We start from the raw sequence: 144,179 nt of genomic DNA, 5'->3' as shown, positions 1-144,179 counted from the left end.
ATGCACCCACAAACTAGGAGACCTTCCTGCAAAGTTTGGCTTTGTTCTCCTGTTTTAGAATCTGATGGTTTGATTCTTCACCACCTGGCAAATGAATTTTTTTTTCTTATATTGCTGGTGCCTGTAGAAAGACGGAATAACTCTATTGTATATATTTACTGGGAAAGCTTTAGTAGTGGATGTTTCCGAAATACTTATTAAAACTGCTACCTGGGACACTATGATTTCTATCAGCTTAGCTTAACCTTGTGTTGTTGGGTTTTATTAAAGTCATATTTTGTTCATTTTCAGGAAAAAACTGTGAAACACAGAGCCAAACACCCTCCCTCCCCCCAAACTTAAAAGTTTAAGACATTCTTCCTAAAATCAATATATAACTGGCTTAAAGTCTTTCAACAGGAACATTCAGTACTGTAGATTTCTTAAATGACCTGCCCTAGGTCATAAAATCCCTGCAATGCACTGAATAACAAATAATCTTAAAGACAGAGGAGTTTAAAAAAAAAAAAAAATCCTTACAGAAGTTAGTTAATACAGATTCTGAGAGCCCCAATTTACTGCTGTTTGCAAAAGTTCAAAATGAATATATTTTTCCTGAAAAATAACCAAGATAGGGACAAAAAAAAAGAAATCAGGAAAGAAAGAACACTCATTTGTTCTCCTACAATAAAATTTATGGCAGAGAAACAGCTGCCAGAAAGCAAAATGCCAAAGAAAGGAAAAAGTATGTGCTGAGAAGGTATTGTGTGAAAATTTCTCAAGGACTGAAAAACTCTGGAGACTAGCAGCCCTGTTGAATCTGCAAGAACCACTAAACTCGGACCACAAGATTCTGCTGAACCTATATGAGGCCAATAACATACACTAGCATCAACAACGGGTTGTGCAACTCAGCCCATCCAGCAGACGAAGCTACAGGAATATTTATGCACCTGTCGTAACAAAAGACTCTCCAAGCACCTTCCTAGAAGGCAGGGGTGCATAAACACAGCCCTCTGTTTCTGAAGATTCAGCTGGGGCTGGCCTACCAGTTATTGCTCCAACAAGGAAACTGTGAGCGAACATGTGAGTGAACTATATTAAACAAATAAATGAATGTTTTCTGTGAACAGTTAACTGCTATCAATAACAACAGCCTAATGAATACAGGTGTTCTAAATAATGCTAGTGATGTTTCTTCCCCCTATGCAATTGATGAGGGAAAAGGTAACCTACAATCCATAGGGTAATAAAATGCTGACATCATCTACCTACAACACTCTAAGAAGAAAATTTGATCAGATATTTGCCACTGATGCTTTTATGAACATATTTATATGCATATTTAACCCAGAGACCTTTATGTCAATGTAGCACATATATTTAGTCTCCAGAAATGTTTTCTTAAGCAATGGTTTTTAGAATGATAATTGCCAATATGCTGCATCCTTCAACCTCACTGCATTCAAGTAACTCAGCATTCTCTACTTCTTAAGCACACAGTAATAGCTTGTGAGATTTCCTTTTTTCCCTTTAAGGTAGCAATAATTTTATGCTTTCTTCCACCTCATTATAGTACCAATAAAAAAAAAAAATTGAACCAAGTTCAATTCCAGGGAACTCCATTAGAAAACACCCCCATAACTGAATGCTTCCACATTTACAGTTACTTTGGTATCAACTAACCTCATTCTAATTTGTTTCATATCCACTGGCTGCATGTAGTTTGCTTTAAGGAACTTCACATTGCCTCTAAGTGCAGTGTCATAAGTAAATCTAAGAGAAAACTGTCATTTAAAACTTTCAGTCTAATTCAAAAGAAAATACTACAGGCAACCTGCTTTCTGTAGCAGCATGCTGACTGGCATTTGCTTTGCTAACATTACGGTCTGATTGCATTCCATAGCAGTCTCAAACATCTTGCCTGGTGTCAGTGTCAAGGCAACCAGCCCAGTTACCTTGGTTATTTTGTCTATTCTGTTTAACTACTGAAGAGACCTTTGCTTTTCTTCCTATTTTCTGGAACTTCCTCAGACTTGCATGATTTTTTTTTAAAAAGAAAATCAAAACCAATATTAATTTTTGCAACAATTTTTAGTAAAAGTTTTCCATCTGTGAACATTTAGAAGACCTGAATAGCAATGGTTGAAAAGCTTCCAGAGCTCTATAAATTTCAGTTTTATATACATTAACATGTATTAACTCTTTCTACTGAATAGTGAAAATATGAATATTTACAGATACAAGAAGCTGGTAAACTCAGTTATTGTGTTACTATTCACAGCTGTTCATCCCACACTTCCCTCCTAGCAGTTACTGTCCTCATAGCAGGAGTGAAAAAACAGAATAGGCTTTCAGGCCTCAGCCATCCCAGTTTACCACATATTACATTAGCCAAAGACCCATAGTGAACATAATTTTACACTGAAGTGGAACAGCTGAATCACAAGTACACATTCCCTCTTGTTTCACTGGGGAGGCTACAAGTGCTACGTAGCCAAGGTACATAGCTGAAGGAACTGACTGAGGAACTACTATAGCTGTTTACTTTAGATGTGTAAGAGCCCTTAGGAGTGAAATGATGCTTTGAAACTACTAGCTGCTAAATACTGTCAGATGCTTTTCTCCCCTCTGTTGGTTCCTGGTTCTACAGATCAAAATTGTTGAACAGCCTCTACAGTACTGCGAGTTGGAAGACTTGCACATTTTCTCCTTTTAGGTTCGTTTTACAAGACATGTTTTACAGGACATGCTTCTGCTGGCCCTGACAAAATGCTATCAGTGAAAAATTTGGTTATATTATAAAACTTAAAGGCCATGCTTTGATGTTAATGAAAGATATAGTTTGGACTATTACAAAAAAATACAGTATTTCTATTTTTTGTCCTGTACTGGCCTAAGGAATTAACAGGAGCAAGTCCAAATGTAGAACTCTGTCTTATAAGAAGCTAAATAATTTCATGATACTTTACAAATCATTTGCACAGATCTAAGTTGGCACAGAGAAGAGTATAAAAAGAGTTCGGTATATCTGCCTCTCTGTTAAAAAAGCAAGCACAGTCAAAAGTGCTTCCATTTTATTTACAAAAACGTTCTTTACAAGGGACTTTTCAAGATGCCAAAGCCTATAATATGAAAAAAAAATTACTGGCAGCACACTAAAGCAAACAAGGAAGGCAACTGGATTTTTTCAACACATTACATAAAGGCCTAGGGCTAATATGCTCAAAGAGAAGAGATACTTGGAAGGACAGCAGTTTTATTTCCTACTCAAAACATTTAGTACAAGATTATGTAGTTCTACAGGACATTCATTTTGCACAAACAACTCCACATTCAACGTTGCCCTACACAGGTGAACATGATTCTACTGTATACAGGCATACCTCATTTTATTGCGCTTTGCTTTACTGCACTTTGCAGATATTGCCTTTTTTTTTAATACAAATTGAAGGTTTGTGGCAACCCTGCATCAAGCAAGTCTATCTGTGCCATTTTTTCAACAGCATGTGCTCACTTCGTGTCTGTGTCACATTTTGTACATTGTTGGTTTTTTTGACATAATGCTATTGCACACTTAATAGACTACAGTATAGTGTAAACATAACTTTTATATGCACTGAGAAACCAAAAAATTCGTGTGACTCGCTTTATTGTGATATTCACTTTATGGCAGTGGTCTGGAACTGAACCCGCAATATCTCCGAGGTATGCCTGTATTAAAAACCAAATTAATGTCATTCTTCTGACTCAGATGACTGCCACTAAGCAAATGTTACTGCTTTAGTACAAAGTTTTGTTTCAACTGTATTTTTGTACATAAAAGCCACCCCAAACTTGTTACAGGCTGCTGAAAGTCCTGACAAAGATTTTTTTTCTGCTTGTAAGTCATTTTTCAGTGACAGATAATACTACATGAAAGAAAGGAGAAAGGGAAAATGAATGTAAACCAAAGATAGACCATCACAGAATCACAGTCTCACTCTCACATTTTGTGTTTTCTAGCAGCTATGTTCTCTTGGATGAGCAGTACAATGTGGAAACTCAAGGTACCTACTGTTTTCCTGGAGCCTGCTGAGAAGACCCCAAGATTCACCAAAACACTTCTGCTATGACATACCTACTGCCTCCCATCCTTGCAACACACCCACAATCCATGAAGAGAATTCTGGTACCAGTTCACAGCAGTGACAAGAAAGCATGGCCACCACTTGCTTCCTTCAGTTTGCATTGCAAGCTCTTCAAGGAAGCTCCCTCTTCCATTTAGCTCTCTTTAAAACTCCTAGAGCACTTTGAGGGCCATATAAACAAACAATACTTTCAGAGCAGAAGGTCTTTCTAATGCTCATTTAAAGCATTTAAAGTAGTCTTGAGAAATCTTTGCAAATGTCTAAGGCAAAGCAGAGACCGGAAGAAACATGAAATATTCAAAATAATTACTCTTCAATCTCATTGACATTCCCACATTGCAGCAAATTATGTTTTCCCTCCTTCTCTCCTCTCCCCAAGAAGACCAACTGAAACTCAGGTTTGGGCTAACATATCTTAGATTTTAGGTAGCGAGTTATAATGATAATTTAATGGTTTAAGTTTGATCTAAGTGATTTCTGCTGCCGATATCCACATTTCATCATTCTACTGATTTTTGAACTTGTCAGTGGAGCCAAGCTAGAATTAATCATTTTTTCTTATTTTCCTCAATGGTAGTAGATTATAGGATGGTAGTTATTCTTGTCTTTCCTAGCAGCTTGAACATACAAAAATTGATTTGTCATTTATACCAGATTAATTCGTTCTTTTACTGCACCAATCTTTAGATGAAAAGAGGACAATGGAGAAGAGGATTAATTTCAGTGCCTCAAAGTATAATTGTATGATTATCTTGAAAACACCACACAGAGTTGCTAATTTTTCTTTAACATATGCCATTATCAGATGAGCAACATGATGCAGTATAGAACAGGGAAGTTTCTCAGTATTTTTCAGCAGCATTTTAATTCCTGTTGTAACAGTACTGTTAAAATTGCCAGGACCCTTTCTACCTTTGAAATTTTAGGCAGATTTTCTCTCCTGAATATGAATGTAAAAGACATTGACATTTATTTTTAGGGCAATTTCAGTACTTACCTTGTTAGTAATTCTTTCTGCAATAAAAGATGGCTTAGCAACTTGGTCTTCGAGCTGTAATCCAGAACCCAAAATGAACTCCCTGGTTTATCACCCACTGCTTCATGTGACCTTACACAAGTCATTGGGAGAACAAGTGTCTAGGAAGATTTATAAAAGAGATAGCAGCACCTTTGACTCCAGGCTATGATACAAGGATAAATGACTCAAGAAATGTCACAGAATCACAGAATCACAGAATCACTGAGGTTGGAAGGGACCTCTGGAGATCATCTAGTCCAACCCCCCTGCTCAAGCAGGGTCACCTAGAGCACATTGCACAGGATTGCATCCAGGCGGCTTTTGAATATCTCCAGAGAAGGAGACTCCACCACCTCTCGTGGCAACCTGTTCCAGTGCTCTGTCACCCTCACAGTGAAAAAGTTTTTCCTCATGTTAAGATGGAAGTGTCTGTGTTTCAGTTTGTGCCCATTGCCTCGCGTCCTGTCGCTCGGCACCACTGAAAAGAGTCTGGCCCCATCCTCTCGACACCCTCCCTTCAGATACTTGTACACATTGATAAGATCTCCTCTCAGCCTTCTCTTCTCCAGGCTAAACAGGCCCAGCTCTCTCAGCCTTTCCTCATAAGAGAGATGCTCCAGTCCCCTAATCATCTTTGTGGCCCTTCGCTGGACTTGCTCCAGTAGTGCCACATCCCTCTTGTACTGGGGAGCCCAGAACTGGACGCAGTACTCCAGATGTGGCCTCACCAGGGCTGAGTAGAGGGGGAGAATCACCTCCCTCGACCTGCTGGCAACACTCTTTCTGATGCACCCCAGGATACCATTGGCCTTCTTGGCCACAAAGGCACATTGCTGCCTCATGCTTAACTTGGTGTCCACCAGCACTCCCAGGTCCTTCTCGGCAGAGCTGCTTTCCAGCAGGTCAACCCCCAGCCTGTACTGGTGCATGGGGTTATTCCTCCCCAGGTGCAGGACCCTGCACTTCCCTTTGTTGAATTTCATGAGGTTCCTCTCTGCCCACCTCTCCAGCCTGTCCAAGTCTCTTTGAATGGCAGCACAGCCCTCTGGCGTATCGGCCACTCCTCCCAGTTTTGTATCATCAGCAAACTTGCTGAGTGTGCACTCTGTGCCTTCATCCAGGTCATTGATGAAGAAGTTGAACAAGACTGGACCCAGTACTGACCCCTGGGGGACACCGCTAGCTACAGGCCTCCAACTAGACTCTGTGCCACTGATCACAACTCTCTGAGCTCTGCCATTCAGCCAGGTCTCAATCCACCTCACTGTCCACTCATCTAACCCACACTTCCTGAGCTTCTCTATGAGGATGCTATGGGAGACAGTGTCAAAAGCCTTGCTGAAGTCTAGGTAGACAACATCCACTGCTCTCCCCTCATCTACCCAGCCAGTCATTCCATCATAGAAGGCTATCAGATTGGTTAGGCATGATTTCCCCTTGGTGAAGCCATGCTGACTACTCCTGATCACCTTCTTTTCCTCCACATGCGTGGAGATGGCTTCCAGGATGAGCTGCTCCATCACCTTTCCAGGGATGGAGGTGAGGCTGACTGGCCTGTAGTTCCCTGGGTCCTCCTTCTTGCCCTTTTTGAAGACTGGGGTGACATTGGCTTTCTTCCAGTCCTCGGGCACCTCTCCTGTTCTCCATGACCTTTCAAAGATGATGGAGAGTGGCTTAGCAATAACATCCGCCAGCTCCCTCAGCACTCGTGGGTGCATCCCATCAGGGCCCATGGATTTGTGGGTGTCAAGTTTGCTTAAATGATCTCTAACCCACTCCTCCTCCACCAAGGGAAAGTCTTCCTCTCTCCAGACTTTCTCAGACAGACATTCAGTTACTGTTTTAAATGATGGCCACTGAAATATCCAAGACACATTAATAGCATGAAGAAAAGCACACCTCACAACCCTGTTTAAGCAGTGCACTAGTACAGAAATCAACAACACCGCTTTTTATTTGTACATCCCCCTCCATTTTGGAGAAGCAATGCCTTTTGCTAGCTTTGTGTTTAGTAAACTTCAGTTAGTTTTATCAGAGCTAATTTGTAAGAGACAAAAATGCACAAAAATGCTAGAAAAAGAATGAAGTGGTCAACATTCTCCAATGTCATTCATGAAGGAAATGTTTTTAAAAACTTAAGGATAGGCCACTAGGTGTTGAATATGGGCACGAAGATATAGTGCAGAAGCGCGAGAGTCATTGTGCATGACTAGAGTGTGTAGAACCTGTAGAGAGGATACAGGGATTATTCCTTCAGGGACAAGGTGCAGCAGCCCTGACCTTACAGCAGATTTCATTGCTGCACAAAGCAATGATTCTTGGCTGCCTATCTTTCCTGTGCACTTATGTGCAAAGAAAAGGGAATAAGCCATCTCATCCTATTCTCTTCTGTCTCATGGGACACAAAGAGCTGTCAAATCACAAGCTTTATCACAGCACTGTGACATCATTTTTTCTCTGAAGCATCAAATAAGAACTAACAACAACCAAAAACCAAGAAGAGAATTCACCAAAACAAAATGAAAAGTAAGAAGGGATTTCTAATCCTTTTCTTCTGAGTGAAACTCAACAATCTGAATACAAAATATATATTGTCACAATTACTGCTGTTTATAAAACCTCCTATAGGAAGAGGTACAACACTTAAAACTGAGTGTTTGGGAACTGGTTTTGTTCTAATTTTTTTTCTTCTGGTGCAAAAGAACAAAAAAAAATATTTTTTAGAGTCTTCTTATATATAGAAGCCAATAGTAATACTACACCATCCTCTAGATCAAAAGAGGGAAAAATAGCCAGGACATGCAGATTTCACACCTAAGGTAGTTAGTGACATTAGCCAGAACATTTAACCTTGGTAAGACACATCTGGTGTTATGAGGACAAAATTCAAATAATTAGAGAACACTCCAGTTGAATTTCTGCATCAACAGACTGCTCAGCAATCACCTTTTATTCATTTATTTACTGTTTCCTCACCATTACTAGCTTAAAAAAAAAGAAAAAAGAAAAAAAAACAAGCACCTTCTGTTCTACATACATTTATTCATAACAGGCTGACTGTTTTCCTGATTTGAATGATGTCAACCATTTATAAAAAGACAGCGTGGCCATTCAGTTCAAGAATCATAGTCCATTTTCTTAAGCTGAAAGACCTGTACTCAAATCCTCCTAAACATATGGGGTCCAGACACTAATCCCAGAGGCACTAAATAATGAATTGTCACGCAACCTTCACCTCTAAGGATCACTGGAAATCAGAAACAATCATTGTTTTGTACAGCTGAGTTCTATATCCAGGATACCACTGAAAACAGCAATATTGTCTGACTTTACACCAACCAAGCCACAATCAGCATTTATACCATGCTTTTCACAGTTTTGTTGGAGATGAGATCAGGGCTAATATTTAAATCTAGCTAAAACAACTTTCTTAAATCAATTGGCTTAACCTAGTTTACAGCTTGTTTATAACCAGCAACACTCTAAGCAAAATGAAATTCTTGACTTGGACAGCACTGAAGTGCAGAGTATTTGCACCCAGCAATTATCACATATCTAAGATACATATATCACTACCTGTATTTCTTTTTCATCTTAGAATGGACAGGGCCAGAAGTGTTACACATGGTATTAGGCTCTATCTTCTACCAAGCTATTCAAGTCTTTACTAGAGAGGAAATTTGGTGGAGGAGGATGTTGAAGTTATACCACAGTACCTGTTCTGCATTTCATTGACAAATTTATCCTACTGCCTAATAAGAGTACCACATAGAAAGTTAGCTTGTTCCACTTTCAGACAGGGAACTGCCATCTTTTGGGTACACATATTAGCAATATCTACATCAGGAATTAAAGCAAAATCTTAGCATACTGCAAATTCCCATTATCTTACTGTGCTATAACCTCTCTCAATAAGCAAATCCAAAGGATAATGCAGTAATTCTGTTTTAGATAAAGAAGGTCCATCTCTGCATGATCCTGAACATCATACAGTAATTCACATCTGTGAAAATATAAAGCAGATAGAAAATCCTGCCAAATACGGATGGTAGTATGTTGTACAGCATAGCCATTGCTGGAGTGAGGTAACAGAGAGTCAGTCACACTGAGACAAGAGCTTCAGAAACATTGATGATACACAAACAAAGCTTCTGAGAGGAACAACAAACAAATACATTTTGAGAAAGTCTGTTTTGATGAGTTTTAGGGAAGCTTCATTTTTCAGGGAACCTTCTTGGGTCCCAGTGAGAAGGGAGAAACAAAGAAATACACATGCTCTATCCTTATGTTTCAGGCCCTTGATTCATATGTATATCCCAGGTTCAAAGGCTCTGATTTGCCCAATTTGAAAAATGTGGCAGTGTTTTAAAAACTTCAACAATTATAACTAGAAATTAGGAAAAATAGCTCTAGCCTACATCTATATAATAGATTCTGGTCACATTTTCAAGTGTTTCTTTGAAGCCATGAGGAACAGAAAAGCTTTTTTTTTTTTTCTCCTTTAATTAGAAAAATGTCAGAAATAACTTTTTCAGTTAACTCTAGGACTGTGGCTTGAACAAAAGCAAACAAACCACATACATACCACAAGAACCAACAAGACTGAAAATATCATTACATACCTCTTTTTATTCCATCTTAATGTGAATTTATTGCAGTATTAGCCCATACCCCACCACAAAATGGAAAAATCAGCAGACCAAGGGAAAGCAGAAACCTAATTCTGCTATGGCATATAGATTAAGGGTACTCTGCTCTTCACCCTTTCCCTACAGAAATAGAATGCCCGGACAGTTTAGCAACAACACCTGAATAAGATCTCAAAATTACACAGTAGAGAAACAATATAGGAGAGATGAGAGAAAAAGAAAAGCTTTTTTCTTTTATTCCTCTTCCCTTCTGAGTGTTATTTTCAATTAATGCAAACAGCTGTGACTCTTCCCCAGGTGAAAGACACGTTTCCTTTTCTGTCAAAGGGCAGGCTATTCAAACTCTGACACAGCTTTCTAGTGCAATCAAGGGATATGTACCCCCCAGAAAGAACAATAGAGATTGGAGGGAAATACACAGCTCAAAAGAAAGAGAGCAAGACTGGTCTGAAACAATGTTAGTATGTAATCAGGCTGGTTCCTTTACAAAAAGACTAGATTTTTTTTGAGGTGACATAAACGACTGCAAAGATATGCAAAATAAACAGTTCTAGTTTCCTCTTGGAATTCTCACCTAGCAAAGCTGGCTCAACACTGCCCATTCTTAGTTTCCCTAGACAGGTATGAGAGAGAAAGATACAGCTAAAATATGTTGGGCTCCTTTGACTGTTAGCTATCGTAATTAATGTAACGTAATTTGTGCGTGAAAGGGAGAACTCCCACTTGCAGCATTTCCACTCCTATATCAATGCTTTCCTTCTCTCCCATTTTAGTAATACATTTCATATATAACAATCTCTCACACTATTTCACTACATGGTCACAAGTAGTATATTAACACAATTTTCACTAAGAAAACACTGTTTTAACGGCGGGGGGAAATTACCATTCTACCAAATTGTCCCTTGAGTCTAGACAAATTTTTCTGAGAATGTTATGCATTTATGAATGAAAAATGTTTAATTTGACACCATATAAAACAAAATATCAGAGTTTTGTTACACAAGATTATTATGAAAATTACTCATTTTTCTATCTTAAGCAAGACTTTTTTCTAAATTTCCTATATTTATGAAGTTTGAGTAACTACAGTTTTTTGACTTAGTTATTGAATACGCCAGTATATTTGAACTACTAAAAATTTTCCATCTTTTTAAAGGGGTTTCTTCCCCTTCTTGGATGTAAATTATCCTCTTATATATGGACCAATAAATGAGTTTTTGTTAAGGCTTAAAACCGCAGTGAAGAGTATGGTAAATGAAGCTTTGTTTTTCTTTTAGAATGACAAAGATATTTAGCAATAACATCTAATTTTGTTAATGAATGCATACAAAGTGTACTTCCAGAGAACATATTTCCTGACTTTTTCATCTTACCTATCAATTTAGTGAATGAGAAAGTAATTAAAATGCAAAAACATGCTGCATTTGAATTAAAACATGTAGCTCTGAAGAACAGTGGAAGTAAATGAAGAAGAGTATAGTAAAAATTGAGGTGGCTAGACACAGCATTAAGTATTGCAGCTAGCCTGTAAATTTAGGTAACTTTCTTTAGCTATGGATTTCTAAAACAATATTAGGAAAAGTTGATTTGAGAGCTACAAATAGAGAAATCACATTGCAGTTACATGTGAAACAAAATGGATATTAAAGAAACTGAAATAGAAATAGCTTCCTATGTTTGTTTCAGGAACAGCAGTTGCACCTGTGGATTGATACTAATCTTAGTCCATTGCCTCTGCTGATGCTGCTTTGCTGTCTTTGGGTAGTTAAAATCTAAAGGAAATGCCACGCTGAGATCTCAACAGTACATGTTGCTTAAAAACATTTTAATGGAGATGAAACAAACAAAAAAATAGAGGAGCTTTTATTGGGTTTCTCAGATTTCTTTCTTTTTTTTCCCCCTTTGGGTAAATTAACAACAAATCACTTTGAAAAATAATCATTTACTCCCTCTTCTTGGGACACAGACACAAATGTCTGGCTTATTCATTTTTCACTGCCTGTCAGATCACGAGCAAAATATATGTTAAAGTATCAGACAATGGAGATAAACTACATTAACTACATTCTTTACGAAGAAGGATTAACCAAGGCATCACACTTCACATAGTTTAACCACCCCCAAAACAGAGAAGCACTGGTCACTCTAGCAGTCACTACAAAAACATAAGCTCAGTTACTTCATTATTTTGGTATCTAACTTAGGTACCCAAATCCAACACATTTTACCCAGCTTCATCATTGTATGCAGTCCAAAAGCCACAGTAGGTAGGGAAAAACACTGGATTCAGTGTCATCTGTGGTTAAGTTCCACCTGACTCATGTAATTACACATATATTTAAAATCATACTGTCTCAGGTTTCAGTTCAATGTCAGTTGCACTACTTATACAAATACTTATTTCAATCTATACATAGAGTCTGTTTCTCCTTGCATTAGTTATCCACTTTTGTATCTTTGCAGCATTTTTTCTGATTTATACCTATATAAGTGATATTAGAGTTTTGGAAATCAGTGCCCACTGGCAGAACTGTCACAGCCCATAGAATCAATTGCTATAAATTATCCTTACTATGCTGGCAGAGCTAGATTCGGAATTATCAGAGTCAGGAGATCTGGGCAATGAAAGAATCATTTCTCCATCATCCTACTTCGATTTCAAAGGCTGAAGTTGCTGGAAGCAGCAAGTATCAGAAATAACGATAACACATACCAAAGTGTTTAAATCTTCTTTATCAACCTTTGCATACATACACACACACATGTGCGCACGCGCACACACACTGTCCCAGGCAGCAAGGAGAAAATGCTGTGGAATCATGGAAATTTCAAGATCAGTGCACTACTGTTATTATAACTTAAACCTCTTATTTGTCTTCATTTTATCATATGCAACATCACCCTATTTTGTTCCTTTTTCTCATGCTAGCATACACCAGTAGTAACATCAACTCTGGCACTGATATAATTATTTCTAAGTTTCATCCTGAACAAAAGGACATAAACATATTTTTACGAATTTTCAAAGTGTCTTGCTTCCATAAATACGCTGCACTTTAAAAGCTGCCTAAGGCATACGATGCCAGAATCTGGCAAACTCTTCAGGTTCTAATTTAACTTTACTTTTCCAAGTTTAATAGTAATCATACAGGTAGATAGCATTCAAGAGCTGGAAAACACTGCTTCTTCCACAAGTGGTTGGCAGCATCTCTGGCTCCTATTTTCCCCTGAATTTGGACATTTCTGGTCATTGAGAGCTAGGATTTGCTGCCCCATGTAGCTTATTAGCTGACTGGTGATCTCTTAGCACTTTTGCAGTAGGCTTTTTTGCTCACACCAGTTTGGGGATTTAACTGCAGCTGAAAGCCACAACAGGAAACATCTGTGAGAGGGAGCAGCTTTTAGCTCTGACCAGCCTTACTGCATGCCATTTGAAATTTACCTGTACTCATAGTTCTTGATCCTTTCGCTATCTGCATTTTTATGTTAAAACAGAGTAGCTCAGATCCCAACCTTTTTCACCACTGCCTTTATCACTTGACTTCCACCCCTATCTATACCTATCCACAGAAAGGTTCAGTTCCTTCTTCAAGTGTCTTGCAGCCATACGTGAAGCACAAGCAGGGTCAGATGCACCCAAGGAGTGGAGGTCTATTTTTTAAGTACTTCAAATATCTTTCAAATTGTTCGCTGCTGAAAAGCAACGTGTGTATTTTAAGGAAGGATCTGAATATATAGAAGGAATTTATTTGGTACATAGTAAGATAGTTTTGTATCTCAAGAGTACAACGGGAAAAGGCAGAAAAGTGGGAGTGGGAGCAGTCACAGTGTTAGACAAAAGGCTAATACAAGTAGACGGAGGAGTAAAGGGAAGTAGAGATCAGAGAGGGGTAGAAAGAGCAAAATACCAGACCGGGGTAGCTTCATTGACAATAAAGAATGATACACTTAAACCTCATGGAAGAGATCAAAGGTTTTAGAGATAGTCACGAAACAAAATAATGGGACGTTGTTCAGTGCACAACCATTGTAAAACAATTCTATTGGCATCATTTTAAATGAAATAAAGAGCAGGGAGATGATATGAAGATAAAGAAGGCAATGTTAAAGTAGCTGAGACAAGGGAACGGAGATTTTAGAATACTTTCATAGGACAATTAAAAACGAATCTGATGCAAGACAGACTCACCAGAAGAAGGAGAAAAATCTTAAGTAGGACAGTAAGATTGCGGTTCCAGGAGAGAAAGGAAAGCAAAGCTAAGAGAGAAGTTTGAGAGGGAAGACATGGACTGAGAAGCCTTCATCATGATGTAGTAGTAGGAACTTCAGGATAGATATCAGAAATGAGAGTTTTCAGAAAAAGAGAGGAACTAAGAAGTTCAGAGTAAGACAATTACTTTGGAGTTACAAGATTACAGTCAGAGAGGTGAAAGCCTTGGCAGTGAATCAACTCAAGACAATAAGTTTGTGAAAGAAATTATTTTGCTAATTCCAGTAAAGTCACTTTCATTTAACCTAATTAGTTATACTAATTTCAGAGCATCTGAAATAATTTTAGACTACCACAATAAAACAGTAGTTAGGTGAACACCCTTTAATTAAGTAATTTCATTTTCACATAGAAGCCTCCTCATTGAACACATGTACAGAATGTGGTTCAAGTGATTTGTACAACGATCCGACCATGAAAAATTCATCCACTTGTCCAATGTGCAGTGCCAATTTGTCAGCAACTTCTGTGTTATTACCATCATTTTCTGCAGCAGTGCCAGCTGCAAGAGCTCTTACTACTATACAGACTTCATTCCAAGGGTGGCATTGTTTTGCTGTTGGATAGCACCAGAGAGAATATGCTTTTGCAAGCAAAGCTTGATTCCCACTCAAACCTAAGGGCAGATCAAAGCCAAGTCAAAATACTCTTGTAGTTGCTTTTCATCCAAAATTTTAAAAATTGCACCAGCCTTCAAGAAAATGCTGTTAAGAAAAAAATCAAAACATTCCTGATGGCAACATTAGGACTAGGATTTTATTTTCCCCTATACTCATCATAATTTAACGGTCAAATGGAGAATTGAGATGTTGGTTCAATTTCTTTGTCATTAGACAACAGTGTCATAAACAATTTTGGACTTGCTTCCTACTCATTCCTACTCAGAGAAGTTATTTTCAGGAACCCAGCACCAAAGTTAAGAGTATGAATCTCTGGAATCTCGTAAAGTAATGTAAAGGCCTACATTGCTTGAAATGTCTCTTTCCTTTGAGTGCCTAGATTTCTGGTTACTCTGAGGAACTTTAAAGGCCCTAACTTTCAGAAAATGCTGATAGCCTATCTTTGAAATATTGGACTTTTTAAAGGTGGTTCAAGTGGGCCAACAAAAAAATGAAAGTAAGTTAAGCCTCCAGTATTTCACTTAAAACAAACAAACCAACCAACCACCACTGACACAGTCTTTTGAACACAGGAGTTTTTCCATACTTTACTTAATTCCCTCATTTCTATGACTTCCCAGGAAAATGTGTCTTTTGGCTTAGAGTCTAGGTTTTTATTTGAAAGGAAGTTTGTCAGATGATTTGAGAAAAGACGAAAATTACAAAACTGACTGCTTTTGTTAAATACAGGAAAAATTTCATTGATTTTCAGCTCAATTTGTTTTACTTTCATTTTTATTTCTACCGAGAAAGAATCATGAGGTTTTAATATAGCAGAAACTCTCAAGAACTGGAAATGTAACATTTTGCTGATCTGCATCAGTTCCTGGGGGTAGATGATTGTGAGGCTGTTATTGAGTGAACTGAATATATTCTACTGTGAAGTAAGGTTTAGCATTGAGAAAACATGAGAAATAAAGAGACAAGACATTACCAGAATGTGTTCAAGCAACAGAGTAACTCATTAATTACTGAAAATCCAGTTACTGAAAATCCTGTATTAAAGCATTACACAGATGAATGCTTAATTCAAAACATGTTTATTACCACAGGTACAGGTAGCAAAATATGATGAGCCATTAAAAAGTATTTTTTCCAGTTTTTTAAAACAAAGTTATTTTACATTCTGGCTCCTTCAAAACCAAACAAAAAGAAAAAGAAAATACCTTTCACCTTTTGATTGATGAAAACCTGTATATTAACCCCCAGGATACAAGAATTTCTCTAATACTTGCACTCACTGACAAATCTTTTCCTGTAATTGTTAGGTTATTGCAACACTACTATAGAACTTAGCCTATGGCTTTTGGAGGCCCTTTAAGGTTTCTCGGGGGGGGGGGGGGTTGTTTGTTTGTTTGTTTTCCCATTTTAATTGCCATACTAACTCTTCACCATGACTAATATATAGTCAAATCACAAACTCACCTTTAAAGGGATATGAAGTTATTATATATGTTTCCATTATTGTTTGCATCAATGTTAAAATACAGTGTTTCCTGAAGATGTCCAAGCTACAAATTAAGGTTACTGCAGATACTAACTTGCTAACTCTCACAGACAAAAATACTCCCAGGTTCATCTGCATAGCACATGTGGAAGCATTTCCAGGTTCAGGGTTTAATAGTTGCTGAACTTGACTGAAAATCTGTGACCTGCTTAAAATTGAATGGTAAAATCTCACTGTGACTCAAGCCAAACAAATACTACAAAAAGCATGCTCAAGGCTGATGTATAGCAGGTGAAAAAGTATATTTGTGAACACATTACAATACTCTAAAATTACTGAATTTTATTCCTCTCAGAGAACAAGGTTATATGGATCAGACTGAACTCACAATATTAAACAGCCCAGAATTGCTTTCCCCCCTTGAAATTCAACACAGGGAAAGAGTCATCATTTACTCTATTATTCAATAGAAATGAAATATGTATATATCACCTGACATTTTTCACTTTGGAAAATGCAGTGCAAGCAATCTTATCCCTCAGTTAACAGCTACTGTTTCAGTTTTGAAGTCTTTCTGTGTTGGATGTTATTGCTGTGCACATACCATCAAATGCAGTTCTACAGCCTAGGAGATATATTTCTTTCCTATTGTGGAAATACTAGAATGCCCCCTACCGATGAAATAATCACTCTTTTTATCCAACACTTCTACTTTTGCTAAATTCATAAAGGACATTAACTACGAAGGGACCATTTAACAGAAAAATACTACTTTTTTTTTCAGCCAAAACCATATTCAGTCAAAAAACCTGCAGCCGTGGATAATTAGAGGTGGAATTTAAATTTTTAAATTTTATTTCAGACACAAGCACTTCTTCACACTGACTTTCCAGTCTTTTTACTGCCACCTAGTAAAACAGTTAAATAATACTAAATCATATTATAAATATTTTTAATAATCATTAAGAGCAAATATTGAGCTAATATTTTGCAAGCTACAAAGCAGGGCTAAGGCAAAAAAAAGTAGTAAATCAAATTCACAAGTAAACTAATTTTGAGGAAAACCATACTTTTTCACAGAATAATTTACTTTGTGCATGCAAGGAAGGCACAAATGATGGCTAGGAACAAGAAGAGGCAAATTAAGCACTAAGGATTCATCCCATCAAGCTTATATGCTTAACTGATGTACCAAAGTGGTTCCAAACTTTCCCTTAGTCTTTGAAAAGTGGGAGAGAGGTTTGAAAAACTGAACTGCCTCAGAAGTGCACATCTTTCTTCTGTTTAAAATAACAGGAGTCTTAGGCAAGCCAGTGCTTCAAAAAGTTCTCTAAAGTTAAGTGACAGGAATAGAGCTTTTGTGCTTAATATCACAAACTATCCTATTTCATAAATATTTCTCAATCAACACGTTCAGAGTTAAAATGAAATATATTCTTGAATGCAGGATGGAAAATTGTTGGAGGTTTCACAATTTCAGAATAATATTTACCTATTTGTAATCCTGGAATTAAGGATGTGAACAATATCTAGAAATCCAAACAAATGGGATGCTTGTCAGAAATGCTAGGAGCTGTTGCAACTCTCACTTATGCCAGGAAAATAGAGCTGAAGCAATACAATGTATCCTCCTACTTGTATGAACCACTACAAAATAGTTAAGAAAACTGCATTTTCCACAACACCCTACCAGCAGTCATCCAACAAAGTGATAATTATGCATATCTCTACAATTTCCACTGAAATTAAAGGGAATAATAAAATGCCATATTTCTATTGCATAGCTAACAGCTTAAGGAAGAACAGTGATTTATAAGTATATTTCTATAGCCACTCAAGATAAAGAATCAGCAGAATAAATCCTTCTAGGTCATAATGAGAGTGATATTTAAGAAGCACTCCTGGTCTTGACAATATTGCTTCAATCCAAGAGAAAGGGTTAAAAAGATATAAAGAGAAAAGCCATCATTTTACTACCTTTTATGTGCCTTTCTTTAACTAATCACCAGTACGGAAAAGTCTTGTATGATTTAATATTGGAAAAAAGAAAAGCACATTCTGTGGAAATTTTGCTATTCCCTACTTTTCTTGCTCCTCCCCTCTCTTCTTCCACCTTTCTCCACAAAATAGGAATTTGCCTAACAAGGGAATGTTTTCTCCCATGCCTCTCAGGACAGCAAAATAGTGTCTGGATGTCTTATGTGCCCTATGTGATAGAAATGAACACTTTCCATTTTAAAAAGGGCTATGAAGCAATTCAGGATTTGCTTTTCAGCCTAAAAGCTGCTAGATAACTGAAGTTATTTAACTGTTAAAATTATTTCATTATTATATATGCATGAACTCATTCATAACTTCATGCATAAACTCTGATATTTATTTTCTGCTTCACTACAGGCATTTATAATTGGGCTCACAGTCTTAGAGAAACTTAACTAGGCATGAAACAAATATTATATATGTCATAACTATCCTTTGTAAAAGTCTTTCCATAAAAGGTATTGCATGTTCCACAAGTTGAGGAGTAAGGCTATTGTACTGGCTCACTGCTGTCATCCAAAGAGAACAGTTTCACTGGGTTTCAATGTGAGATATATATCCTCTCTCACAAATCATCTTTCAATATTAAAGAATGACTACTACTCTATAAACAGGTACAATAAGTGTTCTCGCACATATTCTTTGCTGTATTTTAAAGAAGGGTCAGCGTTCTTTGAGACATTTACTCTTAGAGAATCACAGCTTACTTCCTTGTAGGCTCTTTGACAGAAATTATTGGAGACGACTGAAAAGATTCCCTTCAAAATTTTGTTGTTGTCAAGAAGAAAAACAAAATTAAAAAAAATAATTTTGATGCATGTTTTCCTTCTCTTGGAAAAGGAACACAATATTTCTTTTCATAAGTTACTCATTTTTAATTTGATTTCCATTTCCCCATTCTCCTCTGTTTTTCTTCAGCAAAGTAAAGAAAAATAGGAGTGTTTTTCCCTTTTTTTTTTTTTGCACTGAAGGAGGGAAAAATCTACAGAAAATGTATAATCACATACAAAACATTAGCTTCTTTTCCTTTCATTTGAAACAGACTCCCTCCCTCCCCAATTTCAGTAACTGATTTACCTAAGGGAGAATCTGACATTACATTTGACATCTTTCAAGCCCTTGGGTGCAGAGCTCTTAAAGTATATATAACGCTCTTTTCAAGACAGTGGGCTGGTTGCCCAATTCTCCAATGAAGGAGCAGTAGAACAGGAAACAATTGTCACTTACATGAGCCTTGCCTAGTTTTATGAACAAATGTTTGTCTGCTGTAGTTTGAGTATTTTTTAGTACTTTTTGTTCTCAAATAATAAGACCAATGATCAGGGCACTGAGGCATTGTTAGCACATATCTGACCACCTGCAAACACTATTACAATGTGTGTTCCTACTCTCCTCAATATTAACCCGAAGTAAGTTATCTGAAATGGAAAAGCTGATAAGCACAATAAATGGTGGGAAATGGCATGAAGCGAAAATGAATCAGTAAAGAAGCACTAGTATTTTCTGTGACAACATGTTTAGGCTACTGCTATTGTGTCCAGCAATGAAAGAGCTTTCAAGAAACACTAACTATGCGGGAAATATTTGCCAGATATCTGAGCTTTCAGTGCTCATCTTCCCCTTCTGTTAATGGTATTAGGTTGCATGTCAAAGCAACTTTAGAGCTGAACTGTGTAGAATCTTGACTCATTAGGTATTGATGATGGTTTAACTACGGTCATCTGGTTTACTTGCACCTGTGTGACTAATGTCAGAAGAGAACACCAGGTCTGTGACAGATCATTATAGACCTGCATGCATGTTGGAGGTAGTCACCTACCATCTTCAGGACAGCTTCACAGCTACAAATGAATATAAAACTTGTCCTAAACAACGGCAAGATGAGTCTTATTTTCCCTGTCTGTAGAACAGGACAAAAGCACACTTAAAAAAAAAAACAAAAAAAAAAACTAGTCATCATATCACTATTATAACTTTAATTTAAATTCAGAACATATGAGGTGATGAATCACTAGTTTGTTTTTTTTCTGAGAGAATTATTATCCTGCTTCTCATTCTTAAGATGTTGCAAGTAAGGACTGCCAAAGAGACTTCTTCAAGAGATCAAAAGCCTGCTATTCATTCACATTTGGCTGTCAGTGGTACAACACTTTAAGTTAATCATTCCACAAATGCTGTGTTTTGTTACCCATATAAATCCGCTGAAATAAGAAAAGCAGTAAGTACTTAGAAAACATTGTTCTACACTCCCACTGTCATTCAACAACAAAAGGAACTTCACAGATACCATCAGCTTTGGCTCTCGATCAAGAGGCCTGGCATTTAAAAAAAGCTAACAGACTGAACAGAGGTGAATCTGATCTTTAGTTTCACAGGATTAGCACAAGTTTGTGCATTAATCTAGGCCTACTTTGAGATGTAAGAAGTAGCAAGATCCTGTGCTGAATTTACATACAGCAAAAATTATATCCCAATATAATAAACATCTCTAGCAGTTTAACAATTTACCTCACTGTATGTACCATAGCTGGATTGAACCAGCATATGTATTAAAGCAAAAACAGTTTGATATTAGGATTCATCCAACACCCCTAATGCTTCTTATGAAAGACAACAGACTGTTTTTCAGAACCGTACAGAACATCCTTGCAACTTGCCCTTGCCTCCACGCTCAAAACGTAGGAACACTCACTCCTAAAACTAAGAATTATTAGGGTAAATAAACTGACAACAAAGCAAAAAGCTCCAGTCTGCCACTTGTAAATACCTGGTTACTATACCTCAGAATATACTGTAGAATCAGAAAAGGTTCAGATAAAAGCAACATGCAGAATGAAAGATTTGGATTGATTTCCATATAAGAAATGGCTAAGCAAGCCAGGACCCCTCAGGCTTGAAAACAGACAACTAAGAGGGATGTGACAAAAGTCTATAAAAAAAAAAATTCAAGAGTATCACAGAATGCCTGAGAATGACTGAATTGTTCATTGCTTGCTTCTTTCAAAACAAGAACTATCTGGCATGTTATTAAGCCATCAGAAGGTAGGTTCAAAACAAGCAAAGGACCTAGTTTTTTATGCAATGTGTTGCAAAGCTGTGAAACTCCTTGCCAAAAGGTGTTGCAGATGCTAAAGGATCACATATTTTCAAGGGCAGACTGGACAAGTTCACAGAAACCTGTTGAAGATTTTTAAATACAAAAAAACTATATCCTTCTCAGAGAGGTCCTGGGAGTTCAAGTGGTTGGCGCACAGGGAGATTACTAAGAAAAAGTATCGGAATGTTTGCTGTGATCTGCTACTTCATCCTAATCATCTGTTTTTGACAAGTGCCAGATGGTACACTGGGCAAGATGGACCTTTGGGCTGCACAGTACAGTTACTCTTTACATCATGCTCATTAGCGAAAAAATAGCTCTAAGTTTTGTTATACATTCAGCCTTGTTGCTCACTAGGCAAAAACATTTTAGTAAAGTATTACTATGAGGTTGCACATGTCTCCTTTTACAATCTGTTGAAGGCTGCTGGCAAAACCAAATCACTCAAAGGTTAATTGGTATCATTTGAAAACCCTTCCACTCTCATTTCAGTCCTTTGTTCTATCTCAGATCCAATCAGATGCAAAACACCCAACATTGTCTATAATCTGCAGAAAATTTCAAGGCTTATAGAAAAGCTATTTCTAGAAGTGAGTGCCCTTCAGCAACTCCGATGGCCTGGTTTTGACTCTGACTGTGTGGTGAAATCTTACCTAGTAAGTAGCACAAGCCCACATTTATTTTAAGACACAGAATGTGCAATCCCTGTTATTAGAGGAAGAAATACATAATTTGTAAAAGACACACAAAATCTCTCAGTGATACTCATGCCCTCCTCTTTTTTCAGATCAGGTCTCATTTTTGCCACCTTCATTTACATCTAGGCACTGAAACGAGAAGTGAGAATTTACCACCTAATCTCCTAGAATATAATTTTAGCACACAATTGCATATACTTTCAGCCTGAGGAGTACATCTTTTCCATGCTTATGACAGGCTATTTGGAAGTTGCAGGAATGTGGACTCAGGATTTACTGAACTCAGGATCTGATATTCTCCATATACTCCAGTCTGCTCAGACAGGCCATACATTTGGCAAAAATCAACAACTTCAGCAAACAGAAACATAGTGAAGACTCTATTTTAACTACCTTTCCACTTGCAAATTAATCCTGATCAAAGCAGCCAAAATCCTTCCTACAGGTTTGCATAAGCTATGTTGGCATTTTCAAAATTAATATAGTTTCAAAGAGTAATAAAAATATATAGATCCCACCTCAAGTAATCAACCATGCTGTATTTAAGTTGTTCTTTGGCATGCCTAAACTCATACCCATCTGTTAGAAAAGCATTCTGGCCATTCAACAAGGTGATACCTAGGTAGGCAGGTGGTACCCAATGACAGACTGTCAAATGTAAATAACCACTTTCCAACAAATACCTCCTAATGGCAAACACCAACTAATTAGCCATTGGAACAACTAATAAGCCATTCCAAAAACATCCTACCTATTCATATCTGTTGGCAAGACAAAGGCTTAAATCATATTTCTGGATACCGTACCTGAACAACTCATTTTCTGTTTAGACATCCACTTAAAGTGTATTTCTCATCATAAAGGGTCATTAGCCTTTTATTTAGAACTCAAATAGTCATTTATAGTTGTTTAAAAAAACAACAACAACAAAAAACAGCCATTCACTACTGAGAACAAGAATCAGGGCTAGGAAATTCACTTGAGCCACGTAAACCACTGAAAACTTGCAATTCTCAGTAATTTTAACTTACCGGGGAAAAAAACTTTTATCTTTTTAAGACATAATGATGTTATGTAGTAATAATATCAAGGCAAGTTTTACACTTATTTATATTACATACATTTCTATAGAACATATTGGGCTGGATCTTCCCATCAGATATGTCTAAAACGTGTCATTGCACAGAGGAATTTTTCCATTAGAGAACTATAAAAAAATCAGATACAACAGCTGCTTTACACAGCACAAGTCACTGCCAAATCAGCCACATCATCTGTAAGCTTATCTATGCTAATATTCACATTCTAGATATTAAGAGCCAGAGGTATAAAATTAATAATAACAGATAATTTTGCAATTGAGGTTTCTTGTTTTCTTCAGCAGTTTGAGGTGTTTTTCTTTCTTTTTTTTTTATTAACAGATAAATATTTTCAAGAATTGAAAGTCAGAATCCCTGGCATGGCTTTTCTGGCAAGAAAATGATGGCCTCAACCTCTGTAGAAAAGAAAACATTCCACCTCTGTCACTGGAAACCAACACATCTGCTCTAGAACTTAACAGGAGTTCAATTAACTTGACAGAACCAAATTAAAAGCACCTAAGTTATTAAATATGCTTTTCTTTGAAATAATCTCAGTAGTGAAACAAATCAAATGAGTGGAGAGATAGCAAGAACGCACGAACATCTGAGTGTGCTGTATCTTAACAGCCAGTATTCACTTATAAGAAAGTTCTGTGAGAAAAATATGGCTTTTGTATCCCCATGGAATTATGTCAGGGATGAACTTGGCCCAACAGATTCAGCACTCACTGTTTTTTCACCAAAATATTTATCTTTTTCAGGATTTGGTATTTAGTAGTTTTGCCTATGAAGTACAAGTCTACCTATTTATAATCTGTATGATTTTGTAACGTAACTGTTAACAGCGTAAATCCACTCAATACATGAATTTGTTTATAGAACATATGACATCTGAGTCACAGTGGAGGTTGTTTTGCTAACCTTTTCTGGAAAACTTTGTCTTAGATATGACACGCAGGCTAGTGAAAGGTAACATGCTGTGCTGGTTGAATCAATTCTATACTTAGATAAAAGACAATCACGCTGCAATACAAAGGAAAGGAAACTTTTTTAATTTCCTATCAGTTGGGAATATATTAAGAGAGTCACAAAAATCATAGAACACAACTTCCAGCTCTAAACCCTATAAATATATCATTGAATGCATGCATGCTGGGAAATCAAACAAAAATGAAATATAAAAATTGACACAAGGACTCTCCGTGCCTAAGGCCATTAACAAAAGGAAACAAACAAACAAAAAAAGAATTGGGAAACTCCACAGAATTCATTGGCTGTGTGTCACAGTGATTAGATCTTTTAGGGGCCTCATAAGTATATTATGATGCAAAACAAGCACCAACAGGTAGAATTTACAAGTCTGTTCAGTGCTTAACCTCTTAAAGCTTCAGGAGACATGACAAGGTTAGGTGAACAGCACTTCCAGTTCATTTCAAACCTAACTTCAAAAAAAAAAAAAAAAAAAAAAAAAGCTTTAGTTTGTGGTTAGAAACATATTGGCAAAAAATAAAAAATAAAAAATAAATAAGGATTTATCATTCTTTTTTATTCCAGACTTATTTAGCAGACTGCCAAAGAAGAATGTTAATTCCATTTCGCTGATAAAAGAAAAGGCTCTACTGGAAGCAAAGGAATGGAAGTGGGCATCTCTACTGTAGAATGAAAAATAGAGTACACAGAATTTTCAGCTGCTGCACAAACACAAGTATCTTTATGAATACACACATCTGATTTTTTTTTCCATTTTGCCCTGCATTAAGAATTGAAGTGAGCTTAAGTCTTTCATATAAAAATTTCTACTGAATGAAAAAAATAATATTTCTTATAAGACTAAATCTGTCTGACACTTTTGGAAGTGACCAAGAATGAAGGTAAAGGATTCTTCCCTCCCACCTTACATGAGCAGAATAAGAGCTTTAGAGTATTTCACTGAGGTAGTGAAATCCTGACATACAAAACTCAATTGAAATTAATAGTACATTCATCATTCTGTCATGATTTCACTTGGGATGGTCACAGTCTGCTTCCTGCATGCTTCTCAGTGAATGCACAGAGTTCCAAAGGATGCAAGACAACCGTGCAGAACAATTTTCATTCACAGAAGGAAACAAGTTGCCTTCAAAAAGCAACATTTACAACACTGGCTCCTAGCAGATAACTGGAAAGTAAATTCTTTCTACTTGATGTACTCAGCTACTATTAATGCTACACTAATAATAAAGATGAGTCACTGAATCCTTTGTTCCCAAACTTTCAGAATTCCCTGCCTCAGCACTTAATGCTGTACAAAAGAGTCCAGCTTGTGGATCTCGCATAACAAGCCAGTAAACTCCAAGCTCCTAGAAAATCAGCAGAACAAAAGAGGAATCTTAAAAATCACGAGTGCCAAGTGAGAAAAGCATTACAATAAAATTTTAAACCATCATTACAAATGCCTTCCTAATATTGAAAATATATACCATCTTTGCTTACACTGTAGAACTCAGTAAAATTTTTGGCTGCAGACATTGTCTAATCCTTTAAATCTTACTAAGGTATTGGAAGCATCAGTGGGTGAGGAAGTGATATCCTTCCTGCAATTCTGTAAGTTAAAATTATATTGGGCAAGGATTTTTCTTTCAAATTCATTTGAAAAATCTAAAAGTAATCATTCTCACTGCCCATACCAGTTTCCATTTCTTTTATGCCAAGAAGTGAAGAATGAACATACTAATTCATAGCTTTATATTTTAGCACTATTTGCTTTCCAATATTTATTATTATTTTACTTCATCTGTGCATTGAGATTTCCATAACAATGTTCAAATCTTCTTTGTCTATGAATATCATTCCTCCAAAAAATTGTATTGGTCACTGGTGAACAGTCAGCTCTCTGAAAGCCCTCCAAAACTTTTCTGACTTTATCTAGCCTATGATTTTATCAAATGTGACACGTGCCTCTAAATATTCATTCTTTTTTCTCTCAATTGTGAATGTTGAGTAACACTACCTAATAGCCATAAGGTGCCATACAGCATTTGAACCCTCTGCCATAAAACTGGGCATTTATTTTTGCACTTTTTAATGGATTGATTCTTATAGAGTCTATTTCACAACACCACTTTAGATCCCACACCCATGACTACATAGTTTCCCTAGTATCTTATTGTAAAGCACCTTGTTACAGACCTTTAAAAATTCAAATAACTTATCATAACCAGATCTCCATTAGCTACCATTTGTTGGTGAGGAATTCGGGAACATTAAGAACAAAGCTAGGCACCACTCTATAATAATAATAATAATAATCTTTAAGACATCTTGCATAACCAACATTTATTTTAAGTACTTTCAGAAACGTCCTCCTGGTTATAAGAGAAAAAATTAAATTCCAAAATGTAAAAAGTGTCCATGTTTGAAATATAATGATTTAGACTTAGAAATACTGTAAAACAATAAATAATATGAAAATAAATAGTTTAATTCCATTTACTAACATACTGTATCCTCTTTTATTCCTACGGGCATCAGTTCCTACTAACTTCAGTGATGGTAGAAACAGATTCATATATATTTGTAGTCAACCCACTACTGAGAAAGACAATAAACAGTGAATTCCAATTTTGTAAATACATCTTATTTAAAATATTTATTGCATTCAGCATCAGAATTATAACTGATGTTAGTGTAAAGAAGTGCAATGCCCCAAGACTACCATTAGCTACTGTTTTTTGTGTGTGATGCATGTATCTCATCCAATACATTCCTGATGCTTTCTACACAAACCTCTCCTCTCTGATGTTTCTTACAGGCTTGCTTCCATATTTCTTCAAAGCTTTCATCCGAAATGTTCACACCAATGTTGCGGAGAATTTGCTCAATCTACAAGATAATACAACACAAACAATTCTGATGTTTTCTTTAAACTTTTTCAGAGTCTGGCTTTTATGTGTATTAGAAATCTCTATTTGCTAAAGAATATTTTTCACTTTTAAATATAAACTCTAGACCAAATCATGACATCCTTAACCACAGAAGTTCCCTTTGAAGTACATCTGAATCTTGTCTGAATGCCAGTTGTGATGACAAAACTGTTGTTACTTAATAAAGCAATGTTGAAGCAACTTTAACATTGAAAAATCAAACATGGAAAATTCAGAAAAAAGTAAACATTTTTGAAAAGCTCTAAGCCAAGTCCTGTTTATCCATTATATTTTTATTGTTTGCAGTTATCAATATAAATCAGAAAATATCATTGTATTTCACAGTGAAAATATTATAGAGTAGATTCTCAATTGGTATACACAAATGTGTGAAGTGACTAAAATGAGACAGTTTACACTAACTTTGGGTCTTGCTAGACAGTAAGAAAGTTTTACACCAATGTAATGAAGCAGAATCCCCCCCCGCTATATTTTCTTGTATGAATGATTCCCACTGCATTCTTGGTTCCACTGAGTTGTTGACTTGTTAGAAGGTTTTAGAAGAATATTGACATTTGACATTTGCTATTTGTGCACTTGTTAGTATTAGCAAATGTTTGGCTTTTTCAGTTCTATCTTTTGTTTGCATGTGTGTTATTTCTATGCTCTGAAGATTTTTTTTTGCATGCTTTTTCATGCTTTGGCAAAGTAACATCTTTACCACAATTAAATCAACCTTGTTTCATCCTCCTATAAACTTGTCTTGTGTATGAATAAAGGCCTGATCCTCAGCATAGCAAATTTGCAGCTTTATAAATGACAGTTTATGCCAGCTATTTCTCAGTTAAATGACTTCTATTCTCTTCAATGGACTGGGATGAATTCCAGTGAACAGAGACACTAAAACAACCTTGCAGCTTCAGTTCAGGATGCACTGGAGTACATGCTTAAATCCCACTAGGTTCAGTAACACTTAAGTATATACCATTTCCTCTGGGAAGTTGCCTTCTTGAATTGGAAGCTCAGTGAGAACAATTTCAGCAGTGCTATAACTCATAGTCTTATTATGAGTGGTAATACTTTGAACTATTTTGTTCTTTTGTAACATGGAGCACCACATCATGAAACTGAATTTTAGCCAGACTTCTCATTCATTTCTACAGACCTATTCGAAAACTGACAATATGATATGACTCTAGGTTTTCAAATAATAATTTAGTTAGTTATTACCTGTTTGAAAATATTAATGCTCCATATCAAAATAAATCAAAGACCACTGCTAAAACACTGAAACAATGTATTGCATGAGTATAGGGTGATTTAACGCACTCTGAGGTGGTTCTGTACAGAACTCTAAATACCCTGTAGAGTTTAAAATGGAGTATGACATTTCAGGCCATGTTATAACTTTAGAGAAGAGTTCTATCTAACACTTGACAGGTATAACGGCCTTCTCAACAAAGCATGAATTCTATTTACTGTTAGCTACATTTTGCATGCATGGATTTCCTGCTTCAGAGCTAGGTTATAAAATGGTAAATGCTCATGTACATGATATTCTGAGACATTCTGACAAGCTATGTTTCATGGATATGTATAGAACAAGAAACCACCTCTTTTAACATGCCCAGACACTAATTAGCAACATTTCTTTTTGTGAAATATATGCTCAAGTTAAAGGCCCACCTTTAAATGTGACTGAATATTTAATATAATGAAATGACTAGTACAGAAAGAGAGGCAGTTCAGGCTTTTTTTTTCATTTTAGATTGAGATTTCATGTTTTGTTAGTTTTGTCTCATAAATCACATTTCAGGTAATAAAATGATTTCTTGATTTTATATTGCTTCATTAGAAAATGCATACAAATAAAGCAGCAAACCAGGAAAAGATAGTGAAGAAAGAACAGAAGTTGTTTAACCATTTATGTGGGAGGCACTCTGGTCTGTGAAATAACAGTGTAGGAGTGACCCCCAGAGATATCAGATGGAAGGTTAGAGTCACCAAGTAAGCCTCTGCAGTCTTATGTCATATCTTTTTCTTCAGAAATACAACCAGGTCTACTTGGAAGGGGGCACAGCATTGGTTTGTGACTCCATATATCCTCTACTATATTCCAAGTCCTCTGAGGATCTAAGCCTATGGCCCCAATTCAGCATTTCAAAAGGAGTAGTTAAGCAGTTCGCTGAATTGAGACCTACACTTGTAGACTTTATTGTAAATAACCTTCCATTTGTACATGTATGTTCTGTCAAGTAACCTCTACTCTTTTCATGTAGTGCTGTATTGCCATTAGCAAAGCCTGGGAGTTTTGTTAAATCAGATCTCAAAGAAGTGAGTAACTGTCATCTTTATGAATAATTTGGAACGTGAAGAGTGTATATTTTTGAGATGGCTGAATGGATGTAAAGATAGATGGCAATGTTTCAAGAATGAATTTTACAACCTGTTTATTTGACAACATGACCTTCCAATCCCATATGGCTATAGGGATTACCTTGGAAGAATATTCTGAAGAAATGCACTATAGAAATGTACTATACCTCTGCCTTTGGTCTTGTTCTGAAAAAGTCTCTTTCATACACTCCTTTTTGACTGAAGACAGAAGGACACAATAATGCATAAGCATTGCCTTCATCACCATAATTAGCTCTGTCACTAATGTGGCAAATTCGAGGACCAGGAATATCTGAACGAATGGTTGGAACACCACACACTGGATAATCTGTGGAGATCAGTCAACAGAAAACATAGAGAAAGCCTTTATATAAAGACACTGCTACAGAAACAGGAGCAGTATGACTGTATGACTCCCAGCCAGAGAGTGTAAAACATGTTTATTTAATAAGAGCTAACTTGATATTTTACCTCAAATACATCCAATATGAATTTCTATCATTTTCTTCCTCCTTTCTTTTTTCGTATTTTTAGATTTCCTAGCTTCAGCTACACCATGAAGCATGAAAACAGTAAACCTTGCAGTAATGTTGCAGTACTCATCCAGTACTTCCAGCTAAAAATATTTCTGGATGATTCCAAAGAGATCTTATTCTCCTAAAATGACTACCTTAATTTCTCAAAGACATCTAGGTTAACTTTCAAATTCTGAATGATTAACCATGCTGAACTTCCAAGCTATGCCAACTTCCAAGGCACAATCCTAAACAAGTTTAGATTATTAGATAAATTTAATAAACTTACTATTGTGTTGTACTATTTTAGTACCTGTATTAATATTTTTCAAACTTGTTTCTGATTTTGTCTTAAATAATGCTCAGAAGTGAGAAGTATAGCCCATTGTACTTACAGGTTGTTGGTAGACCACCTGCTACCGCATTATACTGAGAGGAAGTTGTCTGATAATCTGAAAACACATGATCTGTTGGTCTTGTAAGTGGTTTTGGTGTCTTTTCTAAGCTTCCTGGTTCTTTTAACACAAGATCTTCCTGCTTCAACAGTGGTTCATCATTTGTCTTTTTGTCTTCGCATAGAGCAGGTGCAGAAGTATCTGGTTTTATCCCTATGAGATGTGAAAGTTATCAAACAGCCATGATTTATTATCAGCACACTACAAACAAAGAGGTAAAAAATGTTTGCTTAAATGCTTGCAAAACTATAAAATGGGTAACATAATTAATCTGCATATTTTATAACGAGTCTAGGAGATTTTTACTTTCTTCTGATTTATGTGACACTCTCAAAATGCAGCACAGAATGCACAGACAGGGGTCTGAAATATGTTTGTATCTAATAGGGTCTACTATATCCTAGTGTACTGTTGGCATGCAAGGATTAAATGTACTCTCTAAACCTTATTCTTCTAAAGGAGCACCTAGTCTGCTCAGCAGGGTCCTTTCAGTAGCCACGGTAGGAACAAGATCATCTCCACAATTTCCCAGTACTCAATCACCTACCTTTTGTAATTATTTTTTCTTCAAACTCTTTAACAGCCATTTTGTCTTTCCAGTTCAGGAAGTTTGCAAATTCCAAATAGTTAATCAGACCATCTTTATCCAAATCACAACAGTCAAATAAGGCATCCAGGAGCTCATCATCTATATTCAGATTAAGCTGAAAACAGGACTTCTGTAGGTCATCTTTGTCTATCATCCCATCACCATTCTATTACAAATAAAATAGTTGGTAAAACAACCACTGTAAAAATATAGAAGCGCTCAGTGAAAAGGAAACACAGACACACATTTTATATATACATACAAACACATGTACAAGTCAGCCACACCATTTCAGAAAAGTAGCACTGCTGAGTACAGAGAAAACCTTGAGTAATTTAGATATTCAAAATCTGAGTACTAAAGTATCAATGAATAATTTTCATCTTAAATAATACAGCAACTTGAGATTCAAAGAAAGTTGGTGTGACAGTGTATTGTGACAAGATAACAACCTAATCATAAACGTTGAGGCGAAGCCAAGATTTCTTTTGGAAGTAAGGTGTCAGTCATTCTATATACTTTATAATTAAGGTTATATATGAAATGTCAATTATAATTCCTTTTTTCCCCCTCTCTGAAAAAAAAAATCTAAAATTTTTGAGGCTTGACTCCTCAGTCAAGAAGTACAGTTTAGAAGAAAATACGAACATAATCTCTTCAACCATTTTTCTATTAAGAAAAAAATAACAATAAATTTTGAGAGGCAAAAAACACTAAGATTATCCTGCTCACTCATGACTCTTGCTTGCCATTATCTTGGAAATTGATAGAAGAGTCTGAAATCTGCATCATGCTAGGGTTTTTTTTGGTTTTTTGTTTTTTTTTTTTTTAGGAAGACCAATCTCCTAGCCAGTTTTGAAACTAAATATTTAAAAAACAAACAGGATTTGTAAATTACTTGTAATCATCTTCCACAGTTAACTACTGTGATTTTTCTGTAGTTTTTAACAAAAATCTTGCCTTATGGTATTCTTACAAATTTGTATTGGCCCAGAAAGGAAACAGTTTTCTACTGTATAGATAATTGCAGTTCTTCTGCATCCTAATATACTCAGTAAAATACACATCATACTTTCTTTCAAAGTACTACCTTAACATCAGGGTGCAAAGAAAATCACAGATTTGTAAAATACCTTTGACCCTATAATGTTTGTGTCACTCTACAAATGCTACTCAGTTCTACAAGTTTAGTCTTTCTGTCTGCACAAAGAGGGACTAAGTCACCCATCTCTCCAAATACTACTGTGAAAGGCTGTTGCAGTAGCTAACCATTTTGTTAAGTAGCAATTTGAGAAACTGGTTTTTAGAAGGCTGGTAGCCTTAAAAGGACCAAGTTATCACTGTAGCAAATGATCTGGCCTGTGCAGTAGTTCTGCTAGACACTAAGGTATGTGCCTGTAGTTTTGTGTCAAGTATATAATCTGTGCAGCAGTCATAACTGGTTCTAAAAAGTTTTTGGTTGGTTTTTAGATATTTTTGTGCGGAAGTAGGGGTGACACCTTTGCTTGGGAGTTTGACAGAGAGCAGAAGTGTAGTTGATGATAATAAGCATTTTCTGCCAGCTCCTCTACTCTAAAATTTTCATATTCTCAGAGGTATATGAAAAAATCAGAAGACATAAAAGCAAAAATATTCAGAAAGAACACTTACATAAAAAGAAAAAATGAAGTGCAAGGTCAATCTCTATGTTATAGCACAGCTTTAACACAGCTTTACATTAACATTGTGACCAACCAGAATACATGACTGTATACTAATCTCATAGTATAACTATGAAATTGCCATATATTTTCCATGTATATTTACCTCATTATGATTGTGTTTCTTCATGCCCCTATCTGCGTAGCAGAAGAAGGCAAATGTCACACATTCCTTTACATCTATATTCTTTCAAAGCATTAACCTTATCAAAGCACTAACCTTATTATAATGCCTGAATGCTTCTAGTAACGTGTCAAAATTGTGGTAGTTAGCTTTCTTCAAATTTTGCCGAACTGCAGTAAGGACAGCTCTCTCTCTGTCTTTACCACGGAGGAATTCACTAGGAACCCTACAGTGAAGAAGATCACCAACTCCTATAAAAATAAAATAAACACTTCTTCAATTACTTTCACATATATAGAAAATGCACATTTTCAAAAACGGCTTCCAGTCTTGAGGGGAAGGAGAACCTCAGCTTAGAGACACTGATTTTCAGCACTGCTGAACATGTGATAGGGCCATCTGATTGAAAGAGCAAATGGTCCACATGATGATTTTTCTATTCACATGCAGGTCATACTAAAAATTTGGAAACATCTTAATATAGCTTCACAAATCCATCCACTACTTTCAAAAACTGAGAGCAGTCAGAATTACTTGATGTCCAGATAACTGAGAACAAAAGAACCTATATTATTGATCTACCACTTCTAGCCTGCCATGTTTCAGAATACTTTTAAGAACCAATTGAAAAGTCAATAAAATATTTCAGAAAAGCCTCATCCAGAGCAAGGCCCTAACTCTCTTCAATTCTGTGAAGGCTGAAAGAGGTGAGGAAGCTGCAAAAGAAAAGTTGGAAGCTAGCTAAGATACTTCATGAAGGTGGCTACACCAAACAACAGATTTTCAATGCAGACGAAACAGCCTTCTATTGGAAGAAGATGCCACCTAGGACTTTCATAGCCAGAGAGGAGAAGTCAATGCCTGGCTTCAAAGCTTCGAAGGACAGGCTGACTCTCTTGTTAGGGGCTAATGCAGCTGGTGACTTGAAGCTGAAGCCAAGGCTCATTTACCACTCTGAAAATCCTAGGGCCCTTAAGAATTATGCTCAGTCTACTCTCCCTGTGCTCTATAAATGGAACAACAAAGCCTGGATGACAGCACATCCGTTTACAACATGGTTTACTGAATATTTTCAGCCCACTGTTGAGACCTACTGCTCAGAAAAAAGGATTCCTTTCAAAATATTACTGCTCATTGACAATGCACCTGGTCACCCAAGAGCTCTGATGGAGATGTACAATGAGATTAATATTGTTTTCATGCCTGCTAACACAACATCTATTCTGCCGCCCATGGATCAAGGAGTCATTTTGGCTTTCAAGTCTTATTCTTTAACAAATACATTTCATAAGGCTACAGTGATTCCTCTGATGGATCTGGGCAAAGTAAATTGAAAACCTTGTGGAAAGGATTCACCATTCTAGATGCCATTTGTGATTCATGGGAGGAGGTCAAAGTATCAACATTAGCAGGAGTTTGGAAGAAGTTGATTCCAGCCCTCATGGACGACTTGGAGGGCTTCAAGACTTCAGTGGAGGAAGTAACTGCAGATGTGGTGGAAATAGCAAGAGAACTAGAATTAGAAGTGGTGCCTGAAGATGTGACTGAATTGCTGCAATCTCATGATCAAACTTTGACAGGTGAGGAGCTGCTTCTTATGGATGAGCAAAGAAAGTGGTTTCTTGAGATGGAATCTACTCCCAGTGAAAATGCTGTGAACATTGTTGAAATGACAACAAAGGATTTAGAATATTACATAAAGCAGCAGCAGGGTTCGAGAGGATTTACTCCAGTTTTGAAAGAAGTTCTGTTGTGGGTAAAATGCTATCAAACAGCATCACATGCTACAGAGAAATCCTTTGTGAAAGGAAGAGTCAGTCGATGCGGCAAACTTCATTGCTGTCTTATTTTAAGAAATTGCCACAGCCACCCCAGCCTTCAGCAACCATCACCCTGATCAGCAGCCATCAGCATCGAGGCAAGAGCCTCCATCAGCAAAAAGATTACGACTTGCTGAAGGCTCAGATGATGGCTAGCATTCTTTTAGCAATGAAGTATTTTTTAATTAAGGTATGTACATTGTTTTTCTAGACATAATGCTATTGCGCACTTAATAGACTACAGTATAGTGTAAACATAACTTTTATATGCACCGGGAAACCAAAAAATTCGTGTGACTCACTTTATTGCGTTGGTCTGGAACCAAACCCGCAATATCTCCAAGGTATGCCTGTATATTCCTTTTAGAAACTACCAGAGAGCTGTTGAAAATCAAAGTACATTTTTCAACTTGTTTTCCTATATTTTAACCAGTTATAACATTTGCCTCTCCACAATTTTACAATATAATAATTTTTTACTAGAACTATGTAATTACCTTCCTTATTTTTTTCTGAATGTTTGGTTACCTGTTGCTTGGACCTTGTGACAGACTGCTTCTGCATTTAAAAATGTCAGCTATCCCATCTTCTCTTTACTTTTGACTACTTATTATCTTAGCTTTATTAACAAAAAAGAACCAGTTCAGAGAAAAACTGGACACAAACACACAGAAATCCGTTATATTCACAGAAATGCCCGTAAGTTTCTTTCTTAATCATGCCATACTCATCCAAAGGACTCTTCAGATTCTCTAGACTTGAGTTTTTCATATTCAAAAAAATTTTTCATATTTGCTTTCAAATTGTTAGCAGTTTCCTTTTGCAAGAACTTCTTAATTTTCTTACATATTGCTTGTTATCATTTATACTCTTTTTACTGAAGCACAAGAAAAATCAATGTGTGAAAAACATAACTGATTTAAATAGCCACTTTAATATTGTCATTTAGATGTCAATATGAGTTTCCTGCCTTCTTCTCCGTTTCCCATTTTGTTTATATTCAGACATGGAGGCCTTAAAAAAAAAAAAAGTTCTGAATATCCAAAAACTGAAGTTTCTTTATTTTCACATTCAGTTTTTTTCATTAGCAACTTCCTTACTTCTGGAATTACACCTCCAAAACTGTAATGTTATTCCACTAAATTTGTGTACCTTGCCTCTTTGAAGGTAAGCATGTAAGAAAAATATATATTCTGTACTACTGATCCTAATTACTTCAGAATAGTTTCATCAACAAGATAAGGTTTTATCCTGCCACTACAAGACTTACCATATTCATCTGGACGAAGTAACATTCCAAATGTATGGCCTGGGGGAACATTCATGTTTCTGCTATACTGTCAAGGAACAGATTTTTTTGTTAAATACTTTATTAGTAGACAAAATAAACATTATCCTATTATTTTAAAAATACATATGATCTTCTACTGTACCATTAGGAAAGATACAGACAGGAGTTCATCTGAATGCACGGATTTCATCTGGAATTGGTTCATCAGTTGTTTGCTTCAATCAAAGGTGCCCTTATAGAAAAACACCCTTTTATGAACCTATTTAAAAGATTTGCTGTTAATAATATAATACAGCTAAATGTAAACATAGCTTTTTGAACATTTAGAGTTATTGAAAGGAAAAATGCTACTGCTTAAATAAATTGTTTTTCTATGAAAAACAACAGAAATGAGCGAGAGAAGTCCTTATAACATACTTGTGAAACAGCAGAATGTCTAGGTCAAATCAGATCTCCAACCGAAATGTCTTAAAATAACCTACTTTTGGCTAAAATGGAAAATGTAATCAAATTTCTTCTTTTTCACATGCAATACTGTGCCTATTAAAACAGCAACCAAGACAATACCAATCTGCAAAACTTTGCCTTGTTTATTAACCAGAAAATTAAAATGCTAATGGTGACATTAAGAACTGTTTCTTTAGGACTTTTTAGATAAATAATTTCTTCATTTATGTCTTAATTCGAAAAAGATGCAATATAAAGATGCAATATTTGTTTTAACTGCCTCTTTAAAACTTTGCTATGTGAATCAGAAACCTCCATCAAAATTAAGAGCATCAGTACTTGTTCTTCCAAAAGAAGATAAAACCAAGGAGATGAGAACACAGTAACCTAAAGACTACCATGTGTATTCTCCCCTTATGATCATTTTCATATTACAGGTGGAATGTGGATAGTGTAAAATTCACAAAATAAAATGAAATTACCTTGTATCTATACTGTAATAATAGTGCTAGGTTTGAGTTTGCAACCCAGATTCCCTGACTGATCACACTGCCTCATGCTGCTCACACTGTAACTCTAGTTCAAAATAAGCTAGCCCATAGGCAAGAGAGGGGAGAAGATGGCTCACATCTGAGTTCTCTCCCTACAGGTACTATGAGCATAATTCTCCAGAGTCACTTAAGCGTGTGATCTTGAGGTTAAACTTAAACTTTGCTACCAAAGGCAATAATGTTGTTTATGAGTCTCTGGACACAACTTTGCAGAAATCTCATGCATCTGCATAGGCTAGACAGTCTTTGTATACATTCAGGAAGCTCAGCTTCGTAGCACAGCTGGATCCTGACCACACAGTACTTTAGGACTGCTGTAGCTCTTCATAAGCACTGTTTTGCAACCTTAAAAAGCTGTTCTTGACCACCTGAGGGTGAAGTATTGTCATGATGAATCAAGAATCAGCAGTTGATAATTGATATTAATGCATGCTGCTAGATAATAACACAATTTTCATTATATGTCCTTTTCCATGGAACTATTCAAGTGAGAATATAGGCAATGTAAGAAAAGATCACCGAAATTAGTGTCAGAGTAGGTAAAATGGTCAAGTCACTAAATCAATAGCCTAAACATTTCAGTTATTTCAAACCTTCCTAACTGCAAAAGACAGAAACAAACCTAAAAAAAAAAAAAAAAGCACTACAGAGTTTTCTGCAATAATTCCTCTCTAAGCTATATAACTAGTACTTTGTTTAGCAAAGCACATAATCATGTGTTTAGGTTATGCACTTTACATGGCTTACTGAATTGAGGCTTCAGTTTCTAAGATTTCTTAAAAATGGCAGTGATTTACTAAAGGACATCATCCAAATCTTTTCAAAATGAAAGATTTAAGTCTTCTTACTTTGTAAACGTTCTATAAAATGATTATTTTCAATAATTTATGCTGTGATAAAGAATTCATCTTTCTCTCCTATCTTCTGCCTGTACAAGCACCACTTAATCTGGAAAACTGTAGAATTAAGAGGAAGATTGTAATCTTTCTCCTCCCATAGATTTTGATTTCCCCAGTACGTAGATTGTGAATCCATGATGCAGACCTTCACTGTCCATGATTTCAGCTGCATTAGGTTTGCTTACATTGGTGCAAATCTGATCAGTGCAAATCTGACCTTTTCAACAGCAAGACAGCTTCACAACATAGCCACAATACAGACCTCATTGGTAACTTCCATACAAACTGACTCAGTGCAAGCAGAAAGTCCCTTTCTGTTAAGCAGTGCTGCAAAGTGGAAGCTTTGAGCACTCAGTTATATTGTTTACCCCAGACAGAACAGGGTATTTGAGGCTTGACAAATGGCCTGAGTGAATTTGTTCTTGGAAGGTATCTTTGCTTACTTACAGATCAAGGACTTTTCCAAGCTGAGGTTGAAACTTTTCCTTGAAATCATCACTTCGTTTGGATACGATTTTTGCTGCCTTCTTTCTACAAAGTTGGTAAATAACTCTCAGACATAATCGTTCAACAATATTATTGTACGTTAGAAGAAAGCAGCAACTTCTTTGCAAGACAAACAAAAATTCAGTAATCAAAAAATCTTACCACTTCGAAATCAAAGATGTCTTGAAGCAATGCTAAAGTAATGCTAAGTATTGTGCTACCATACTATGGTAGAACTGATTTGGATAAATTATTTTGAAAATTACTACTTGTATTTTCAATTCAATTCAATATAGCTAACAAATTAAAGACAGGATTACAAGATGTAGAATTATGGTTAAATATGAAGCCCCTTCTTGAAAACTCACACCACTAATTAACAAGTTATTATTGTAACTTATGACTTTAGATCTAAGAGCCAATTTAAGGATCTGGATACATTTCGTCCATCTTCAAAGCGAGGGGTTTCTTTTCCAAAAACACAAGACCTATCGAAATTTGGTGAGTCATGTTTTCTATTTATTGCTTCCCCTGTGGAAAAATAAGTATTTCAGCCTATGTAAAAAACCTCAACAAGAAAAATATACTAAAATAAGTTATCTTCATTCTTAAGAAGAAATAATGAAGAAATAAAAGCAAATCAATAATTAACAACACTTTTCAATTAAATAAGATATCTAATTGTGTATTCCGTGCTTATCAAGTTAAAATTAATGTCCTTGTCAAAAGTGAAGGCAAAAACTGCTTGAGGTGTAAAGTTGTCCCCTGTGCCTTCTTTTATGTCTGAGTAAAAGCTAAAAACAAGCCCAATGGAATTAATGCAAAAAATATCAGGTAGTCTAAGTGAGGGTCATGCAAACAAATCACTTTATTATGTCTGTATTCTAGCAAAAACATATACATTCAATGTATTGCTTGTTAAAAATAGATATTAAAAAGAAAAAAAAATTTTTGACATGCTGCATTTTCAGATATAATCTTGCCATGATGGATGCAATGGAAATTTTGTCAGTGACTTCACTGTAAACAAGATACTGCCCTACTTGTTTATGAATCTGTTAATCCCGTCTCACCTGTAAAATGAAGTTTCACGTGCAAGGGCATCACCTAAGTACTCTATGCAAGTGAGCTGCAAGCATATGTTTTTTGTCAACAAGAAAAAACATTATTCTGTTTTTTTGCTGCTCTTTCAATCTGCTTTTGAGAAGAAGAGCAATTAGAACTTTCAAGAAAACATTACTCACTGCTTTCTAACAAAGGCTTCCTCTGGCTGCACATAGAACTTTTATATTATTATTCAAAACTGGGGCATACAGTTGACAATTTATTTTTTAAAACACTGTTTGTGTTCTCACTGCTCAGCTTATCTGTTTTTGTTTTTGGCCTCTCCACGATCTTGTGGACAGGAATTGTGAAGGAGACAGAAATAGAGTGTGAACAATTTCACTAAAATGCCTCCTGTGTTAAATGGGGGGACAAATTAAATTATAAGCTTGCACAATTTTTATCAATACTGAGACATTCTGCTCTTGCAGAATTTGGCACAGAGAGAACATGGTACTATGGTTTCACTTCTCCATAACTGCAACCATATGAAACTTACATTATTCGACTGAAAAACATGTATGGCAGTTTCTCTACACGTTTGTCCAACACCTTCAAAATTGTTGGTATTACTACAATGGGCAATTTTATTATTATTATACTGATTTTATAGACTAGTAATTTAAGTCTCACAGTGTAAGTAAAAGCAACGGAACTGGGGAAAAACAGAACTGGTTGTAACAGTAACGTGTGCTGCATTTCAGGGTACTATTTGTCACTTTGTTCCTGTCTACACCTATGAGATAAAGAGTAACTAGCCCTGAGCAGACTACACATGTAAGTACAGCCCAGAGAGTCTGAAGAAGTGGAGGTAAAACGCTTGGGCTGGAAGTGGAGAGACCATAAGAGTGGGACAAGCAGGATTCTGAGTTCCAGAGAGCCAGCTAGCAGCCTGAAATTCCTTGTTGTAACCAGGCCTTGATGATGAGCTCCCCATCAGAAAGTCTAGATGCCCTGAAATTTTGTTTGGATCCTGATAAGGAGAAACCAGAGGTAAAAGTACTGGAACTGGGAGAGGGGAACTAACGGTTTGTGGTTCTAAGTTTGCAACTGTTCTCAGTGAGACAGACAACAATGTCAAACTCACTAAACAACCAGACGATCAAGGACTTTCTAGTTCTCTGGAAATACTCTGCTTTTCAACCAGCATCCAACAGAAATCAGCCTCCCAACAACCTTCATTAAGCTCTTGTAGTGCCTAATATGCCCACTATGAAATGACCTACAGTTCTAGAAACAGGTCGTGTTCCCTCAGTTGCACATAAGAATTTTTTTCCACATCAACCATTGATTCTGTGATTCTGTGATGAAGTTGGAAGGAACCTTGAGAGATCATCTCATCCAACCCCCCTGCTCAAGCAGGGTCACCCAGAGTACAGTGCCCAGGACCCTATCCAGGTGGCTTTTGAATATAACTTTTAAATTATTTTTTGAGATACAAATTATTACTTTTTATTACTGTATTAATAGAACTTACTTTACAATACGTTTTGAAGACACAAAGAAATACAATTACCTTTATTCATATTAGGTCTTTTATGTGGCTGTTTATCAGCTCTTGAACTTACCCACATAATAATCATTGTGTGACATGATGTACAGATCATGTCCTTCTCTGGCTTCTCTATCCACTTCCTCAAAAGTTTTTGGTGGATTTATAAGTTCTCCACCTGACACATCTGAAAAGTAAAGAACAAATATATGGTAATTTTTTTTCAAAACAGTATTTTATTAGAGAAGATGCTAATACTGTGGAAGTATATTTATTACCAAATTTCTAGTCAAGCAGAAGGAATCTTACAGCACAGTGACATGTGACTAAGGCAAGAATCATATAAACTGAGACAAACATAACCGTCACAGGGAGCTAAATGGTTAACATGTGATTTGCACTAATCTGTAAAGGAAAGGTTCACTGGTCAAGGTAGTATCTTTTACTAGACCTACTGGAATAGTCAGGAAAAGGAAGGTAAGATGTCAGCTACCTAAACAGTTCTTCAGGTAAATCTATGAAGACAGATCCAGAGTGCAGCAAAAAGCTGTACTGGTGACAAAATGCTCTCAGTTGCCTGTTTATTCATCATACTGAAAACATTAGTGCATTTTTATTACCAATTCATGCTGTCAGTAACTGCTAGAAGAAGAATAAATTTCTATTAAATTGGAATTGTTGGAAGCATAGAGTATACACTAAGCATTAAACCACAGATTATCTTATATTTAGGAGCAATGTGTTTTAATACTAAATTTTCCTACCTTGGATGACTGTTCTTCCAAATGTGGTATTAGTTATATCAAAGCCTGTGGGTAACATAGGAGTTTGATCATGTGATCTGCCCAAGGCTGCCTGACGATTACTGAAGTAGATTGCTTCTTTTTTGTCATGTATTCTTTGTTGAAAATTAGTTTTAGGAAGCGGATTTATCAGCAAGGCTGTCTAAAGATGTCACAAACAACACCAGAGGCAGAAAACACTGCAAATTTTATTCATTTACACATCAGTATGGATACTCCCTCACACATGCACACAAGAACAAAGGTGAGACAGTAAGTGTTCTAATGAGATCTTAGATGATTAGACTGACATAATGTTATTCATCAAGTTGCAAAACAAAACTGTATTGTGAGATAATGCCACTAATAATCAATGGTATGATAAGTCTCCAGCTAAATTAAATACATATTGCGAGACAGAACCTTTCAATATGTGTTTTTTTCCACTCATTAATTTATAAAATTTGAGACAGTAGTCCTTCTGTTCTTAGTGTGTATTAGAAACTATAGTCAAATTATAATATAATCAAAACTAAAGTGTGAACATGACTATAGTTATAATGTCTTTGGAATGAAGTCTCCTGGTCTTTATTATTAAAAACATCTGCTGTCCAGTGGTTAGACAATATATTTTTTAACATTATGTCCAATTACACTAATGCAGAATTTAAGATAATATTTTAAGACATACACTAGTATTGCATCCTAAAAAGACATACCAAGAGAAAGGACTCTTGCAGGAGTGCTCAAAATTTAGAACTAGGTTGGGACAAAATGTTTTCTTGGTGTATTCACTGGGCTTGGGTTAATAGAAATTATTTGTAAAGTTAGATCAACTTCGGGGTAAAAAAAAAAAAGACCTCAAAAAATAAAACAAGAAGTTTCAAAAATGTTAAAACAGGTTATTTTGATCTTCCAAAATCATGCTTTTTCAGGCTACCCATCAAAGTAATAGGAACCCTAGGGAGGATTTATTATTAGTCTCCTGTTGAATGTTATATAAAGAAACATTGAAAAAAAGTTGTAGCAAATACAATCGCTCTATAATCTGTGCTTAGGGAACTCACATTCCAATTCTTCCTCCAATTAATATTTAGTTAATAATACAAAGTAAAACAGTCCTCAACAGATAGTACAGGTTAAATGAATCAAACCATTCAGCACAAAACTTCTGAGGAGGTACAAAGAACCCGTGGGGTTTTTTTGTTTGTTTGTTTGTTTTTAACATTTTGGATAGGCCTAATAAATGTCCTACTCAACATCCTCAAATATCAGGTCTTACGTGTTTCAAACTGAAGACCAAACCTGTAAAGTCTGGAGTCCTGAACACCTCTTGGTCTCAATTTTTTCATTTGTAAAATTGCAAATTACTTATTTACAAGCCCAGCTAATGAAATGCATCATATATTTTACTCACATCATTTATTTTTTTAATCACAATTATTATTCAAATCGCTAAATCACACTAATGAGCTCTTCAGCTACTTGATTACATCTCACAAAAAACATTTTTGAAGTAAAGAATACATACAAAGTAGTCTGACATGTTCAAAATATCACTATTTCACTAATAAAATCATTTTCAACCCAAAAGCAAGAAAGAAACATAATAATGCTACTGCATTACAATCATGTTCTTAGATGATCGCTCTCTTGCTAGGTTGCTAAATAGGTTTTATCTCTGTATTCAGTTAAGGAGGAAGCAGCAAAAGTTGTGTGGGTAGAAGAGAGTTCATTGGCCTAAATATCAAATGAAATGAATAATTCGGTCAGCATTGCAAAAGTTATTTGATAAAAGTCACTGAACTTCAAGTGTTTTCCTATTTCAATCATGCTAATTAAATCCCACGAACTGGCCCCAGAATTCAGATAAGCCACAATAGCAGTGAAATGTTGCAGCAAAAGTCACTCAGTTATGTACCTTTATTCCTGACCATGAAGAAATCAGTTGCATTTATTAAGAACATTCTTAAGTGGTCCATTATTAAACAAAAGTAAGAGATTCGCATTCTTACAGCGAGCGAAGAACGTGAACCAAAGCCATGTGTCAAGTGGGCTGCAATATCAGGATCATCTGCTCTGCCATAGAATACCCTTTCAACACCAGGAGCTGGATTTATTGTATTTCGAAATTTTCTCACAATAATTGGAGTAATCAGCTATAAGGCAAAGAAAAATAAATTTACTTCACGTGTTCACAAAGTATTAATGAAAATAAAACATACTTCAGCTATTTCAGTGTGATTTCATAGACATATGAATAAAACAGATGTTTTAGGGCAGCAACAGGTGCCTAAGTTACTGCAGATCCTGATGTTTTGAACACACAAAACTAAATTTTATCAAACCAGCAACAGAAGTGGTGAGAGAGTTGCTAAGTTTCAGCTTTCTAGTCCCATCTTTAAGACGGATAACAGTTTCTTCATATAAAGTAGTCTTCATGAAAAGTAGACATTACATTTACCCTTAAAACACTTAACCTAATTCACAGCAATTCCACTATCAGTTTTATAATTTCATAAGTTATTTTAACCAAGGTATTTTTTTTTTCCTGTAATTATCCAATTAAAGGCAGAGCTGCTATTTAAGTGATGTTTGTGTGCTCACTACCCTCTGACTCTGCAGGGACCTTGGGGCCAGTGGGAGGCGCAGTTCTGACAGGGCATCCTTGATGAAGAATGCCCTCCATCAGAAGGAAAAATAATTCCTAATAACAATCCCAGAAGGAGAGAAAACAATTATCTTTAGTCCTATCCAAGCAGGCATGGTAAATTTTGTAATACAGGCAGAGTGAAAAAGAACCACAGAAATGTTTTACAACCATACCAGCTATTTTATTTGATCCCATGTGACAAAAACTATTAACATTTAAAAAAAGTAACATTAGTAATTTGTAAAGTGAAGGATTGGGAAAAAAATGACTTAAATTTCACTTTTTTTATATAATGATAGTGCAACCTAAGAGAAGTAACGGTCAGATTATTCTCAAGTAGGGCCTGCCTAAAAGTAAAAACACTATTGCAAAAAACTTCAAACGAGCACCTGAAAAACAAACTCACCCTGGGTAAAACTTCAGTGAGGCAACCTGCAGCTGTATCGCCAGTCGGAATCAGCTTTCCAGCCTAAACAACACAATCAAAAAACGAGGCACAGCCCAACCCGTCACCAGTAGCAGAACTTGCCACATGGGGTTCTGACACCTGCAGGAAACGCTGCCCAGTTGTCCCCACTTCGATAAAAAGGGGCAATCCTCTTAATTTGGGGAAAGGGGCAGGACTGTATTGAGCAGAGCCGGCCTGCCCCATAAATTGCCCCCTCCTCCAGCCTCCTCCCTAAACCCACGGCGAGGCCGCGGCCCCAGAAGGGCGCAGGCGGGCGCGGACACGCAGGGCCGTCCCAGTGCGAGCACTCACAGCCGAGAGCTGGGGAAAGCTGTCGGTGAACTTCCCCTCGTAGACGGGCCGCCGTTGCCCCGCCATGGCGGCGCGGCGCGGGGCCCCAGCGAGCCGTTTGCCTCGGTCGCTTGGTAACGGGCGCGGGCGGCGGCGCCGCGCCCCCTGGCGGCAGCGGCGGGAGAGCTCCGCGCGGCGGCGCGTGCTCCCCGCCGCCCCCACCATTTCCCGCGCCGCGCCGCGCCGCGCCGCGCCGCGCCGCGCCGCGCCCCCGTCCTGCCCCGCCGCCTCCCTCCCACCTCACCTCCGTGCCCTCGGCAGTCTCTATAACAGTCCAAGGAGCCTCCTGGGCTCTCCTTCAACTGCCCAGTGGATTTTCCATCTTTCCCCCCACTAGAACATCTGTTCTGACTGTCCTGATGAAGTTTTACATGGTTTGAGACACCCACAGGCACCTCCAATAAAACCGTAAGTTCATTAATAGGAAATATCTCAGCTGGCACTTCTACCGCAGCACCTTACCCTCAATGCCCCGCTCAGCTTCTCCAAATCACCCTTTGTGCCCTTACCCCACCGACACTCCACAGCATCCTAAACCCACTGGCCCTTTTGCAGGAGCAGCCTAGTCCCATTTTCAGTAGCATCTCCCAGTCCTGAAGCCTTGAGAAAAAGGTTAATACAAATATTAAATATGTTCATCTTGGACAAAACAAGAAAATGCATATATATAGGCTATCTTGTAACCATGATGATCTAAAGACATGTCCATATGCAGAAATAGTATCTTTCTTAGGCTGGTTATTATAAGTCTGAGAAAATACACAAGCTTTCAGACATCATAGGTTGAGTCTTCTTTAGACTGGAAGAGGGCCTCATATGGTCAAAAGTTTGACCAAATTTTAAGCCTTTATTAATTGGTGTAATAAAAAATGTTCACAAATTTTGTCTCATGTATAAATATACAGATATAAAGCAAACTGTTATACTTAGAATGTTTCTCTAGAGAAAAGCGTGACTCTCATCTGTACAACTGCAAAAAGGTTAGAGAAGCCTGTAAGCACCATTTACATTAGGACATGTGAGCACTTTTACTATTTACTATTATTCTTCCTATTATTATTTACTACTACTCTTAAATGAGCTAACACATCATATATCTAAACTGTATTTACCCCCAGTTGTTAAAGCCTTGCAGAAACAAATATGTAAAATTATTTCAGGAAGCAGCTTAGGTAAGACAGAACTAGTTTCATTGCTATTTAAAAATCTTCTGCTTTTGGAAAGACTGTATTACTTTCAGTTCTGACATTTAGTAAACTCTCCCCTTCTTCCAAACAAAATATCTAAATTTAATCACATCCTGTTCCATCTTCTATAGTCCTGTGATGGCAGAGCCAATTGTAGGTAAGCATACAGACCTTACTGATAATTATTAACAAACATTACCAGCTGTTGCCATTTTACTCTCAGCTCTAGCATTTGTTTGATAAGGATTTAAAATGAAGGAAGCTAAATTAAAATTGAATTCTCAGGAACCTTTCTGTCAAATGGAAGATTAGAGGCTGGGCAGTGATTGCTCTCTGATGACCGGACCACAGGCCATTTAAGGATGCCTATCTGTGGAAGACATTAACCACACATGCTAGTTTTAGGATAAGCTAGCTTCTAGCATGCGTGAAACGCAGTTTAATACTCTCCACAGTAGCACATATGTTACCTTCAGCTCTTATTTAGCTATAGGCATTGCCGGTGTCCTTTTTCAAAAATATTTTCTGTTATAGACATGAATAATGTAGAACATACATGGCCACTAGGAAACCACAGAAGCCTTTGTAAATTGATGTTTTAAGTTTAGAGTGCTCCTGCCAAATAAAGCAATAATTGTTGGTAATTCATTAAAGAAAATGACTTGTAATGTCTTGGCTTGTGATCTGTTCTTCTGTCAAATACAATTTCTATCTAATAAAGACTCAGTTGTGGTTTGAACAAAACTGCAGGTGTTAGAAATCATGGAAGAATTTGATCTGATTGAAAGAACTACCTGCGTAAGGATGAAGCTGTCAGAAAAATAGAGAACTATTTATACAGAGGAAGAGCAAAGTGTAATGTCATAAATATGGCATGGTGACAGTGTAGCATACAATAAAGTCGAAAACAGGACTTGAACTTTTATTCTTGTTTGTTGTATTTCTAGCTAACTACGTGCTTAAGGTACTACCATTTTGTACATTAAGTTCTAATACTTTATTTCTGAATTATTTTATTTTTACAGTGTTTTTCTTTTTCACCAGTAGATGGCCACACTTGCTAGTTGAAAGACTCCACTCAGCCTCGATGTTAGAGTGGGATGCGATTAAGACAGAAAAAACAGAACTTGGTAATGTAAAAGAATACTTATTACAGAAGCAAGGAGAGCAGAAGTCCTCAACCTCTTCTGACTTGTCCCTCTGCATTGTTCAGTGGAGATGAGGATCCCTATATATGATATTGAAGCCTACTGACAATATATGTGCTTCTATTAGTTACCTTTCACTCATATCTCAGAAGCGGGTCCTTAATGCCCTAAGACTGAAAACCTGCTTTAAAAAAAGCTCTCATTTGCTAGCCTCTTTGTGGAAAAGGGAGATATCTCCCTGGCTGCTTTCCATAAGATACACATCCAGGTGCTAGAGAAAGCAGGAAAACATTATTTGCAGGCACTGTTTCTCTTATAAAATTACTGCACCAGGGTGGGTACTGTAGAAAACTGGCACAACTGCTAGTAAAAAGGTAGAGAATATATCTCTTTCATTGCCTATATAAAAAAACCTTTATATTAAGCTGAAATAACTTCATCCATATTTTCACTCTCCATGAATCTCGAAGTAATGTAAATGAAACTGAAATAGTAATGGATAAATCTGCAGAGACCTTGCCTTCATATAAACTGCATTAAGGGCAGGTAAGATTCATGAGAGGGAATCAGGCTAAGTGCATTTTCATCATATTGTGTGCAGATACACAATATGAGAAAGAGTTGTAAAAGCTTCAGTTTCTTCCCCTTTTTTTCCTAGGTATTTTCTTAAATCCACCATGCAGATACAAAATCTGAACTCAAAGTTTCATGCAGATGAATGGAAAAGCTGCCTCTTCTCCCTGTAATTTTGCTTATTTCAGGAATCAGTGTTGTATTAGTTCTTTAATAGATGAAAAGTTAGTTGGGGTGTAGGAAGAATACCTGTAGGGTATGAAGGATCTGTAAATTTTAAAGAAAGGATTATCAAGTTTTATATTCACCAGTCTTTGATATCAGACCATAAGTTATAGGTGAGTGATGCTATTTTGTGGTCATCAATGCAGATGCACTAAGAGATGAGGATTTATGCAGTAATTAAACCAAACAGTTACTGAATGCACTACAGAAGGACTTAAATAAGAACTACCAGACATTTAACTAAAGGAAGAACATTGTTAATAGAATTCCTGGATGTATTTATTTTTAACTCTTGGCTTTTGCTTCATCCAGGCAAGGAAAAAAAAATAGGTTTTTTAATAATTCTATAAATTAGTGGCTATTGTCACATGATTGTAAGATACAAAACTAAATAAAATAAAATCTAGTTTATTTTGATCCTCAATAATGCTTTATTTCTCCAATATATAAAGATCAGAAAAATTACTCAAAACAGTTTTATTTAGATAAGCTAATAAAATAACAAAACTTAAACTCCATTTTAGAACAAAGATCAAGCCCTTCTGGAATCAAATTGACTTCAGTACACATTTGTCATTTCCTATGTTAAAAAAATGGAACTCCAGAGAACTGCTTTGTGAAAAGGTAAACAAAAAAAAAAAAAACTTTTTACAGCAGTACCTTTTAGCTAAATAGTATTTGTCATGTGAAGGTTACCACTATCTGCTGCAGCCCCATTCCCATAGTATAGTGCCTTTTTCTGTTTTTCACAGGCAAAAACTGAGGAATGGAAACTGCCTAAAATCTTGCATTTCACTTTCTTTATGAAGCACAAAAATTCCGTGTTCTGCAACACAGTTCTCATTCTGACTGTTATGATGGTTGTAGACAGCAGCCAAAACACGCAGTGAGTTTGTAAATTCCTTAAGGTCTCTGAAGGCCAGAGAATTTGACATAAAATGCCGCAAGTGTTGTGAAACTCTTGAAAGACATTAGGCCTGCTGATACACTTTGCTGTTGTCATTGCTTGGTTACTTTCATTTTTTTTATTCAACTTACTTATTTTCAAAAGAAAATTGTTGTTTTCTATGTGCTACACACATTTTATATAATAAAACCAAAGGATATGCAAAGAAAACATACATAAATAGAGATAGTAGAAAGACAGAAAGGATGAATTTAGAACAGATGGACATATGAAAGAAATTGGGGAGGTGAAACCAAACAGGATAAAGAGATTCTGCACATCCTCTAAAGTCAACTTCCATTTATTACAATACATCTGGGGTTAGACTTTAACACAGAAAGATTGAACAGAACATACTATTAAACTCTTGGGAGAAATGCTGAAATAGATGAAATCCATTTGGTGAAATTATGACCTAGTAACATGAACATTTTTTTGTTAATGTCATCCAAAGCAAAATTTCACTCCTGATATTTTAACAATGACATGTGACCCAAGATTATATAACATATGAAAATATGATCACTGGAATGGCTATCCTGGTGATTTCAGACCTTTTTTTAAATGGTTATTTGTCCAGGCTAAAACAGAAGAAACTCATCTTCACCACTAGCATTCATGGACCTGTCAATTCCAAAATACTGTAAATGAAACTCACTCATTTGATTACTGCCTCATGCTCTCCTGCCTGTATCTCAGTTTTTTACAGTGAGCCTTCTTTTATGTTTGATGACCCCATATGTCAGCTTCAACCAGCTGAGAATGATTTGGGGTTTCACAGAGAAGGAAAGAGACTGTGGCTCTGCATTGCAGTCAGGGAATTAGTTACCCAGCAGGAACCTTATGCTTGTTATATATACACACTTTCTAGCAGCACACTTGTATCCTACCTCTACAGAGTCTGATGTCTCAGGGTGCATCCACCACATAATCCAATGCATGGAGTGTCTACATAGTTACAGACAAAAAGAATGTGAGAGTTGCATTCAGGCTAGCAGTTTCAGCAAAAAGGCCTACTGCAACTTATCTCAAATCCACTCAAAGAGTGGGCTTGAAGAGAAAAATTCTCCAACCTCTCACCATGGAAAAGTAATACATTCGTTATCCCTTTCTCCTCTCTTTTTGTCCATTAGTGTAATTATATCACATGAATATAATTCCCACATCAAAAAATCCATTCAGCCTTAAACTTCAGATACATTTACTAAATGGAAAGATTATTCTGAATTTAGAAGCATTTATATTAAAAGAATAGAATATCTGATCCCTTCACATGCTGCATTGTGGTTCTTCTCTGAACATTGCTGCATTTTGTTTTATGCTTTCTTCCATTCCTCTTCTTTCTTTTACTTCCTCCTTTCCAAGGAGTGTAAACCGAGGGGGTGGTTTCAGACACTAGACCCTAATGAAATGTTGATAGGTTACTGCCAAATAGATGGTCCTTAGCTCTTTTTCTTCTCTGAACTCATATTCCTTTACTCTCATCTGCATCAGATCTAGCCAGCCTGCAGTCACAGATGAGTCGGCTCAGCCAACTGATACAGGAGAAAATTATTTCTTTTGGTGAATTATTTTTCCATGAAATCAGTGGTTGATCCAACTTACTCTGCAGTCACAGGCTCCCATGAGGTACAAGCTTACAGCTGGGAATGGAAAAGAACTAGGACCATAGTTTCCATGAGTAGCTCTTCATTTGATTAAGTGAAATGTGAAACACCACATAAGCATTTGATCTCTAAATTGAATTTAAGTTCAAACTATTCTAAAGAGTAATAGTCACATTTTTTCCGTCCAAAACTGTTCACGTAAATGGTGAAAAACGTCTCTGTTTATCAGGGTTCTGATGTTTTGATCGGCAACTCCTGCAGTCCAACTGAATGTACTGAAAACAGTCAGAGGGTTAGTGTGAAAACAGAGCATTAAATCAGGATTAATTGCACCATTTAAACAGCACCTGCTATAGAGATTCTAAAGGCAGTCCTTATTGCAAACGTCAAGCTTAGAATTTGCATGCTTTCATGCTTTCAAACACACTCCCCTAGAGGAAATTCTTTGTAATAAAAGTGGGGGTCTTGCATCTTTTATCACTGGTGGACTCAAAATCTCTCTTTTTTTTTTGTTATATACTGGCCTTATAAAAAGCTTAGGTTTTTCTTAAGACAGTGAAGGAACGTGATAAAAGTCTTACTCTCAGGATGCAACCGCTCAACTAACAATAGAAAAGCACATGGAAAAGAAGAATGGAAGAAGATGAAAAGGAGTGCATTGTTGCATTCCAGTAACTTCAAAAATATTGATATGCCCGTATCAGGGAAGGGAGAGCAGGAGGCAAGGCATTCCCTGCAAATTAAGACCCAACTGCCCCCCCAGCTGGCACAGTCCTTTTTGTTCAGCCACTAGTAACTCTGTCGTGCCTTGCCCGACCACTAAACACAAACCTATTTACTGGGGAAAAACGACGCCTTATTCGAGTACGGCAACGCGAGCACGGGCCGGGCTGCCGCGGGGGGCGATCGCCTCCCTGGGCTCCGCCTCAGGGAGGACGAGGACGACACGGCGCCAGGGTGTCGCTGCTCGCGGCGGCTGTCACGGCCCCACGGGCGCAGAGGACGCGAGCCCCGCTCATAGAGGCGCCGGGGCCGCCCCTCACCGCGCTGCCGAGGCACCGGCCGTTGGCGGGACGAGGTCCCCGCGCGGGGCGGTAGGCGGCGGCCGTTGCGGGGGGGTCGCAGCCCTTCGGCGTTGCCGCGGTAACGGCCCAGGCGCGGGGGGAGGACGGGTCAGAAAGCGAAAGGGGCAGCGGAAAGGAAACGAAAAGAAGTGAAGGGCGGGGGCGGCCACGTGACGCGCGGGCGAACCGGAAGCGCATGCCGCGTGCAGGCCGTGACGTGGCGGCGGCGGCGGAAGTGCGTGTGTGTTTTGGTCCGGGCCGAGGAGGCGGCGGAAGCTGGCGGCGGCGCGGGCGAGGCACGGCAGCGCCCCCGCCCCGAGCCCCTCCTGCGCCCCGCGGGGAGCCACCTCCCCTCCCCGGCCCTGGATCGCCCTCCGGCCCTGCCGCAGAGACAGAGAGAGACGCCGCCGCGCCGCCCGGCTCCCCTCCCGCCCCCGCGCGCGGCCGTCGCGGCCCGACCAGGTGAGGAAGAGGAGGCGGCGGCGGCGGGGCTCGCGGGGCGGGGGGCCGCTCGCGGGGCGGCGGGGCCCGCGCGGCCCTCGGGGGACGGGCCGTTGTTCGCAGCTCTCTTCTCCCGCCGCCGCAGCCCCTGGCGGCCGCCTGGGTGCGCGCCGCCGCCGGGCGGTGCGGGAGCGTTGGGCCGCGGTGCGGGCTGCCGCGGTGGGCAGCCCGGCGGGCGGAGGGGAGAGTCCGGTCTGGCTTTTCCCGTCTCAAAATGGCGCCCCCGATTCTCCCACTTCCCCTTATTTCTCTGCCTGTGGCTGGAAGGGAGCCGTGGGGGAGGGAAAGCGGTGGCGGGGGTTGGAGGAGCTGGGCCCAGGATCGCGGCGAGAAGAGGGGGAGTGAGGATTCTCCTTTCCTGTGGACTCCCCTACGGTGGGTTGCCAGTGCCTAGTCCACCTGCAAGGGAAGGGGTCTACTTTTCGCGTTGCCTGTGTGATAGGGAAGGCGAGGATGGATGATGGATCTCTTTCTTTTGCCTGCGACCTGGAGAGGGACGATGAATAAGGTGGGAAGGAAAATATCCTGACCACATATCGCCATCTAGGGAATCCTGAATCAGGCACGGCAGCCCCCTGTCTCCTTACCCCCCCATTATAGGCTTAGTGTATATTTATTTGTACGTAAGACTTGTTTGGAGCTAGGGATAAAACTATAGTATGGTGGAGCGACAAACCTATGCCTTTGTATCTTTTAGAGGAGAGTGGGATAGCTAAAAACTATCAAAATGCTGTTCAAAACAATAGGGCCGTGAAAGACAAAACTAGTCCCTCAGCATTTTCCTTTTTTTTTTTTTTAAAAAAAGCCTTTTGCCTTTGTACATTTTTTTAACTTCATCTTCTCTCAGCATGGGAATGGAAAAGAGAGATTGAACAGTTAAGTTGAAATTAATCAGCTCTGTCCAAGTAACACTCATAGAAAGTAAAAAACATGGTATCCTTGTTTTTTCCAATTTGGTAATGACTTCTTAGAGTTGAGGGAAGGATGATTTGCTTGTGCGTATTTTTACCTTATTAGAAATGTTAAGAGAACATGAATGTTAACTGACATGAGGTGGTTAGAGACAATGATAATACGGTTGTCATTGCTTGCCTTTCCGGTGTGTTAAACTAGTTTATCTCAAAGCAATTCATAATATACATCATTCATATGAACTTATGAGATGCCTATTATCTTTAATTGGAAGGTCATGAATTTCTTCTACTGTTGATTCACTTGTTTAACCTACTATTTCATTATGTTTCAATATAAATTGGCTTACATATGACAAATGTTTTGATAGTTGTACCTGTCACTATCCTGAATGCTACAATACAATGCCACACTAATTTTGTCAACCTGGGAAGGGAATAATAAAAAATTGGCTAGTAGGAGTGCCTACCACATAAGTTTATTTAGATACTGCTGTTTAAAACATTCAAGATAGTTCAGTATAAACAAATTTGAAGTAGGTAATGGCTATAACCTTAATGTTATGTGACTATTTTAGACGCTGTCAACACTGAATTTCAAATATGGTTAGCAGTCATTTATCAGTTCTGATTTGTCAATAACCTGAAACTTGAAAGCATATTTATATCTAAAATACTTCATCCCTGAATTGAGAAGTTGTTTAGAGTCTGTTTTTTATTGATCTGCAGTTTATATTTCTGTCTCTAGTCACAAAGTATGACAAAGTTTATTACAAATTATTACAATTTTAAAGTATGTTCATGGTAAAAAAAAAAAGTTGTCATTGGCTATGAAATATCAAAATATTTTAAGTGGTGGTGTGTTCCAGTTTTAAATTTATTATCATGAATTTCTTTTGCGGTCTTTGTATTTGATAATACACAATTCATTCATTGTAGGAACACAGTTAGCTGACTTAATCCCATTGGTAGGCTGGCTTTTGTCGCTAATGATATTTTGATTCTTGTGTATTAGCTTTCTTGTAGTTTAAAATAGGCACTGATTAAAACACTTACATGACTGGATAGACTCAATTTGTGAATTATCCTGTTGAATTGTGAGATTGTAGGTATTGGTGAGGATTGATGAATTTTTTTTTCAGCCTCAAACATGAGAAAATTCACGTGATGTTCTATTAAAATAGTTATGAAAACACTTTCTTCTCTTGTAAATAAAACTCAACAAATGCTCCATAGCACCATAGAAGTTTCTTTTCTGGAGGGATGATGAGAAGAGAATCAACCCAGCATCTGCTAAATTACTTGATAGGATTAATAGGAGTATTTCCCTAATAATACGCCCCAAACTTTGTTCTTCTGGCATTTGGATATGAAGCTGCTATCATGCTGGGGGATGCTCAAGAGTGAATGTTCCTACTTAGCAGAAAAACCCTTCATGTTATTGTTGCAGTGCCCAAGAATGCAAAATGGTCTTGCCTGCTAGTATATGATAGTTCTCACATAATACTCTGTAAAAGAAAGAAAATCTCTGACATTTCTATACATATGAAGCCATCCATCTATGAAACTATGCATGATATATTGAAAACCTTCAGAAATGGCAGTATTTTCCTCAGCAGATGCTTATATAAGTCATTTCCTTACATTACTTCCTTACATATAAGTTTAAAAACTTGATTCAGGCCAAACTGTTGTATACTTGCTTTTGTGTAAATGAATGAAAATGTCTTGCTAAGGTTTTCTTTCTTCAGGTATTCCAAAAATATCAATAAATTACAAAGATTATTCAGCATACAAAACTTGAGGGGGTACTAGATCTTTTCCTGGAGATTTTCATCAAAGCTCAGTGTAAGAAATAGGTACAGCTGCTAAGCTGTTAAAGTAAGTATTCAGAATTGTTTGGAAGGCCGTTTGCCAAAAAAAGACTTGAATTTACAGTTTGTGTTTAGGGTACTGAAAGTGGTTTCCCTCTCTTCTGCCTGGTGCTTTTTTTATGGTTCCCAAGGCTAGTATTTTACAGATGACCTAAGGAAATGGAGAACAAATGTGGCCGGAGGCTAGGAGGTTGTATGGGGTCTGTAACATCGAAGGCTACTTTTAAATCCTTGTGAGGTGTTGTGTTCAGCACACAAATCTTAAAAAAAAACAAGCCAACAGTGTTTTGTAATGGCTGCATGTCAAACTATAGTGCTGCTTTTCCTCAGATTAAGAAAATTGGTTTTTTTGTCTTTTTTTATACTTGGATGCTGCCATGTTCCACACTTATGGAACAGTTTCAGTATGATCTGAAACTCAAAATATGATGATTTCCACTTAGGTTTGTTGAAGGTGATGGTGAATTTTCTATACATCAAAATCAGCTGGGTATGCTTTACTGGGTTTTCAGATGTTCATTTTTTATCCCAACCTGTTAAAAAGTGGGTGATATGATTGTAGTAATTTTTAAACATTAAGTTATTAGATATATTGATGTAACTATTAAATGAAGGATATTTGCAGTATGCTTCCAGGACTCGATGGTTTTGCAGGGAGCATGATTGCTATTGACTTAACAACTGATTAATTTCGTATGTGATATCTGAGTGTTTAGGGTGATTGATGAAGGGTGAGGGGTGTTATAAAGCTGTCAACTTAAAAGTTCTTCAGATAAACCTCTAACTTCTATAGATTGGACAGTTTACAAAAACTGAGTTAGATATTTGTCTTGACAACCTGTTTCAACTCTTTTTAAGTGATATATAATCTGAATTGCTAAAGGCTGTAAATGGCCAACTGAAATGTGTAGATGCTATGTGAATGAAATCAGTCTTAGCTGTTTTTCTAATATGCCTGCTTTTGTTTGTAGTAGTTTGTACAGTAGACAGAAAGCAAGCAAAAAAGTAGCCACAGAGTAACCACTGTGGTGGGTAGATTTCCTCACTGCACAACCTCTAGAAGTCACTTGCTCACAAAGAGTGCTAATCCACTTGGTCATTGGATTTAGCCCTTATATGTCCTCATGAATGCTGCAGAGTCTAGAAAGAGATGAATTAAGAGGATGGATTAAGATGAAAGTTTTTAAATTATTTCATGATTGTCCAACCACACTAGAATGCCACAGTGCAAGCAGAATTTTATTTTAGAACAGAAATAACTTGAATGATTGTCCTCCTTTCTTTTCCAAAGTCTAGAGAGAAACAAATGGCTAACAGTACTGTGAACTGCCTCTATTTTGGCTATGCCTTGCTGTTTTCTTTCTTGTAATGTAATTAGGGAGAGATTAACTGTTGTCATTCATCCATTTTTACCCACATTGCTTCACAACTTCTCAATAGCACATGGGAAAAAAAAATCTTGCCTGAGAACCAACACACCAGCTGTGCACCAGTTTTCTTTATGCCATAAGGATAAGAGGTCTGGTATTGTTTTTAGAATAACTAGATCCATTCTTGTAGTGTAAATTAATTTTTGTTTAAAATTTTTAGATTAATGGGAAAATTCAAATGTGTAATTATCATAGTAGTTGATAATAGTGGTAGATTTTCAGGGGCTTTTTTGCCTCAAAGAAAACTTCATTCGCTGTGCTGTGCTTTCTCTTCCTTCTGTTTGTGAGAACATATATCTAAAATTAGATATTTTGATTATGTTGCAATACTGAAATAAAGAATTCTATTGATTTAATGATATCATAATTGTCAAACAGGACAGAAACTCAGGACAGACAGGGATGAATACAAGATTGGAATATTCTACCTGGAAGATGCTAAATTATTTTGAGGTATGGGAAAAGGAGCAACATAAGAGAATAAAAATATCTTTAAGATACCAGAAAATATTTTCTAAGACCTGTATTCAGATTCTTTTTACAGTGAGAAAGAAAGTACCAGTTTAACTCTTTTGTTGGTAAAGAAATAAATCTGTGATTTCTTTCTGACTTAATGTGTGGAAATCAGGAGTTAAGGGAGTATTTTACCAGAGAACAGGTTTCTGCTAGCCGAGAAGCAGTCCACAGAACAGGAGATTCTTCTATTAATTTTGCAGGACTTGTGTTGAATTTACAAAAGGTTAGTAAGTTTTTTTACAAAAAGTTAGTAAGATAAGTGGAGGATTAGTGTGTGAGCTAGGTGTCATGTAGGTAAGTAGTAAACTGGAATCCTCAAGTGCCTGATAGCTGTGCTTAAATGGTTTGAAACAGGAAGATGGCTAATGAAACTATTGCTTCATTCAAAATGTAAGGAAGAAAGAGCAAGAAGCTGTTTGACAGTATATTTGCTTACATTTTTGCAACATTAAAGCTATATTCTACACTAGGAAGATGTGCTCTAAACTTGCTTGTGTCCTAGATACTAGACAAGCTATATCCTCAACACCTGCACTTAATTCAAGTAGTTAGCCCGCTAGAGTAGGACAAAGTTTTAGGTTGTTTTTTAACAACTTAATCTTAAATACAGAAATATCTCTTTTTGACACAGGGTTGAGTGACTGTCATTTAGGTTTATTTCCTATAGAATCTCTTGGAATTTTATTTTGGGAAGTGAGAGGAGAGGGAGTACAGAAAAGCTAGACAGGCAGTATTATGCCAGTGTTTCATACAGCAGTGTCTACTTACGAAAAGATTTCATCTGTACTGTTAAGTGTGTAAAAACATAAATCTTAAGCTCAGAAGTGAGGCTAGCAGAGCCTGTAGGCTTCCCTGTGCATATGAACACATCTTCTGAATGTTTTTGAAGGAGCTTGCAAGTTGAGGAGATAGGCCGAGGAATATGCTGTTAGCATATGTTATTAGCAAAGATCTTAGAATACTGATCTGCTAGGACACGTATTAGTATTAGAAATAACTATCAAATGGTGATAAATTGATTTCTGAGGGCCTACACAAAGTGGTCTGGGTTTCCTGCTGCTCTGAAGGCAGGTCAGTTTTCTACATATGAAAGGCTTTGTATTTTTGCTTCTCAGAATATGTTTGTTAGCTAGAAAAGGTATTAATGATTTGTACATTAACATCTTTATACTTTTTTTATTTAAGGAAAATGCATTTTGATATACATGATAGAAGTGAATTGATAAAGCATACTCGTAAAGAACTTGATATGGTGACTCAGTTTCCCAATTTGCCCAGAGATTTTTTTGTTCTTTACTGGTGCTAACTTCTGAGTAATCAAGTATTGCTTAATTAGCAAAATTCTGAAAAAATAATTTTTTTTTGTCATTTGAGATTTTAACAATAACATGCAGGCCTGAATCTGTTGTGCTGTTATACTTTAATTTTGGTATGTTGTGAAATGAGAGACTGAAGTCTTGCAAGAAGAAACAATGATTGGATTTTAATGTCCCAATTAAAAGCTTTAATAGGAAGACTGGGTATGCGAGAAGATCACTAATTCTTCACAGTGACAGTAGCTGTGTTCTGGGCCTTTGACTTTGGTAAATGTTAGGACTAGTTATATGTAATCCATGTTGCATTGGTGAATTAAATTTTTCTTATTTGGTTTCTAAATCTAATACCACCCACTATCTTTTCATAAACAGGTTATTACTAGCAGAAGCACCACTGAGTTTTCCATCCTGGAATTTGTTTTCAAGAACTTGAAACAAAGGACTTCTTTCTAATTCAGGCATGGCTAACCGAGGAGCAACAAGACCCAATGGGCCAAATGCTGGAAATAAAATTTGCCAGTTCAAACTAGTGCTTCTAGGAGAATCTGCAGTTGGCAAATCAAGTTTGGTGCTCCGTTTTGTAAAGGGACAGTTTCATGAGTTTCAAGAAAGTACTATTGGAGGTGAGAAAATTATACTGTTAATTTGTTTCACGTCAACTTCGTATTGTCCTTGCCATTGTCAACCTTGAATGTAATGTCACTTCCAGGATGGGTCATTGACAACAAGGATTAAATCTGAGACCTGTCTCTCTGTTTGAGAGCTGTAACTATCTAAGCTAAAGATTGTAGTTGGCATGCAGCTGTAGCAAACATCCATGTCACATGGAGAAAGTAAATGTGTGTTTGAATTGGATAGTTTTGAAAACTGGGATTGATTGATGTTAAATTTTAGGGATGAATGTGTAGCTATTTTAATGGTGCTGTTACTTCATGAATTAAATAACTGCTTAATAAGAACTATTTTTTTATGAAAACAAAGTATTTCATCTTCCAAAAAGGTTGTATTGTCATTTATATAGCTTGGTTTTGCTTTTGAATTGAGAGAACCTGATATATTTCTAGATGCACTTTTCTTTATTAGTAACCACAGGATTAAATGTGCTGTCTTTACATTTTATAACTGCAAACAAAACACATGCTGACTATTAGAAGGCAAAAAAAAAAGGTTCCCATTTAACAGTGAACAGACTTTTTTTGTTTTATTGTAATTATTTTTTTCATTGGAAGTTTCCTTCTGTTATCTTGTGTGTTGAAATTATTTGTGCTTTCTGATCTGTATTCCTCCTTGGTTACATTTGAACTTCCCCTGAAACCACCTATTGGTATACAGACTTAAACAAGATACAAATTTTATAGATTGGTTAATGTTCTCTAGTAGTCCCTGTTACTGCTTGCATGAATGAGTCTGTGTTCCATTGTAATATTTATGTGAAGCCCTTTCGGTCATCTGTATGTGTCTTTACGCATGAACAGTTGTTGAAATGTAAAAATCTACAAAGCTTACAAAAATAAAAAGGACAAGCTGAACTTCATTGCAACTGTTTCTAGCTGTTACTTGGATGCATTTATCTTGTTTATCTTGGCATAAATGGGAGAACCACTTTTCTCCTTTAGCGGTCTCTTATTAGAGCTCATTTTTGGCTAAGCGCCTCTTATAGTGGCTTTAGGATAGGTGTTGGTGTGAAAGGCTTCTGTATATTATCTCATACTGCAGTGTGGTAATGTGGAAAGCTTTCCCAAAGATCTATAGAAAGTAAACCTTCCTATTTTGGCACCTTTTTTTTTAATTAGAAAAAAAGAATGTTAAAGTTCATTGAAATCCTTTGTAAAATTTCAGTAATCTCTGATTCATTTAACTTCCTTTTTGTTTTTTGTTTGTTTATTTGTTTTGGTATCTGGATAGAATAAGGTATAATCTAAACAGTGCTTTACTGTTTAAAAGCTATATAAAGGTTAAACAAGAACTTAAGTCCAAGTTAAGATATATACAGTTTATTATAAACTCCATATTAACTTGTGCCCCTCTTTTACGTAAAACAAAAACAAGGAAATGCCCTGTTATACAGCTGAGAGATAATAAATGCAGCAATACTGGGGTTCAGAAACTGTTTTTGTTTAGAGAAAGTAGTCTAATTCTGTAGCCTCTGTTTGTTTAAGGTATAATTTTCTTTGTATACAGAAGGGCCTTTGAACAAAGAGGAGCTTATGTGCATTGTGAATCTGAATAAAATAATTTCTGGAAGAGAGTACAGTTAGAGGCAGACATATTGACAGTGTGATGGTGGTGTGTATGATACCTAGGCTTTGCCACTTTGGACTAGTGTAGCAATGCTTGTGAATGGCTTAAGACAAAAGTACGGCTGGTAAGATTGATTGGGTTTTGGATAATTAACAGTTAATAAATTAGTGATCAATTAACTATGGCCTTGTGAGATAAAAGAAAGCTACTTTGTTTACATAAGTTAGTTACTGGCATTTCTATGGTGGTTGAAAGGTTCCTTTCAGTGAAAGCAAGAGGATGTTAAAGAATAAAAGCCTTGTTTTAGTTCTTTCTGAATACGTTCCTTCATTTATGAAGTGTAGGTACATTCTTCTGTTGAAGAGAATGTAAGAATTTCAAATCCCATTTGTTTAATGTCTCATCTCTGTCTTGGAGGAATATAATATTGAGCTGATTCTGAGAAGGAAACCCTTATTCTGATGCAGAATGGTGGGATTTGGGTGGGTTTTTTTGGTTGGTTGGTTGGGTTTTTTTGGTTTTGTTTGCTTTTTCTGGTTCTTGGCCAGTTATGGAACTATCAAGAGGAGCCTGTTTTAGCAGTGCTTGGATACTTAGCATTTGGAGAGAGTTCCAGTTCTTTAACATTGAAACATCAAAGCTTTTCCCTTCTCCAGCCTGCCTGCTCATCTCTGAGGGATGCTAATACCCCTGAAGCAGGAACATCTGACCACTTGCGAGTCAGTTTTTGGATGGTGGTTAGTTTCACTTGCAAAGCAAAATTGGCTTGCTTTGGTTTGCTGTAATAAGTTGGGTTGAAAGTTGCAGCAGTTCAGGAGTGATTCATAGGCTAGAATGTCTTGGAGTATGTGGGCAGGGTGATATCCCAGGTATGAAAGGGTTATGGGTCAGTGCAGCTTCAGACATTTGATTTAAATCTGCTACAGTCTGTCAGTATGCTTAGTGATGAGACCCAGTTCTGCAAAGCAGGAGGCTTTTCTTAGCATTTCATCAAAGCAGAAGATACTAAAAATAATTTTCTTAATTTTTTTTATAGAAGGAGAAAGGGCAAGCCAGTCCACAGTATTATTTCACTAAATGTCTGTCATGACTGGAAAAACAACTCCAAGTATTTATGCTGAATTGCTTGAAATTTCCATCTAAATTCTTGGAATTGTAGCATTTCCTGTTGTGTGGGATGTACAAGATCTGGGCAAACAACATGTTACTGACTTCACAAAGCAGGTAATCAAGACGGCTTGTCAGATTACCGTGACAGATTTTTTTCCTTTTTAAAATTTGAAAAGCTAAAGTAGAAAACATAACTATGTAAAAATCAGGACTGTTTAAAAAACCCTAGCAGAAGGAAATCTCCTTGCTTTTCAGTGTTTTCTCCCAAGAAATTCATGAGACTAGCTTTTGCTGTTGATAATATGAGTTTCCTTATTGTATGAATACTCCCTTCCATTTTTCTAATATATAACCTTAATCTGGATGGAAAATTTTTACTAGCAGTAACTTTTTGAAGACTTGATATCAACTACTTACTGTTTTCCATAATTATAAGAACATCATTTGGGATAATGGCATTTAGGTAGATAAATGCCTTCAGCTATTGTGACAATGGATGCAGGTTCTCTTGAAACTGCAGGCTCTGAAAATTATGCTGAAGCAAGTTCTTGAGATGACTTGCAGAGTGAAAAATATGGCTGCTTTAAAAGCAAGAACTTCTGAGAAGTGATTCTTACTTCCAAATCTCTTAACTAAAATGGAGGTGTCATGAGCTGAAAATCTAGACTTTAACATATTCACAGAATGTAAGTACAGAGTAGAACTGTAAATATCTGAGCTATTGGAGTATAACATGGCAGGATGCTGTTACTGGTGCTCTGTATTATCTGTTGCATCTATATGATATGTATCTGGAAGACTTGAGAGAAGGCTTGGGTTGATCAGATTCACTGTTACAAAAAGTTTATGGGAATTCTTTCCGATTACTTTTTTTTGTCTTTAATTTGAGGGAAAGACTGGTTGTCCAAAAAGCTGTTCTGTGTAGATCAGAATTACTCTCTAGCAGCTAATACCTTTAGCAGCTTCAGGCCCATTATATTTTAATAATAGTCTTTGAATGTTTAAGGGAATCATACTTGATACATCTTTGTGAACTTAATTTTATATGAATATACGAATATAAGCAGACTTCTGTTTTCAGCACCTCTATCTTTTTTGTAGCTGCTTTTCTAACCCAGACTGTGTGTCTTGACGATACAACGGTAAAATTTGAAATTTGGGATACAGCTGGGCAAGAGCGATATCACAGTTTAGCACCCATGTACTACAGAGGAGCACAAGCAGCTATAGTTGTATACGACATTACAAATGAGGTAAGTACAATATAGAGAAACAAAAGGGGATCTAGAAGTTAGTGGACTTGAGTTGATCTGGATTCTCTTACTGATTCTTTCACTGACTTGTGCATCAGTTCATCATTTCGTACTGGTCTATGCAATGTTAAATTATGTCTAGAAACCTTTTTTGCCAAAATGCAATCTCCAGGATTCTTTTGTGCGTTTAACAGTTTCTCACCATTTTTATTGTGGCTCTTTCATATTGCAGCATAAATGAAAGAATTAATCTAACTGGTGGGGAGTTACGGTTGTAGAGCCACTGAAATTGCCTGTGGGACTTGACAGGTTTAACACTTGAAAGTGTTTTTAACTTCTGCTGAAGGTGACCGAGGTTTTATTGTACTGTAACAAAAAAAAAAAAAAAAAAACGCAGTCTGTGTATTAACTGACAATTTTCTACACAGAAAACTTGTGTTTTTGAGCAAGCAGTATATCTCATTATTTAGGAGCAAAATGCCAAAAGAGGATTGAAAAAGAATAAAACTGATTTATGACCAGTTAGATTTTTCAGTTCACTACGAAGTGTATCCTTTTCTTCAATAGAAGCATGTCCCATCAGAACAAGTTTGCCCTGAGCCAATAATATGTCACAGTAACGTATCAGTAACTGTCAAAGCGTAGTTTAACTAGATTATGACGTCAGAAACGAAATACTTAATACTTACATAGCTATAAGCAATACAGCTGTCTTTTGATTTCTGTTGGTACAGCAAAGCTTTATATTTCATTAGATTAATGCAGAGATTCACATGCTTTGGAGACTGTTGGACTATGTTTGGCACTTGCATTGGTGGACCATTATGCATTTCATTTTTAACTGGGTTAACTTTAAAGGTGCTGTATTCCACAGAACCTTGTACAGTCTATAAACCAATGGCTTGAAAAGCATTTTCTAGAGACAGAAAATTCTTTTGCAGAGTTTTTTTGAACTTACCTTTAAATCAGTTCCCCTGAATTATGGTACTTCTCTCACCATACTGCTGGTGCAGTTTATTTCTGATAGTGGAAAACACTAATATTTTATTGTTACAAGTTACAGGTAAGGATTGGAAAGGTAGCACAAACCATTGAGACCAAATCTTAAGCTTATCTGTTTTCTTTTTATTTGAACTTAGGTCAGATAAGTTTAATATGGTCTTTGATACAATTTTCTTTTGGTAAGATGAGACTTAAAAACCAAAACCCCCAAATCCTGTGCCATACTGCGCTTGGTAATTACAAAATATTTGAGACCCTTTCAATATAGCTGCTCATAAACTTGACTCTTCTAGGGGAGAAGTTAAAATTTGCTTTTTCTCTCTTAACCATTTCTCCTTCCTTATGCTGTCTGCATAAAAGTCCTCTTATCTTTAGTTACTTTTTCAGCTTTGTCCCAACTAAGCACATTTGAGAACCAAGGTAGGAATGTTTTACATAGAAAGCTCACTTGGCAAGTCAGAATTTGCCTTTGGACAATGGTAGCAGCCTTGTATTAATTGGTCTCTTGCTTAAAGTACAGATAGCAGAGATTGGGATAATAGGTGAGTACAAAAGGATGCTAAAACTCAGTTGCATCATTTTGCAATTGTTAACAGGAGTCCTTTGCCAGAGCGAAAAATTGGGTCAAAGAACTTCAGCGGCAAGCAAGTCCTAACATTGTAATAGCTTTAGCAGGAAACAAAGCTGATCTAGCTAACAAAAGAGCTGTGGATTTCCAGGTATGTATGCATAACTTCTGTTTATAAAAACAGAGTTTTGTTGGAATAGAAAGTAAATAAGTCTCCGAGAAGCTTATATGCGTAGCCTGACTACTTGTTGTAGAGGTCATGCTGTTAAATATAAATGTGAACTGAGACTAACTGAATTGTATAGAAATAGGTCTTTCAGTAGCATGTACAAATTATATGTACTAATAGACTTTTCTGAGTAAGTAATTAAGTTTGACTTTGAGGAATAACTAATTTATTTGCATATCTTTAAGGCTAATTGAATTTCTGTTCTTTGATGTGACCTCTTCCTGTCTTCCACCCCAAATTAGCATTGGGACTGATAAACAGTATCTAGAGTTCAAATGGACTTGATAGCAGTAACTCTCAATGTAAACCATTCTCTGTAACTTGTCAGCAGGGAAATTTTGATTAGTGTATGATACAAAGCTGATTGGTATACTTGACTTGTTTAGGCTATTCTGCTGAAGCAGTATTCTAAGTTTTTAACTGTGGTGTTCATCGGGTTGTGGTGGTGTTGTTGTTTTAGTTGATGTACCTACATTGACTGCTATATTTTATCTTCTAGAAAATTTAGCCAAGTGATCAGAAAATGGCTGCCAAATCAAATAATAGAAAACTCACTGCAGATGATTCTGGTCCATTCATGACTGAATCTGAGTAAATTTTCTTAAGATCACAGGGTTTATTTGTTAGTCATCAGTTCTCCTGCTGTTTTGATCTATATTTGGCATCATCACGCAAGATACTGTTGTGTATAGTAGTGAATCTTTTCATAACTTTGAGTCAAATATTTGAATATTAGTAGTGTTTTATATATTTTCTCCCAGAATTCAACAACTCGGTTTTCTAATTGTATACTGTCATGTCAATTGCAACATAAAGCTGTATCTTAGTATCACTTTGTGCTTTGTAAAAACTTACAGTATTTTAGAAAAAAATTTTGCACATGTACACCATCCTGAAACTTAATCAAATACAATTGGCCAATTTCTTTGACCAAAGTAGATCTGGTCTGACACATTTTTCAAGTATTAGCATTTTTGTTAAGATGGCTTCAAGCCCAGAAGAAGCCTATGACATTCCATTTTTTACTGGACAACACACCTGAGACTTCCAAGTGTTTGTTAATGTGTTATTTCAGATATCATTACATAGTTCTTACCAGATGTCACTTAAATGAGTACAGAATGCTATGTGTGATGCATTTTTTTTCATCATAGCTATTCTAGGGTTTTTTTGCCATTTCCCTATTGAATTCAGAGGCAGTTACATAATTATAAGGAGCTAGGGATTTTTAGCTGAACTGGCTAATAGGAAGTGGCAAAAATAGGACAATTTTTATGAGTGTAGAAAGAGTGTATTTCAGATAAAAATTCACACTGAAAAAGGAGGTAAATGTGACAAGGCATTTAATACTGTTTTATAATCATGAATTTCTGTAAGAATAATGAAACCGTTCTGATACATCTGCCTCAATGGTTGAGAGTTTCAGAATAGCTCACAAACTGCCGCCTTTCGTGGATGACATAGACTTTTTGACATTAGATGGCACTTTCTGGAGCTTACTCATTCTTGTTATTGCAGCCAGAGTCATGGATCAGGATTTTGTTTTTAATAAATATTTTTATATATTATTTATTATTTATTTTAGGCTTTTTGATCTGGGTATTTTTAAGACAAGTAAGGATTTTTAAGATTGCAGTGCTAAATGCTTAACTATTGTATTGAAGCTTTATTATAACTTCATAATTATGAATAAGACATTGTCACATGAGTGTTTCAACAAACTTCCTGTCAAAATGAAATAGAAATTGTCTCTTAGTAGCAGTAAAAGTACTTGTATGTACTAATTGTGTGATTAAAAAAATGAAGTAATGCATTCTCATTTTAACTTTCAGGAAGCACAGGCTTATGCAGATGACAACAGCTTATTGTTCATGGAGACATCTGCCAAAACATCTATGAACGTAAATGAAATTTTCATGGCAATTGGTGAGTTTAAGAACAAACTTGCAGCTTAGGGAAATTTTTTTCCTGAGATTCATGCTATCAGGACAGTTCTTGTCCAAGCGCTTTTACTTTTTCACTTAGTCTTTCTCCTTCTGTGGCACCAAAGGTTTTCTTTTTAAGGTCCTTTAAATATTCAAAAGTCAGATAAACTTACTTGAAGCACAGTTGCCCAGGATTTAGGTATTTTCTTGGACTAAATTGGAACAGCTAAGTGAGATAGACTGAACTTCCTTAATAGAATTTGAAAGCAATGTGTTTCAGTTCCATGATTGTTTATGCTGTTTCAAGTTTAAGATGTAATTGTTGTTGCATACTGGAGGAAAAAAATAGTTTTCCCATGGTACAGGTAACCAGAAAAAGCTTTACTTAGCTCTTCTAAGCATAAAATGTGTTTGGGATTTGTTTATCAAATTAGTATGAGAATGTAAGTTAAAGTGTATAAACATGTCTTTTAATGGTACGTTGTTTAGAGCAGATACCATGCTGACTTGTATTAGTGCAGAACCTAGAATAATGTACCTTTTATAAGGCAAAGGTAACTGAAGCTGAAAACATTATTTCAAAATAGGAGAAAGGTAATAGCCTTACACAAAAAGTCAAGCATACTGATTTTAGTCTAAACCAAATATTTGCTAAATATGCTTCTGTGTTAAAATTTTATTTGAATTCCAAATACAGCTATCTGAAATCCAAAAGTTGTGCCAAAGATGAGTATGTGTGTTTAAATTCGATGCTCAATTAGAAGGATACTTCATGTGAAAAGTAAATGTACTAACATCGTATTTTTAGCCCTAACATAGCTTAGGGATTTCTGTAAGGATAATAATGCTTAATAGTAAGTAAAAAATTTTATTATGAAAATAGTTTTATATTAAATTGTAAGATAGAACCATTGTATTTTAACCTGAGCAAACTTATGTTTTCTGCTTAAGTGTACATTTTGCAGTCTTGCAAGTTCATCTAGAATATAAAATTAACAAAAAGTATTACAGAACCAGTGATTCTAGATATATTCATAACTGCTTATGTGAAAATAAATGCATAAAAATTCATATTCAGTGGACATAAAGTATTTTTAAAAGAAATAGACATGATATATGATATGCACTGTATCAGCCGTATAAAACTTCAAAATTGTCTGAATTACATTGATGCGTACAAAGTTGCATTTCATTAATGATAAAAATGAAAGCACCGGAAAAAGAAAGCATGTGTTTTTAGGTCGGTCCATTGCCCTATTTAGTAATAACCTTAATCTCAGTAGTGGCTCTGCTATTGGCAAATACTAATGTATAGTGTAAAATAACCATATTAATCTGTTCTACATTTTGCACTACAATAACATCTCTATCCCACTTTTTTGTGAAAAGCAGCAGCATTGCTGTTAAAACTAAATGTTTCTAAAAAGCTTGTACCTTCATCTTTCCTAATCAGTAAAGCAAAAAGTAATTTGTGGTCTGGTTCAAACTTCCATTAGATGCAGATTAAATTACCACTATAGCAACATTTTATAACAAGTAATTGCTTAATATTAACCATAAATACTTGGAAAAAATACACAAAATGTGTAAAAAGCATATATTTTTGTCAGAAATGTTTGAGGCCTGCTTGCATTTTAAGATACAGAAGTGCTCAGTTGCAGTGAATGTGCATTTTAAATAGTTGTTAAACATGAGAAATGCATCCCCAAAACGTGATATTCAGGATGGCCTTTTGCACAGCATGGATGCAATTATGAGGGCCATATATAAATATGATCTTCAAAAATGCGAGAAAATGGAAAATAAGAACATGGACAGAAGAGAGGGATGTAAGCTATAGTCACTGCAGACAGACTGCTTTAGAGCTTGTGTAAAATTTCCAGTTAAAAAAAATAAAGTTTCTGTTAATTTCTGGTTTTAGAATCCAGAACAACAGTGCTGTGAAGGCATTATTCTGCTGATGCTATGTCCCTTTGTACTGTCTCAGCAGCTATCTTTGTATCATGTGTATTCTGGGTTTCTCTTAACTGAGTTCATCTTGTGTATTCTGCTAGTCTTACTGCTGCCCATTCTTATACTACAATTTCATTCCTTTTGGGAAAAGTCACTCTTTAAGCTGGCCGCTGTAATAACCTCAGAGTCTGACTATGCAGCCAAACTGTAGAGCAGGAATAGTCACTGGTTCCTGGGAACATGGAAGAGTCTGCCCTATGCAAGTCCTTCCTTTCGAGGTCCTGTTATGTAGAACTTATGTTTCTGTCCATCAAAAAACTGCTAGAAAGAGCTGCTGCTCGGGAAAGGTAAAAATTGTCACACACACCCCCCCCCAATGTCAGGATGGAGAAGGTACCCTGGAGCTACAAGGATGACAAAGAAACAATTGCAGTCAATTGACTGCTAAGAGCTGGAGAGAAAGGACAACTTGGAAAAAGACAAGAGAGATCTAGTGTTGAGGGCCATTTATGTGTTGTATGCAAATATGTATTCTGGCTAGATAGTTGGATTTCTTAAAGTTTGACCCATCTCTGTCTGTTTCTCCCCTTTTCATTCCTTTTGTATTTTTAGCCCTAACATCCTGATTTTACAGCCTGTTCTGTACTTCCCAAAAAAGTCATCATTTACTAGCATGGCACACCTGGGCAGATACTTTTTACTGTTCAAGTTACTAATGTATTTTCATTCTTGAAAATCGTATAATGTAGTTAATGATTAAGATGTTAAGTGTCTTTGCTGTCTCAATTCAGATTTTACAGTGATTATACTGATACTCTTGTAGAGTAATAAAGTGCTGACAGGTTGTGTACTCAAATGATTTAAAGTACTGAGTACAATCTCAGTTTTAACTGTTATTTCTTTTTGATTTTGATTTTATAGCAAAAAAATTGCCCAAGAATGAACCACAGAATGCAGGTGCCAACTCTGCCAGAGGAAGAGGAGTAGACCTCACTGAACCCACTCAACCACCCAAGAGTCAATGTTGTAATAACTAAAACATCAATTGCTTTAAACTGTTCTGAATATTCTTCTGCTTCCTAACTGTTAATAACAATGGAGTTGGAGTGCTTAACCTGGCCCAGTACAGCTTCCAAACAGCGAAGAGATTTATGATAATAGTCAAGTTTATGATGCAGAATTTTCTTTTGACCTTAATTTTAACGTGCATGTATCACTGGCTGTAATGTTTCAGCAGTAGAGGAGAGATGGAAGTGGAATAAACTTGCTTCAGTTGAAAGGTTTTAAAAATCACTTGCCATTAGGGATATAGAAGAACTGTTTTCCATGGACCTAATTGGCCAGTTCCTGTAGCTCCAATACTGGTTACTGCTATAAAGAATAGAATTGGGACTCTTCGTACTTCTCAATTGTGCTTTAAAACCTTTTTAGAAACAGGGCCTAAAAATTGATTAAACTTATTCACAGTATTGATGCAACCAGTTGTTTCTGCAGGTATCTACTGTTTAGTTATACATTCCATAGTTTAATAATTTAATTACAAAAATATTTGCGTTAACAATTTTAAGAACCTCATGCTTGCAGGAAAATGGAATTTTAGTTGGTACACTGTATGTAAATTTTATCAACCCAGTTAGTTGTCTAAAGAAAATAGTGATTAAATCAAGTTTAACTTCATTTTTAATGTGTTCAGAAGGTGCAAACCAATAAATTCAACTTCACAGCATAGAATTTTTTCCTCTACAAACCATAAGAGCTCTTCAATTAAAACAGCAACAAACTCGGTGTCTGTGGCTTCTTTCTTTTGATCATTGCTGGCCATTACAGTTTCTTATGCCCGCCTCCCCCAAGGAAAAAATAGTTCACTAACAATTATGTACATTCAACTTGATTTTAAATTTGGATATTAATGTACTGTAAATAGGGTACTCTGCATTGTAGTCTACATTTGTTTAATACTTTCTGTAATATTTAAGAGTTGCTTAAAGGTATACAGAATGTACAGTTACTTAAACCTAACTTTTTTCCTCTCTAATCAAAGGGGGTTCTAAGTTCTTCCTTTATGGCTAGAACAGTAATAAATGATGCTCCTGTATCTGTAACATAAGTACTGCTGTCTGTCAGTAATGAACTTTGCAACTTTGTTTTCCAAAGTACATTTTATTTTGATCTGTCCAGTATATTGCACTAATTCTTTTAGTTATTTTCATTATATGAAATCTACCAAGTGTGTCAGAAGAGATGAATTAGTCTATTTAAATGTTGAGCTGATAACAGAAACTTACTTGTGCAGATTTTAAATTTGCAATAACCTGGATTTAGCAAGGAAAATGACAGTTCACCAGTGTTTAGTTTTATATTGAGGTGCTCGGGTTTGAATAAAGTGGTTAAAAAAAGGATTTGTGATTAGTGTTTCTTCTTACTCTGTTTCAAAAGCTTTTATTGCATTTGCAAAGTTCCAGAGAAGATGTCTGATTTCTTATAATGAATTGGCTATGTGGATCATCTTTCAAGATGATTACGAGCAACTCCATGGCACAGCTAAATATAAACTTGTACTATATGTACAGTGACACTCCATTTATTGTATGACATTTTTAAATGTTGATGTAATTAGGTATTTTATCACATCCATTTAGAAGTACAATCAAAACAGTAATGTTATCTCTTGAACCTGCAGCTAATGCAGTCTTTACCAGTTGTTCACCAATGTAGCCTGCTGCGTTGTCGTAAAACATCTCAGAGGGGACTCTGCCTCTTGCTGCAACGGGTGATTCACAACTAGACAGGTATACTTTTGTGTCCTCTTCAGACTGTGGTGATGGTTTCAAACCAACTGTCAGTACAGTCTTTACCAGTTGTTGACCAGTGTAACTTGCAGTTTTGTCAGAAAATGGCTTGGAGTCTGCATTTTCTACCGGTTTTGCATCTGAGTCACAATTAGAAAGGTACGTTTTTGTGTCATCTTCAGGCTGTTTTGTGTCTGTAGACTCAATTACCAGTGCATTCTTCACCAGTTGTTCAGCAGTGTGACTTGGACCTCTTGCGCAGAGGGTGTCTAAGTCTGTGTCGTCTTGCCCCGCAGTCTGTGAATGCGGCTGAAAACTGTTACATAGATGCACTTTTTGGTCCTCAAACTGTTTCAGTTCCTCTGAGCCACTTTGTGTGCTAGAATCAGACTGTGTTATCTCTCTGTTCTGTGAATGTCTTTCATTGTTACTGAAAGGACATGATTCTGTATCAGCTTGATTTTTGTGGTCATCAGTGTCTTTAAAAACTCCATCTTCACTGTGCAGATAGCTCCTTCTAGAGCATCTTGTCTCATTTTGTGTCAGGTTGCCTTTTGAATCAGCAATAAAAATATCTGTATTAGAATGCAGTATCTCTGCTCTATCTTGCAGATCATTAATAGCCTTTGAGTCATTTAAGTGGTCTTCAGAAAGAGGTATTAAATACTGACACTTATGCAGAGAAGCCCCATTTTGTTGAATACATCCATATGATCTCAAATAATGAGTGAATGTTGTTAGTGTTAATGCAAGTACCTCACTCTAATCCAAAACTTCCCAAAGCCCATTGGAAGCTAAAATAAGAAATTGACATGAATCATCAATAGGGACAGTTACAGTATGAGGTGCAGGTATAACAGATTTTTTCAGTACTGGATCTCCATGATGTCCAAGACCCCTTGTGGTTCTCAGATGCCCTTCTACTAATCCATCTGGTTCGTTAATGCTGATTTTGCCACCATTCTGTAGTATGCGTTCTCTCTCTCTTGCATTAGAAGTGCTGTGCTCTTCTGAGAGGCAATATGCTTTTCCATTTTTACATAAGACTGCATGTATGTTACCTAAAATAAGAGAATATTTTATAGCAGACTGATTTTTTTGTAGATACTGCTGTTACATCAGTAATTAGCCTTTTGCTAAAGACTGTAGAAAACAGAGGTCATAGCTGAATTTTCTGCTATTACAGGTAACCATACTTCCATCAGTGAATCCCTTTCCATTTTACAACAAGGTTTCTGTGGGGCTTTTTTTCCTCCCGTTATTCAGAAGGCTATTCCAGAACGTCTGTCTTCTGGCTGCAGCTAAACTTTTATGACAAATCTAAGTGACATTTCACAGAGCTTAAAGTGCAGTCTGACGGAAATGTTGCACTTTGACTGGGTTTTAAGCAAGAGTACATACAGATGATGTCAAGTAATGTTTTCTCAAATATTCCTTTCTGAAGGAATGTGTGCTTTCAAAATGTTACTGCTGAATTAACCCATCAAGAAGTTTGAGATTCAGACTGTTTTTGAGGATATAAAGTGTTCTAGTACCTGAAAAATAATTTGGACATCATTTAGGGTTTACTAACATAAAGTTTTAAATCTCTTCCTCAGATTAGCATGCCAAGGGAGCAAGAGTTCTTGCAGTACCCATGTTGAGTCAAGGACTAATTTCCTACTTTGCTTTTCCCTCAACACTCTTGAAATCCGCAGAGAGTGAAAAGTGGTTGAAATCAAAACATTGCAGGTGACTGGCCATGTCAATCAGACTTGGACTCAGGGCGTAAATGAAGGCACCTCTGAAAAGAAGTAATGCAGTGTTTGAAATCCTTATGACTAAGCTGGCAGGAGACAGTTTCTGTATTAGGGGACAGCATTGGTCTATTCTCTTGTGTTGTCATAAGTGCAAAAGTAATGTGTTACAGAAAGAGTTCAAGCGGGATGGTAACTTTCCAGATATTTATTTGGCCACAATTTTCTTTTTTATACAATATTTTTAATATTTTCTGGCTAGAGTAGAGCACAGATCTACTTTGAAAGGGTTTATAGGTAAGCACTGCTTGTACAGCAGTTGTATTTCCTGGGAAATACTGCCATTGTCTAGCTCAGGAGACAGCTCCATATGTAGCCTGTGTGAAGGCAGATTTCTCTAGAAGGTAATTCAGAATATCAAATTGAAGAATACATCTCTTTATTGATTATAGAATGTGGATACCTTAATTTATGTATATTTCCTTGCTGCTTCCCCTCCACCTTTCTCTGGAGGGGATAGCTGGAGAGGAGAACTGGAAGGATGTCCAAAATTTCTTTTGATCCCTCAGAATAGGATTCCAAGCTGGAAACCTAACAAAGTATATAATATACTCCATGTGAAATAATGTGGCTACAAGAAAGAACAAAATCTAGTTCACTTTTGGATGCAGATGTCTATGTCTACAACCAGAGACTTGGCAAAAGAGTCAATAAAAACAAGCTGAATGTGGGAAGAAATGAAGAAGGCAAAGCTGGCAAATGCCACTATGTCCTGCTCCACATTCTGACCGTCCTCTTCAGTTATTCACCTGGTGCTGAAGGAGTGTATCTACACTCCTATAAGAACACATTCCTAAGGGAAAAATGAAACTTGATCTTGTGCAAATGTTGTTTTTTCAATGTGATATATTTCATGAAAAAATTAGTATATTAAATAAATGTGTTTTTAGAAGTGGTTAAAAGATGTAGTCTTTAATCATAAAAGACTTAAAGTATCTCTGATCCACTTCAAGCCCTATCTCATTACCAAAGTTTGAGTTTACAATATCTTTAATTGAAGCTAGCACAAAACTTCATCTTGGAGGAAAGGATGCAGGCAGGTACTAGAAGCAGAAAATTTAGGTTGGATGAATTGTCTACCAAGTTTTGTTGCCTTCATCTTACATGCCAAGACTATTGTAATAAAAAGGGTCTTTTCCCCTAATAAAGTGGAAACATTAATTTGTTAACTCTGAAACGTTAGAATCCCTGTTGTGAGTTACTCTTATATTCTATTAAAGATGACTGCAGCTCCTGCAAGAATATCTGACCTAGTGCTTAACTACAGGTTTTGATACCAGTCAGAGCAAAGTTGCAGTTTCTTGGAGTGAAATATGTTTGAACTCTTTAACTGTTCTGCATCTTTACATGGTTTGGGGTCCCTGAACCACAGTCACAGACTGCTGACAAAAGTTGGATTATGTGGAGGTTGGTTTCCCAAGGTGTAGTGCAATTTGTAGTTCTTTGGTGGGTAGGTTCAGTAGGGGTGGAAGGTTAGATGTGGCTGTAGTTGGTTTTATACTATGGTCTAGCAGGCTTTTCCCAGAATAAATGCACTGCTTCGGAAGAAGGGAGAGATCTGTGTGGCTTGGTTCATGTGATAAGGTGCTTTTAATTATTGGTTTACCAAGTCTTGAAACTTAGTCTGTAGAATCTAAGCCAGGGTTGTTGTCAGAAGTCTTCCTTCTACTTCCCTTTGCTGCTCACCCTGGTCTTACTCCTTTCCCTTGTGGCAGTACAACATTTGTGGTGCTGTGTGGTTAACCAGCTTGGGGGAACGGAAGTGGTTAAAATAAAACTTTTTTTCTCTTTTTTTTTGATGGGTTAATTTTCAGCTGGGTCCATTGCTTGGTCTGATTCATCAGGTAGCTACAAAAGTGCTTGTTGCCAGCATAAGGAAGAGGCACTATGGATATAGCAACAAGTGTTAGAAGAATGAAGAAAAGGAAAGGGTTGTAAACCAGTATTTATTTCAGTGACAGTTCATGCCGGTTTATAGTCTTTCTCAAACTTGCAGAGGTTTACCTATTATTACTGTGTAAAAATAATAGATTTTTATATGTGGGGTCAGTCTTTCCAAATATGGAATATGATTTTTTTTTCTCCTGAAGAAATGAAGCTTCTTCATAGATGATTCTCTTTCCTACTGATCTTGACCTTCTTGTTCAATTTCAATAAAATTTGTTGGAGTTTTACAAGTTTTGTGAAAAGGGGCATCTGAGGAGGAAAGGGTAGGAGCAGATATTAGTGCCTCTATTGATTGAAAGTTGTAGTGTGAGTGCACTCCTTACTAAATACTAGAGAGAATAAAACAAAAATACTGTGGTGCTGGTGACATGCCTCAAATAGCGATTGGAAGATGCTGGAGAATCTAACCATAGACTCAAATCTATTTGAAACTATTCACACAACAGCTTTTTTATATGATTCTGCTTGTGTACTGCTTTACAGGAAAGCAGTTGCCTTGCTTATAATCTTAAAACTGTTTTATATACACAAGAGAATTTAACTGATTACAAAAATCGTCAGTAGGTAAATACAACAACTAAAACTACGAAGAACTGCAAGACCTTTGTCGAGTGTGCTGCCTGCAGCAGGGAAAAAGCATTGGAAATGTATCAGTATTTTTCTTTACAACTAATAACAGATTTTTCCAATATAAAAAAGCAAAGCAGGATTCCTCTTTACAACAAACAGGGCTGAACAGAGCCTCTGTAACAGCAGTAAATGACAGCCAATTTCTATTTCAGTAATTGATAATTCCAGTAATCCCCACAGATAATATTTTCAGTTTGCTGGTAGCAGAATATGATGGCACTTAGTCTGAAGGAAACAAATGAGTAAAAGAAGAAAAGAATATCTTAAACATGTTTCATTGACACAAGGGATTTATCAGGCCTAAAACTAAAATCATAAAAAGATCTATGGTTGTCTGCCCTAAAATGATGACATCTTAAGCCCTCCTCTCTGAAAAAAAAATTTTTCTTTACTCCATGTTTACACAGATCACTTCTGTATTATGGAATGTTTCTTAATTGCATCTTTCATCTTAGTAAATTGACTTTACTGCTCTAACTCCAACATCACATTGAGGGTTCTTATCTAATAAGCTTGATTATTGTTGCCTGATACCAGCATCAGTTGCAAGGGATTTTATCATGTCCTCTTCACATTGCCAAGTTAAAACAATTGCAGCTGTTTATCTCCAAATATCTTCTGCTAGCAAATCTCTAAATTAGCATATTTTTCTCTTTTTATTGGGTGAAGGAAAAGAAACCAAAAAATAAAATCTAGCCTAAAATGTACATACCAATATTAGCAATGTGCAGTAACCCAGCAACGCCTTTGGATGTCCTGGCTAATGGACTATGCCTGTGGTTTTCAAAATTCTTTCTTTCTTCTTCTTCAGTGCTGTCTGTCTTTTCATTGTGAATTCTCTCCACCAAACAGGTAACAGTTGAACAGCCACTCCAGCGAACTTTGGAAACTTCATTCCTTCCTAGTTGTAAAAGCCTGTCCATTCTCCAGAAGGACTTGGCATATGCTTTGTGAATCCATTTGTAAGTATTTGTCTTGTTAGTCTTGTCATTGTCCTGTTTATCAGAGAAAATCCTCTCTTTTTCCCTGTAATCTGCTGTGATTACTGTGGCAAAAGAATCTAGAATTTGCTGTTCATCCTTACTCTTCTTGTAGGAGGAATCTGTTTGAGCAAGTTGGTCAAGAAATAAAAGTGGAAGCTCTTCTGAAACTGCTTCTGCAGCTGTCGCACCATGATAGCCATCAACTAACCCCAGAAAACATGTGTCTGACCTACTTCCATAGTTGTCCAGCACAATATATCTGTCTTCCATGTCTCCTTGCCAAGTGGAATTTTTATCTTGGCAAATTGATAGTGCTTTTATTAAAAAATTTTTTACTTTCTTAAGAGTGCTAGAATTGTTAATGTTACCAGGATCACAACATGATGTGTAAGTCTGTTTATCCATAAGGAATTCAAGTGAATAATCAATCTTCTGCCTATGTGTCTCAGAATATCTAGGAATCTTGGTCAAATTTGAAATCAGCTTCTGTCTCTGAGCTAAAAGTGTTTTGTTGTCTGTCTTTGTCTGTGGGCTACTGTAGCCCAGGAAATTTAGGGCTCTGTGCTTTTTCTTATGATAAAAAAGATGATATGGGTATATTGTTTGTTGACATACTGAACAAAAAATTGCAATGCCCTTGGGATCTACATTCTTGGGTACAATCTTGACCTTCTCTAGGTGATCCTCTTCATCTCTGGAAAGTTCAAAATCGAGTAGTTTTGATTTATCTTCTGATTTTCCTCCCATGTCATTCTATAAGAGTTGAATATGTTATGATTTTTTAATTTAATATTAGATAATACTACATGTTACCCAAGCCTTGTTTTCATTCTCTATATTATAAACTCTACATTACCATGCAATAATACATACATGGTCAAATCCATGTGAAATTATATAAAAAATGTAAATAATAAATATGTTAAAAATTAGTAATACAGCAAACTTAAGAATGGAAAAGTTGAGAAATACAGATTTCATAACACAACTTGGATGGTTCTTGTACCTAATAAGGTCTTAGTCACTTCTTTGTTTCCTCGTTGTGATTCAACACACAACCCTGTGCCTTCACACTATTAAAACCTCCAATATAAAGTAGTTACTCATCAGCTTTTCTCTATGGTATTCATCACTTCCCAGACATGGTAGTGGAGTGTAATTCTTCTCTCCCCCCCCCCCCCCCCAAAAAAAAAAATCACATTTGAGATTAAGATAAAAAATACAGGCCAGTTTTGCATGTGAAATATGAAACGGGCCAGAAGCATTGGTATATGTATCACTTTGTATTCATTCAAATCCCACTCTTGTTGCCATCAGCTGTAGCTGTGAGGATATTGAGTGTCAAATGGAAAAATATTACTTGGTTTTATATTACTGTACATAGACACACAAAAGACAAAGTAGATTTACGTGAACAATATTCTATTGGTTCTCTTGCTTATGAGAGCGGGACTTTGCGGTGTTAGTGTTATTTTAATGTAGAATGGACTTCATGTATGTCACTTTCTAAATTAAAAAAGCACAATGAGTATCTAAAATACTATCAAATGGACCAAGCAGTGTTGAAGCATTTAGATCTATAGAAAATACCTCTGTTCTTTGAACTAAGAGAACAACTGCAAATAGCAGCCATATGCATAATAGCAACCTTATGGTTGGTTCTCCAGCTTCAGAAAAAAGTCTCCATTTCTTCTTCAGCCCAGTTTCAATCTTTCCTCAGTCCTGTCTTCCTGACTTCATCCCAGACACTTGGACCCAGCTTCCTTGCCAAATCAGTTGCTGCCTTATCTACTTACGTGCTGGGACTCTGCACTTCAGTGCGCCCATTCACTTGGACATCTAGTTCCAAATACCACTCCTTCTGCTAGTGGTGGGATATACGCGTATAAAGACACCTTCAGTCTTCTCCCATTACTAGCAAAGGGAGTACTCAGAGCTAGGACAAAATACTTACCTTGTTCTTAGGTCTGGTACGTGGTGCTACAAACTCACAGGGAGTCGAACTTGTAGAAAAGGTCCCAGTAAGACGCACAGTGTTAGAGAACAGCCCGTGCAGGTGGAGCTGTGCAAATTTAGCAGCCGGATACTAACATGCCTGCTTGTGCGAACCCATACTTTTTTTTTAAGCTTATAACTTGCTCTTTTTTGGGTAAGTTTACAAGAATGACAAAAGGCATGCCACTGACAGCATCTCAGCCAAATTTCAAGGCCCTAATTAAAAATCAGACAGTCCTAGAGCTTCTCTATAAGATAGTTATTGGAATTTTGTTTTAATACAAGCAAAAACACATTTTTCTAATCATATTCTCAGAAGCAGCTAAACCATATTATCTGAAACTTTCTGAAATGAATTCTGCTTCAGACTTGGAAAGTTTCAGCATGAACAGTTAATATCTGGCAGAGTTTTAAGTTACTGGAAACATCAGGCAACCCTATTTGCAGGCAGCACTAACGATTCTGCCTAAGAAACATGTACATAACACACAGAGGAAATATCAATGCTGCTTAAGCAGCAGATAGAATTAACATTGTTTGAATGGCTGCTGTGTGTATTATAGTGTGATATACAGCTAAACCTTACTGCTCTGTGCATAACATCCTCTCTCACCAAGTTAGCACATAACATGCATACATGTACAAATGCCATAATAATGTAAAAACAATTTTGATAAAGTGTGGAAAGCTCAGCTTGCTACCCTATACATCATCTATCTGCTAACTACGCAAACAGTGTGTAATATTTATCTGTGTATGGATGGAAAATATTAGATAAAATTGAATTTGTTATGGGTTTTTATTGCAGTCTCTCCTCAGAGATTTCTATCTTTCAGTTAACCTTTGTAATATCATGGTAAACAATCCACCACCAGAGCAAACAGCAGTGGTTTAGCAGACGTATTACCGCACTGCCAAATTACAGCAGTACCCTTCGACAAATTCATCCTGCTTCAATCTCATCCGTTTTCTGGGGCTGTCTCTTTACAGCTGATAGAGCCACACACCTTGCAGTAACCACTCTGCACCTGTTGCCCATTCCAGCAGTTCAGCTGGTAAGCACATTTTCTTCTAACTACTTATAACACTCCTCTGGGTTATAAACATTTCCATGATTTGTTTTTCAAAGCATACACTTCTTTCCTTTGATGACAGTTTAACGAAATTCCTTTAACTGGTTTAGAATTACAGAGAATTAAAAGACAAAACCCCCCAAACTCCTCCAGCTCCACTTCATTTTAATATGTCTTAAAGAATCAAGAATCTCTGTTCAGTTGAGGTAGATCAATTACAAAATTTTAAAAAGAAAATCTCTTCTATAGAGAGTTATATCTACTGAAGTATTAGCAAAGCGAGTAAAACCCTTTATCACAGCACAGAGTACCTTGTCCTTACTGAGGCTAACTTGCAGGTAGCTACAGCTCTCAGAAAGTTCATCTTTCCACATGAAGCAAGCATCAAGTTTCTCTAGAAATGCTGCTCTGCTTTAGTAGGGCAAAATAAGCAGATACATGATTAAAAAAATAGCAAAAGATACGCTTGTGCAGATCTGTCCTTTCTTTTCCTTTATTCTGCATGCTCTGAATTTGAAACTGGGAGATCACACAAGCCTTTTCACTGCTGTCATTGTAAGAGTGCATGAATGTCAAAAAAAAGTTAGGAGTAATGTATACAGAGAATCTAGTAAGCTGCTTTTCTTCAGCCTTTTAAATATGAACACCCATTTTGCATTAGTGTGTATGAAAGCCCCTCAAATTAGAGACAGGAAATACAAAACTTCGAGCACAATGTTAGCTTGGCCTCGCTAAGCTTAATTCTTTACATTCACATACTTTATAGATGTTTATATTTCTGTGAGTGTGTGCAAGTGCTAACAAATCACAAGTTCAGAGCACCAAAACTGTCCTAGTTTATTATAATTTGTAAATAAAAAGTGTAATATATAATAACTCATGTAGACTAACAAGATATGTTCCAATTCCTGTTGCAATCATTTTGTTCATAATTCTTAAATGAGCAGCCTTGATGTTACTTTTTTTTGTACAATATGCATATGATGTCTATATTAATACCTGAATATTTTGTAAAAATGAAATAAAAGGGGAAAATATTCCTTTATTGGTCTCTTAAGATTAATTTGTATTTTCTTCTCTCCTTGCTTTTCCCTTCTTGGGGGTAGATACAGACTTGCAAACTTTTGTTGTTAGGTTGAAAAATAAAGGTGAGATATTGACATCAAAATATACAGAAGCTAAAGCTTTCTTAGCTTTAGAGAGAGGAAGATACAATTTAGCTTTATAACTGACTGCAATTTCCCTGTTCCTATTTAGAGAGCCAAAACCTAGCACTGTTTAATGTTCTAAGCTAAAAATAGAATTAGAGAAAAAATTAGAAGATGTGGGGCAGGGGGACACAGTTTGCAATTATATGCGTTTCAAGGGCAAAAGTCATATTTGCTGTTAGTCACAGAGAAGAGCCTCTTGGTCATGTTACTACAAAAGGAAGGCTACTTTGCTTCTATGTCATTACCCAAATACTCCCTTGTATGCAGCTGTGGCAGAGCTGAGGCAAGACATGAAGCCAGAGGCTTGTATGGCAGTGAATGCCATCATCTCAGGAAATCTTGTATTTCTGGGCAACCCTGTACGTCCCTCGCACTTGGAGTTGCTTGCTGTTTGTATAGCAAGCAGAGATTATTTTCTGTTTGCAGTTTGCCACTACAATCTCATTTATTTAATTAAAGAAGATTTGTCATTAATTGGGCTTCAAGGATCCCAAATCTGATTTGTATCCAAACAGGAGAGTCCCATATGCTGTCACCTCCCTCTGACACGTCAATCCTGTCCCCACCTGGGTGTGTTGCTTTCTCACCTACCTGTGTCACGCTCAGCACTTAACGTGTACAAGTCTCTACTCCTCCATAAGGTTTGTTTATTAGGAGTATTTGCTACATACTCATGGTCTTAGGAAACAATCAGCATTATGGAGCTGGAGCCGGCCCCAGGAAGGTGCCTGTCTGACTGAGGGTGGCAGGAAGAGGCAGAGAAGGGCTGTGTGATGTAAAACGGAGGTCACAGTCTCCCCGAACTTGTCATCACAGTATTATCAGTTAAGATATAAATAGGCTGCACTGTTGCAAATTCTTGCTGAACAAGCAGCAACTTCCTCACCCATCTGTTTCTTTCTCCCTGCTTCACTCTTTGCCATGTCTTTCTCTCCTTGTGTCTCAGCCAGCACGTCTTCCTCCCCATGCCAGCGAGGCAGTGCCGCTGCTTGTGTTGCCACCACACTGCCCAGCCTGCTTCTTCCTTTCGACTGCTGTTCCCTCCCTCCGCCTGTCGCAGTCTGGTAGTGGCACCTCCCTCAGAAATTGTTAGTGAGTGCTTCATACCTCTTCCATCCACATACAGAAACGCATCAGGCATCACTGGATCAGTCTTTCCCAGAGCGGTGCTGGACCTGATGTCGCCCTGGAGCTGGTACAAGGTGCTAGTGCAGGTGTAGTGGTTGCAGTGGTGCACCGCACACCCTACTTCACAGCCCAATCTGGGGGTATGGGCACAGTGCTGCCGCCTGTGCAGATGCTGTTTTACCAGCAGGCCAAAGGGCACACGTATTCACTTGGTCCCAGTTTCATGTGGTCTCCTTCTGCAAGAGCAGCAATGGGCTCATATCTGATGAGAAAAATGTATGTAACCTTTTTTAAATGCGTATAAGACTAAAAACTCTTCCGCTGAAAGAACAAACTCATTTAACCCAGCAGCCATGTCCTACACTTTCCACCAATTTTAGCTGGACTGGGCCCCTCAGCCTCCAAAAGCATCTGCAAAGGGAGTGATGCAAAAGGCATGGATGCCAGGAACCAGATGTCTTCTCTCAAGTGAGTCAAATAAGCCTAGCATAGTACCCTTCTTACTGTATCTCCAGAAGCAACAACACAGCTTCAAGAAAGTCCTGTTACAAACGATATGGGAAGAGAGAAAGAGGAACCTGGTGAGTCACATGAACATGCCTTCAGGGGCGTCTGCCTTCAGGGCCTGGGAACACTCCCATCTCCGGACCCAATAATAGGCATGCAAGAAGGAAATGATTAATAATTAAAATAATTATGGAATAAATTAAATAATTAGTCTCCTTATTTACCTCCATAAGCATTGCGCAAAACTGGAATCTTGGGATTCCAGGCCCACTGGTCTTATGTCAGCCTATAAAGTAGAAACAGTCGCCATCGTTGGGTCTTCTTAAGAGAAGGTAATAAGTTGTGACATTGTCCATCTGGACAGAGGCACAGCTCTTCAACTGGTAAGAAGTATTCAAAGTGGGAAATAGAACTAGTAAAAACTGGTGCAAATGTGTCTTCCTACACCACAGCTGCTTTGCAGCTGTTCCTGGTAGCTGAGCCTGTGCTAACAGGGCAGGGGCAGCAGTTCATAAGCCACCGAGCAGCTGGCGGAGGCGAGCGCCACACCGCGCACGCGGCACCCGGAGAGGAGCGCGTTAGTGGTCTGCACTGGGCTAGGCCACTTTGTACTGGGCTGTTCCTACCAGCGCGTATTGCAGTGGAACAGCTCTGCTTAGCGTCTACCTAAATGTAAACGTGGCCAAGGCATTAACCTGACTGATACTTTTCTAAAATCACCCATGTGGGAGCGTCGTGGGGTGCAGAGAGGCTGCCAGGCGCCGAATGTGGCTGAGAGCCTGCTAAGCAGTGAGGCTCGGCACAGTAGGGAAGGTCACATGTGGCACGTGAGGTTTTGGAGAACCACAGAGGGAAAGCTGAGAAGGAAGTGGACGATGAGGGATCGTGTAACTGACCGTTTCTCTTGAGCTCTCCTCCCTGTCACAGCCTGCCTCCCTCCCCTGTACATCCACAGCTGGAATTACTTCTGTGATCCTGGTTTTCCTCTCCTTTTTCCAACTCTACACACAATTCTAGTCAGGCTGAATGGAGGTTTCTAATCTGTTTCATTTCTGTGGTTTAGCCAAGCAGTTAGCCATGATTCTTGTAGTTGTGTCCGTAGTTCTTAAGATTTCCAGGGTTCTCCCACCCAAATACTGGAAAGGCCTAGAAATGGGCTCTGAAGATCAGATGTGCTTAGGCTGGTGTAACTTTACCTTATAGAAGTAAATGGATTTTCTGTGCAGAATTCTAATATCTAAATCAGTGTCGTAGCAAGGGTACAGGCTGGAGACAGCTTAGATGGAGCTAATAGAAACTAGGCTGCTTCACTCCTAACCCGCTGCCAGCTGCGTCTGTGCCAACTACCAGAAGTCTGTAATTCTGCCAGCACTGCTGACATAAGTGGACCTCCTCTGTGCAGTGCTGGGATAGTTAAGGAAACCATTAATGCAGAGATAACCAGAGTACATTGAAGGGGGTCCCTGAGAACTGCTGAGATCTCTACCACATAGTAAGCTGAGAAAAGAATAAGAAGAGAAGATGATGTTAGATAAGGGAATAAATAAAAAGCTATGGGGAGGCAAGTGAATGAAAAATAAACAATACCTCTTATGTTTGCATCACGCAATCTAGTGCTCTCACTACCACCAAATAATATAGTGTAAGTCTTTGCAACACTTGCAGATAATTAAATATCTTTAACAAGCAGCTTCTAAACTCGACAAACACACACGCTTCACATTGTATTGGTAAAGGCAGTAATAATACTGTGCTGTATGAGCCCAGTATTTAGGTTTTTACTGGGCTTTTGATAAGTCAAAACTTTGTCAAGAAGAGCATGCTCTGTGTAAAAAGTGAATAAAAACTGCAGACTACTTAATCACTAGCAAGAAGCAAGTGCTTCTTAAACAGCCATGAGTGTTACAATGACATTTTCTCCATTTTTTTCCTCTGTTTTTTACTTGTAAAAACTGGGTAATTGGGTTGTGAGGTTCTGTATGGCAGTCAAAGGCCTAGTGGTAAGGTCTACCATCTACATTACTAATTTCACATGTAATCTCTATGGGAAGCTGACAAGATGCTAAAGAGTATAATGAACAAAACTTTTGTACTGTTAATACTCCCAGTGATTCGTAAGATATTGATAGCCTGAATGTGTAGTGGCCAAGAGGGAGGCCACTTAACCCACAAGGAATGTGCTAATGAAAGAATACAATAGGATTTTATACTCGGGAGAAATTCTCTGGAGGGGGAGGAAAAGCTCCGCTTTTCACATTTGCATTGAAAGGAAAGAATTAAACCAGGTGGGAGCTGAGGAGGTAAGTCCTATCATGAACAAAAGGAGAGCGAGAATGGTGGTTCATCACACTTGCTCTGAATAGGCCTGAGGATGGGGGCGAGGGGGAAGGACAAGTCCCCAGAGCTCCACAGCTGGCTGGGAGGTCCCTCCCAGAGAGACAGTGTTCACCAGTAGGCTGCTATTAGTTGAGTCATTCTTCAACTTATGTGGCTGAGATAGATCCCAAAGCCTCAAATGACAGCTAAGTAATAACTGGGTGTCAGGAACACCCTAAACTATATTTTAATTTCCTCTTTTGTAATAGGGATCCCTCTTTTGTAACTGGGAATCAAGAATACAACCATCTGCTTTGCTAGAATAACTCGCATGCTTTTGCATTTAAGCTTGTCTTGAGTTCACAGTGAATTCGGGCCATGCCAGCAAACACTAAATGTGCTGTCTCCTGGGAGCACCAGAACTGAATGCGAATCCGCTCAAGGCTATCAGCAGCTTGGGACAGGCCTGAGAGTCACAAAAGCTGGAATATGTGTCTTATCCAGTTCCAGGCTTGCTTAATTTAATGTATATGAGTAGTCTCACCTGAGCTTGCAAGCTAAGCAGTGCAATTTGGAAGTAGGCAGATGTACTCGACTCCTACAACAGCTTGCTGAAAGCCAGTTTCAGAATAAGCTGGACTTGTGCAAGCCCACTGACATGCCCTGAAGGACAGAAACTAAAAAAAACGTGGCAGGGTTTTTCAGACAATGCTTTGAGTTTAATTTTAATTGAATATCTTCATATTGAATATTTAATGATGAAAATAAGCATTGGAGTTATTCTGTTGTGCTCAAATTGAGTAATAAATTATAATTGAAATACTTACTTATAAAATTAGTCAACAGATAAAGTCAGCTTAGAAATGAAACTGAGAATGACATGTATAGTCATATGTCAAAAGAGAATTTTTTTTCTGCTTCCCTAATATAGTGTAACTTGTCATAGCCAAACTATATTTACCAAAGCCATCAGTAGTAAACATGGCCCAAGATATACTCTAGTGTTTCCAGCAAGCAAAAGACCTTTTCCTTCTTTATTCTTGCCAAAATAGTGAACATAACATTTTAGCCATCACTGGAACAGTTTAAAGCAAAGTAATGTTAGGCTTTTTTTTTTTTAACTTAATATTTTAGAACAAAGTTAGAATGATAACAATAGATTTAAATCAGACTTACAGTTCAAAAAGAAAAAAAGAGTAGGGCTTACCTAATGGCAATTAAAGAGTGATTTCTTTTTAAGCTGTTCCTCTTCGCAATAGTAGGCAGTTGTTCTGCGTTTGTAGTGAAATTGGTGTTTATAAATGTTACTATAGTAACTGTATCCTTAGCCACAGGCTGGTAGATTTATTGTTCTGGTTATCTAGTGAGCAGCAAGGTAAAAAGAAAAAAAAAAAAAGAGAGAGCGAGAGAGACATGGTATTGTAAGACAGCCACAATCTCACACGAGGATATAGGAAAAAACTGCAGTAAAAATGTTTTTTTCCTTCATATTAACCAGTGTCCTACTGTATGCCATACAACAGTCTTTTTTTCACTAGGCCCTCATAAACACACAATGAAATGTAAACAGAGATCCAAAGTAGCAGGCATGTAACAAAAGTCAGTCATAATGACTTTCACTTTTATTTTATTTCAGTGGAAGTAAAAACTTCTCAGGCTTTTAGGACCTCGAAGAACAAGGTGAAAGAGTAACGCTGAAAGAAGGTTGTTTTGCCTAGGCTGTGATCCTGTGAACACTTGCACATGTACTTTCATATATAAATGCACACTGAATGGTCCTCATAAGCATCAGTGGAATTACATACGCAAAAATAGTAAATGTGTTTTGAGAATTGAAATGTATTATCTGTTTCTATAAGGGTGTGCAAACTTGATACCAGGTTAGATAACATTAGTTTATCATTTAGAGGAGAAGCTAAACAAACAGCCAGCTTTGATGGTTTTCTTTTTTTATTTAAAAAAGACATTAGGAGAATGGCCTGGTTCCCAGAAGGCCGCAGTTTCCAGGAAATCCAGAAGACAATGGCCAGCAGCGTTGTGGCACACGGAAGGGAGTCTGTTGTTACAGGACTATTCACTTCATTTGCAACTGAAGCAGAGCAGTGGGAAAGCTGAAAGTGAAACTAAGCAATATATTTTCATTGCCAAGTCTGGGAGGAAAGTGGAAGAGTAATTGTCATAAAGAAATGCGAGCAAATACATTCAGAAGGTTATTCTGATGATCTTAGGTGGATGCTATCATACAGCAGCCATTTGTTATTCTAAAATATTAATTGAACGCTCTCAAAAAAATAAAAACGGTGCAATTTAAGAGAAACATTTTTTATTTGCTCCGAAGATAGGGTGTGATGTGCAGCCGGCGGCTTCCCCCGCTGCTCCGGGAAGCGGGGCGGTCAGGGCCTCCTCCACCTTAACAGTCCGTCTTAAAACACCGCGGATGGCAGCAGCCATCTTAAGGGTCACTGTCACCCCCCGCGCCACCTCCCTGCCCGGGGACGCTGCGCCGGCCGCGGCGGGGGAGCCCCGGCAGCGCCGCCGCCCGCTCCGCTCCGCGCCGCCCGACGGCGGGGGCGGCGCCGCGCAGCCCCGCGCACGGCTCCGCGGCCGCGGAGCGCAGGTCCCGGCCGCCGGGGGCTGCCGGCAGCGCGGCATCGCCAGCTCGGGTTTTTCCAAAGGGGATCGCCCCCCTCCCCCCCCCGTTTTGTTCATTTGAAAACCTCAGCCAAAAAAAAAAAAAAAAAAAAAGCCTCTCCCCTCCCCCCCCTTTTAATGAAAATATTGAAACATTTTAGTCCGAAAGGGAACTCGATGCGTCCTTCAGATTTTTTCTCACTGAATGAAAATATCAGCTCACCGTAGAATCCGAATGGTTGAAAATATCAAGGGAGAAAAGGGGGGGGGGAGAGAAGGGGAGATCTCAGGGAAAATGTTTTCTCACTCCTCCCCCCACTTATTACTCCCCACCTTGCAGAAGTCTGTCATCATTTTTACTTGTCTAAGTCACCAAGGCTCTGCGCTGAAAGAGCTCTTTTATACACTGGGATTCCCCTCTACATTAGTATTACTGCTTCTGGTTCACACATCAAAGACCCGTAAATCACACATAAATGCACAGCCTTAATTCTAGCCTTTTAAACCGTGGTACTGTGCTACAGAATTGTCATTTGTGGTTTCTCACAGTTCAACCACGTCTTTACATATGTGCAGCAGAACGTAACTTCCTCAAAACTGAAGCGCTTATTTCCAGGCACGGGGTGCAGTTCCTGCGGTAGAATCATTTACTTAATTTGAGCTTCCAATTATGGTAGCTCCGTTAATACATATATTGAGCTGCTGTTAACACCTGTTCCTGGACAAAAAAGAAAGGCCCCCAAACCACTATGCAACTCCCCCCCCCCCAAGGAACTGAGCAGAGTTTTTATATTCTCGTATGTTTAAAGCCAGCCAGTATTTTTATGTTGACTGAACTCGAAATAATAATAAAAAACCACGGAATTGGTTAAAAACAGCTGAGAACTACAGGGGATGGAAACGCAATGGTTAAGCCAACAAACGAGTGACACGATGAGGGGAAAATGGGGCTTTTAAAGAGCCTGAAGCCCAGGGAGCGTGGCTGCTGCGCGGGTCGCCAGGCCGACCCAGAAGAGTCTTTACTTCTTGTCGGGGGCAACTTTGTCCCCAGATTTCCCGGCCGCGCAAGGCCCGCTCCGGCGGGGACCCCTGCGCGCCGCCGGCGCCGCCGCCTTACGCGGGGGCGCCCCGGGGCTCCGCGGGGGCGGGCGCGCTCCCCCGCGGTGCGGAGCGGCCGGGCGGGAGGCGGGGGCGGCTGCGCGCTCCCCCCGCCCGGCGGGGCAGGAGCCGCCCGCGGAGCGGCCAGTCCCCTCCCTCCCTCCCTCCGCCGCCGCCTCCCCGGGGGGAGCAGCCGGCGGCGGCGGCGCGGCGAAGGGGAGGGTCTAGCGCTCGGCGCACCGCGCCGGCCGCCGCCAGAGCCGCACGGGCGGGCGGCTCCCGCCCCGCCACTCCGCGCCCCTCCGCGGGCATGGCGGAGCCTGGCGGCGCCGGGGCCGCGGCGGCGGCGGCGGGCGGCGGCGGGCCGCAGCAGGGCTCCCCGGCCGCCGGGGGGGTGGCCGCCGGGGGGCCGGCGCGCACCGTCGCCGAGAGCCCCGGGGGGCCCGGCTCGGCGCGCACCGCCGGCAAGAAGGCGCAGCTGCGCGCCGCTCCGCGGGCCAAGAAGCTGGAGAAGCTGGGCGTCTACTCCGCTTGCAAGGTACGGCGCCGGCCGCGGGCGCCCACCCGCCCACGGAGGGTGGGGATTGAGGCGGCCGGGGAGGGGACGGAGGGAGGGAAGGAGGCAGGCGGTGGGGAAGGGCCGGGCCGGGCCGGGCGGGGGGCGGCCGGCTGCAGCCCCGCGCTCCCCGCTGCCGGGAACCGCGGAAGTGGCGCGGCTGGTGGTTCCTCCGCCCCCCGGAGCCTTCCAGCCAGGAGCAGCAAGAATGAGCCCGAAGCACGCCGAAAACAAGCCCTCGCGCGGAGCACCTCCCTCCTCCTCCTCCCTCCCCTGCCCCGTCGATCCGGGCAATAGCGGACGTGCCCGTCCCGCCGCCCCCGCCCGGGCCCCGCGGGGTCGCTCGCCCTTGCCCGGGGGGAGGCGTCGGGGCGAGCGGCTCCGGCCCTGCCGCGGGCTTAACCGCGCCCCGCAGCTGCTGCCCGCGTAGACACCGCGCGGGGCCGGTGTGTCCCACGGGGGGCGGCGGGGGGGCCCCTTCGTCCCGGGGGCTGGGCCGGCCTCGCGCCCCGGCGAGGGCTGTCGCCACCCAAACGCCGCTGCTCCGAGCTGGCACCGTCGCTAGCGGCTTTGGCAGAGGAGCAAAGAAGCGCCGTCTCTCTGTTTGGGAAAGTTGTCCCCGCTGGTCACCTCGGTGCAGGCAGGGCACGGAGGCCTCTCTCGTCTGCAGTGCTGTCGGGCTTTCTGTGCTCACCTTAGTGACACTGCCCTGGGTTTCCCTCCGTGCATCTTTCCCTCTGCCTGGATTTTTCTTCTGGATGGGGAAAACAGGGCTTGATTGCTGCTGGAGATTGAGAGGGCCTGGTCACAGTTGCAGCTTTGCAATCTTTGGAGGTCCGTGACACCTGGTGTTGTCATCTGTGCCTGGGCACATGGACTGTGCTGCACACAGCGCAGGGCCAGTGTGCTCTGAGCATGGGCCATCAGCTGTGTTACTGCTGTCATGGCCATTCACGGATGCACAGCAAGTCTGACGCGTTCAGGGTGGCAGTGGTGTTATGAAATCTTCTAGTAATGTTTCTGGCATTGAAAATAATTGAGCTGTTTGTGAAAAAGTGTATTTTATTTTCTTTGTTCCCTTAGATCAGAACTCTCAGAAGGGCAAATGTGAAGTGAAGGGCTAACCTAAATGCTAATATACATGAGGAAGCACTATAATATGGCTCTGTAGTCCTGTCTGGTGATGTGAGGTGCTTTAACTGTAAGCTGAAAGCATGTTGCAATGCTAAGTCATATGAGGCCAAGTTAAGGAAACCACACACACGCTTCAATTTTTTAGCTGTTTACAAATATTCAGGCATCTCCTCTTAGACTTGATGCATATGTGGGACATCACAAGATGCCACCAATGCCGGTAACGTAAAAGAGCAGTTAGTGTGTTTGAAACTTGAGGCCCTCATTGCAGGATGGGTGACATGGTTCAAAACTTTCTGGTGCTTATTCCCCTCTGCCTCCCAGTATTTTAATGTTACCAAGACTTGCGATGCTGTTAAACAGCATTGGACAGGGAAGGTGTGAGATTTTCATGAGCTGTTAGGGGTGTGTGTGTGTGTGCAGGAGGGGTGAGTGGGCATGATTCTCCCCCTTTCCTTCCCTAGTCAGATCTTTTTTTCTTCCCTTTGTGGATCTCCAGCGATGGGTGCAGAGCAGTGGCAGTTTGCATTGCAGGTGCTGTGACGAGGTAGCATTATTGGCCTTAGTCTCCCGTCCTTCTGCGGCAAGTCAGAGCCATGTCCTCACTGGCACTGTAGTGAGCTGAGCCCATGCGACCTGTGGCTAGGGCACCCCGGAGCCAGGCACAACTGCAGAACCAAACACTGCCCTGTGCTCAGATTAAAATGCAAAACCAACCTTTGCTACTTTGCTTTTCTTCAGTAATTTAATACCAGGCAGCATTCTTTCATGTCGCAAAACATAAGCAAGTGGACGAACAGGAAACTTCTTGTAAACTAATCAAGCAGTTTGTCCTATGGGATAAGGAGGGAGGAGAGCAGAAGAATGTGCTATTTTTCTTTTTGAACAACTGGCAGGTGCTCCAGAACTGCAGTGCTTGGCTCACAACATCGGTGGTTTGCAAGGGACTGGACTGTAGCAGTGCAGGGAATAACTTTGAACTTTCTTACTTTGGGCTGAAACTTTGATTCCATTTATTTTGCCTGTTTCCATTTGTGAGAGAGAGAGAGGTATCAAACGCTTGCACCATCTCCGGTCCCAAAATGAGGTAACTTATGTTTTCATTCAAGTAGCAGCCATACGTGAATCTTGTGTAAATGTGCATAGAGCTGTTCAGGTTGGCGTGGAGAAAGTATGCAATGCCATCCTTAGCACTGGTGGCCTTCTCCCATGTAAAATGGGAGAGGAAAGTACTGCTTCAGCACATAAAGTTGAATAGAAACTTAAGCTCTCAGACATGGAGAGGAGCAGAGGCAGCGAGCCCCTTCGTTTGGGCTGAGGAGAAGCAGCGCTAGGAGGTGGGAAGAGCACGGTTGCGGAGTGGCAGCGGCTGGGCCTTGCTGGCGGCAGCAGCAATGCGCTGTGCTGGAGACAGGACTGCCCTGCGCACAACTGCCGTGCGAGCAGGCTGCTCCGGCCCCAGGAGGGAACGAACCCCCTCGTCACTCTTCAGCGATCCCTCTGCTTCAGCTTTTGGGAGATACAGCCAAAAACTGCAGGCAGAGACGTCTTCAGGATGCATATCATCTCAGCAGAGCTAGACTGAGGATTTTGGAATGAGCTTGGGGAGCCACTGCCCCAGCCTAGGACTGTAGAAAATGTTTTGTTGTCGTTGTTTTGGGGTTTTCTTTTCTCTTTGTTTGGTTCTTATTTCCCTGATAAAGAATTGAGACAGGAGAATTGTAGTTGTCAAGCTTGACCATTTCTCCCTGTGAAGAAGGTGGTCAGGGACAGAAGGGAGAGGAAAAAGCTATTCTGGGTAAAATACCTTTTAAAATGACCCAGGGGAGGGGGGAGAAGGAAGGGTATTTTGAACAATAAGTTATATATTAAGAATTGGCACAGTTCTCCTGAATTTTAGAAAATACCTGGTATTCCTTTATGCTTTGTAGGGCAGTATTTGGCACTGCTATAACTGTAGAAATATGAATGGCCACACACACAGTTTTTGTTTTTTCCAGTGTGAAACTGAGCATGATGCATGCGAGCTTGCCTCACATTCATATAAAAGCAGCGCTGTGTGATTTACACCCATAAATAAATTTAATGAAAATGCAAGAGGAAGTCTTACTGACTTTCTTCTTCCCTATTGGTTTACTGTATCTGAAAATACAGTCCCCTCTCCAGTCCCACTGGGAGCTTTTCCTGTAAACCAGTTTAAATATGTACTATTTTTGTACACTAGTGTTTTCTGTAAAATTGATTATTTCTTATTTTATACATATTACAGTAATGCCTTGATGCTTACAAATGTAATTAAGAGCCTAGTGGATTAAGGCATTTGCACAAATAGTAGGGAGTAATATGTCCTTAAAGCCCTCATGCTTTAAAAAAAAAAAAAATCCCCCAAAACATGGACAAAAAGTGAGAAGGACGTGATGAGATGATTTGACCAAGGCTGTGCAGCAGGTTAGTGGCAGAGTTTGAAGGGAAAGCTGGTTCTCCCAGGCTGCAGACCAGCTGCTGAACCTTGGTAGAGTGCACTGCTTCCCACTTGTCACTTCATATTCTGATCCTGGAGTGACCTCTATGGTGTTTTCCTGTTCCTACACATGAAAAATAGTTCATAATGTAACTATGTACCACTGTTTCCATAATGAAATATTTTTTCCTAGCTTTCCTAAAGCAGATTGAGATGAGGCAGACTCATTACTGCTGGACTCTGCATGGTGGGAGTACAGCTCCTCGAAGCTCAACTGAAGATGTATTAAGGTCATTTTCTGGAGAAATAGCAGAAGTATGTAGGACATGTAGAGGATATTTAAGGCTTTCTTATGATCATTTTTATAGTGGGGCAAATCTGTTTCACAGTGTCTTACAGGCCCAGTTAAAGTCCTTAAGTTAAATAAGAAATCTCTCATTAACTTAACTAGGTGGAATTTGGATTCTTATTACTAATAAAAACCTTTATATAGTAGCCTACATCTATTCTATAGGTGAGAGAAACAGTGGGAAAAATAGATACTAAAATACTTGGATTGATGAATAAAGAAAAAATTTGGTCTTAGAGTTAAACATTGAACTGATTATTTTCTATTGCTAAAGACAAATGGATCTGCTGATTTCCTGATATGTATGAGTAGATCTCTAAGCAGTATCTAAATGTTTTCATAGATTTGTATGTACATTTGAGTAAGAAAAATATATAAATTCATCAATGTTTTTGTTATGGTTTGTGTGATGTTCTTTATTAAAACATTAATTTGAGATTACTACTTATGGGAGAAAACCATTTTATAGTAGGGTATGCTACACAGCTTTTATGCTGAGAGGAAAAATAATTTTTCTAGAGTACCTGTACTTGTTGGAAGTAGGAGGTTGTGTAATGTTGTGTATATACAATTTGTTGAGTCTGCTTTGCATCTCAGTTACTAGACAGGGCAGTCTGTATGATTTTGAGTTGAGAACTGAGTAAAATAGTGGTTTTGAAACCCAGTTTTAAGACTCTTCAGGTCTTTTACTTTGTAAGTTAGCTTGAAACTTGTCTTCCTATGCCCATTTTAGCATCTGTAAAATGGGAAGAATATTTTAGTCCATAACCTACAGCAACGTTATTCATTTGTATTATTTAGACTTCTTTCACTTGTATTATTTGAGCATCTAAACCCACTGAAAAGGGGCCTAGTTGTTTAATGTTGTAACTTTCAAATGCTTTCCTAATAAAAATGTTAACAATGTATCTTAAAATATGCTGTTTTATTTTGCTATCCATTTTTAACCCAGTATCAGTTTATTCAGTATTTCAAAGAAAACAATAACTTTCATTTGTCTAGATCTGCCGTTTTCACTGTCCTTAGAAAATTAAACTGTTTAAAATCTACACTACAGCACTCCATGTAACATGGAAGGTCACAAAAAAAGATTATTGAAAGAATGGCATACCATGCGAAATGTACATAACTTCTATGTTGTTGTTTTTACTGAGGGCAGTGATGTGTAAGTGTTGTGTTTTATTATACTGCATGCATCCAATTTTATTAAAAACTACCAATTAAGATAGTGTTCATGATCCTTGGTCTTGCAAAGGTGGCATTCATTACCTTACAAGCTTCAGTAAGGCAAAAGTCCCTAATTTTCTTCAGTGTCTTTATCAAAGCTCTGCAGATGTCCCAGAAAACAAGGCTCCAAGGACTGGATGTACCAGTTCAAATGTTTCTCTTCCTTCCTCCCCTCAAAACTGTTTTTGATCTTAAAAAAAGTTTTTGAGGAGGTGAAGTCATACTTTATTTTCTAATGAAAAGCAGATGAGTGACACAAAGAAAGAAAGAAGCTGAAGACAGTCAAAGAAAGGAATGAATTAACAAAACACTGTGGAAGACTTGAAATAACTCAGCAATTTAAGCCACTGAGGAATGTACATCGAGTATTCAGTGCAAAATACTTGCACTGTCAAGACCTATAATGAAAGCTTAGTTTTAGAGAGGACCTTTTCAGGTTGTGCTTCTCCTTTGTTTACAGAACTTTTATGCCAATTCTGGTGTTTTATAGAGAGATTAAAAAAACCCAAACAACTGATAGTTGTTTGAGAAAGATCTCTGGAATAATTTGAGCAATACAAATTAACGTCTGCTTCAAAAGATCTGGCAAGAAAATACTACTGAGAGCAGAAGAAAATCTGCCATTGAACATACTGTTTTTATTCTTCTGTGGATGGGTTGATATTTATTTTTGGCAGTTTAAGTGAGCCGTTATCACGATTCATACATCTGTTTGTTTGCATCTTTGCTGTTAATTATTGTGTGACACTAAAGTTTGTGTAGTTACTCACTGTTTATAGAGTTTAGGCTTTATAGTAAACATAATGTGGTGAGCTTCTGAGAAACGTTGCTTCCACTCAGAGAAAAAATGCTCAAAATGCTTGTATTTTGTGTGTGTGTGTGTGTGTGTGTGTGTGTGTGTGATGTTTCATTGTGGTATGATTTAAGGCAAATAATAATAAGCATTATGTTATGTCAGTTATTTATAGTGTTGAACATTTGTCCTGAAAGCTGCATGGGAAGGATCAAATCTTACTTCCCTAAAAATAATATTCAATCATTTGTTTTTCTGAGAACTTCTTTATGATTCTCTTGAATTCACTTTGGCAATATTCAAATTTTCTGACAGTTGTCTTTCTGACAGCATTGCTCTTTGATTTAACTGTGAAAACTCTCATGGCAACATTGTCTCTTGCACAAAGCAAATGTGGATAGCTTATTTGGCATGGGGTTTGGCTAGCAAGATGCTAATTGAGAATGTCATCAAATCATCCCACAGATGTCCAAAGTCCCCACAACAGGGCCTTTCCTTGGGTCACAGGTGTCACTCAATCACTGACCTGTCTTTCTAGTCATAAAACTTTAATAGATTTTACAGGCTTGGATAACTAACAAAAGTAAAATTGGCTCAGTGCCTGCGAAACTGTAAGAGACAGTTTCTGCTGTAAAATAACATTGGAGCCTTCCTCATTTCTCTAGTTGTATTACACTTAGAAAATGTGATAGAAAATAACATAAAATTCACCAAGATCTGTACAAATCCTTCCAGATGGCAGTTTGAGTTGTTTTATATATATGTGTGTGTGTGTGTGTGTGTAAATATTATATATATTATATATATAAATTTATAAAAATATTATATATATATAAAAATAATTTTAATCTTCTCCATGCTTCTCCACATTTCATACTGAAATCTCCCTTATGCCACATTATAAATGCATGTTGTGGTAGATAGTCTGCACCCACGCAGTAAGCTTGGAGGGCCAGTGGGCTCAGGTGACGTAGACTGTCCCTTTTGCAAGGGAAGCATGTGAAGGGTGGTTTTACTGGGTGCTTGCAGGTGGTAGTCCAGGTCGTTCTGGTGGCCCCGGCTTCTGGAAACACCATTTGCATGCCAGACTGCACCAAATGTGGCCAGGTTCCATGGCGCGTGGGGCCATGAGTCCATCTAGGTGAATGCTGAAGCATTAGAGAGGCTGGAAACATCATCTGATGCTCAGCAAAACATAGGCAGTGGCTTTCTTAGTGCTCAGGTTGCTGAACATTGAAATTGGGTTGGAAGAGTGATATACCATCAGTCTGCAAAGCTGTCAGTCTTGGGAACTGTCAAGCTGCGCTCTTTTCTGCTTCTCTTAGGTGCTTCTTGCTTAGGTAAGATGGGATTTGGAAACACAAAAGGAAAATGAAATGGGTTCCTGAAATAGATTGTGTTAAAAGTGTTCAGAATCTATTTGAAAAATGACACGGTAGTGCAGGATATATTAACATCACAATTTTTTCCTACTAAGAGTGTTTCAGAGCCATGAATATTATGCAGCAGTTGGCATACTTTCCTCACTGAGGTCTTGGCGCTGCAAATTCATGAGTATCTCGTTACAGGCCAGTACATAGATATCTCTGAGCAGTAGAAAAGGATGCTTTTCTTATAATTAGGTCTTCAGATAGGAACATGAATGCTGTTAGAAGAACCTTACTGCCAAAATAACTAAAACCCCTTGGATATGCAGAAGAAAATCCCCTCCCATAAAGCTGCTCTTTGGCTGACTAGAATCGGTATTTCAGACTTCCAAATGTTTTGAAACACGATTACCCAAGTCACCACCTCTCCCTTAGCTGCCAGTGTTGTTTCACAGCCAGTGTGCGTAACTAAACTTCCCAGCATAAGCAGCAGGTCTCGTTGGTGGGGTCACTGCCTCTGGCATTCGTTGCCTTTGATGAGCTGGCTAAGCCTTGCCTTGGACAGCTTCGTTGAGCAGTGCAATCATTGTTTGCTTATTCCTGTTTATGCTTGCATCATGTCCTTATTTTTAGTTGTAGGATGCCTTGTTGGCAGTATAGCTGATAACATAGTGAGGTATGTGTTGCCCGTCAGATATTCTGTTTGTATTTAAATCCTTAAAAGTTTCTAGATGGCAGAATTTGTAAGTGCTGATATATTAGTAAGTGTCTGAACACTTCTTTCATGTAGGAACTAGAGTAAGGGCTTTCTGTAAAGGAATTAGCCAGTGTTTGAAAAATGTGTTCTTCTGAGCAGATTTCGGTTGCCAGAACTGTGTTAATCTTTCTGTTTGGGGTACTATTATTTTTTTCCTAACACATAAAGTCTATCTATGTGGTAGATAAACAAAACTTGCAATTAATAATGCTGCTTTTTATTACTCTTGAAATCATACTAGTTCAGCAAGCTCCTGTTTTTTATAGTATTGATATTCATTTATGTTGATTTCAGGCTGAGGAATCTTGTAAATGCAATGGCTGGAAAAACCCCAATCCACCTCCTACTCCTCCTCGAGCAGACCTGCAGCAGATGATTGTTAGCCTTACCGAGCCGTGTCGCAGCTGTAGCCATGCGCTAGGTAAGCTTTTTGCTTTCTCCTGGAATCCAGGTGTTTATACCCAGAAGTCTCTGCTGCTGCAAGATAAAATTCAAGATGACATGTTAGGACCTAGAAGTGATGTTATAATTGGACCCAAATGTCAATTAATTTGGATTAAAATATGTTGGGAAAACCCTAAGGTGATTTTCGAAGAAATTGAATAGAGACACAACTTCTAAAAATGCATACACTAACTTCCAAAAATCCATATCTTTTAAGTTGTTAAAATGCAAATGCATTGTTAAGCTACCCATAATAATTGTAATCTTTCATATAACATTTATTAACCTCGTGTTTTTTCATCTGCCAGGTGCTTTAGTTACAGTACAAGTGACTCTCTAGTGGATGTAAGCTGTATTCCATTTTGTTGCTATAGAACAAACTGCAAAATATTCTTGGACATTGTTAAAGCAAGTTCTCTTACCTACAGAAAGATTTGTTAGTTGCATAGCCTGAAAAAGAATGAGGCATCATTCTTACTTTTTGTTTAAAAAATTGCAGTTATCCAGAAAAAAGCTGATGACTCTATTTAGTAAAAGTTAAACTATAATAAGATTCAAAACTACTTGAAAAGAAGCAGTTGCTTTTTAATTTTTGTTGATATGACCCAAAATTTTGTTGATATGACCCAACAGTGAAATAAGAAGAAGGAAATGTAAAACCCTCACAATGGGCTATTTATGTATGTATTTTTGAAAGTAATAATGTACTTTGTGTGGAATTATTCAAACTATTCTTTTTTGGTATGGGTTTTGTTTCCTTTTTTGCTCCCTTCTCATTGTATGCCCTCATTACGTTTGATCTATTTATGGGTTTTTCAGCAGTTTTCTTCCCTTTCCTTATATCCCAGATTTATGGTTTTGCGTGCAGATTATCAAATGCACAGTATCCCAGAGAGTTCAGTGACTTTAGTTAATTTACTTTATTCAACTTTTTATCATTCAGTTTCTCTGCGCTGCCTTTGGTTATGCAGTCAAAGTAGCTTGTGTTATCCATCCTTTTCATTCCTGGCCTTTGAAGATAGAAGATTCTTTTTTTGGTGTTACAAGATGTTTTGTCTGTCATCTCCCTGTTTTTCAGTAGAATTTGTGGATACCATGTATTTTGCAGAAAAACCTCAGCAGTTCCAAGGAGCCTTATTTATTTATTTATTTTTATCAATTAAGAATCTTAAATCACTCATTAACTTGGGAACTAAGGTAAACCACTGTAGCAGTTAATACACCTTACCGAACAAACTGTAATTTATTTACTTCAACTTTATTGCTGTTTTTAGAAAAAGTAAAGTTTCTTAATTCTGCCAACTGCAGCTAATGAGAACGGTGCTTCATTTGAAATAACTCAAATGAATTACTGCCTGCTTCCTCCTACTACAGGCAAGAAATGTGTCTTTCAACAGTATTTTCCCAGATAGTTTTCCTGTTCATCTCTAAGTGTTCCTCCTCAATGCCTTTGAAAGCAGAATGACCAAGGTGTGCAAGCTTCAGATGTGTCACCTGCATTGCATTTTCTCATTCTCAAGGAGCCTTTGAAATAGCTCTGCAGAAATTCCTCTACTGCTTAACTCCAAAAAGTAAGATGTTAGGGTTTTTTGGTTTTTGTTTGCTTGTTTCCTTTTCTTCAGAAGGTGATCTTAGGCATCAGTGTGCGTTTTCTTACTCAGGACATCTTTCTGGAGTTGGTTTGGTCTTCAAACTAGTGCAGTTTTTGGTGCAAAAGTCTATTTGGTGGTGCATATTAGTTTGTTGCACTTATTTCTGTTTACTTACCTACAGCATGCATTCTTTCACCAAAGTCATTAAAATAGTTTACATGCACATCTTGTGTTGCATTGTCTGCAAGTACTGCCTGTACTATTGACTGAGGCCTTTAAACTTATCGTGACACCAAAATATGCAGGCCACTGCTTCTGTGATTTGCCTTTCTCACTGTTGCTTGTCACTACTCCAGAGTTTTCTGGCCCTCTTAGGACCCTCGTCTGCTCTTAGCTCTTCAGTGTGCCGTGTTTTGCCACTAGACAGCCTGCTTCTCTTGTCCTTTTCTTTGTGGTCTGGATTTCCTCAGCCACACAGCTTGGCTCAATACTGGTTTTGTTGTGGATATTTCTTTTATCTGGGCAATGTGTTAGGTCACTAACATAATACTGTGAACCGGTGACTGAATTGTGGGTAGGGAGAACTCACTGTCCAGCAGCCTCGAGACCGGGTGTTTATGTAGTGAGAGGCTCTTCTCTCTTTTATATTTAATTGCTTTCTTCTGTGCTACAGGACATGTTTTCCTGTTGGTAATAATTTTCAGTCTTAGGTCTATTGTGCACTCTTAAAACTGGTTAATTTATGTGTTAATACACTAAGTATGCACTCAGGCTCCCTTTTTTCCTAGTACAATCTGTTCAGTTCCTGCTATGTACCTATATGTAGCATATTTAGGTATTTCTTCATTTACCTGTCCTCCTTCATAGTTTACTAGTGTTTTTATGCAGACATTCATTATTTTTGAGAAAGACTGCAGATATCTTCCTCATTACTCTGTTTTCTAATTGCTTTTTATTCATATGCTCAAGTACTTTCTTACTGAAGTTGCAAAACCAAAACAATTAACTTGCTATTTTCCAGGTCTTCATATTGTTGCATTGTCCTTGCTCTTTCTGCTTGCTTTCTTCTCCTGTGTACTGTAGCAACCTGTACTTGTGATTTTAAGTGCAACAGCAGCTGAGAAGGGATGTACCTTTTGGGCAATGCAGATGAATGGGGTTGTACAACTCAAGTCAAGAGTGGCACAGTATTTAATGTTAGTATACTAAAGCTTTTATTTTACTGAAAGGTTTAATATCAGCCACAAGAATCTGGGAACAAGTTGTGAACATCTCAAGTAAGGTAATTTGTTGGACTGACAAGCAAGCATCTGTGACTGTGGTAAATAGTAACCTGTAGTAAATACACGCTGGTAATACACTTGACTTATGTTACTTTTACATTCATTTCATGGGTTTTAATTCCAGAGTATAATGTAATATTAGTTCCAGAGTATAATAAAATGTTCAAATGTGGCCATGCAGAAGTCAAGGTAACTTTCAGTATTTTTATGGAAAATGGATGGAAATGGCTTCTTATGCTGAATTTGCTAGTTGAGTCCAAGACTTCTTTACTATGTTATCTAATGCAGTGCTCATCTAGGAGGGAATTCGTTACTTTAACAAGATCAGAACTGACAGCTGGGATTATTAAACTTTCATATCTTGTTCAAGGACTGAAATGAAATCATTTTATTCTGCCTAGAATGCTGGATATTTGTAATTAAAGAAAGCCCACACTGACCATCTTGCTTGCAGATGGAATTGTTCAGAGCTTAAGAGATTATATCATAAATGCTTATTTAAGTGGAAATGAATACAGGTACCTTTTTAATGTTCTGAGCCAAAGAAGCTGTCCTTTTTAGTTGAAGCTGCACAAAATTGTTGAATTTAAATGTTTTGACAGATGTCATACCAGACTTTCCAAAACAAACATCTTTGCTGAGTGGCCAACAAAAATGATCCTTTCAAGTCAATGTTATTTCTCTCCACTTCTTTTCTCCTTAAGGAATCAGATTTATGTTGAAAATGCCCTACCAGTCATAACCACATTGTCATATTTAGGATAATACGATAATTATCCAGTAAGTAAATACTGTTAAAAGATGTAAAAACTAATATGCTCAATCTTTTCAATCATTTTCCTTTGTTTTTAAAAGATATTTTCTTGACATTTCAGAGGAAAACTTATGCATACCATTTACATTGTCTTGGAGTCAGCTAAAATCATTACTTATTGTAATGCAAATGTCTTGTTCCAGGAACTGATTTTTGTTTTAAATTTTCTTCTCTCTTCCTGGGGCCAGTTGTTCAAACCAGCTTTAAATGGATGTCCCACTTTAAACCCCAAACTTTGGAAAATTGCAAATGTATAACTATATTTGCCTTCAGAGGTGATAAAAGAAGTTTGTTACTTGCAAATTATGACATCTTGAAAGATGCCGTTTTGCAAACTTCTCAACAAATGGGCATGTGTAATCTGCAAAAGCTTTGCCAATATAATGTGCACAAAGCATTGTTTGAACTTACATGATATGAAAATATTTGTGAAACTTACTCATCCATGTCCACTGTGTACTGAGCTGATTTTTTTTTTTTTTCATTTTCACAGAGCAGGGTGCTACTTGTATCAGCAGGTGGGTTATGTAACCGATGGGGATTTAATCCAGAAACTTTGTCTCAAAAGCATAGCTGCTCTTGGACAAAACTCTCTATAAGTAGTTATATTACAACGTATTAATGCAGACAGACAGGACTTGAGATCTGTTTTCTGAGTGGATGTGCACTGTGATTCCAGTCAATTGCCTTCCCTCTGCTCTGGGAATTACCGTCCATGGACTGTCTTTACAAACTGCTCATATGTGACATGTTTAAGGAGCCTCTGATAACAAGTTCTCCTGTTGTGGCAATTACAGGATCCATACCCTCAATATTATGACTCAGTTTCAGATATTTCAGGGAATAGTTATGCTTTTGGTTCTCTCAGGCTTTTTACAGGTTAGTTTGTATGTTTGTTTTTTATTATTTTGTTTAGCTGCTCACGTTTCTCACCTGGAGAATGTGTCCGAAGAAGAAATGAACAGGCTCCTGGGGATTGTGTTGGATGTGGAGTATCTCTTCACCTGTGTCCACAAAGAAGAAGATGCAGACACTAAGCAAGTTTATTTCTACCTGTTCAAAGTAAGCTGAACTTGCATGGCAGGTTGTCAGGTTTTTTCATTCTTTCACACTCGTGCTAATTTCACTGTTCACTGACCCCTTATGTGTGTATTGACTTTATTTTATGAGAGGTTTTCTTTGCTCTAGTGTGAAGCTATAGCGGCTCACTGTGGACCAGACACTGTGGTGTTTGCAATGCACAGTATCTTATGCCGGAAGTCATCCTGATGGTGTCAGAAGCTGACCCTAAGTCCCATCCATCTACCAGCCTTACCACCTTCACTTACAAATCAGGAAAAGTTGGTAGGCATAAATGCTAATATAGCTGCCTACGCATATACAAAGCAGCCTTTTATATGCATTTCAAGGGATATATGAAGCAATGCACAGTGAAGTTAAGTAGCTATAAATTTAGATGACTAAGCCAGCAGATGCAGAGCAGATTTTCAACACTGCTTATGAAGTGTTGCACAACTGTGACTTCCATTGACCTTATGAATGTAATATGCTAATTTTCAAAAATTTATATATTTTTAACAGCTTTTGAGGAAGTGCATTTTACAGATGGGGAAACCTGTAGTAGAAGGATCTTTGGAAAGCCCCCCATTTGAGAAACCTAGCATTGAACAGGTAAACAATGAATGTGTGGGTGTTTTTGTTTGTTTGTTTGTTTGTTTGTTTATTTGTAAATGCTGTCCTTTCTGTAGTCACTGGTTTTGAAAATACGGCGTTTTAGGCAGTTTGCAAATGTTATTGTATGTTACTTAGGGCAAAGACTGAATCTGAAGGAGACTTCTGCTCCTCTTTTAATATTGGTATAATAGTTACATTATTTGACTTCTCTCATCATTCATCTTATGCTTTAATGAAACTGGCAGGTTTTTGTGGTTTTAAATAATGAAACTGAAAATGCTGCTTTTGTGCGTGGCAGTTCTAATCTTTCTCTGTCCTGAGTGATGAAAAATGCTGTTGAGACTTTGAAATTCAATATTAAAATGACTTTTGTCTTCAGTGAAATCAATGAAAATGTTACAATCCAATTTAGTGAGATTATAGTCTCTTCTTTCAAAGCATACATAGCAAAAACCAGCTAAAAAAACAAAGAATAACTGAGGCTTTTATAAATCTCTCAGTGAATAAAGAACATATGACAAATTCAGATTTTGATTTACCAAGTGCCTAAGAATACACTTCTGGCATGCCAGTAGACTCATTAACTCCAGTGAGACTATGCAGAGGCTTAAATACCTCACTAAATTAGGAACTGTATGTTTTCCCATTGGTGGATGGGATATTTTAAATGTGAAGATTCTGTTATATGTAGTAAACACTTCCTTGGAACTATCAGTTTTTATAACTTAGTAAAATCAAAACTCTTTTTTGCTGAATTGCTACAAGGACTTCACCTTTTCTTCTCCTTTGGTTTGAGTATAAACAAAGAAAAAGTGTATGTAATACCATACACTCCAAAGCCTTAAAATATACTACTAAATATACTATTAAAAAGGTTTTGCACTACACATGTGCGCGCGTGCACACGCACACACACACACACTGTATATATATGTGTCTGTGTATATGTGTATGTGTATGTATATATATATATTTTCCATATTATTCATACTGATCAATTTGCTTAAGAAGGTAAAGCGTTAAGATGAAAGGTTAACTCTTTTTACAGTTTATTTTGAAATAATTAAAGTAGACGGATATTTTCAACCACTTGTTTTTAGCAGCTCAGCAAACTCGATCACACAAAATTATTTGCTAAGCAGTAGTGTTGCATGTGTTTTATAATATGTATGTATTGCAGCAGGTTATTGTAGTTGCACATATTAGCTATCCTTAGTAGTGTTTTTAAAGTGGGAAGTATACAAAATGCAATGAAGTGACATGCTTGTGCAATACTGCCATTTCTTGAAAAATAATATACTATGTAGACAAAAACTTTAGCAGAAGTCCCCAAGTCTGAGTCTGCTGTTAAAAAATAGCTAGAGATGTTTTTAAGTGAGGAGCAAGTACATACTTTATTTACAGAGGAAAATAATAAATCATGCAGCACGGTTATCAGCAAAATTGTTCATATGGGAGCATATAGAAAAAAAATCTCTTGATTTGTCTTTCCCATCAAAAATTTTCTGCTTTGAAAAGCAAGAGAAAATAATTTTCTCTCTCTCCCTCTAAGTCGACTACTGGAATAGAAAAAAAAAATATTTGAATGCACCTGATACTCTGTACAGGAGAATTGACTTGTTGCAGTTACACGTGTAACACAGCAAGGAGTTCAGTCTCCAGTGTTTGTTTTCTTTCCCATGCAATACAAGTTCAGGGTTAATAAAAGTGAATAATGTTCAAGGACACGCCTACTAAAAATATGATTAAATAATTAAACATCACTTTCTCTTTCAAGGGTGTGAATAATTTTGTGCAGTACAAATTTAGCCATTTACCCTCAAAGGAAAGGCAAACAATTGTTGAACTGGCTAAAATGTTTCTGAACCGCATTAACTACTGGCATCTGGAGACTCCTTCTCAGCGAAGACTGAGATCACCCAATGATGATATTGCAGAGTATAAAGTGAATTATACCAGGTAATGGTGCTTTTGCTTATTACAAGTCTTGCTTACAACTGCACCCTATATGCATTTCAGGAATACACCAGTATTCAGAGTTTCACACACGTTCTTGTGTTTTGAGAGTGTGCTTTATCAGCCAAGAACATGGAGTAGAGGTCTGTGGGCTATATCTAACAACTCTGTAGTAACTCTTGTGTTTGCAAAGGTGCTTTCCCTCTGATTAAGGTATGTGCATCATATAAGCTCCTTATTTCATGTACTAAAATTCAGGACAGCTGTTATTCAACTTAAAATAAAAAACAAGCAAACAAATCATTGAAAAGCATCACAGATTGAAACCAAATCATGGCAAGCTTGAGAAGTTAAAATGATTTTGTAAGTGTTTGAGTGATAAATAGCTATTAGATATTATTAGGCTCCTTAAAATGGTAGTTGTTATATGACTTTTTAATACTTTATTCAGAATTCAAAGGAGTAACTTCATCAGTGGGGGAAGAAGAACTAGTATAAAAAGCTAGGTCTTTTTAAATTTTGCTTTTGTAATAAAAACAGCATAATATCTTTTTCAGTTAACATAGAGACAATAGTTAATGTTTCTATAAGCAAATATATTCCAAGGACTGATCAGAAATATTTTTTCTGAATGACAATGAGTATGGCCCTCTATCCATTTTCTGGTGGCCTTTCATCTGAAAAACCTAAGCTCCATAAACTGTATCAGTAAAAGCTGATTTGAGGCTGTCTTTGGTAGCAGTAGACTGTGCTTTTGGCTTTCTAGTATAAGATCAAAAAATTCTGTGACGCTGGGAGGCAAGACGCTGGTCTGTATATGTTTACTCCGCTGGTTCACATAATTTCAAAAAAAATTAGTGGAGGTTAACTGTTTACTGGTGGACCTTTACTTGCCATAAAGCCAGTCTGTGCAGCATTAACCCATCAAGATTTGTCTGTGCATCACAGCATGAAGTTGTCATGAACAGCATGGCATGGTGTTCTGAGTAATTTGACTGAAATGCAGTAGTTTGCCCAAATGGTCCAGATCACACTTGTACTGTTGGGAGATGTGGCCGTGTACAGACCTGTCACTTCAAATAGCTACCTGGCCTAAAGGAGAGTTATTGATAATCTAATGGGGCTCTTACAATTGTTTGGTGTGTTTTTATCCTCTGTTTGTTTGTGGTGTGTCAGATAGCCAGGATTGGTAGGATTCAACTTTTATTAAGAATCAATAGTTAACACTGGGCTCTGGTTGGTGATTTTATTGCTAATTATTTTGTCAACTGCAGTTTCTCAAACCTTCATGCTCACAGTCCCTAAAGCTCCTGCAGTGCTGCCTCTTTCCATCTAATTCTCATTTCAGTTTGAGCTTCTGTCTTTCTCCAAACTCACTCCCTGCTGTAGTGCTAAAGGCATTGCTATGGTTGCAGAGGAGGCAGCTCTGCAGAAGGTAATAGTTTGGGAGAAACTTTTGAGAGAGACTGTGCTGTGGATCTGGATGAGAAAAACACAGTGCAGTATCCAGCATAATTTGTTCACACACAGATATCCAATTCTTATCCTTCCCCCCCCCCCCCCCCCATGGATGGAGTTTTGGTAATGGTTGCAATCTGATTTTGTTAAAGGTAGAAATACCATTGACTCTGTTCACTTATACCTAGATATTAAAATCTTGATTGTAAAGTTAACAGATATGGTGACCCAACATAGTCAGTATACTACAGATTCGCCTTTTCAGTACCATGATCCCTTTCCAAGAACAGTAACAGGGCCTTGTTTATTTTTTTATATATATATTATATATATATATATATATGTACTTATTAATATAAAACTCACTATGGAGGAAGTTAGTAGTAAATGAAAGAGTAACAGGTCAAGATGTAATGGGAAGAAGCCAGCTGGTGGGAGGCCAGGCTGGAAGTCCGGTCAGACTGGGCTGGAAATAATTAGAAATGTTGCCCCTTTTACATATAGCTGGGAAAAAGTGTGAGTTTAAAGGGCGGAAAACAAGGCACAGAGCAGGCTAAGGGTGAAGTCTTTGGAGCCACAGGCAGCAGCCACAGGAGGCTGAACAAATGAGTCGTGGAGAAAATCCTTGACATCAACACGAATTTTGTGTGATATATAATTACTGTCTGGCCCAAGAGCACTTTGTGGAAACTAGAGTGCAGAGAAAAAGAATATGGAGACTTAAGATTACTTGACTGTTATTTGTCTAAAAGGCTGGGCAATATAAATGCTGCTTAGCTCTGTGTAGACCTGATATGGAACTGATTTATACAGTCATTTAGCTCTCACTTACATTGTAAATGATGCAGGTAGTGCTTTCATTGCTTCAGGTTATTAATATGTATTTTAGGTGGTGATAATTAACGGGCTTTTCTCCCCCTTACAGGTGGCTTTGTTACTGCAATGTCCCTCAGTTCTGTGACAGTCTACCTCGGTATGAAACCACGCAGGTTTTTGGTAGGACATTGCTTCGCTCTGTTTTTACTGTAATGAGACGGCAACTACTGGAGCAGGCTAGGCAAGAGAAAGACAAACTTCCTCAAGAGAAACGAACACTAATCCTCACTCATTTTCCAAAGTAAGGGTTCACAACTCAGCTTCATTCAAGGTTAACCAGTAGTATGCAACTTTGACCTGGAAATGAAAAAGAAAAAAAAAAAAGTGATTAGTTCTCTTCCCTACAGCTTCAAATCATTTATTCAGTGGCAAATAGATATTGCAGCTTTTTTCTGTCACTTGAACTAGTGTATTTTATGTATGCAACTGCTTGTTATATGTGTAATGAATACACATTGGTTGTTTGGCTTTGTCCTAGGGCTTTACTTTATAAGTAAGATTATTCATCTTGCCCTGGGGGATTGTGCTCATTGCCAGTTAGAATTTATTGTCGGTCACTTACATTCTTTTCGGTAATCCTTGGAAGCAACACAGATCCAGATCTTCAAAAATACATGCTTCATTCTGCTTTTATGATGGAAGAGTAAAAAATAATTTGAGAATTGTACTGCAGTTTATTTACAGTTAAGAATTTCATTTCCATTCAGCATTGTAATGGGGAAAAAGGTAGTCCCTCTCCCTGCCCTCAGGAAAGATCTGCTCATTTAACGAGGAATGGAGTTGTCAATATAAAGCTGCATCCATGAACCCTAAACTCATGAAATTAATAGTGATGGCTTGTTTCAGTACTGGCATTTTGATGGCAGAATCTCCCACAACTAATATTCACATCCTGGGATATGGGAGAGAATGGGTTGTCTCGGGTTGTCTCAGGTTGTCCTCAGCTTTGGCTAGCCTCAATGTCAGACATTTATTGGCAGTTAAAGGAGGTGCTGGTGACTAGATCGTTCATTGTATGCTTTCTGTTAAAAGAGCCTATCTCTTCAAAAATATCCTTATTTTGTGAGGATGGCTTGGCTCCCCAGTCTGTATGTTAAAAGCCTGCCCTCTTTTACAACAAGGGAACCGAGTCTGCAGGCAAGGTGGTGACACCGCTTCTACGCAAATTACTGCCAGGCACTAGAGCGGCTTGGTGCTAATGGGAATGAAAAACAATATGAACTTTGCAAAGTTGGGTAGAGCTAGGTTTTGTTGTTCCTTACTCTTATTCATAATGCCTTCCACCGCTTCAGGCAGGGTAGACCGTGTGGGGGGCAGACTGTTACGGGTACAGGAGTGTCTGGGTATAGGATCATGAACTTGCCCTAAAATAGGTGTAAAAAGGATATTACACTGTGCTTATGCGAAGAACAGATCCATGGAGGGTACGGAGCCAGGTGCCACTTTCAAAGCAGCCCCATCGGCCCTTCCCCAGCAGCCCGGCTTTCCCCACATGGGTCCCCAGCGTGGGTTTCCCAGCCTGGGCGGCTGTGGTTCACAAGCGGCCTTCTAGGGACTTGTAACGCGACACAGCTGCGAGCAGGCAGCCGGCAGTGCAGGTGACTAATACCCCCTTAACCGAGCCAGATATTAAACCATCAAGAAAAAAGAGAAGCATTAACTGAGGATGCTTTTCAGGATCATGGTTTTCCGAGCCCCTTTGGCACGGCAGTGCTGATGGAAGCATGCAGGTGTTGTGCCTGGCAGTGCCCAGGAAAGCAGTCGTTGAGGGGTCAGGCTGCAGCAGCTCTGCTGCTTGCCAAGGCAGCCTCACTACAGTTTAACTCGTGCCTCGGCTTTGTCAGTGATGCTCAAGCAGTTGTTGTAAACTTTTAAGCTATTGTCAGCTGTCTAGATAGCAGCTAACACCACACATGCTATGCTTAGCTATAAATGTGCTATATGTAAAACAAAACAGTAGGTCTTGATCCTGAATATCCTTATTGTATTCAGAAAGTTTTATTCCGCGGTCCTGTTGGTTTAATTTGGACAGCTGCTGTACGTACAGATGACTCTAGAGAGTAAAAACGTGCCACATCAACTGCTGGTCTGAGAGCCCCTTTTGTGCAACGTAGGATACGCAGCTACCTCACCCCTGGAAGGGAGCTGATGTGTTGGCCCTGTGGAGGCAGGCCTGCCCCATAGCCTATCTGTGGGATTTCTCTCGCGTGTAATATGAAGAGGGGTTTAAAATCATGCTATTTCTGTAAGTGTACCAAACTAAAATTAAAAGTACTGTCCTGCAAGCCCTGATGTGTAATTCAATGTTATGGTGGCACACTTAAAGGAATGAAAATGTCCTCCTAAGAGCATTGTTAATGACTAACACTGTTGGGATTTTGTAAATCTGTATGAGGTAGAAAGCAAGTACCTCTGCAAAATACCAGTTTATCGGGATAAACAGACATTTTTTGTCATCATTGTATAACATCAGTACCTTCCCATTTGTGAACTCGTTCTTATGAATGCTCTTTTTTGTTCTGTAAAAATAGTTTCTAACTGTTTACTTCTGCATTTTCAAATTCAATAGTTATTGCTTAGAATCAAAGATCAATTTTCATAGGTAGGAGCACTGTACCCAGCTAGGTGCTTAATGTCTAGTCTGTTTTTTTTTTTTTCTTTGAATGATACTATTATGTTAACATTTCATCTGTTTTTGTACCTAGGTTTCTGTCCATGCTGGAAGAAGAAGTGTACAGCCATAATTCTCCCATTTGGGATCAGGATTTCATGGTGTCTACTTCCCTCACTGGCCAGCTGGGAATCCAGACAGGTAATTTGCATTTAGCAAAGGATTGGGGAACACCTGAGAATATAAAATCCAATCTAATACGTCTGTGCAAGTGATGAATTCTGAGCAAGGCAACTTAGATGTGCAGCTTTTCTACATAGCAGGCTATACTAAAATCGGTCCACGTCAAGTAGGCACTGGTGCTTCTGCATATTTTGATGATGAAACGCAGCTAAACGAGCGTGTCTGTAGAGCAGGCTGGCTGCTGAGGCATGTCACCTGAGTGTTCAGGTGGCGCAAGTGCACTGAATACGGGCAAGTGAGAGTAATAAGCAAGTAAATGGCTGATGTGGGTGACCTGCTGGACATTGGTCCTCTTGCATGATGACCCTTGCTACCTGTCCAGCTCCCCAGCAGTACCTCATCATCAGCTATCGCATTGCCTTTACACACATTCCTTTGATTTTCTTGTTTTTGTAGAGCTCTTTCTTGAATTGTTTCCTATTCACACGTGCTGTGTTTACCTCATCAGCTATTTTGCAGCTCTAATCACTTTTCCTCTGAGTTAGGGTAGTTCAGAGGTCTATAAGTCATCCTTAAAATTGCAGGAAGACAATGGTGATAGTTTTCTTTTGCTTTCTCCTTCTTCCCCTCCTTTCTGCTCAACTGTATTTACAATCCATTCATACAGCTCAGGAGCTGTGGCTTCAATTTTTGGTAAGTTAGGAAGTGAAGCCTGGAAAAATTTAATTCCATATTTTGTAATGATTGCTGATTATCAGTTGATGAAATCATCATGCTGACATTTTATCTGATAATGGATTTCCTGGTGTAGTGGGGAAACTTCCACTGTGACAGATACAGATTTTTGTGAGAAATTCCTGGTTTGTTTCATGAACTGATGAATTTTGCCTTAGGCACATGTTCATTACAACTCTAAAATAATCTTGCTCACAGAGTTTCTTCTATCATGTAATCTTCAGCAGTGCTTCAGATTTTAATGTGTCCTTCTCAGGCACTGGGTTCTCAGCATGAATATAACACGAACGAGTTGCTAGTGAGGCTGTTGCTGGTGATGCCATCAAGATAAACGCATGCAAAGAGCAAGACTGCAGCTGTTCAGATGATGAGCTGACACCTTATCCCCCTTGCAAAGTCCTGACACAAATGAAAGATGGATATTCTGGGATGAGTGTGTTTTTTCTTTTTTAATTTAGAGAGAGAGATATTAGTGTGTGTCTTTTTAAAAGAATGATTTCATCCTCTTAATTGGTGCCCCCTTTTATTGGGTTTGGTTTGTGCAGCCGGTCTTTGAACACTGTTTAAGTGGACAGCTGAAGTTGAATGATGAGCTCTTACTTTTCAATAGAGCCCTACAAAAAGTCTTTTGATAAGGGTGAACGCCAGCTGGCTTGGCAGGTATGTGAAGGAAGTTTCTTTTCTTAACTTGTGCCCAGCACTGCAGAATAATAAAGTCTGATATTTGCAATGTAGTAAAATGAACTCTGTCAACAGGTTAACTCTATCGATACAGTCCCACACTAGGTGGCAGTTTAGAAAAATACGTTGAGATGATGCTCAATGTCTCTGCTTGCCCACCAGTGGCATTGCTTTGTTGCACAAAGTTATCTGTTACTTTGCAGTGCATGGCTGTGGAGTTGGGTCTGTAGTGGTGACAGTGGTTCAGCCAGCACTGTAGTGGATTCCTTGTCCTGAATCTTTCTGTCTTTTATGCCATTGCAGTCATCAGTCCTCCTCCTGTTGCAAGATCCGTTTCATACAGTGCAAGTCCTTCGTCTCTGGAGCAACCCAACAGTGGAAATATGAGTCCAGCTTGCAAAGTTTCATCTGTCCTTGACCCAAACCTAGGTAACAGAGAGGGAGACTCACTTTTTGGCTTCTGCCAGTGTTATCAGTAGTCACAGTATGATGGTGATCGTTGCGTTCACTGTGCAATAGCAACCTGGAGGTGTTTTTGCTAAAAGACACGTGCACATCCTTTTTTTCCCCACTATGGTAATGTTTAACTAGCAGAAATGACATTTGTATTTAAAAAATAAACAGTTTGTTTAAATTTGATTAAAATGGGAAAGGTCTCCATGTGACACAGGTTGTCAGAAAGCGCTTTACCTTGGGTAAATGTATTACTGCCCATGAAAAAAGGTTTTGTCTAAAGAAAAATCACCTATATTACTTTTTTTAAAATTCTTTCAAGATATTGCAATTACATCCATATGAAGAACCAAGAAAAGAGCGCACATGTCAATTTTAAATTTAACCAAGTTAAGTTTAAAGCCTGACTGAGGTCAGGTTAAAAAAGAGTTTTTGGGAAAAAGCTGCTGAATGCATAAATTCTCCTAATAGCTCCTTTTTCAAGCAGCTCAGAACTCATGAACCTGTCAAGAGTGTTTGTAGGTCAGAGAGATGATCCTGAACTCATGCAAAGTAAGTGCTTGAGGAATAAGAAAAAGCTTAAATGAATTCTTAGTCCCAGTGTTCACTACAAAGAACCAAAGGAGGCTCCTAAACTGGAGCTTTCTTTATGGGGAACAAACTGGAGAACAATCTTGAAAAGTGGGAATAGAAGAATTCTTGTTACAGATCAGTAAAATGAGTAGTAAGTAGTCACCAGGAAAAATGATATTTTTGTGAGAATATTAAAAGAAATATGAAATTGACAAACTAATAATTAAGTTGTACAGCTGAGCTGTCGTTCAAATTGCCCTCAGCAGAAGAGAAATGAAATATCACAGGTCCGAAACTAGTTTTTAAAGGGATTCTAAGAGAATTCAAGAAACTGTCAATAAGCCTCCTATTTCAGGCAATTAGAAGAAACAATAATAAATGATTAAGAGTGAATCAGGTGTGCAGAAATTCAGTACGTCTTTTGTAGAATTCAGGAATTGTACAAATCTGTAAAGGAACTGCTGAGCATTTGGATAAGGGTTTTGAATGCCATTGTGTACGTGGATATCCAGAAAGCTTTGGGCAATTGCTTCAACAAATTCTGATTAAAAAAAAAAAAAAATCCCTTGTGAAACAAGAAGGTAGGTCCCTTTATATTATCAATAACTAGTTAAAAATAGGAAATAAAGAATAGGAATAAACAGTTTTCACAATGAAAGGAGACTAACAATAAAACTCTACTGTTGAGAAAACAATGTACTGCTTGAAAGTCTGAGAAAGTGAATGAACAGTTTGATCTTCACATAGTTAAAGTGCATTAGCTATGGGGGAAAAAACAATGGATGCACAATAGTGGGCCCTAAAATATCTGCTTGTTTCAGAAGGGAGATCTTGAAATTACTGTGGATATTCCTTAGGAACCGAAGCTTAGCTCACTGCTAAGTGGTGGTCACAAAGGCAAAAGTCTGTATCCTGGCTCTGACAGTGACCAGTAGCAGATCTTTAGGGAAAGAATATAAGGACCAGGTAACTATAGAGTGAAACTCCTGTTTGTGTGCTTTCTTAAAGTTTGGCAGTCTGCAGTTTGGATAAATCCTGAGCTAGCAGCTGGCTCTATCATTATTATTGTACTTAATAGTCTTTGATGGACCTTTCTTTCATGGATTTGTTTAATTAGTTACTTTTGTTATTTTACAATCTGCAGTTAGTAATGCAGTTAATAATTCATGTGGTATATTTTGATTTGGGATCTTAATATCATGGATTCTCTAAATCAGCTATGTATGACATGTCAGTCTGTATGTGCTGCTTGATTTATAAAAAGCGTGAAAAAAATCTATAATGGATACTTAATTCCAGCAGATCCCAGAATGCAATTTCGTGTCATCCAGCAGTATGCACTGTAACATGTATTGAGCACTGATCTTCCGAGACAGCAGCATGGAAGTTCCCTGTAGAAGGATGCTGAAGTAAAAAGAGAAGCAAATGATTTCAGTGTGGGTTTACAAAGGTTGTATGGGACAAGGAGAGGTGTATTTGTCCTGGTTCATGCTAATATCCCAGCACAAAGGCAAAATTGCAGCCCTGATAAATATTAATATTCAGATTATATTTCTTTCTCTTTTTTATGGATTTTCTTTCTATAGGGTTTAAAAGAGAAAAATCCCAAAGTTTTGCATAAACCAAAGCACATATGTGCTAAGGTATATGACAACTAAAACAAAACATATTTGAGAGAAGAGATGGGATAAAATATATAACTGGGATATTAATGCAAAAAGCAGTGTTGTTCAGAATGGCAGTCACAGGAGGTAGGAAAGAGGTGTTAATTGGTCTATCTAGTATGCATCAGCTTGATCCAAGGCCTGTTTTTTGTGTGTGTGTGTGTGTGTGTGTGTGTGTATATATATATATATTTGGATATATATATGGATAGATATATATATGGAGATATATGTATCTCCAAGGATTATAATCCAGGATTATAATGAGAGAAAGACCAGGTGATAGTTAAAGGGCTGAAAGTTCATGGGAATAATAATCATTAATGTAGCTTTCCAAGCCAGAAAGGATCAGACCTTTCTCAGGACCCTCAGGATCCAGCTGTCTTTTTATTCCACAGTATTATTAGCTCTTTTCATCTGACACAAGTTAAAAAGTAATGCTAATTTTTTCTGATAGACCGCATGTAACGTGTGTGTTGAGTTGAAAGTGTTGCTATTAGTAGCCTGCCATATATTGTATCCACACTAGAGTCAGCGATACAAGGATGTCTTGTTAATATGGAGCAGCTTTATGCAAAGGGAAATATTTTTAATATTGTGCGTAGAGCAGTACACATGCGCAAAAAGTCTGTTTTGATGCCATTTTGTGACCTTGCCAATGAGAGATTTGCCAATATAATTGTGTCAACTAAAAGAATTTTTCACACTGTATGCTAATATTATCTACCAATAGAACTTTGTAATGACAATTTGGCCTCAGTTTAAGAAACTTTGAAAAATAGATTCTTAATTTTTTTTTAATCACTCAACTCAATTGGATTGGGTGAATTACAGTTTCATTATTTTCATTTGCTGTCGTGTTTGTTTCAATACTGTACTTTACAGAAATACCTTCATCTAATCTTGCTATTTTAGTCTTGCTATTTCTTCTACTTTTTGTTTAATTTCACATTTTTTGCAAACAGCAGAATGTGAAATAGCTGATATCAGGCATTCTTTCCCTATTTGCTTTGGAGGCACAATATGTCACACAAACTAAGTGCCTTTGTCTTCTTGGGGAAAAAGAACTAAAGACCAAAGAGCTTAAATTCAGACTCCTATACGTTATATAACCTCCTGCTGTATACAGATATCGTCCCTGGATGGATAGTCTCCTGGGCTGAAAGGCTGAGCTCAGGAAATAGTCTAAACTTTGTTAGTGCTGCTCCAGATTACTCTGAGTAGTTGTGTTTAGAGATTAACTTCCATTCTGGGTCCCTGCAGCAGTGTGTCCTGCTCCAGCATTCATAATGACAAAGAAATGGAGTCTGAAATAATTTACGGTCTTGTATTACTATCATGTATTGCTCAGAGCAATACTTCCTCACCCATGAGGCTTGTGTTTTGAATAGCTAATACATTCTGCAGACATACTAGCAGATTTCATCGCATATTAGTATTTAAGTTGCAAATTGGCTTTTGAATCGATAAGAGAACTTCAAATCTTAGTTCTTTATCAGAAAACAGTTAATTAAGAAAGTGATTAACCTCCTGTTTTATTTGAGAATGTTTAAGCTGTTCCATGGTAGCGTTCTGCTCCCTCATTCCTGGTTGCTCCTGTTTTATGAATATAATGATTAAACTGTCTCTGGTAGTTTAGTTATTTTAAATTTGTCCTGGTTTTGTTTTATAGGGGAAAAGAGAAAAAATAATGAGCCTTATTCTCTGGAGGATTCTAAGAGGCCAAGGGTTGTAGGAGATATTCCTATTGAATTAATCAATGAAGTAATGTCAACAATTACAGATCCTGCTGCAATGCTTGGGCCAGAGGTGAGAAATATAGAGAGGTGGTCTTGTAAATGGTCTGTTTTTAATAAATGTTTCACGCGGATAGAGTAAGATAAGCTATGAGTCCACAAAACTTACCGTGTTGTCAGTAAGAAGAGTAAGAAAATGGAAATGTTTAGGTGTGGAAAAAATATTGACAAAATACATCATTAGCATGAAGAATAGTTCCACAATTTTTTTTGTTGTTGTTTTTAATGTGTTGCGTATTGTTTGCAAAGAGACTTGGAGATTAGTGATAGTGAAGAAATAGATATCAGGTTATTTTTCATGGTATTTCTGTCACAGAACAGATCCATAATACACTTTATTATTGTTAATCACAGATGTAGCATGTAAGACATGGTAAATTGGGTGCAAACCTTGCAGCAGAATGAAAGATCCAAATTTAAAACCTCTGTCTAATGCAGAAGGGCTGATCTAAACAGTTATTTGCCCCTTCTTCCACAGCTGCTCTTTCCTGTGCTGTGAGAGAAAAACAAGCAGAATTGCAGAATTGTGGCATGTATGGAATTGCACTTTCTTTCTTTTTCTCTCTCTTTCTTTCTTTCTTTCTTTTTTTTTTTCTTTGGCTGGCTTTTCCTCCTTCTGTTTCCTCCGCCAGCATATGTTTTGCCAGCAGCTTATGTTTGCCAAGTTTAGCTGGAGGCTGTTGAAGGTTTGGAACGACATACATTTTACTCAGACTATATACTGTGACTGATGGCTGAGTGTGTTACAAATGCTGTGCCAGTCTGGATGGATGGTGGGGCTGGCAGTGACTAGATACCCAGCAGCCAAACTTTGCTCTAGAAAGAAAACAGTATGTGAAAGTGAGCTTCACCCCCTGCAAAATAAGTGTTGCTTTGGGAAAACTTGTGGTTGGGGGAGGTCTGTGGGTGTAGTGAATTAATTGGAATTAATTAGTTTTCATGTATCTGTATAATTATCTGACTTTCTGAAATTTATATGGAATATAATGGAGATATTTTGATAGCTAATAACTGTACTTCGATTTCTATGAGGTGAGGGGAATCTGATAAGGGCTGTGTAGTGGGTCTTCAAGATTGCTTGGTGTGCGTAACAACAGTGTGTTATTTATCTGTTTTTAATACAGTATTATGTTGTAACAATTTTTTTAAAAGTAGCCAAACTTGTGACTGTTCAAAAATGTTTTCCTTTATTTCTATAGCAGTAGTTAGAAAAGATTCTGCTGCCAGACTTGGTGATGGCAGCATGCATGCAGACATGTTTTGGCATTGTAAAATGATATTGGAAAAAAAAGTTAAATAAACTGTCTGTATTAATTTCATCTCCATTCAGATATATGCGTATAATTACCAGTTATAGCAGCAAAATCACCAGGAATTAAAACATTCTTTTTAGGCTCTTAAGATAGTTGTATGGATAGTGGAAAGCACTACTAAAATGGAAAAAAAAAAAAAAGATGGTACATGCACTGTCATTATCATCTGTGATTTGCAGTATGTATAAAGAAATCCGCTACTACTAGTGTCCAAACTAGCTAGATTAAAGAAACTGTGAAGATACACTGGCATAAGCTTCAACTGCATAAGTGTTGTCCTCCATGGGGTTTTGTCACTTGTTCAGTCATACAGTCATACCATCACTGCTGCTACTTAATCTTTACTAAAACAAGCTTGTGTAAGCCTATGTATACTGTAGTGTAGACTTATAACCAGCTTATTTGATGGTGTCACTTCATCTAAAAAAAAGTAGATCAAAGGCAGCTCTGTCTATTTTTATAAAAGGATGGCTTGGAAAAAGAGGGGTGTTTTTTGTTTGGTTGTTTTTTAAGGCTGTTCTGTCAGAGGATATGAAATCTTCAAAATGTGATTTTGTTTCTCTTTTGTATGATGCAGACTAATTTCCTCTCAGCGCATTCAGCCCGGGATGAAGCGGCAAGGTTGGAGGAGCGCAGGGGAGTGATTGAATTCCACGTGGTGGGAAATTCCCTGAACCAGAAGCCAAACAAAAAGATCATGATGTGGCTAGTTGGTTTACAGAATGTGTTCTCCCACCAGCTACCCAGGATGCCAAAGGAGTATATCACACGCTTGGTCTTTGATCCGTGAGTACCTTTTGAGAGGAATTTCATGGGTGAGTTAAACAGAGTGCCTGGTGCTGGTTGCAGGAAGCGATGTAGAAGTGGGCTGCTAAGGTGATGTGGAATGGAGCTTTGCTCATGCCACCCTTTTCCTATCTTTTCAAGCCCCTGTAACTCCTGGCCAGTCTAAGAACCTGACTACCATCTAGGTGGCTGTATTAATAAGTGGCTTGTTAGTATGGGAAGGGCACCGGAAGAAGGCTCCTTACATATGTTGTACTTCTGGGTATTAGAAATGAAAATCAGAAAATAATTATGGTGCCTGTCAGTGGTTTTTGGACCTGTACTAACTTGTAGGCTGCTCCATCCTCTGTCTGTAATCTGCAGACAGAGGTGGGAAGAACCAAATGGCAGAAGAGACTGAAGCTTTTCAAAGAGAAGAACTTGTAGCATCTGTGAAGAACAGAAGCATGTAAGTCAACACTGGAGAAAGTTTAGAAAGTTTAGATAAGCTACATTGCTTTTCTCTTTAAGTCGTAGTGCACATTGTCCTTCCTGCTTTGGATGCAACTGTACACCACAGACACTTGAAAAGAGACACTTCGGCTGCAGCAGCACCCACAGGGTGCACTTGACCTCTGCCCAACCTTAGTGTCCTGATCTGACTTTGCCTCAGCTGCTCAAACAAGGAGGGAGGTTCTTTTGCTAGGTTCATAGTTATTTAAGCTCTGCCCTTTCTGACGTTATCTTCCCTCTGGCTTTAGTATTATATATTTTTTCTTTTAAAACATTTTTTTTGCTATTGTTTTTAATCCTTTGCAGTATCGAGATTGTCAGGTATCAGTTCTCTCCCATTTACTCAATACACTGAGGCTCTTTCTTGCCCTGATGCTTGCTTTGCCGCCTTCTCTGATGTCTCCACTTTTTCACTGCTGTACTCCCTGCAGAGCCTGCTTATTCTCAATCAGTATGCTCTCCCAAAATTTCTGACTCTGAATGATCCACAGCCAAGGAAAGCCTAGGCCCACAGTACTGACTCCAGCACTTCACAGTGGAGCATGTCTGTAGGCTCATTGCATCTTGGCGGAGGCATAAAGGTGAGCTCTGGTCAAGCTAACCTCAGCCAGCTGCTCTGCCCAGTTTGTGGAAGAATGCTGCCTCCCCCGCTGGTGATGCCAAACTCTGTGCCCAGTGTGTTAGCAGCAGCAGTAGTCATGAAAGCGATACTGGAACCATTTCCTTTGCTTTTAGGCTTGCTAGTGTTTCCCCTCTGATACTGCCTCAGTGCCAACAAATTCTGTATCCACTGGGTCCGCACGTTCCCTGAAGCACAAGAAGCCCAGTCCTGGGGACTGGTGGACAGGACCCTGGTCTCACAGCACAAGATACTGATCTTGGGGACTTCTCCTAGGTTCTTCAGAGGGGAACAGCACTGCTTGCATGAGGGCCAGCACCAATCCATAGACTCTTTTGCCTTGCTTGTATGGGATGAGCACTGTTTGGGAGAGAAGGAGACAGCCCCGGGGATCTTTTCTGAGTTTAGGAGCATTAACAGTGCTGTGGTTGCAACCAGAGGCTACTGTTTGAAAGACGGGTTCCCCAACAACTAAAACATCAAAGCAAATTGTGAAGTAGTGGGTGCTGAGCCATGGTCTTCTCCCATATTTCTTGAGGTCCTCCTTTATTGGAAGAGACTACTATTTAGTAGGTTGAGAGGAACTGCTGGGGATTAAAGTGCTCTTCGGTTTAGATATCTGTCTGGAGAGTAGTCTGGGCTTGAGAAAGAGGTATGGATATTGCTAGAGCAAGAAAATGCCCTTTTTTTGTGCCTTTGGCAAACAGTTCACCCAGAGGAAGCAAAGCACGTGGGCTAGACAGGTGAGAACTCCGGGATCTGCCACGAATTTCCAGGGGGATGTGTTGGAGATCTACACTGAGTAGCAGTACACACAGACCTACGTTGCGTGGGAGTAGGAGTGCCGCAGTACTCTTTCCAAGTTTCTTTCAGCTGTCACCTTACTTATTACCATCTGTGATGCTCTTATTTCCAAAGTGGCCATCCTCACTGAATCTTATAAACAACTCAAAAATGAACTACTCAGGCATGAGGAAATAAAATTAAAAGCACAAACTATTATTTTGGCATTGTCATTCCACAGATAAAAAGCACTAAAATAAGTACAAGAAAATGAAGAACAAGTATAGGTGATTAGCTTTGATTAATAACAGCAAAAGAAATTCTTACAAAATCTCCTTCAGCAGTGACACATAAAATATAACTCCTCTTTGGGCTGCCCTTTTTTTGGAAGGGGCTCAGTTTTGGCACCAATTCCTGCCCCAAACATAAATAATAAAGCAAATTTACAACAGATATTTTTTGTACAATTTAAAGAATACTGTGTTTTGAGGAAGCTAGAAAACAGGTGCAGCATAAGTCTTTCCAGACCTTGAGGATGACAATAAAATTCTTGATCTCTTAACAGTTTAGATGGCACATCATTATATCTTTCCTAGCAATCAATGTAAGTGCAACAGAAATGGACATTTATTCTGGTGTTGATTCCAGTAGTAATGGATGATTAGAAATACAAAATATAATTTCTTGCTTGTTGGAGACTGATTGCTATACAGAGTACAGGAATCTCTTAGAAAGGGCTTTCTATCCTGCAACTCCATTAATATCTAATTTAGGATAAAGTCATGCAGAGAACTGCGCAATGGTATAGCTGTTAGCAACAGAGTCAATGAAAGCAATATAACTCTTTCTTTATTGGTATTACCCTAGTATCTAGGAGTATTTGGCAAGGCCAGGACTTTATTGCACTAATGTTATTAAAAGACAGAGTTAATGATGAGTTTTACAGTAAATTCAAAGCATGATGGTAAAACAGTAGCTCTTCTATAGATACAAGCAGCTAACTTAACAGAGACATACACAATTGTCTTAGCATTACAGAAAAAAGTGAATAAAGTTTCTGAAAAAAGAGAAAATGACACATCCGTGCTACTTGCATGAACTAAAGTGGCTGTTATTTTTGTCTACTCAGGAAACACAAGACCCTTGCATTAATAAAAGATGGTCGTGTTATTGGTGGTATCTGCTTCCGGATGTTCCCCTCTCAAGGATTTACGGAGATTGTTTTCTGTGCTGTGACTTCAAATGAGCAAGTCAAGGTAAAAACAATTCTACAACTAGAGTTTATTAAGTATATTTCAGTTCTCACCAATGCATATGCTCCTAATTTTGTTAGTCATATTGAATATGTTGTTGAGTATTGCTGAACAGAAGTAGAATTTGAAAGACGCAGTGACTCTGAATATACTGTGCACTAACTGAACATATCTGCGGACTTAGAAACGTCAGTGTAATAGGATTAATTGTAATAATAAAAAAAAATCTTCCTCAACACAAAAATAGTGTTCAATTATCTCCCATTCTTGGACTACTCACTCCTCTGTCTTCAGCAATTGCCTCTCAGTATAGTGTAACACCTCATAGTTGACTGAAATAAGTATTGATTGTGTGTGACAGTAATTTATATTAAACTACTTTGTGATGTTAAATGACTTCAGTGAAAATGAGATATCAAAAAAAAAATTAGATATACTTTTGCATCTCAGAATAAGCACACACACCATTCTATAAACTCTCTTGAGTTCAATTTTGCAAAATGTTCTCAAAGTGTTGAGAAGTGGCTGTTATGTTGAAAGAATGTAGAGCACTAAATATAGGAGGAAATGTTCGCTCCCCCCTCCCCGGCCGAGGACTGCAGGTAGATCTAACTTTGACTATTTGATTCAGGATTTTGCCTTTAGATGGTGCTATGTATTTTTCAGTTGAAACTGGTGCAGCTGAGGTGTGGATTAATTCAGAGTTTGTAACAGTTGAATGTGCAGAAATTGTGTGCTCTGTTTTGAAGCAAAGAGCTCTGGATGTGGAAGTGTAACACAGTGGGAGTTGAAAGTCTGTGACAACTTTTAGTACTTCTGTTATAATTGATTTTATTAAACTTCAGTGCTAGAGAGAAACACTCATGTACTTAGCAGTGGCCTATCATAAAAGCAACCAGTGTTTTAGCAAATGTGAACAATAATAGAACATTCGTTAGGTATGTCTATTCTAAGCCTAAATCATTCATGAAAGGTGTTTTCTTATACTAAAACAACCAACCGCACTGCAGAAGTTAAACTGTGTGTTGTAGTTCTCTAGGGTAACCTTTCAGAATGTAATACAGCAAACAAAGGACTCTTCAGAGTGCCTAAGTTGCATATATGTACAAGCATCTTAATGCACAATTTCTTCTGTTACACTTTGGGGTGCCTCATCGCATGTGCATTTCAGGTGACTATTTCTGAAAACTGGCCTTCCCACATTCCTTTTTGAGCAAGGTGGCCCCTATCAGCAGGTAATTGAGGAAAAAGTAAATGTTCACAGATGGGTCTCACTGCCTACTCTTGGTGGAAAGAACTTCATATTTTAATTCAATGTGAGGCTGGGCTAAGGAAGATGGGTACTGTTTTGCTTTACAGTTAATCTTTAAAAGCTGAAGTGGCTTCAAGGTAGTTTGACCCCATGTTATAAAATTATTTTAAATTTTACTGTACATGACTTAGTTTCCCTTTAGGATTATTAGACTTTGAGAAGTGTTTGTGCAGATGAATAAACTCTGGGAAAGCTATAAAAATGATAGATCAACAGAAAATGTTTGAACTAATTATCGTAATTGCTGGAATTTCTGTGAGGCACAAAGTTGACATTTGTTATCAGAGGTTAGATGCTTGAGAATTACTGGAATGTATTGCAGTGTTTCAGGTGTAAATAAAATGCCAGTCTCATACACGATTCCTTTCATCCCATTGATGAGAGGAAAATAAAGAACTTGGCTAGCTCATGTACTTCTAGTTTGAATTTAAGGAAAACAGTTTTCATAAAAAAAAAAAAAAAGTCATTTCGGAGTTTGTCCTCTTTAAAGAATTCTTGAGAACTTGAGTTTGCAGTTAGAAGGTCCCTTCAGATCTTGAGCACTTCTGAGTTCTAGGAAATGCTGTGCCACTTAACTCGCCATCAGGTGTCAAGCCACTTCTTTGTATTGGATACCATGCATGATGTGTGCCGCTTTGACAAGTGAAACATATGGCTTTTAATGGCTTCCTTAAGTTAGATATATGAGATCCTCATTTTGACTATCTGAATGACAGATGCTCAAAACACTAGCTGGAAAGGAAAGATTAATGCACAAATTTTGTACATAGAGTGGTAGGTTTTTCAAGAGTGTGTCATCATTATTTATTTATTTTTTTTTAATTCAGCTTCCAGCACTTACTTAACTTGGTTTTATCTGATTGTTTCCAGCTTTGAGGCTATTAAATTGTGAATCAGAATTATGTATTTTCTAATTTATTTTTCTGTCTTATGTACATAAGTAAAAAATTTTCCCAGCATTCAAGAAAAGAGTACCCAAAAGCATTCTGTGTATGTTTCTGTAAGTATCCAATTATTGTCCATGATGTTAACAATTGGAACATGTGCAGGAACAGCACATTTTTATGGGCTTTCCTGTCTGTTTTACATTTCCTCATCTTGAAGCAGAAGGGGAGAACTATAGCTTACTTGGAAATGTGAATAAGTGGAACCTTCTATTTACTTTGGGACTAAATGAAAATGGGAATTATTCCTGTGTGCAGTCAGAAGGCATTTATTTGTTTGTGGACTTAATAATTTTCTGCTTCTTATTATGGTAATAACTGTTTCAGTATTCCCTTTTATGCCTTATGATAAGATTATAAAATCTTTGAGGCAGAGGCTATTTCTGTTACAGGTGTAAAGAAGTTAATAAGATAGAGGCCTCATCTCAGACTGGGGTTCTTCTAGAAGCAATTGTTTTGGCATTCCCACTGCCTTGTAATTTTGAAATGATATGGCTAAGAAAGAATGCCCTCATATTAAAACATATGTAGTTTTGTTAACGGTGAAATATGTCATCATAAATAGTTGATATTTAAGTTAAAAGACAAAAAACTGTGTTTACCTTGAAGTACAACTTCCAGAGCAACATACCTCTTTAGAGTCACACTATACCCATAGAGAGAGTCCGGACTGTGGTCTCTTTTAGATTAAAAAGGAATCAGAAACTAGAAGCTGTGACATTTTGTGTTTCCTGATGGGTGATAAAGATACCCTTCTAAGGCTGAAAACAGTTTGATCTTGGGTACACCTCACTAAGTTATTACCAGAAGATCTTTAGAATAGGATTTAGAGGAAAGACTGTGTTTTGAAATCCCTGTAATATGTAATAACCCTTGGTCCACAGCTTCTAACGTGTACAAACCCAAAAGGTTTCATAATAGCTTTTTCCTCATGTATTTCACACAGGGTTATGGAACTCACCTAATGAATCATCTGAAGGAATACCACATTAAACACAACATTCTCAGCTTCCTCACATATGCAGATGAATATGCTATTGGCTACTTCAAAAAACAAGTAAGTCAATCTAAGAAATAGCTTGATGTGAGAAGTAAACATCTAGTAATGATGAGCTAAGCAACTTGGCACACTGAAGAATACACTTGGCATACTGGATAAAATGCATAGTGTGATTTTGTGTGTAAGATGTATTTTTTTTTTAACCTACAAAACATGCTCCGTGTTTATCTAGTATGGTATTGGCTTCTAATAAATTTTATTTTGAGGGAATCTTATGACTGTAAGTGTACTGTATAGCCTGTAATTTGTCAAGTCTTAACAACACAGTAAAATATGACTAGGCTGCCTCTGGACTTTCTCCATTCACTTCCTTCACTGATTCTGGAAGAAGCATAAGGTTGGACCAGACATACTGTCTACAGGCTAGAACTTACCTATCTTGTGCTCACAGCTGCTCGTGATTTGAATCATGAGGTTCAAGTTCAGGAAAGAGTGTGATGTCTAATCTGTCAAATAGATTCAGTAGATTAAATAGATATCAACTACCTGGTTGGAGGGTACAGTGAAGATGGAGCCAGACTCTTCAGAGGTGTACAGCAGTAGAACTAGAGGTGGTGGACACAAGTTGGATTGTGTGAAATTCCAATTAGGTATAAGGAGATTTTATATATATATATATATATATATATATATATATATATATATATATATATTTAAACCATGAGGGTGGGGAAATACTGGAAGACATTGCCTGGAGAAGTTGTGGAATCTCTGTCCTGAGAAGTGCTCAAGCCTGGGCTGGACACGGCCCGGAGAAACCTGATGTGATAAGACCCGCTCTGAACAGTGTGTGGGACTAGATGACCTCTGGAGGTCTCTTCCAACCTCAACATTCTGTGATTCTATGAATATAACTAGTACAACTCATTCTTTGCACATTCAAAATAAATAAAAGATAGGTTTGTTTTCTGCTCTCAGATCAGTGCAGACAGACCCTTTTCACCTCTGAAATATCCCTTCCCCAATCTGAAAGTTGCTTAGTCTCCATGTACATTTGGTTGCAGAAATGAAGCCTTTGATGGTAAATTGTAATGCAGAAGTATTGGTTGGGTTTCTGATTTTGACTGAGGTCTCATAGATACCACTACAACAAAAGAATAAAACGCAGCCATGGTGTGAGTCCTAATCTGCTTTTTTTTTTTTTTTGTCTTGGTTAATACTTTGGGGAGTTTTTTTGTTTTGTTTTTTTCTTTTCATTTACCTTTTGAACTACACAAGACTCTAATATAACCTTTGGAACTTTTCTTAGGGTCTGGTATCTTATTTTTTCACTTCAAATACAAATGTAAAAAATGTCATTGTTCTTTCTGGCTCTGATATAGCTGTAATCTTTGGACAAAGGTCTCATTGACTTCAACAGAGGCTCTCCTTAACTGACAGCTACAGTACTGGCATCTTTTAATATTAAAATATAAAATTATTGGAAAACTCCAGGAAATTTGTCTGGAGTAAAAATCTTTTCCTCCATCTCTTTACGTCCTTTCTCCCCTTCCTCTTCCTATGCCTATAAGCAATTAACTATTATATCAAGTGACTCTGTTAAGAAGGTGTTTGCAATACTGTAAACCATGGTTTGTAACTTTTTCCATCATATCGTCTGTATTTTAATGTTATGATGTTGTAAATCTTCCTAGTTTTTCATTTCAAACTGATATAAAAAGAAAATGGCATCATGACAGATTACGTTTATTTTTTCTGCAGGGTTTCTCCAAAGATATTAAAGTACCAAAAGCAAAATATGTTGGCTACATCAAAGATTATGAAGGTGCCACGTTAATGGGATGTGAATTAAATCCAAGGATTCCCTACACAGAGTTTTCTGTCATCATTAAAAAGCAAAAAGAGGTAAAGGCCGAAATGAAGAACTGAACAATATCATCAACAGACATTTCCAAAATCACACATTTAAGATGATTTCTTAGTTTTAAAATGGTTCAGTCAGTGTTAGATTACATCTTTGCTTTGGTACTTAAAACATTAGATGGTATATTTTTATTAATTAGAGTAGTTCTTTTAGTCAAGTCTCCGTGCCATAATTTTTGCAGTTGAAGCATTAAATTCTACTTTTTTAGCTTTACCATAACAGAAATGTGGAAAAGCACTGATATTTTGAGCAGTATATAATAACTGAATGTATTCATTTTAGATGATAGCTAAGCAAAACTTTGTGAGATTTTTTTTTTGATTTACTCTGCAGCTTTCTAAAATTTTTTTTTCCAATCACTGTAGTGTTCATTAAAGGTGACCTTTGAATAGAGTGTTTGTACCACATGTCCTGTGCTTACCCGAAAGAAAGGTTTTATTGATTTATTTATGCAAGTAATGCAAAAATCAGGCATTGTCTTACATTCCAGGCTGTCAATTTTCAGGTTAATGTGGTATGTCCTTTACTTAGCCCACCATAGTTTTCCATATAAAAAAGGCAGTTTATTAGCAGAATAATAATGAAGAAATTTCCTGCTTTGTTTAAACACCCTCCTGGGTATTGAAAAAAATATAAATTACAAGGGTAACTTTTTCTTTCAAGGTTCATCTAATCTCACTATTTCTTTCTTTCTTTTTTTTTTAAAAAGCTTCTTTATCAAACAATCATTTTCCTTCTAATAGAACTATATGGCCCATGCTGCAGAAGGAAAAACTGTCTGAGGGCTATGCATTTTTTAGGTCACAAAAACTTCTTACTTTCACTCATTGGGAAAGTATTGGTCAGTAATGTCCATATAGCACAAGTCATTTTTCCCCTCTCATTTCTGCTTGGTTGGGTTGGGTTATTCTTCAGATCCCAGCCTGCTGCGGGACCTGTCACCTTTCCCTTGGGGAAGGAATGTTGTGGAGGGAAAAACAGACTTGTCTCTTCATACTGCGTGTTAGTCTGTTACAGAGGCTCAGCTGAGGCGGGCTCAACTGCAGCAATACCGTTCTAGGCCCAAACCATTGGTGTGTCACTTCTGAAAATGTGATTTAAGAACTTAAGTTAGTTTTGAAGATTGTGGCTCTGGGGCAGCTTTATTAGTATATGCTGTTTTGCGGTCTTCACGCTCTGATTTGGTGGACTCTCCATATTGTTCCAAAGCAACTGAAAACATCCCACTTGGCAGTAAAGTGCCTTGCTCCTCCAGAGATCCCATGTCCACCAATGTTAGAAAGAAAGCTATTATTATACAGTGATCTATGATTACTATTGTATCGTCTCTGAGAAGAAATATATACTCCTTGAAGTGTCTATTAGAGTTGCCCATTTGATACCCAGACTACAGATCGGAGGGGTTATTTTTTCTGCTAGCCTCGTCTCCAGAATCAGTGTTTGGCCAGGTGGCTCATTGCTGTTACTCATCAACTTTAGTGGGAGCCTTGGATGTACAGACTATAAGATCAAAATGCTAGTGTGTTTCTGTTCATCGCATTTTTGTATTAATCCTCTGTGGTTCACCTTTTAGCAAACTCTGTGTCTTGCCTCAAGCTCTTTCTTGTTTCTCTGCTTCGTTATTACAGATAATTAAAAAGCTGATAGAAAGGAAACAAGCTCAGATTCGAAAAGTCTACCCTGGCCTTTCTTGCTTCAAAGATGGAGTACGACAGATTCCTATAGAAAGCATTCCTGGAATTAGTATGTATCAACATGTTTTAATGTAGAGCAGAAGTAGAACAGCCCAAGAAAGGTTGAAGACTAGAAACACTAATATAGCCATGTATTGCTTTTTGATGATATAATTGTTTTGATCTGTTAATTTGATTTCTGTGAAGATTGTTATGTTTCTACTGTAATTACTGTCTTCAGGACTTCCCCAAGGCATCCCAGGCTAGTGTTCTTTTATGTACACGTTTAATTTTGTTTATATGTGATGCCTCTCTGTTTTGTATCACAGTATAGTCAGCAATTTCCCTCTGGCACCACTGTTATGCACTGTTATGTACAGGGATGAATTCTGTGCTAAATATGGACCTATTTGGAATAGGACAAAACAGAATTAAAATTTAAGTATCATCTTTTTTTTCATCTCTCTCTTCTGCAATTTATTCTATGTCCCTATGGAAACATATAAGAGAACTTCAACATCACTTATCTTTACAAAGGTTGTAATAAAATATATATTGAATTATTTTAAAAAAATGTGTGTTTCCTGTAGGAATATTTTAGAATCTCTTGCAGTAGTCTGAAGAAAGGGTCATGTAGGAAATGAAATAGGCCTGGAAGCTAGATTGCTGTGGTTTTTATTAGGATTAGCTTTTATTAAAACAAACCAATTTTGTTTTGTGGCAGTGCTGAAATGGCTTATCTTTTTAGAGTTGCATTAACTCGGTTAACGCTTTGACCTCCTGTAGTTCTTGTATAATCTTTAATGTTTTTGGTGTACAGGAGAGACTGGCTGGAAACCAAGTGGAAAGGAGAGAGGGTAAGTGCTGCACAAAGAAAAGTGATGAAGCAGTTTTGAGACTTTGAGAAATGTCTTAAATGACTTTGAGAAAAGTCGTTTGAAATTTCCTTCCATCCATTGGAAAACAGAGATAAATAATCTGCAATGAATGAGCTCTTAAGTGTTTTTTTTGTTTTGTTTTCATAAAATGCTTGAATTGTTGGAGTTGCTTTTAGGTAAGGGGCACACTATGGAATGAAGTTTCAAACTAATCTTTTCATATTAATATTTTCTTTCAAGTAAAGAGCCCAAGGATCCAGATCAGCTTTACAGCACATTAAAAACCATCCTGCAGCAGGTGAAGGTGAGTGGTAGTTCTACTTTACCTTCTGTAAAGATTTTTAAATGATTTATAATATAGAGTTTCCATATTAGATACCTTACTTTTTTCTTTACCAAAGAGCCATCAAAGCGCTTGGCCCTTCATGGAACCTGTGAAGAAAACAGAAGCTCCTGGATATTATGAAGTTATAAGGTTTCCCATGGGTAATGACATTAACATTTTTTAAGTATAGAGTTTAAAAATCTTTATAGCTGGAGACTTAGCAGACAAGTAGCAATCTTATTGTTTCATATGTTAAAAGATATATTACTTGCAGCTCTGAAGTGCCAAGAATACAATGCTGTCATTTGAAATTTATGAGTATTTTGTGACCTTTGTGAAGCATTTATGGTATATACATGTGAAATCTTAGTATACCCTAGAGAGTCCTGGCAAGCTCTTAAACAATGCAGTCAGAAACTTTTGGGATTGAGCTAGTTTATGTATGTGAGCTATAAGAATATGTTCTTTTGTGTGGTAACTGGTCATTGCAGAGCCTATTGATAGGCTAAAAAATCTTGAGGCAAACTTTCAGGAATACCTGAGTGTTTGGATTGCTTTGAAAGGGTATTTAAGCTTCCTAAATCACATAGAGGAAACCTTTTCAAAAGTACCAGGTATTCTAATTAACACTTAATGTAGAGTTCACTTCAAATGAAGTTTAGCAAAGTGCTTCATGCAACTGATTATAAGAACCTGTTTTATAACTTTGAGCTTTATTTTGGATCTGGTAAAGGTGTCTGTATCCTTTCCTTTTTTTTTTTTTTTTTAAATCATACAGCTATTGTTTATACAGTATTACTTGCAAAGGGAAGTGCACAAACACTAATAATGTTTTTCTTTGCTTTTGACTGGTGTGTCATATAATTTATATGATGATTCAGTGTGGTCCTAAACAGATGCTTGTTTCAATTTGTATTGTGACTGATTTAAAACTGAATCCTGGTATTTCTTCATTGTTTATGTAATACTCATCCCCATCTTTCTGATTACACTTTCTGTATTTTTAATGTTACTAGAGAATGAAATTCAAGTTCAGTGCAGATTATCATCAATCAGTTTCTCAGAGAAGGAGAGTGTTAGTAGAGTCCTTGATTGTGCCTACCAATTTGGCTTAACAGTTATTATATTCAACTAATCATTTCCAAAGAGCAGATAGATGCATACTTCATAAAAACAGCAGTCAGCTTCCTGTATCCCTGATGCAAATGTATTCTCTACCAACGAAGAAGAATAATGTTGTGCCACGACTTGGCAAAGTAGTCCTTTTCTGTTTTTCTGAGCAGAGGCTAAATGATTGTTTAATCTGAATACACCTTTCAGTGGTTATGAAGAACTTGCTGCCTGGGTTGGCAAGCCCAAAGTAGAAGTATTGTCTGTACTTTTTTTGCCCAGAGGGGCAAGGGGGTGAGGCAGGGGGTAGAAGCAGCTCTCATTTTAGGATTAAGCTGAGGTCTTTGTTTTGGTTTTCCTTTATTTTTTCAACTAAGGAACCCAGTGCAACTAACCCACATGTTGATTCATGATCAGCTGCTGCTTTCTTTCTGCTCTCATTACCAGCATACTGATATTGTACAAAAATCCCTGACGTAATTTCAATTAAAAAGAAACAGCATTGTTTTTTTTCTTGTGCTATCGAATACAAAACCTAACTTTTGTCTTTACATTTCTGTACAGACTAAATGGTAGGATGTTTGCGAGGTATGGCTGTAAGTTTTTTAACTACCTCCTAAGGTCACCTCTCATGTATGTAGGGCTTTTTTTTTCCTCCTGTTTTGTTAAGTGCTCCTGCAGCTTATTATTTTCAGAAGTACTGTTTTTTTTCCCTTGTTCATCTGTGATACGAAAGCCATATGGTCAAGTGGGAGATGGAGCCAAACTCTCCCTGTAGTCAGTGGAGAGGGATTTAACTGACCAGCCAGCCAGTGTCTGCTTTACAGTGAGCTGAGCAGCTCTCTAGATTCCATACTGTGATTAGGCTTTGGACATACAGTTCATATGTAGGCACTTAAATTTGAGACTTAATGGGAGCTGAATCTCATCTAGAGTTTCTTCCTTACAGCTGTAACAGTGTGCTGTGAGGCTTCATCAGACAAGCGTATTATGGCAAAACGTATAGTTTTGTCATATAAACATTTTTCTCAAAAAATAGATTCAGATAATTTTAAGGGAAACAAATGTTTAGCTAGACATTCAAATGATGAAAAGCATTGTGTGATTTAAGCATAGACTTGATGCAACTGTTTCACAATGCTTGAACTTTTTTGGCACACACAAGTTGCACTCATTTAACTACATCAATGCAGTCCCTTGCAGCAAGCCCCTTTATGATGATTTAGGAATGTCAAGTGGTTTTGTGTATGTTGATGATAAGGCATCTACTTAAATCAATTACTCCTAATCTGATTTAAATGTCCATACACGGAGTTTCTGAACAAACTTAATGAGTACAAACTTAATGAGGTTTTTCAGTTGGTAAGGCTTAACCATTCCCACTCAGAAGATTTAACTCTCAGCAGTTGGCTATTCATATAGCATGTCACTTTGGCGACTTTGAGCTTCTGGTTCTGTGTAAAGCAGGAGTGAAGCAGGATGAGACTAAAGTAGAAATCTCTTCATGTATTCAATGACAAATACCTCATTAAATGCCCAGAAATAATCCCTAAATTCTGCTCAAAATTTGGAGTTGTAATACAGTGTTTTTCATTTTGGTTCTTGGGATTCCAGGGAATGCTTCCAAAGGTCTGTAACTAAGACAAGGGGCCCTGCAAAATGAAAGGTGAAGAACCTTTGTTTTAATATGTTGTTTTCATATTAAAGTGTTATTTTCCTATTATGCTTACATGCACTCAAATTGGCTCTGGTATATTACCATAATTTTGCATTATTCTCTTGCATATTCCAACTTAACATATATGATAAATGCTTGAAAAATTGGTGACACATTAGCATTGACTTATTTAAAACATTTTTTTGCTACTGAGAGCTAGTGTCACATTCAAATGGTTTTTTTTTCTCCTAAGCAGTAAATGACGTATTGGAGGAGTCATTAATTGTGATTTTATTTTTCTTCAATAATGGCAATGTGAGATCTGAAATCACTGCATTAGTATTTCCCAAATGCTAGTACCTTGATGAGCTTTATTCAAAAGCTAAATAGAAATGCTTTTAGGCCAAGTACAAAAATGCTTCCAAACAGTTCTTGTAGAGATGGAACTGAGCAATTCGATAAGAACCTGAAAAGGTGCGTGTGGTTTATGAATCTGTTTTCTCAAGTGTTCAGTGTTGTTGTTTTTTTTCTTTATGAAGTACATGGAATGTTTAGCAAAAGAAATCAGATTAATCTGGGAATTTTAGTATCTAAGCAGTTTCATACTTTCCTAAACAGATGTTTGCTTTTCACATTTTGCTTAGATACTTGAAATCCTAGCTCACTATATCTATCACTATAATACCTTGACCTACATAAACATTATTGGTTCTAATTAGAAGAGGCCTAGCTGTATACTAACTGTATATGCCAGTAAAGAACTTCTGTTTTAATTACGTATTTTACTCTATAGGAATAGAGGCTTATTAATCAACTCTTACTTAAGGCAAATCTATTAGCAACATGGCATACTAGAATACATTCTGCAGAAGTCAGAGTCTGTCCTAATGGAAAATGAGGGAGGAGCTCAAGAATATTTTTTCTCAAAGTACTACCAAGAGCAATAAGCCTTCAGCTGCAAAGCAGTAAACAAATTCACTGTACCAGGTTACAGAATGACAATAACCAAGTATCAACTGAGAATTTTTGGCTTGTTATTAACCTTAAAAAAAAATTTTTTTTAGACTGCCCTTGCTTTTGCAAAACACTGTGTAACACTAGGGAATAGCAAATTATATATCACTGGAAGAGGTATTTGAGAGTATCCAGCAAAGTAAAAGATTTTCTTTTCTTAAATAATTCCCTGTTGTCATCTTGATAGTGCTTCTCCCTATTTTTCCAAATTCAAATCTTAAAAAAAAAAAAAAAAAGAAAGAAAGAAAAAAAAAAGAAAACCTTTGTAGGAAATAAAGGGACTGTCACTCTAATTTTATAGACACATCACTTTTGAAACTGTTCTATGTTCTGAGATTTAACTTCTTTCCTGTGGAGGTCTTTAGCTTCTGCTTTGCCTAGAGTGCTTGTTGGCAGTAAGACTTTTCTATTTTAGATATTTCTGTTAAGATTCACAAAGGTGCTGCTGAAGCCCAGACTCAAATACTGCTAAGAAATAGCTGTTAGAGCATCTGAGATGAGAAATGCCAAGGCATCCAGCACACCTCCCACTTCAGGATTCCTGTACTCATTCCTAGCACTTACAGTGTAGAACAAGTTTTAAAATGCCTCGTAAGAACTACCAGGAAATGAACTGTGTGGAGAACACTGAGGTGACTTATGTATTTTATGGATGATGGATTTTAGTATAAAGGAAAACATTTTTTAAAGAATTTTTTGTAAGGAATAGTAGTTTGTATGGTACTATGAAGGTGGGAGAGATCAATTCTTATGTCACTTTCAGACAGGGATACATATCTATAACTTTGAAGCTATAACTAAAATATATGTAGATTACGGAAAAAATTAAATCTCTTCTTCAAAGCCACAAGTATTGCTTGCAGTATAGACATGTCTGCTTTCTGCTGTTTGCGCTGAAGCAAGTATGTTAGTTAACTTATATCCTGAGATGTCATCTGAATTCTTTACTTACATGCTGCTAAGGCCCCTGCCAGCAGAGTTCACAATAGCTGTGCCTCACATACACAGCAATTAATACCCACAGAAAACACAAAGTGTGAGAACAGAAAAGTGATGCTTTAATCTTAAAAAAACCAAAAACAAACAAAAAAAACCTAAAAAACCCAAACCTCTGTGTGAAATAATTCTTATAGTAAAATATTGCTTAGTTTTAGGGGCTCAACCGATGCTGTTTAAGTTAGTTTTCCCATGCATTTACAAGGTATCGGGATCAAAGCTTAGATTAGGGCAATTAATAATTCCAAATCCTAGCTTTGCCATCATTTCATTTTAAATGGCAAAGTAATATAAAAGGATATTACATACACAAAATGTATGACTCAAACAGTGCTAATCTATTTTTTTCCTGTACAGATCTCAAAACAATGAGTGAACGACTCAAGAATAGGTACTACGTGTCTAAGAAATTATTCATGGCAGACTTGCAGCGAGTCTTTACAAATTGCAGAGAGTACAACCCCCCCGAGAGTGAATACTACAAATGTGCCAATATACTGGAGAAATTCTTCTACACAAAAATTAAAGAAGCTGGATTAATTGACAAGTGACACTTTGTCTTTTTTACAACCAGTCAGTGTGCCTACTTTATGGGCAAGAGAAGCCGTTATATTTTGGAGCTATGGGACTTCAACTTTTCAAGAAACTTTTGTTTAATAATTAGCACTTTTAAAAACCTTTTTAGTTTTGCAAACATATTATATTGAAGTTACAAAAATTATTTTATTAAAATGCTTTATAATGTATTTAAAATTACTGAAAATTTCTTTTGTGTGGCCATTACAGTATGTTCATAAGTTTATCAGCTACAGCCTCAAAACATGTGGGAAATTGCACATGTTTGGGAATATGAAGAAAATTCCTAGACAATGAATGTGAATGCTATAGCTTACAGTATCTATTTGAAAGTTTTTTTTTTTTCTCCAGTAAAAAAAAAAAACAGTAAGGGAAAATAACGGTTTGGGGTGAGGGTCTGAAACATTTGTTTCATTATAGTGTTGTTTTTTTTTTTTAAATAAGATTTATTTTTAAAAGAATCAGCTGGTTGAGAAGCTGTAAGAGAAAAGCAGCCACTTCTGAGAAAGAACTCCTGAAATCTTTGATAGATGCAAGTTTTTCTATTGATTTGGGGTTTTGAGAAATATTTTACCTGCAAATTGCAATCTCATAACCACTAATGAAATAAAAATTTGGTTGGATGTATAATGTCATAGTGACTTGGCTTATGCAGGACGTAAGTACACAAAATAACTTCAGAAAGTCCGGTTGGTATATATTAACTTAATTTTAATTGGCTTAGTAGGGATAAGGTTTTGATGCACTTCATGATCCACACCATTTCCTACTTTCAACTGATAAATTCTTTAGATTGTTAAAGTAGAGATAAAACAATTGTACACAAAACTAGTCAATATATGACAGCTTCTAGCTTATCTATTTCCCTCTGTGGTAAACTGGATTTTCTACCAAGCTTTATTGTAAATACTTATTAACTGTGATTATTTAGACCCAGGAACATATTAACATTTTACAACTCATGTTAGTATATCATCAAATTGAGTACATATATATATATATATATATATATATATATATAAAAAAATATTTTGCTGCTTACACTACATTTAAGAGGTACACCTAACTTCCTAATGGAGATCAGTACAGGCCTAAAAGCTGTCACTTGACATTTTCTAATTAAAGTTTATAACTGCTTTTGTGAAGAATAAATTTAACTTTTATTCTTGGTGTTTTGTATTTACAGGTGTTACACTGGTAAAGTTCAGTAGTGATAAGGTTGGAAAAAACAACCTTATGTTGTATCAAAGAATATATTCCTACAAAATGCCTGTGCAATGTTAAATTACAAGTTGATTCAGTAAGTATGTCAGAACCTACCTGGAAGCAGTGTGGTACACAAGGTATTCAAAAATGTTAACACTAGAATTGCCTCAGTGCTTCATATGAAATTAGCCTGACCTACATTTGGATCTATAACTAAGGTACAGTGAGAGAGTTGTTTTATAGCCAGTACTGGATACTATAATCCTATTTTGTAGATTGGGCCTACAGATGCACCTGTTAAGCTTGGTATCCTGTGAAACTTTGTTATTTTCAGAGTAATTTTCTTATTGTCTTTCAATCAGATTGTCTCTTCTATATTGGAACATTTGTTTCCTAATTTAAAAATTAATATTTTCATAGATACTGTGCAATAAAGTTACAGTAGGATGTGGTTTTGCAAATGCTTTAACAGCTGATGAATTTTACATTTGTAAAATTAATATATTGCACTGGTACAGAATAGTTTTAAATTATATATATATACACACACAAAACCCTATTTTTTTGGTCTCTTCTTTCACTAATTTTTACACCACATATACACTGAATTTCACAAGTGTTCAGAAAGCCTAGCAGTTCATTGGGAGCACTTAAGTCATTATGGTATGCTAAACTGAGCTGAGAATTCAGTATAAAATGCTGTGAAGAGTCCAAATAGCATCCCCAGTTTCATACTAATTGAGCTACAGTGCTCTTTCAGTGCTCTGTGACCCCAGTTGCCTTAATACCTCAAACAATTCTTTGATTTACCTATGCAAAAGCTTTGATTTTTCCTCTCACAGAACATGCTCTTTGCTTTTTTTTTTTTTGCCCACTAAAGAGCCACATATTAACACCTACAAAAGTAAAATCCTGTCTGTTTTGAGCTTATACTTACCTACCATCAACTACAGTTACTCAAAGGGTACACTTACTTTGCATGCTGTAAATAAACCCTACACCTGTCCAATACCTGACAGGTAATGACAGAGTGTGAAGAGATGTCTTTTTATCTACCAGTGAAGATGTCACATAAGGGCATACCATGAATATTTCAGAGTATAGCAAGTAACTTCCAGAAAAGGCTTAGCCTTTTTCCTAGGGCAATTCCAGGAACACCAACCAAGAGGAATTAAAAATCCTTCCTACATGCGAGAATGAACTGCAGTGATTCTTCAAACTCACTCAAGCCAAAACCAAGTCCACTTGCTTCGGGCTGTTCTGCATATCAAGTTGCCTTCTGTCCCTAAGTAAACAGCAGTTGCAAGGCTCTGTTTGCTGAAAGAGTACCTGAAAATTAAGAAATCATTCTGCCTAAGTTCCTACAGTGCTAAAGGTTTACACTCAGATTTAGAATTTTAGGGTACCAGTGATCTTATGCCTAGTGAAGTGAGATTGGCAAGACTGTTGCCCACTTAACTGTGAATGCAGCTTTCCTCTTACTGTATTCATGATGTAACCCATTTATAGTTTTTAGATGTTTTATAAATAGGGCAAAGCACTCTTTTCACAACCGTCACAGAAAGTTAGACAAGACAAAACAAATTTAAGTTGTATTGGGTTTGTTAACTCGTGCATAGCCGTCCCAACCAACTCTTAATTGCTACTTTTGAGCTCCAGCTACACAACCAAATTACTTGCTTCTGAACATGTTTATACTAAATAAAATGTGAGAGGAAGAACACTGTTTTGCAGTGTGCCTACAGCTGATGATGCTACTTAGAATATTACATTTGAAGCAGCAATAGAAGCCGTGCAAAAAGAATGCCAACCAATTCTGAGTTCCTTTCAACACTAAGACATTTATTATGAGCTTCAATATGAAACTACAACCTTGACATAAACAAGATCTGTACAAACATGATTGATTAAAAAAATCCAATGATCTTAAACACTTAAAATTCACCCATGCCCATCACTGTGACATCAAGTAGGGTATTAAAGTTATAAAATTATGTTCACTGTCTTTTCCATCAAATATTTCTGACATACCCACAGACTCATATTGCAGGAATGCCTTCTCCCAAAAAGAGTTTGAACAGAATCATCTGAATTATGAAAGTAGTTTTGTGTCTTCAATATAAAATAATATTTCATTAAAAACAAGTCTCTGCATTAAAAATGAAAAACCTTAATTTTATATTCTTAGTATTAGACACCTAGACATAACTGCATATTGTATCAGATGTTATTGTGTAACAATTTCCTGGGTAAAAATTTCCTTTCTTCATGGTTTTGTGAGTGTGACAGGAAACCTCAACGACAACCAACAAATTTCTCGTTGTATTTTGACAGAGATTCTTTTTTAACAGAATGGCGTTTAACATCTTTTTTCTGCTTGAAAATTGGAGAATTCAAGAAATACGTATCTGTAAATGGATCTCCTCTCCTAAGCTTCCTGTAAAAATAATACAGCAAGATTGAGTTTTGTTTTCCGCCCTCCATTTAAAACATTTTAACTTCCAACTAGTAAGTTCAATTTTACGTGAACTATTTCTTATTACTAACATCAGAGCCTTCTTTGAATGTTTTGTTAAGAACTTATTTGAAATTTTTAAGTAATTCCCTCAAATTCTCCATTTGATGGAGTGTCATGAACTTCATATCAACCTGAAATTAAGACACCTACCCTGCAATACTTGGTTCTTTATAGCTCACAGTAAGAGTACAGCTTCTCTTGCGTTTTGGAGCTGGAGATCCTTCGCTTTCTGGGACAACAAGCGCATTCCCAGTGAGGAGTGATGAAGCAGTGTTGGTAACATCAGAAAGACCACGAGATGGTTCAGAAGGCTCCCCTGCAAAAAAATTAAGGTATACTGTATCATTATTCATTTAAGATAATTCCAGCAAATACTGATCTTAAAAGGCAATGTCTAGGAATATACTAGACATGAAGTTAACTCTCAGCTGTACCTATTATCTCCCTCTTATTTACTCTTAATTTAATGGAAAAATGATCAACTTAAAATATTCAAGCTTTTTAATTTAATTTGCTATCAAGAAAGATAGTTAGAAGAATTAATTTAATGATTTTTACAAGATCATTCCAAGTGCATTTATGAAAGAAGCTAGATTTAAAAAGCTTAAATCCCTGAAACAATAGTGTACCTCAATAAAACATAAAAACAATAATTACAGAACAATTTCCAAACTTACTAATAGACTTGTCACTTGATTTACTGCTTTTAGTTTCTTTTTCGTTTTGGAGTTTCTGCTCACGCTGTGCCAGACATCTTTTAGATCTTGGTCTTGCATGGATTGGTGATGCATCTTTTTTGCCCACTGAACTCTTCCATTTTTTTGATTTACTCGTATAAGGTACATAGAGGCTATCATCTGAATCTTCTTCAATATTGCTTGACTCAGTGCTATCAGTTTCAGGTAAATATTCTTTGTCATCCGCACCAGTATCATCTGTGTCATTCACCTTATTTTGTCGAAAAGGTGTAACATGGACACACTCTTCAAAATGAAAGTCATAAGCATCACTGGAACCACCCAAGAAATCCAACTTTTCTCTGGAAGTCTCTTTACCCTGTCTTTTCTTTGATCTTGGTCTGGACGTATTTTTAGTCCCTTCCCGTTTCCCCTTCTGATGCTTTTCTCTCCTTACTTGAGAGTCTTCTCTGCTTTTATGCTCATGCTGTTTAAAATCAGATATGTTTTCTGAACTGAACTGGGCAGCTGCAGAATCTCTCTGCCTCAACACCAGCTCTGAACCTACCTTGTTTTTATTCAACTGAGAAATATCTGAATTTATGTTTTCTACAGTACATTTCTCTAGACTTTCCTCAAGTCTAATTTCATCCTGTTTAGAAAGCTCTCTTGTTGAATCAGGTGTTTCTGAATGGTCCAAGACACCAGTGCAAAGTTCATCATGAGTTCTCATTTTTGAATAGCGACGCCTAGTGGACACACTTTTTGGTAACATATTACCAAATCGCCTATCTTCACTTGAAGAAAGATTTTCCAACTCTGATGCTGCATTATCCAGATGGAAATCAGACGTTTGCCCTTGTAATTGAAGATGAAAATTCATATTAAGCTAAATATTTACAATCTGGAGAAGTTTTGTTCAAGTTCTGAAACTGTCAACAATTAGACTATTAGAATTTTTTCAGATTTGTGCAACCCAGTATATTGCAACCAAGATAACCTTTAAGACAGCCTCTGGAAAGCAGTTCTTAAGTATACTGCAGCTTGAGGATTTTCCTCCAAACTGCTATAGTTTGGAAAGGTTCTTCATATTTATTTATTTATATCCATTCATAAATAAATTATGATTTTTGAATTTATAAATGAATACAATTAAGTATACATGTATTTATGCTAATATTTGTAGTACTTTATATAAAATTTTCTATAGTTTATGTTTATTTTTATATTTATTTTCCTGTATATCTTTCTTCGTTAGCAGTCATTGATTGCATAAATGCTAATACACCTGTAAGGATGAATTTACTCTGCTGAGCAGTTTGGTAGATAATGAAACTAGATTGCAGGCATACAAAAGACATTTTCGAATTCTTTCTGCATTTTGCTAGGCATCTTCGTTCAAAAAGTTTACCTTTTGCTGACATTAACATCGACACTTTACAATAACAAGTGAAAATTATTTCATAATTACTTTAAAAGCAGTAATTATATTTTAAACTTATACTCACTTTTTTTTTTAAAAAAAAAAGTTCAAAATGGAATAATGTCTGATTTCTACTTAGATTTAGGTACCTTTGTCTGGAACTAGTTTGATTAAGGAAATGGTATTCTCAGATTCCTGGCAGATCTCTGACACAGAATGAGCTGGCTCATTTCCATCACTATCAGCCTCCATCTCCCTTCGAAGTATACAGTTATCTCCATTAGCAAATGGTGAACGCCTTCTTTAAAAGAAAAAAAATAAAATCAAATAGGACAATGAATTACTTATGTTACATTGGATTTCTTCCCCTTTCTAGTCAGAAAACTTTACTGTTACCATTTTTTCAAACATAAATATGCATTAACAAAAGATACTCACACAGAACATATTTGTCCTATGACACCAGAATTATTTTCAAGCACTGAAGAAAACCCGCTCTGGTTCTGTCAACAAAATAGATCTTACTGTGATTAAACAGCTGAAGCACGTGTGCACCATATACAAATTTTAGACAGGAGCTAAGTTACACACAGAAGGGCCAAAGAGTCCCTTGACTGTTTTTACTTTATCTTATTTCCTAGAGACATTGCAGTTATCACTGCTTATTCAATTTCTAGTTTTTTTATTTGCTTAATACTGGCCAGTGAATTCCAAAGGAAAGTAAAAATTTCAAAGTTGGTTACGTTCCAAGATCAGCAATACCTCCTGATCTCTTCAACACTTGCACAGGCAGCAACCAGTTGGCAAACGCACAGAAGTGTTGTGTAATCTCACATACTCAGCTCCAGCAAGTCAACGCGTACTACCAGACCAGTCAAACAGCGGATGCAGGAAGGAACCATGAGGAAGACACAGGGGACACGAGACACAAAGCCACAGAAAATCAGGGTGCCTCACTCACTTCATTAATAGAGTCGCGGTCCCACTAACAGCCTATTATACACCACCACAGTGGGACCCTGTCTCATACTGGGAAACGTAGGACCAATCTTGCATTCAAACTAAAGCTCAGATCTCAAAAATTGTGTGTATGTATGCTGGAGGAGAAGGGGAATAGGGTAAAGAGAATAATTAACGAGGAGTCCCCCACACAGAGGAAAAGGTACTTACATCTGTGGAACACAAATTCTTTGCTGGGCCAAGGAGATCAACTGAGTCCAGTAAATTCTGAGAAACTTTTGAAATGATCTCATTCAAGGCTGACAGTCGAGTCTAACAGAGAAAGAAGGCAAATAATATTTGCTACTGTTACATTCAACTACCCATGTAATATCCTCTCTGCAGTATTATAGCTAAACATGTATCTGGTATCTTCAACTGTGCTAAAAATACACAGAGCATAGATTTTGCTTACAGAAGAAAGTGTAACCAAAAATTATATAGTTACTGATCAGACCAGATGAAAATACAAGAAACCTATCAAGTATATCAAGTTAGTTTTTCATGAAATATTGAAATTCATAAAGATACCAGAGGATTATTTAGGGTAGATTCTGATGTGCAGCTTCATTGAATTATAAAGATATTATAAAAAATACCTCAGCAGATCGCTGTGCTTGCTCAAACTTAAGTTTCCTTCGTAAATCAAACATCTGAACCTTCAGACCTTGATACTCTTCCCTTAAATGAAGAATGGTAGTTTGGGCTTCCCTCAGTTTGAGCTTTTCTTCTTGTAATGCCAGAGCTAGAGCTCTGTTATTTGCTTGGATACTCTTCATTTGCATGGAGCTGTTGGCTGCAACAAAAAAGTATTTCAACTTGGTTTAAAAAAAAAAAAAAACTTATGAAGATTGAGATTTAAAATATTTAAGTATCTTACTTGCTATTTTGCACTTCACATTCGAGATCTGGTTAATTTTACCCAACCTTAACCATTTCTGATTTCTTTTCTCTTTCATTCGTTCTTTTATATCACTCAGACTGTCTTTGAAGGGCTTTTTCAAGTGTTCAGCCATCTTTTACCTTTCGAAATAAAAAGGACAAATAACTCAGTAAGCTGGTGTAGTATAGTACTCCCCAACACAAAGGAAAGCGCACAGAAAAGCAACAGAAAAGCTCGTGGTGCTTTTTAGATGTGTGTGCATACATAAAAGAGACCAACAAATGCAGGAACCACACAGAAATGGTCATTTTCAATTCAATTTTGGCCGAATGGCTATCGTCACGATCACCGACTACTGGAGCAACAAAGCGCGGCATGTCCGCTCCGAAGAGTGGGCTGAGGTCTCCACACGGAGCGGAGAGGCGGGCACTGAGTGGGCGGCGGCGGGCTGGAGCCGCGGGTGGGCCCGTCGCCGGGAGAGAGCAGGAGACCGCGGTGAAGGCGGCCGGCACCCGGCTCCTTCCCACGGACGGCAAGCCCCCACCCGCCCGCCCTGCCCCTCTGCGGGGGGGACGGCGACCGACCAGCCGCCTCTCCTCGGAAAGGCGCTGCCCCAAGAGGCGCCTCCCACGCGCGGCCCCGACGGAGGCGATCCCGCCCCGGCCACCGTTACCAGCCGCGGCCCGCCGTTGGCCCAGCGAGGGAAGCCCCACGGCCAGAGACCCCCCCCTTCTCCAGGCGCGGCGCGACCGGCCGGAGCCCCAGTTTGCCTGGCGATAGCAGCGGCAGCCACCGCCGCCTGTACGCTCGGTCCCGGACGGTGGCGGAGCGGCCCCGCGCGCGACCGGACCGCTGACAGTTGCGGCCGCTTCCCGCCGTTCAAAACCCGCGGCGGCGCCCTCGCATTGGCAGGGAGCAGCGCGTGGCGTCACACCACAGCGACAGCTCTCATCCGGGTCTTCTGCCAGAGCCTAGCCCTGCCCTCTGGGCGCGGCCCTCGGCGCCCCCGCCCCGCCCGCGAGGGGCGGTGCGGCCCCGCCCCCGCCGCGGCAGCCCCCGCTTGAGGCGGCCCCGGCGCGGCGCGCCCAGCCGCAGTTGTGGGGCGCTCGCGTCGAGTCGGCGTCTATTTCCTCGTCACCGGCAGCTGCCTGGGGCGTCCGTTACCGGTCGTGCAAGGAACGGTCGCTCCCCGCGGGCTCCACCGCTGCTTCCGTGCACGGGCTTGCTCGCCCGCGCCGGCTCAGTTGCTTGCGCGGTTATGCTACAAGCGCAGCAAACAGGGGCAGAACAAGAGCTGCATATTAAACAGCTAAATTAGAGGGGGAAAAAAATAATTCGTCTTAGATATTTAACCTTCAAAAATTGCCTGTTGCAGCAGATACCAAGATAAGCGTTTTCAAAACTTCTTGAATCATGCTTCTCGTGAACCAATTCTAAATGCTGTTATATTTTGAAATGAAAACACTGTAAAGGTGGCAGAGTTAAACCAGTTGAAATGGCCTCTAGTCCCTACTTGTCCTCAGGTCACAGATTGGACAGAAGGTACTGTGCACAGCTTGGTAAAGGTAATTTGGTTTCAGTTACCAAAAGGAACTCATCCAGTAGACAAATATAATCAGC

The 144,179-nt window shown here is 37.9% G+C and overlaps 5 protein-coding genes across 9 annotated transcripts; 2 read left to right on the top strand and 3 right to left on the bottom strand.

Moving 5' to 3' along the window:
• Positions 1-26,543: 26,543 nt before the first annotated feature.
• Positions 26,544-45,105, bottom strand: EFHB (EF-hand domain family member B). The gene is given in 13 exon segments (XM_067292474.1): positions 26,544-26,933; positions 29,518-29,699; positions 30,282-30,494; positions 30,877-31,096; positions 32,851-33,005; positions 35,845-35,906; positions 38,210-38,289; positions 38,646-38,779; positions 40,921-41,031; positions 41,609-41,789; positions 43,642-43,785; positions 44,686-44,748; positions 45,040-45,105. Coding segments are annotated over 13 exon segments (1,776 nt in total). The 3' UTR covers positions 26,544-26,768.
• A 6,964-nt stretch (positions 45,106-52,069) lies between these two features.
• Positions 52,070-71,056, top strand: RAB5A (RAB5A, member RAS oncogene family). 3 transcript variants are annotated; one of them, XM_067291518.1, is made up of 7 exons: positions 52,071-52,290; positions 56,923-56,997; positions 58,749-58,999; positions 62,829-62,980; positions 64,579-64,701; positions 66,612-66,705; positions 69,579-71,056. In XM_067291518.1, the coding sequence occupies exons 3-7, from the start codon at positions 58,837-58,839 to the stop codon at positions 69,692-69,694; spliced, it is 648 nt and encodes a 215-aa protein (XP_067147619.1). In that variant the 5' UTR covers positions 52,071-52,290; positions 56,923-56,997; positions 58,749-58,836; the 3' UTR covers positions 69,695-71,056. The 3 variants fall into 3 exon arrangements, with proteins under 3 accessions (XP_067147620.1, XP_067147619.1, XP_067147618.1); XM_067291517.1 differs by lacking the exon at positions 56,923-56,997; XM_067291519.1 differs by lacking the exons at positions 56,923-56,997; positions 64,579-64,701 and having other exon boundaries at positions 52,070-52,290.
• A 79-nt stretch (positions 71,057-71,135) lies between these two features.
• Positions 71,136-82,952, bottom strand: PP2D1 (protein phosphatase 2C like domain containing 1). Its single transcript, XM_067292186.1, is given in 6 exon segments — positions 71,136-72,507; positions 76,532-77,542; positions 77,545-77,555; positions 77,828-77,919; positions 77,921-77,968; positions 82,941-82,952. Coding segments are annotated over 6 exon segments (2,427 nt in total). The 3' UTR covers positions 71,136-71,254.
• Positions 82,953-89,071: 6,119 nt separating this feature from the next.
• Positions 89,072-136,597, top strand: KAT2B (lysine acetyltransferase 2B). 2 transcript variants are annotated; one of them, XM_067291515.1, is made up of 18 exons: positions 89,072-89,299; positions 97,700-97,826; positions 102,455-102,600; positions 103,120-103,209; positions 104,990-105,171; positions 107,552-107,743; positions 110,208-110,314; positions 112,016-112,141; positions 116,075-116,211; positions 118,089-118,297; positions 121,321-121,447; positions 124,647-124,757; positions 126,462-126,605; positions 128,253-128,367; positions 129,118-129,154; positions 129,416-129,479; positions 129,577-129,661; positions 134,635-136,597. In XM_067291515.1, exons 1-18 carry the CDS (start codon positions 89,072-89,074, stop codon positions 134,826-134,828), a joined length of 2,421 nt encoding a protein of 806 aa, XP_067147616.1. In that variant the 3' UTR covers positions 134,829-136,597. The 2 variants fall into 2 exon arrangements, with proteins under 2 accessions (XP_067147616.1, XP_067147617.1); XM_067291516.1 differs by lacking the exon at positions 89,072-89,299 and adding an exon at positions 99,310-99,420 and having other exon boundaries at positions 97,812-97,826; positions 134,635-136,596.
• Positions 136,598-137,880: 1,283 nt separating this feature from the next.
• Positions 137,881-143,471, bottom strand: SGO1 (shugoshin 1). 2 transcript variants are annotated; one of them, XM_067291514.1, is made up of 9 exons: positions 143,330-143,471; positions 142,557-142,699; positions 142,276-142,472; positions 141,848-141,949; positions 141,116-141,180; positions 140,827-140,978; positions 139,255-140,112; positions 138,728-138,893; positions 137,881-138,496 (listed from the first exon to the last, which is right to left on the bottom strand). In XM_067291514.1, the coding sequence occupies exons 2-9, from the start codon at positions 142,690-142,692 to the stop codon at positions 138,355-138,357; spliced, it is 1,818 nt and encodes a 605-aa protein (XP_067147615.1). In that variant the 5' UTR covers positions 142,693-142,699; positions 143,330-143,471; the 3' UTR covers positions 137,881-138,354. The 2 variants fall into 2 exon arrangements, with proteins under 2 accessions (XP_067147615.1, XP_013796989.2); XM_013941535.2 differs by lacking the exon at positions 143,330-143,471 and having other exon boundaries at positions 140,827-140,975; positions 142,557-143,093.
• Positions 143,472-144,179: the final 708 nt, after the last annotated feature.

The sequence above is a fragment of the Apteryx mantelli genome, chromosome 2, assembly GCF_036417845.1.
Source record: "Apteryx mantelli isolate bAptMan1 chromosome 2, bAptMan1.hap1, whole genome shotgun sequence".
NCBI lineage: Eukaryota > Metazoa > Chordata > Aves > Apterygiformes > Apterygidae > Apteryx > Apteryx mantelli.
Note: the sequence above shows the minus strand (reverse complement) of the source record. Positions and strands in the feature narration are given on the sequence as shown.

Excerpts from the sequence above, each read along its gene's own strand:
- RAB5A (XM_067291517.1), top strand. The coding sequence starts at position 58,837 with ATGGCTAACCGAGGAGCAACAAGACCCAATGGGCCAAATGCTGGAAAT. Across the intron at positions 62,981-64,578 it reads TATACGACATTACAAATGAG|GAGTCCTTTGCCAGAGCGAA; the intron begins GTAAGTACAATA and ends AATTGTTAACAG. Across the intron at positions 66,706-69,578 it reads TGAAATTTTCATGGCAATTG|CAAAAAAATTGCCCAAGAAT; the intron begins GTGAGTTTAAGA and ends TTGATTTTATAG.
- KAT2B (XM_067291515.1), top strand. The coding sequence starts at position 89,072 with ATGGCGGAGCCTGGCGGCGCCGGGGCCGCGGCGGCGGCGGCGGGCGGC. Across the intron at positions 107,744-110,207 it reads ATCCTCACTCATTTTCCAAA|GTTTCTGTCCATGCTGGAAG; the intron begins GTAAGGGTTCAC and ends TTTTGTACCTAG. Across the intron at positions 128,368-129,117 it reads AGAAAGCATTCCTGGAATTA|GAGAGACTGGCTGGAAACCA; the intron begins GTATGTATCAAC and ends TTTGGTGTACAG.
- SGO1 (XM_067291514.1), bottom strand. The coding sequence starts at position 142,692 with ATGGCTGAACACTTGAAAAAGCCCTTCAAAGACAGTCTGAGTGATATA. Across the intron at positions 140,979-141,115 it reads ATAGGACAAATATGTTCTGT|AAGGCGTTCACCATTTGCTA; the intron begins GTGAGTATCTTT and ends TTTCTTTTAAAG. Across the intron at positions 138,894-139,254 it reads ATCAAGTGACAAGTCTATTA|GGGAGCCTTCTGAACCATCT; the intron begins GTAAGTTTGGAA and ends ATTTTTTTGCAG.